The sequence below is a fragment of the Punica granatum genome, chromosome 7, assembly GCF_007655135.1.
Source record: "Punica granatum isolate Tunisia-2019 chromosome 7, ASM765513v2, whole genome shotgun sequence".
Taxonomy (NCBI): domain Eukaryota; kingdom Viridiplantae; phylum Streptophyta; class Magnoliopsida; order Myrtales; family Lythraceae; genus Punica; species Punica granatum.
The window spans coordinates 23,780,283-23,898,888 of record NC_045133.1 but is presented as its reverse complement, the minus strand read 5'-3'; the positions used below and the strand labels follow the sequence as shown (position 1 = coordinate 23,898,888).

At 38.7% G+C, this 118,606-nt stretch overlaps 12 protein-coding genes, 1 long non-coding RNA gene and 2 other non-coding genes across 15 annotated transcripts; 6 read left to right on the top strand and 9 right to left on the bottom strand.

The window, feature by feature from the left end:
* Positions 1-4,102: 4,102 nt before the first annotated feature.
* Positions 4,103-6,541, bottom strand: LOC116215484 (F-box protein At3g12350). Its single transcript, XM_031551208.1, has 2 exons — positions 5,394-6,541; positions 4,103-4,753 (listed from the first exon to the last, which is right to left on the bottom strand). The coding sequence occupies exons 1-2, from the start codon at positions 6,279-6,281 to the stop codon at positions 4,286-4,288; spliced, it is 1,356 nt and encodes a 451-aa protein (XP_031407068.1). The 5' UTR covers positions 6,282-6,541; the 3' UTR covers positions 4,103-4,285.
* A 431-nt stretch (positions 6,542-6,972) lies between these two features.
* Positions 6,973-9,674, bottom strand: LOC116213321 (exocyst complex component EXO70A1-like). Its single transcript, XM_031548209.1, has 3 exons — positions 8,786-9,674; positions 7,927-8,705; positions 6,973-7,742 (listed from the first exon to the last, which is right to left on the bottom strand). Exons 1-3 carry the CDS (start codon positions 9,575-9,577, stop codon positions 7,178-7,180), a joined length of 2,136 nt encoding a protein of 711 aa, XP_031404069.1. The 5' UTR covers positions 9,578-9,674; the 3' UTR covers positions 6,973-7,177.
* Positions 9,675-12,653: 2,979 nt separating this feature from the next.
* Positions 12,654-16,189, bottom strand: LOC116213228 (serpin-ZX-like). The gene is made up of 4 exons (XM_031548091.1): positions 16,124-16,189; positions 15,620-15,665; positions 14,931-15,046; positions 12,654-14,169 (listed from the first exon to the last, which is right to left on the bottom strand). Exons 1-4 carry the CDS (start codon positions 16,130-16,132, stop codon positions 13,534-13,536), a joined length of 807 nt encoding a protein of 268 aa, XP_031403951.1. The 5' UTR covers positions 16,133-16,189; the 3' UTR covers positions 12,654-13,533.
* A 3,869-nt stretch (positions 16,190-20,058) lies between these two features.
* LOC116215443 (serpin-ZX-like) lies at positions 20,059-21,354 on the bottom strand. The gene has a single exon (XM_031551153.1). It carries the CDS (start codon positions 20,698-20,700, stop codon positions 20,206-20,208), a length of 495 nt encoding a protein of 164 aa, XP_031407013.1. The 5' UTR covers positions 20,701-21,354; the 3' UTR covers positions 20,059-20,205.
* Positions 21,355-25,606: 4,252 nt separating this feature from the next.
* LOC116214525 lies at positions 25,607-26,643 on the bottom strand. Its single transcript, XM_031549923.1, has 4 exons — positions 26,408-26,643; positions 26,245-26,359; positions 25,887-26,163; positions 25,607-25,842 (listed from the first exon to the last, which is right to left on the bottom strand). Exons 1-4 carry the CDS (start codon positions 26,641-26,643, stop codon positions 25,607-25,609), a joined length of 864 nt encoding a protein of 287 aa, XP_031405783.1.
* Positions 26,644-27,770: 1,127 nt separating this feature from the next.
* LOC116215193 (serpin-ZX-like) lies at positions 27,771-28,946 on the bottom strand. The gene has a single exon (XM_031550806.1). It carries the CDS (start codon positions 28,802-28,804, stop codon positions 27,947-27,949), a length of 858 nt encoding a protein of 285 aa, XP_031406666.1. The 5' UTR covers positions 28,805-28,946; the 3' UTR covers positions 27,771-27,946.
* A 9,489-nt stretch (positions 28,947-38,435) lies between these two features.
* LOC116215755 lies at positions 38,436-38,542 on the top strand. The gene has a single exon (XR_004158555.1). It is a non-coding gene; the product is annotated as a small nucleolar RNA R71 (small nucleolar RNA).
* A 1,830-nt stretch (positions 38,543-40,372) lies between these two features.
* On the bottom strand, positions 40,373-42,264 carry LOC116215334 (ranBP2-type zinc finger protein At1g67325-like). The gene is made up of 5 exons (XM_031551004.1): positions 42,143-42,264; positions 41,617-41,662; positions 41,126-41,232; positions 40,709-41,000; positions 40,373-40,570 (listed from the first exon to the last, which is right to left on the bottom strand). Exons 1-5 carry the CDS (start codon positions 42,197-42,199, stop codon positions 40,416-40,418), a joined length of 657 nt encoding a protein of 218 aa, XP_031406864.1. The 5' UTR covers positions 42,200-42,264; the 3' UTR covers positions 40,373-40,415.
* Positions 42,265-55,290: 13,026 nt separating this feature from the next.
* On the top strand, positions 55,291-56,617 carry LOC116214750. The gene is made up of 3 exons (XM_031550192.1): positions 55,291-55,720; positions 55,956-56,039; positions 56,183-56,617. The coding sequence occupies exons 1-3, from the start codon at positions 55,373-55,375 to the stop codon at positions 56,279-56,281; spliced, it is 531 nt and encodes a 176-aa protein (XP_031406052.1). The 5' UTR covers positions 55,291-55,372; the 3' UTR covers positions 56,282-56,617.
* A 5,837-nt stretch (positions 56,618-62,454) lies between these two features.
* Positions 62,455-63,382, top strand: LOC116214524 (serpin-ZXA-like). Its single transcript, XM_031549921.1, has 2 exons — positions 62,455-63,273; positions 63,347-63,382. The coding sequence occupies exons 1-2, from the start codon at positions 62,455-62,457 to the stop codon at positions 63,380-63,382; spliced, it is 855 nt and encodes a 284-aa protein (XP_031405781.1).
* Positions 63,383-64,089: 707 nt separating this feature from the next.
* Positions 64,090-64,596, bottom strand: LOC116214523. The gene has a single exon (XM_031549920.1). The coding sequence runs from the start codon at positions 64,594-64,596 to the stop codon at positions 64,090-64,092; it is 507 nt and encodes a 168-aa protein (XP_031405780.1).
* Positions 64,597-69,317: 4,721 nt separating this feature from the next.
* Positions 69,318-72,429, top strand: LOC116214647. The gene is made up of 3 exons (XM_031550045.1): positions 69,318-70,037; positions 70,762-70,949; positions 71,281-72,429. The coding sequence occupies exons 1-3, from the start codon at positions 69,404-69,406 to the stop codon at positions 71,812-71,814; spliced, it is 1,356 nt and encodes a 451-aa protein (XP_031405905.1). The 5' UTR covers positions 69,318-69,403; the 3' UTR covers positions 71,815-72,429.
* Positions 72,430-92,761: 20,332 nt separating this feature from the next.
* On the top strand, positions 92,762-94,265 carry LOC116212769. The gene is made up of 2 exons (XR_004157925.1): positions 92,762-93,237; positions 94,058-94,265. It is a non-coding gene; the product is annotated as an uncharacterized LOC116212769 (long non-coding RNA).
* LOC116215770 lies at positions 93,030-93,124 on the top strand. Its single transcript, XR_004158569.1, has one exon. It is a non-coding gene; the product is annotated as a small nucleolar RNA snoR8a (small nucleolar RNA).
* Positions 94,266-95,858: 1,593 nt separating the features above from the next.
* On the bottom strand, positions 95,859-99,500 carry LOC116215112 (growth-regulating factor 7-like). The gene is made up of 4 exons (XM_031550691.1): positions 98,652-99,500; positions 97,673-97,903; positions 97,146-97,527; positions 95,859-96,753 (listed from the first exon to the last, which is right to left on the bottom strand). The coding sequence occupies exons 1-4, from the start codon at positions 99,049-99,051 to the stop codon at positions 96,045-96,047; spliced, it is 1,722 nt and encodes a 573-aa protein (XP_031406551.1). The 5' UTR covers positions 99,052-99,500; the 3' UTR covers positions 95,859-96,044.
* Positions 99,501-118,606: the final 19,106 nt, after the last annotated feature.

Here is a 118,606-nt window from a genome sequence, read left to right as displayed (position 1 = left end):
GTACCCGAGTAATATAATTGTATAATAAGGAATTTATGAATGAAATAACTTGAGAAACTGCGAGATTTAGGGCTCTAAGATGAGGAATTAGTTGAAGGTGACTTGGATTGCAAGGTGGAGGTCAATTGCGTTTGCTTGGTAAAGAAAACTAGAGGTCAACCCTGAATTATTATATACTCCTGATTTTCCTCTTTAATATTTCCACCGAAATTTTAATTTCAATTTTGCACATACAATGACGTATATTTCAAAATTTTATTTATATTCACAGCTTTCGTCTAGTTTTAAAAATTTTATAATTCTGCATTGCTACAATGTCGAGAAAAATGATAAAAACTTATTGGACAACCGTCAAATTCCCACATTAATAAAAATTTAAAAATGCAATTTTTTTTAATAATTATTGAATCATTTGAAATATATTTTTTGATTGAGAGCAAATGTTGGTTCCTTTTATACAATCTATCTATAAATCTATCTATAATCTATATCTATCTATGTCTATAATCTATAATCAATAATTAAAACAGTTCCCTTTGGGAGCTATGGGGGAGAGTGGGTGGATTTTTTTCCACCCACACCCCATCCTCCTTTTTTTAAAATATTTTCTTTTTATAAAAATTAATTTAATTTTTTAGTTTTTTTCGACTTTTTTTCGGTGTTCTTTAGATTTGGTTGACAAGATATCCGATAATTTTGTTTACCTCTTAGTTTAAATGACCATTATGGTTGAACCAATTATTCCGAGAAACACTTCATTCCTCCTTTAAAAAAAATTCATCTTTTGCTCAGTGTTTGAAATTTTGACTTGGACAATATAGCGGATAACTCAATTAACCCCTCGCCTAAATGAACAATTATCGTGGTTGGACTGACATTTTTCTTTCTCCAACTTTTAGCTAGAAATTTTTTTAAAAAGAAAATATAAAAGAATGTTAGATATACAAATTTGCTTATATATAATATTTTCTTTTCCAAATTTTAGATCGATATTGCAACTTGAAACTCTCAAGTCCTTTTTAACTTAATTAGAATGATTAAGTTTGGAATTTCCTTTGTGTGTACCTTTGTTATCCGAAAGTATGAGGCAATAGAGCTCTACTATTTCATGTTTAAGTTTGGCTAACCCACTAAACGATAAAGCTCTACCAATTGTAAACTTTCTTTATTCACATGATTAAAACTTGAGACCTTACTTAAGGATAAGAGACGTTGAATATTAATTTAGAAATTTATATAAGAAGAAACTTTTTACCTCCTTTTCCTTTTCCTTTCACAATTTCTTTTTTATTTGGGCGGTCGGCGCCAAAGGCCCAAAGGTCACCACCACCACTATTTTTGTAGGGTTATCAATAACCTATTTTAAAAAAATTCTATTGAAGCCCACTTAGGTTATTTTTGGTGAATCACGTGGAAATATTAAGCGTCACGTTGGCAAATCACTATAACTAAAAGCGAAATTGATATCGTAATAAACACGGTACAAAATTAAAAATTGGTATATTTTCATGTGATCGGCACTGTGGAGGAAGGACGATGTTAGACTAATTCTAAATATAATTGTGAATGATCCTATATAATTCAATAACTACCATCAAATATGAACAAGTTGAAAGTAGATCAAAAAACTTTATTCATAGATAATTATTTGTATCATTTATTTTTATCTATATACTACCTAGATTATTACATAAATTGATATAATGTGAATAATAAATAAATAAATAAATAAATACATTTTTAGACCTTGCCGCATTGCGCGGGTTTTAGCCGAGTAATAACTAAGTCCCCAAGTCTGAGCACTAGGCGTCATCCCATTAATTTTTTTTTGTATATATAATTTTTAGAATTACTTTGTAATTGCTATGATGTCTTTATAATAATTTATGTTATTATAAATTAATGAATAATAGTGGTTTAGATTTAGCATTTTTATATTATGTTTATATTTTGTCTACATTAATGTAGGAATCAAAAGAAGTCAGTTTAATTACATGAACTCTCCTAATTTGGAATGCACCTTCATACATGCTTTCTTGAGTACAAACAGGATATTAGTTTATGGTTTTAATTTATGGAATCAGACGATTAGTTTATGGTTTTAATTTCAAGTTTGGCCATATATTTTAGGTAGTGATGTTAAAGTGTGCCCTTTATTTTCAATTCTCTAAATTTTACTTCCGATGTTCATAAAACTATTGCAATCATCCCAAAACCTTACACGGTTAGTTTCTCAAATCAAACATAGTCATCTTAGTGTCTGTGCGACTTCAGGGAGGGGTCCGCATGTTCTTGCCAATCGCTGACTTGATGGCTCGAAAGTAGCTCAATCCCAACTCTTGGAGAGCTAAAACAGAAAATGTTTAAATTTCAGGGGTAAACTGAGACTAAACTAAGGGTATGTTTGGTTCGCAAGAATTCGGGTTTTCTTCCCTATGAATTCCATATGGAATACTGATTCCCTAGTTTGGAAAACCACTTATCCGGAATTGGAATCCGGGTCGGGCTGCTCATCAGGCATGGATGTTGAATATGCATTCATCACATGGACACGTTGAATGGCCATTCTTGATAGAATCCTCATAAAGAATAGAGGCGAAATCTCATAAATGCCCTCCTCCATTATTCGAATTTTCGAAGTGCGCAATCCGTACTGTTCATCGTCTTCCTCATCTCCCAATCTCTCTCCTCCAATTTGATCGATTCTTTCTGTGGCTCTTCCATCTTCTGCAACTGCACTCCCTCACTACCCGAACACCCCTTCGATCAGCAAGGCGAAGACGTAACAATGACATGGCCGAGGTGGGCAGGTTGCGGCGGGTACAAAGACAACGAAATTTCTGAAAATCGAAAATAACCTTCCAAAACCCTAGTTTCCGATTTGAAGTCGCTGGAGATCGCTCTTCGCAGAGGCGGCAGCCAACTCTGTCATCTCCCGATGGGGTCGTCGGCCTCGGGTGACCTTAGCTCAGGGGTCGCGAGCATAGGTTAGGCGAGCCCAAGGCTCGGAAAGCACCGAGCTTGAGAAAAACTTCTCTCTCTCTCTACCCAAATTGAGGGATCCGACCCTTGGTCTAAGGTTCACGTTGCAAGGGCCGATCCATCCGTGGGGCTCGCGAGCCCTCTTGCCTTCGAAACCATGGAACAATTGGGGTTTGACTTTGCGAAGACGATGATCAGTGGCTTATTTTTAAAAAATTAATTTCCTTTATCTCTATTTTTATTTCAATATTAAAATAAGGGTATATACTTCTTTTGATTTTGCAACATATTGTATTACTCGTGCATTTCGGTCAACAAAATATAAAATTTTAATTTTCAATTTTGTTATCCCTTTCAACCAAACAAATAAAATTCTATTCCCTCTCAATTTTAATAGTTGTTCATTCTATTATGTATCAATTTTATTCCGATAAATCAAACATACCGTAAGTTCATATGGAGGATTGTTGACTATATACATATAGAAGCCAAGTCCTGCGAGGGATAATTAAAAAGAATAAGCTTACGCGCTTCAAGCAACCCAACAGTAATCAATTCGCCATGCGCCTGCCTCCTGAATTCACTATTGATCAACCAATCAAACCGCGGAGATGGTCAACCTCAGAAAACCACGAATCCGGTCGGTTAGTCTAAACAAGACCTAGATTCGAGCCGAGTCGGGTCAGCAGCTGAAAGTTGTATTCGAGGCAGTCTGAATTGTTCGACTGTTATTACGTATCTCGTTATTCGTTTGGAAAATTTTTTTAGATAATCCAACCTCAAATGACGTAGTGAAGAAAAATCAATAAGAATTCTTTAATGAATAATAATTATGACAATTATCCCATTAATTAGTATCAAATCCTAGTTTCATGCAATTTGATTGGTATTTCCTCATGCTACGTGACGAAGTAATATCACCGAATAGCTTCTCTTCTTTTAGATTTGATTCCAGAAGGATTACAGGAAGTTGCAGTTTATCTGTTCAGAAACTTCCTTTCAATTCTCTCAGCACACTCCATTAGCAATTCTTTCCTAACTTTCAATGGCAGAACTTTCTTTTTGGTTAGTCAGAAGAAAATGAAAAAAATAAAAAAAATAAAAATCACAGGGAAGATACTTTACGAAACATTGTTCTCATTGAGATATCTTGGAGAACACGCCAGTTAGATTTCACATAAAAACTCCAGCAAGGGATATTTCAGACAATGCTCGGGGCACAGCCTGGACAAGTTTGGATCTACAAGGTTACAACTTACAAACCTAATATGTACAGCAATCAATTGAATTGGCAAATGTAATCTCAATCTTTATCTGGCTCCTCTACATCGAGGAGCTGACCATCTTGAGCAATATGCTTCAGGTCTACAATGAAATTGTCCCTCAGAAACCCGAAACCAAAAGTCCCGTTCTCGTACTGCCATATCCTCCCCTCCACATGCCTGGGATTAACAGGAGCGTTGTCGGCCATATCAGGAATCAATAGATCAAAACTCGAGTTGATATGGAGTATGTGGGAGACTGTTTCAGCCTCATTTTCTGCTAAATAGCAGCCGGGATCTCCAGCTCGAGGGTGCACACGATTATCGTAAAAGAACAACTCCTTGGGAGGAAAGGGGGGCTTTATATAGTTTGAGTTTGATGTCCAGAAGACAAGAGGGCAGCCTGAGAACCGTTCCGCCGAAGAATCTCCAACCCTCCTGCAGGCAATGCCTCCTATATCATCGTATGTCACAAGGTAGAAGTCCAACTTTGAGTCCTGTGCGATTCCCTGAGAAAGAAGATAATTAATGATACGACAGAAAGTTAAGAAGACAAACAAGTTCGTTTTTCTATCCTATATAGTCTCAAATATGATCTCAAAAAGACCCTTTTATTTTTTTTCAAAGTGTGTGGCAGCAGCAGCGCCATTACTGAGTAATGAATTTCACCAAATATACACAGCACGCGATAGATTTAGAAAGCCAGCTAATGAGATGAGTTTTGCAGTCCCCACTGCCTGAATTTCTCATTATGAATAGAATCTCACGAACAGGTCTAGCACCACAATTTTCAAGAAGTGCAGTGCGTTGAACCCTCCACGGAATCGGCAGAAGCGGTTTCTCAAAACCTCCCCGACTTGAATATCTCAAAACCTTGAACAACCAATCTCATCGTCCAACTCAATGAAACCAATTACTATCGCATTTCAACAATCAGCACCTCACTGAAGACATCGTGGATGCACAAACAATTCATCTTTCATTAGGGGAAATGCTCCAAAAACTAATAATGCTTAATTCATTAAATTGCCACGACTGAAGCGAGAAACCAGTGAATCCATATTCGTCGTCCCAATCTCTCTCAAGCAAAAATCGAACTTTAAAGTATTCCTAACCAATATAGAAAGCACGTAACTTAGTGAAGAGTACCTTCCACAGCCCCTGCAATGGCCGAGAAGTTGTGGGCGAGCAATTCACGATCTTAATGAAGTGCTCGGGCTCCCATTTCCTCCTCCCCTGCCTCTCCTTCTCCCTCCTCCTCTGCCTCCTTGAAGACCCGTTTCCTCCCGGGCTCGTCCGGTTGGCGAAGTACTGGTACATCTCCGACATGTACTGATCAGGCAAGCTCCCCGGCAGCCCATTAGTATCTACTCCATTGACCTCCTCTTCATCGTTGGTCAAATTTACCGAGCTCGAACTCCTCCGGAACCCGAACCTACTGCTCCCGAACCCTTGCACATTCTCTTCCACCACCAAATGCGAGGCCCCCATGAAACTAACATTCACGGGAATAAAATCCCCCTCTCGGACTGCTTCCTCAGATGGAAAGCCGCTACTTTTCTCATTTGGGTCGAGGAAGTTCACAGCCTCGCCGCTCGGGGAGAGGGACAACCACAGGAACGGCGACTTGACGACGCCGTAGGTGCCATTCTGGGAGGGGGAGACCCTCGAGCCGGCGAGGAACTTGGGTCCCCACTCGAAGAACACGAGCTGTGGCGGGGAGGCGGCGGTGGAGGACGGCCTGGGGTGGCCGCTGCGGCGCCAGAACCCGATAAGGCTGTCCCACTCATTGAGGGTCCGGTAGAGGAGCCTGAAGGAGATCTTGCCCTCGCCCCATCGGGAGATGAGGGTCTTGGAGCCCCAGCGGCGGTCGCAGAGGGCGTGCCATAGCCGGCTGCCGCCGCTGCAGAGGGAGAGGGAGCGCTTCGAGGTGCAGGCGAAGGCGGCGATCTCCGGGAGCGAGAGGAAGGAGAGGATGCAGAGCTGGACGTCCTCCGGGAACTCCCCGAAGGGAATCGCGTGCGAGCTCGAATCCATGATTGACTGCCCGGAATCAAGAATCGATCTTTCTGGGTCAAATCGAAAGCTCTGAAATTTCTTGATGGGCAAGAGGATATTAGAAGGAAAATCAAATTGGGTTGAAGCTTTCGGGATCAATCCAAGAGGAAGAGGAAGAGGAGGAAGGGAATGATGGAAGATTCTTGGAGAGTTAGGGAATGATTCCTTGAGCCGATGGAGTCAGCAGCTGTGAGTTGTGCGGGAGTCGACAACTCCTCTGTTCCTCCGGAGACCGGTTTTCCACTGGACGGTTTTTTCTTTTTTTTTTACGGAATATTTGAAAATCCAATAATGCCCGATTAATCCAATTGAGATGAGTCGATTTACTGAAGTATAAATTTTTTTCAGTGTGAATTTTCTGTATGCACAATTATCCGAATCGAAAACCTTACTTAATCAAAATAAATATTGTATTGCTTGAAATAATCTATATTGATTTCTTTTTTTCTTTTTCCCAATTTTGTCGTTCTTCCTAATCATTCCTCTCTCGAAAGTGCATACATAAAAATAGAAAATATTACGTATTGACATCAAAAGGGACTTGCTTCCAATTAGGGTGTGACATGCTTCCAATTGAGGAGGGATACGATTTGACAAATTATGCTTCCTACAAGCTACTTTTATTAGCAATTGAGTAGTTTAAAATCCACTGAAGGTATCATCTATTAAAAATGCTAATTTTATTGTAGGAAGTACATATTATTTATCATCTATAAAGAAGAGCCATGCACGGCTTTACAACTTGAGATTCTGGGAAGTTCTTTCCTTTCAAGAACATGAACATGTTGAATTTTGACTCGAGAGACACTTCAACGTGCCAGGTAAAGCCTTCTGCTGAAAAAAATTCCATTTGATCTATCCGGTCAGGAAATCCTTCAAAGTTCACTGGCATTGGATCTAGACCGTCTGTAGTCCTTGACGTCGCGTTCCATGGGACCCACCGGGTTCCCTCCGAGCCTCCTGGAGTCCCTCGAATCACGACGCTTCAACTTACTGCCATCCACCTCGCGGCGATCACCCCCATCAAAGATCTGACCTAGCAGCCCCTCTAATGACTCAGGAGTAACATACGAGGTCCCCTCCAGCACCGAAGCATATGAATCTATGAAGTCGGCATATGCAGGGATCACCAGCTTTAAGGTCGCCTCCTTAATCTGCTCTCTCAGGTCGGCCTCTGGGATGATGTAAGAGCTGCGGTGCATCTGTGAGATCTCCTCGAAGCCCTTCAGAAATGCCTCCATTTTGCCTCGGGCAGCCTCCCGGATTGGCCTCTTCATGTTGAGGTTGTCTTCCCTCTCCAGTAGCCTCATGAGCGGGCCCCAGGCCTGCTTCTGATACATGTATGCCGACTCCTCGGCAACAACCTTGTTCTGCCTCTTCATGTACTGGTCCCCGAGCAGCCTCCCGAGCTCTGTGTTTCGTGTCCTCATGTAGATGTACCTATTAACATGTTTCTTGATAAGTGTACTGATTAACATGTTGCGTAAGTATAATACAATCTCATGAGCTGAACCTTTTCAAAAAATCAACTTCAACTGTTCTAATGATAAGTCAGAGTGAGTGTTACAGTAATAAGTATGTTATGTCTTCATTTTATGTGTGGCGAGTTTTCAGATCGTTGTACCAATATGTGTTCATCGCGAACACGTGGGCCAGTATCTTGTCCCGGTACTGCGACCTCTTCGACTCCACGTTCCTCTGGAGGGCTTCCATGACATTCAAAATTGCATCCTTGAGTAGATTTTCATCGCTTTCCTGTTTTGATAAGATCCCCTGCCTCCATATCTGCTCAGTGCGTAGTACTTGCGCCATAGGGGCATTGTAATTGTGCGATGCCAGATACTTCAGATAGTTAATGGCATATCTCACAAGCTTTGGGACCGAGCCGTTCTGTGGGGCCGCAGAACCTTCAGAGTTGCCCTCGATTTGGAGCCCAAACTCCCAGAAGACCTTGCTCGATGCGTGGACGAGGAGCTTCTCGAGCTCTCTGAACCGGGTGCATATATCGGCCCCGGCTTCACCATCAAAGATGGACGAGAACTCCGGCTTGAGCTTCTCCAGGGAATTGAACATGTCCAGTAGCTTGAACAGCTTCTGGGGCTCCTTCTTGCTCCTCGCTACTCCCTCCCCAAATCGGAAGAAGACCGCCATGATCTTGTCAGCAATCTTCACAAAGCATTCAGGCCAAATTAGTCCTTCCATGATCCCTCCCAGGACTTGGCTGCAGAGCTTCTTCTCTGCCACGAACACGATCTTTAGAGCGAGCTCAAAGTGTTGGATCCACAGGGCTATTGCCGTCTCCAGGTTTTCCCATTCCATCTCATCGATCTCTTCGGGAGAGTACGTCTTCAGGTACTCAGGGTTTAACTTCATCAGGGCCTTTGCTGCCCTCCTGTATCTTACCTGTTATGCAATGAGATCATAAGAAACTAAAGAATTGTGTTTATGTGACAAGGCAAGGAAATTTGTCAATATTATGCTACCTTCACGAAGATATCGATGCAAATATCCAAACAATCATTCCCTGTAAGCGTCTCCGAGATCATACTCAGGACCTCGATCTCCTGCTCGGTACCAAGATCCAAATGGGAAGCAACCTCTCCCCCTGTCTGCTCCTCGCCATTACTAATTTCCCCTATGTTCTGATGCTTCAGCTGCATCAGCATACTCTCGAACTCGTCCTGCAGGTTAAGGAGAGCCTCATCCAGCAGCCCCTCAAATCTCATTGCGTCAACTTCTGTCTCATACAGTGCCTTGAGGGTGACCATTGTCTCCCGAAGCCGATGGGTCCGGAACTGGTCTGTGGCCTTGGTCCTGCTCAGGAACTCCACCACCTCCTGCAACTTCTGAACAGCTGGCCCGCCATCTCTGGCAATCGAGTCTATGGCCTCGTTGAGCTTTTCGACGGAGCCCACATACCTGAGAAGCTGCCTGAGCCGCTTCCTAGGGGAGCTGTCGGAGGAGAGCTTCGAGGAGAGGTCGAGGAGCCGGTCCTGGAGGGACTCGAACACTCGAAAGCTGTCAAGGAGGGCCAGGGCTGGGGTGATGGCGCGGTTTATACGGGTGTCCAGGGCTTTGTTGGCTATTGCTTGGGACTGCAGTGGGGCAACCCGCCTAGAGGCGGTCGAGAGAGCCTCATCGATCTGGCCAAACCGCAGGTCCATCTTCTCAAGGCTCCTGTCGGCTTTCTTCGAAGCCAGGAGGAGGGCTTTCAGGTCGGTCCGTGCTAGCTCGAGGTTTCCTACTGCAGAATCGTCCACCAATCTGGAAGCCATTGAAGGACCTTTCGGTCGATAATGGTTTTAGACGGGAAAGGGGCCTGCTTGAATTGTTCTGCAATAGCAGCAAAGTTGATTGTAATGATGAAGACAATTCGATCACATATGAAACTGTCACATGAATGACAAGCTCGAAGCAAGGGAAGGACTTGATCAATCGATAGAAACAAAGTGCCAAAGTTTGGATTTTCATGGAGGAAGCAGACAGATGGAGGAGTTAGGAGCATCTTTTGGAATTTATGGGATTTATTTATATCATATCATACAGGAAATCGAACTGACAACCCTGCTGATTTATTTTTGACATTTCGTGTTCTTTTATGGCTACGTGAACTCAAATTCTGTCGACAGAAGCACCCGATATCGCTAACATCGCCTAGTTCTCACGCGTATTGATTGTATAATATTCGATAAAGTAGGACTTATCACGATTTGTGCTCGACCTTGAAGAAGAAAGGAAAGAAAGGGAATGGCTGTCTAATTTTCTTGTTGGGCCAGAACGGCTATCTGAACAAGCTTCGGCGCCTTGGGCTGATTTTTGCCTCATGGTAAGCAAGATTGCCTAGTGCTGTAAGGGCAAAAGGTTGGTACACGAGGGTCAGAACTCGCAATGGGCGGTAATCCTCCACATATTGAAATTAAGAGGTCCACTCGATTAGATTCTAGTCATGACAGAGGAGGAAAACAAAGGGAAGTGATCCGGAAACGATCAGATTCTCTAGATTCTATGGAAATCATTTCTGCAGAAACCTATGCTTTTCTTAGGGAAAAAGACAAAAATCCCTATTGTGGTTTGGGATTGGGACAAATCGCACATTGTTCTTTTATTTGGGACAATTAGCCCCTTGTGGTTTGCTCCGTCAGACATAGGGAAGGAGTCACGGCGTTAAATTTTTTTTCATTTTCAGTCCTCAATCTTTCACATTTTAATCATTTTGATTATAAATGGGAAGCCTTCCCAAGTTGGAAAAAGGCCACCGTGATCTTGTCAGCAATCTTCACAGAGCATTCGGGCCAAAATTAGGACGTCCAGTTCCATGATCCCTCCCATCACTCGGTTGCAGAGCTTCTTTTCAGCCACAAACACCATCTTTGTACCGAGCTCAAAGTGTTGGATCCACATGGCTAACACTGCCTCCAAGCTTTCTCATTTCATCTCAACGGTCTCTTCGGGAGTGTATGCCTTCAGGTATTCCGGGTTTAACCTCCTCGGGGCTTTTGCTGTCCTTCTGTCCTATATCGATGCAAATATCCAAGCCATATTTATCCATAAGCATCTCCAAGATCAACTTGAAACCTCAATCTCCTGCTCAGTACCAAGATTCAAACTGGAAGCAACCTCATGCCATGTCCGGTCCTTTGTCGTTATAAATTGCCCATATGTTCTGATGCTTCAGCTACATAAATAAGCATACCATCGAACTCATTGTGCACGTTAAGGAGAGCCTTTTCAAGCAGCCCCTGGAAGCTCATTGCGTCAACCTCTGCCTCACAAAGTGCCTTGTGGTGACAAGTGTCTCCCGGAGCCGATGGGTCCAGAACTAGTCTGTGGCCTTGGTCCGGCTCAGGAACACTACCTCAGCAATTTCTGTGCAGGGGGGCCGTCCTCCCTGGCAATTGGTCATGGCTTCACTGAGCTCTTCAATGGAGCTCACCAGATAAGCCGCCTGAGCCGCTTAGCAGGGGAGCTCTCGGGGGAGAGCTTTGCGGAGAGATTGAGGAGCTGGTCTTGGAGGGACTCGAAGACCTGGAAGCTGTCAAGGAGGGCCAGGGCCTTGTTGGCCATGGCCTGGGACTGCAGCCGGCCAACCCTCCTAGAGGCAGTTGACAGAGCCTCATTAATCATGTCGAACTGCCTGTCCATCTTTTCAAGGCTCCCGTCGACCTTCTTTGAGTCCAGAAGGAGGGCTTTCAGGTCGGGCTGTGCCAACTCGAGCTTTCGGCTCCAGGATCGTCTACTAATCTGGAAGCCATTGAAGGGCCTTTCGCCAAATAGTGGTTCCAAATGGGAGAGGGATCTGCTTAAAATTGGATTCTTCTTCGAGCAGAAGAGTTGATTGCAATGAAGAAGACAATTTGATAATATGTGAGCCTGTCACATAAAAGATGATCAATCGATAGAAACAAAATTTTCATGGAGGAGTAAGAAGCATCTTTTAATATTTTGGGATTTTTTTTTTATGTCAAGCAGGAGTCTAATTAGTAACACGACACCTGCTGATGATAAAATGAATCAGTTTTTGTGGCAATGCAAACTCAATATTTATGCATTGAAACACCTGACATCACTAATTACGCTTGCTATAGTATCAATTGCTCAGTTCCTGTTCACATAAATCTTATAACGATTTGCTCCGATCTTAAAAGGAGAAAGAAAAAACAGAGGGAATGATGGCCAGCTGATTTAGTCCACGGAAAGATGAAGAGAACAGCAAGAACAAGAATTATTGAAAAGCTTTCAGCTTTGCTCATCATCAGGATCCAGAAGAGCTATCTATCTTCAGCGGAACTGCAGCTAAAAGCAAAATCGAAAATGATTGATCAACCGGCCACGTGAGTACCAAGATCCTGAAGAAATGGTCGATAAAAGCAGGATTACACCTAAAAGCACGGTTCACCTCGACACTAAAAGATCTGATGGGATGCCCTGCGACTAATCAAACAAAACTAGGGAGGGAGACAAAGCTACATGCTCGATCAATGATTTCATCGTCCAGCAATGCTTCCATGGCCTCTTTCTTTCATATCTCCGTTTTATCTATCCCGACAATCGTTGCACAGGAAGGAAATAATCTTTTTATAAGTTGAGTCTTTTCGGAGCAACATTATCAAATCAGAATAATGTTATTGTTCTGCTCCGATCGCAGGACATAAATGATGAGTTTGTTCTTCTAATTTTTCAGCAGCTTGTAAATGAAGAGAATAACATATAAAATGATTAAATTTTAGCTACAAGTAAGCATGAGGAAACATTAACTTTTACTTTTACCCAATTAATCCGTATAATCATTTAACATCAAAAGAATATAGGCAGAAGTTTTTTCTCAGACCCATTATATTTCTTTTAGAGCATTCCAGAAAGAAATCAAGATCATACATGACTGTTCAAAAGGAGAACTATATCGAGTTGCAAAAAATAAATTCCAAGTACATAAATCAACAAAAATGATAAAAGAATACTACCGAGACATCGTTAGGCAACGCAAAAATATTGATCAATTCAAAGAAAATTATCAGGAGTCTGGACTTATTTGAACTTGATGGTACTGTAGGGCATAAGCTTGTAAAAACTAGAACTACACAAAAACCATCTACACTTATTTGAACTTGATGGGACATCACCTGTCCTGGGGATTGATAACCTGACCTACAAAGAGAACAACTCTGGTCACCTCTTCTCGGATGATGAACATGAACGGGTGGTCGGCGACAAAGTCCACATATTTTGGTGGAGAAGAACGCCTCTTACATGTACAGAGATGCATAACAGTAACAGCAGCTGCTTCTGTGCCCTCTTCGTTAACCTCGACAAAGGCCTTCTGGATTATTTTTGAAAGAGGGATGGATTCATCCTCTGCCACCTCTGACAAGCATCCCAGTGGCACACCCAGATTATCTAGGCGATTGGCAAGGTCTATAAACTTGGACAAGATCTTGAATTTGGGGATCCGGAATTGACCCACTGGCACCTTTTTGTAAGGAAGGTGACAGTTTAAGAATTCGGCATCAAAGCAGGCTCTTTCCATGAGACCGCGCAGCCCGTCCCGCTCATTTGGAAGGAAGAAGCACATGGAGAAGCTGCGATCTAGATCACCACCTGGCTTGTAGCGAAGCTGAAGGACTTTGAACCCCTCGTACATGCCAATAAACTGGTCTTTGTTGCTGGTCATGAAGGGGACCCAAACAGGGGCCTGGCCAGCTGGGGGATAGAAGTCATAGTTTCTTGTTCTGGATTAATCAAACTTCTCGACCCAAGCTCCCTTGAAGTACAGGGCATTCGCTAACACGAGCATGGTTAATGTGGTGATGTCACGGGGGCTGACAACTCTATCGATGAGTCCATTTGTCTCCTTCTTTACCCATTTGTTCACCTGATTTACCACTTCACTAGGCTTATTCTTGAAATCGACGAGTTTAGCAGCAGCCTTGTATTCTTCTTCCACCATGCGCTTGAATGCAGGTTTCAGAGTCATCGTCCTCTCTATCCAAGCCCCGTATGCCACAGAGAGCTTCGGCCCTCCCACTGGGCTGCTGTCCTCAAACACACGCTCGACCACCTCCGAGGCGAACCTACTTAGTGTCTCGGTGGACCTACCTCCAAGAAACTGCAGCAGGTTTTCCCTTTCGGATTCCCGCATCCCTGCTGCCACCATTCCAAGAACCAACTGAATCGAGAGAGGTGAGAATACCGCTGATTGGCGGGTCCCTGAGAAGGCTTCCCACGACAGCCTCATCGCGATTTCGACTTGGTTCCTGGCCATCCCCTGCATCTCTGCGTCGATCGCCACCCGCGGCATTGCCCTCTTGGAGGCCATCCCCAGCATTTCCCTGTGGATCGCTGCATGCGGCCTTGCCCAGTTTGTGCCGGACTGAGTAGAAAAATATGATTTGTCCATTCCATTAAATTTTGGGACGTACGGAGATGTGGATTGAAAGCAGATGGGTCCTATTATATAATTTTTGATGATCATTAGCATTGTGCCTATCCTATTTCTTGATTTTGGGAAGTTTTAATTAGGAAATTGATATGAAATTATATATTGGAGAGTATTCATGCAACTAAAAAGAAAAAAACTTTACTTATTTTCAGAAAATTGGTTTCAGAAAATTTGTTAACTTTACTCCAGTTATTTTTAATTCAACAACACAATCATTACAAATCAATTAAAACCAAAACTCAACTCTAAAATCAAACACAACCTAAGTAACTGCCAGCTCTAATCCCAGGAGGATGTGGTACTGGCTCCATTAGATACGGTGGAGAACTATAATAAGGATTCATAGAGCCTCTAAGGTTAAGGTACATATATCATACTGAGGAGGGATTGAAGAGGCATGAGGTGGCACATCCATGTACATAGAAGAAGGTACTCGAGAATCCATATATAATGATGGAGATGGGAATCCTCGCAGAGAACTCGCATTGCCGATAAACATAGAAGTAGGTAGCCCAGGAGCGATATATGGTGATGCACCTCGGGAAGGTTGTGCAGGATTCACAGCAGATTTGTAACCCGAAGAAAAATGATGGCAGATTCTTATAATCAATATAATCTTTGATAAAATGATAGAGAAGTTAAGACAAAAATACCAGGAAATCTAAAGCTAAGCAGAACTCTAAAATACCTACCCGACTACGGTCAGCTGGCCTCGATTTTGTGCAATTTCGCCTGTTACAGGTTTTTCTGTATGGGAAATTGACATTGCCACAGCTGGGGCAAGTCCAATCATCTTTCCCTTGGCCACCTGCAAAATGGCCATTTAAATAGATGAGGAAGATTCACAACCGACAACCCTCGGAAAATTTTGTATGAATAAGAACTACACGCTGTCATCACAGGACATAAAACAAAAGACTATTAATTCCCGAAGCGGTATCGACCGCAAAACTCGGGATGATGAAGATAATCAATAACATCAAACTCTAAAAATTGCAGGCAATGCTATAGAGGATAGTGATTGATTTTCAATGCGGAGCAAGCTTTGATTGGGTAAAGAGATGAGGAGAGTGATCACGTCTCTGCAAGTTCGTCTCCGACAATATGAGTTGCTAAAAAGTGAATGTTGCCAGACGCTCACGACATGGATGGGGCTCTATTCATTGTTTTGAAGTCTATCAAACAAGATTAACAGCAATTGCTGTTTCAAGCGAAGACAGGATAGTATATCAATACCGGGAGACAAAGGAAGGATTATGTCGAACCAGCATATCAGATCGTAAAGCTTTTGAACAGGTTCATATCTCAAGATCTTTCAGGCATAGGGAGCAGGAGGAATTGAGAGACATCATAGACTTACAAAGAGATCCGAATCACATACCATTGGTTCTGGCTCGTTTGACAGCTGAAGAGTTTCTGTTACCAACCTACACATAATGAAACAACTCGAGATATCAACTGAAACGATCATCCCCAAATCATATCAACAAAACCATATCAAGAACTCGAGTTATCTTCCTTTATCACTAAATCCAGCGAAAAAAGAAGTCATCTTAGCATAATATTTTTCCCACTCTTCATCTTGATAACAGCCCCGCGATCGATAGAATCCTGGCCGGTCCTGGGCATCTCAATCCCCAGGCACCTCTAATAGAACTGAAGCAACGGAATGCAATTAACTAAACAACCCTCTGACGAAATTTTTAACATACATTCCATGGAATTCTGCCAAATCAGTGAAAGTTATTTGGTGAGACTGAGGATAAATTCAGGAAACGATGACTTAGAACTAGCTAATTTCAGATAAGTCTAACAATGAAATCTCCACGGAACCGAAGCAAACAGAACTTGGAACAAACACAGGACTACTTAAACCGGAGATTACCTGAGACATTTTTCTGGCGTCGGTGGTAGGACGAAGACGGCAGTAAAGCAGGAGCGTACTTCTCGTCGACCACTTGCAAGAGCATTAAATAGCTAAATGAACCGAGTAGAGCATATTTCTTGTCGGGCAAGAAAGCAAAATTAAGTGCTTTATCTACATAAGGAAGTACTTTATTCACACAAAATGATCATTTATATATTTATTTATTGAACCAATGTGAATTGGTTCAAACGGTTCGGCACTAATGAACGGAGAAAATTCACGTGTGGAGAAAATTCATTTATACCATTGGTTCCTTTAAGATCTCGAGTTCGAGTCTTGTGAATGAACAAAATTTACGTTAAGAAAGTTTTATCTTTTACTGGGCCGACTTGACTCGGCTGAATTAGTCGAGACATAATTGGACTTCGAGATATCAAAGTTCACACCGAAAAATTATATGTTATTAATAATATTAATATAATCAGATTAATAAAATTATTTTAATCAAAATTAAGGTAATAAGTTTAAATTATAACATAAATTCAAAATTGTGCAGCAAAACTGAAACGTATATGTAAAATGTTACAAGGGTTAATCTTAATTTGCTGCAAGAAGTTTGGACCAATCTCAGCTTAGCCCCCGTAATTTGGGTCTTCTCTAATTAGCAACCTCAACAGAATCTTCCGTTTGGTTTCGCAGTTAAAATCACAAAAAATTTAACTTTAACTCAACACAATACACAATAAAAATACGCATTTCTCGAGTAAAAAATTTTAACTTTAACTTTAACTCAACACACTACACAATCATTTTGTCATTTTCCACAATCAAAATTAAAGTTATTTTAATTTTGAAACCAAACACACCATTAGATTTTCAAAATTAGAACATATTAATACGTATGCAATTACGGACAGGCAGATCCTTAATCCGAATTATTAGATAATGGAGCATGGTAATTGAATTTCGCCTTTTGTCCTCCAGCATACTTAAGGATCCAATCTCGTAAACCATTTTGAAGGAGCTCTGTAATTTGGTCGATTTAAAGAAGATGGAGCGAAGTTGAAAAAAACAGAGAGTCGACATATTGATATTGGTAATAATGTATGGAGGAAAGAGGATGTGGAATAACATACGTGGAAATTGTATATTTTAATATACAGTTAAAATGAAACTTTCTTGCGGATGAAGTCTCAAGGAATGTGAATGGTTATTTAATATTTTATAGGGATTATTTATATATATAATTAATTAGAAATAAAGCTTCCTTGTGAGTGATACCAAGCAACAAGAGTCAAGGCCTTCACAAATGGTACATCTTCTTAATTCTAGGATGGTACAGTGTCGTCGAACATTTTTTTTTTCGTTTTGCTATTATGTATCACATATAGATTAGGAAATTATACAGGCTAACTCCCAATAATAAATCCCAAAATATACTCAATATGTGATTTCCGATTTATGCCCGAGGTTTTTCTTTTTTCTTTTTTCTTTTTTCAATTTGCGTTATTTACAGTCGTTAATTTCAAGGTTGCTCTTCAAAGAATTTAAAAGTCAGACATGACATAGAATCATATAAAACTAATATGAATGGTTAATTAACACTAATCGATTTTTTTTCTTTTTTATCACATGTGAAACCCTTTCATTTTTTTTTCTTTGAGTGTGAATCTTGATATCCAAAAGTTCAATTGAGCCTCCGACTAATCCAATTGAACCGGATCGGCTTATTAAGGGGTAAAGCTCTTAACCCCACCCAATGAATCAATGATATGCATAGGATAGGTAGATGACCCTCTCTAAATTGGCAGGTTCATGCTATCCACCGACTTCATTTTATAGGTGTCCATCGCAACACGAGTCTAGCTTGCCAAATATACTACATTGCGCATCCCTCTCACATTTTTTTTTATATATTTTTAATTTCGGGGTAATAACAATTATAGGAGCATTGCTCATTCCAGAAATGGAGAATTGTTCTCCTCCGAATAATCGTGTTTATATTTGTTGCTTAGTGCTCAATCAGCAGCTTATTAGTAAACGCAAATTATAGTGAAGTCCTAAAAAAACAAAGAGAGATTCATTTCTATATTTTTCTTAATTAATCTTTGATCTAATGTACATCAATAATTTGATATGAACCATATATACAAGATTTGTCAAGGTGTGCATCGGGCTCTTGACAGTATGGGATCTCACCTTCAAGTGCGGTAAAAAGAGTACCAATTAATGTCCATTTTAATCGAGTCATAAGATCTGAAATTGCTCATAAGAATAACCGAGTTAGTCTATTTAAGACGACATATATATTTGTGAAAGAGACGTTCACATTCTCGAGAAGGACCTCTCTATATCCACTTCGCTATCGTACGTGCAACTGATTTAAATGTGAAGTCGACCCGAACATGGGTGACAGCGGGGGCTATTGGTGCGTCCGAGAGGGAAGAAGGGCAAGCGGCCAACAGGACAAATAGTCTGAATATATGTACATAAATATCTCTCTCTCTCTCTCTCTCTCTATATATATATATATATATATATATATAGATATATAATGGTTAATGGGAATATTTCACGTAATGTTTTCATAGTGCTCTCGATTCTCAATCGGGCGGGTGCTGGGGCTTCATTGATGACAACCATCCTCTCATAACCGACATCTATTCTCTTTCCATAATTTAATATGTTAACGATTTTGTATTTTAAAATTTTAAAATTATTAAAAAAGTTGACCATATTATCTTTGAGAATAGTCTAACATTGGTTGGTGACCACTGAGGGCTTGCCAACTGCCACCATCCCTATCGGCGAGAGGGCGAGACCCACAACTTCTTTGTCTTTATCTGTTTATTATTCACAGTTTCTCTATTATTATTATTATTATTATTATTAAAAATTGATATAATTATAAAAGTTCCCAATTTTTCAAGTAATATTCTCACGGTATTAGTCAACGTAGTTAAACTAGAGGAGTGTCATTTTTTCTAAGAATGATGTTAAAGTGTAATTTGAGGCTGATAGAAGTGTAATTTACTTTGTAAATATGTTGATGTTTCTTCAATTTACGAGTATTGAGTTTTTCAGATCATACTACCAATATGTGTTCATCGCGAACACGTGGGCTATTATATTGTCCCAGTACTGGAACCACTTCAAGTCCACGCTCCTCTGGGAGAGGGAGCTGCTTGAATTGTTCTGTGAGCAAAATAGTTGATTGTAATGTAGACAATTTGATAATATGCGAAACTGTCGCATAAACAACGGGCACGATGCAATGGCAGGACTTGATCAATCGACAGAAACAAAATTTCCTGGAGGAAGCAGACAGATAGAGGAGTTAGGAACAATCTTTAACATTTTGGGATTTATTTATGTCAAGGAGTGTAATTAGTAACACCTGCTGATGATAAAATGATCTGGTTTTTGTGGTGATGTAAACTCCAGATCTATCCGAACAAGAACCTGATATCACTAGTGCGTGCTATAGTATCGACTGCTCACTTTTTGATCAAATAAACCTGATCATGATTTGCTCCGATCTTAAAAGAAGAAAGGAAAATAAGGAATAACTTGCTATCTGATTTAGTCCAGTGAAAGATGAATAGAACAGCAAGAAGAAGAATTGCTCAAAAGCTTTCAGTTTGGCTCATCATCAGGTTCTTGACGAGCTATCTGTCTTCATTCGGAACTGAAGCTAAATGCAAAAGATCCTCTAAAAATGGTCGATAAAAGCAGGACTATATGTATCGAGTCGCAAAAGATATATTTCATGCACATAAATCAGCTAGAATTATCAAAAATAGTACCGACACACCTTGTCTGGCAATGCATAACTATTGACCAACTAAAATGAAAATGATTAGAAGCAACAAATTCCAAAGAAATGGTTGAAGCTGGCTAAGTTTTATTGCGAGAGTCTGGAGTTTTAGGGAGCAAGTGCCTCTATACCGGGACATACTGTAATGCATAAGGTAAAATCCTAAAACCTTAAACTAGCAAAATCTAGAACTATATAAAGGCCATCTGCAATTATTTGAACATCATCTGTCCTGGGGATTGAGCACCTGACCTACAAAGAGAACAGCTCCCGTGGTCTCCTGTCAGATCACAAGCATGAATGGGTGGTCCGCGACAAAGTCCACATATTTAGGCGGACTAAAATCCATCGCACAACCAGCTCGGCCAACCATAGCGGTAACAGCAGCAGCTTCTGTGCCCTCTTTGTTAATCTCGACAAAGGCCTTCTGGATTATTCTTGAAACAGAGATGAGTTCATTCTCCGCCACCTCTAACAAGCATCGCTTTGGCACACCCAGATTATGTAGGTGATCAGTTAAATCATCAAACTTTGACAAGATCTTGAATTTGGGGATCCGGAATTGGCCCACAGGCACCTTGTTATAAGGAACATGGTATTTTAAGAATTCAGGGTCAGAGCAGGCCTTTTCCATTAGACCGCGCAGCCCGTCCCATTCATCTGGAAGAAAGAAGCACGTGGAGAGACTGCGGTCTAGATCACCACCCTGCTCGTAGTCAAGCCAAAGGACTTTGAACCCCTCATACGTGCCGATAAACTGGTCCTTGTCGCTGGTCATGAAGGGAACCCGAACAGCGGCCTGGCCACTTGGTGGATAGAAGTAATTGTCTCTTGCTCTGGACACATCGAACTTCTCGACCCAAGCTCTCTTGAAGTACAAGGCATTCGCTAACACGAGCACGGTTAACTTGGAGATGTCAGCGGGGGTGACAATGCTGTCATTGAGTCTATTGGTCTCCTTCTTTGCCCATTCGTTCACCTGATTCACCACTTCACCGAGGTTATTCCTGAAGTCGACAAATTTAGCAGCATTCTTGTACTCTTCCTCCACTGCGTGCTTGAATTATGGTTTCAGAGTCAACGACCTCTCTATACAAGCCCCGTAGGCCACAGAGAGCTTAGGCCCTCCCACGGAGCTGCTGTCCTCGAACACGTGCTCAACCACCACCGAGGCGAACCTGCCGAGCGTCTCGGGGACCTCTCTATCCAAGCCCCATAGGCCACAGAGAGCTTAGGCCCTCCCACGGGGCTCTTGTCCTTGAACACGTGCTCGACCACCTCCGAGGCAAACCTGCCGAGCGTCTCGGTGACCTCTCTATCCAAGCCCCATAGGCCACAGAGAGCTTAGGCCCTCCCACGGGGCTCTTGCCCTCGAACACGCGCTCGACCTCCTCCTCCGAGAACCTGCCGAGCGTCTCAGTAGACCTGCCCCCAAGAACATACTGTCACCCCAGGACATAAAACAAAAGACCATCAACTCGCGATCCACCATAAGATTTTGGGATGACTTAGATAATCAATAACACCAATCAAACGGTAAAAATTGTGGGCAATGCAACGGACAACAGTGGTGATTCGAATGCCGGGGCAAGCTTTGACAGATGAGAAGGAGGTGAGAAACATCACGAAGATGCACCCGCAACAGGTTCTGGTTGTGGAAGGAGATGAGCAGAGTGGTCATGTCTCTCCGAAGTACGCCGTAGTCAATGAGTTGCTAAAAAGTGCTAGTTGCCAGGCGCTAACAACATGGATGGGGCTCTATTCATTTGTTTTTGAACTTTAACGAACAAGATGAACAGCAATATTGCTGCTTTCAAACTGAGCCAGGATAGTACGAAACCAACACCAGGAGACAACAGAGGATTATGTCGTACCAGCACAACACATGGGATCATTGAGTGTAACGGGATATTGAAAAGGTTCATATCTCAAAGATCTTTCAGCCATAGGGAACTGGAGGAATTAAAAAGACAATAGACATTGTAGACACACAGAGATCCGAAGTACATACCATTGGTTCTGGCTCGTTTGGAAGCTGAAGAGTTTCTGTTATTAACCTACAGATCATGAAAACATCCAATTTCCGTCATGACTAATCAATGCAAACAATCAATCCGTAAACCATATCAACAACTCGAGATGCCTTCCTTTATCACTAAATTCAGTTAAAAAAAGAAAGTCATCTTAGCGCAATATTTCACTCACACTCCATCTTAAGAACAATCCCGGGATCGATAGAATCCTCGCTGGTAAAGGAAGTAATAGAGTACAATTGACTAAACAATCTCCAGGCACCTCTAGTTAATAGAACTGAAATAACTGAATACAATTGAATAAACAATCCTCTGATGAAATCCTTAACATAGTTTTTACGGAGTTTTGATATATATCGATGAAAGTTTTTCATTGAAACTGAGGATAAATTGGGGAAACGATAACCTAGAACTAGCCAATTTTAGATCGATATAACAATCAAATCTCCAAGGGAAGCAATCAAGCAAACAGAACTTGGAATGAACACATAACGCCTGAAAACGGAGATTACTTGAGACATTTTTTTTTCAGTGGTGGTGGTAGAACGAAGACGGCAGTGGGACCGCGAAGTTGAGGCGTGAGTGAAGGGAAGGGTTGGCCGATGAGGAGGAGCTCTTATCATCTGACGACTTGCCCTTGCAGAGGGTAGACTCAACAAAATAAAACCGAAGAGCTCAATTAATTTCTTGCCGGGCAAGAAAGCCCAAAATATACACAATATATATATATATACACACACACTATATAACGACACGATTCTTCTACCATTTTTAGTGAAATTACTTATGTTCGTCCCCCAACTGACAAAGTTACTTTCTCTTTTGGCCCCCTAAAGAGTTCTTTTGAGTGTGATGTAGAAGGTTTCATAATCACTTTTTCATATAATTATAAGCAGATTTTGTGTTTGGTGAGAGTTTTTTCAACCATAGTTTGGGTCAAAATTGTGATTGCAAAAGTGATTTTCTCTAGCATGTTAATAGGTGCTCATGAAATTTACTTATGCTCATTCTGTTTCAATTATTAATAATTGTCTTTTTAACTTTGAACAGTTTTTAATTATTATCTCCCAAATGCTTTTCTAAAATCAACACTTATTTTTCAGTAGTAATACTTATGTACTTTCATTGCAGCAACAACTCTCTCGAACCAACTCGCGCACCCAAACCCTCCCCCCTCCCCGGGACCAAAATTGTGCGTCTGTCCCAGGCAGACAACACAAACAAATAATGATAGAAATATTCATGTTTAAAAAGGATAATTAGAGTATACGAAATAATTTCATGTAAATTTCACTTCTTGCATGCGCTACCGTGCGTAATTTAGAGAAAAAATAATTATCATAATTAATTAATTATAAAATAAAAAATGAGAGTGGCTTATGTCGATGTTATATACCACGTTCTATGCATGCATATTTCAAAAAATGAAAGGAAAAAAACCCAAGTTTACTCCAACGTAAGAATGAAATTAAAATTAATATTTAAAATATAGGATAAGTATGATCAGTTTTTATGAGCACATGTTTCCAATCGCTAAAATTAATCAAATTATGGTTTTAAAATAACTGGCCAAATATTGATTATGCTTAAAGATTAAAAAAAACACTTATGCAATTGCCTATCCATATAAATATTATTAGTATTAAAATAAGTATATATATATATATTATGATATTTAGTCATGCGGCTTTTACCAAATTTTTTATAATTTCTAAAATTGAATGATTATTTTCTTATTAGATATTGATTTAATAGAAGATTTTTGAGAAGATTTTATCATCTACATAATATTTGATACTTATGAACATTTTATTTAAGATAGAATTAATATATAATCACATCTATATTAATATTTTAATAAATGAGTATTTATTTACCGAAAAAAATAAAGGTGTATTCATACATATATATATATATATATATGATCTAACTATACATTTTTACTTACTTTATTAGTGAGTCAATTATCAATAGTAGCATATTTGATAAAATATATTCTTATTGATTGTAAATTATGATTTATAACCGTTAGATTTAAACATATGATATATAATAAAATTGTTAAAAGAAAACTATCACGTTCTACCCAGTGCAACCCACGAGTTTCACGACTAATTTAAATGAAAACGCAAGCTGGCCTTAAATGAAACATGTATAAGATTATATGCCTAAATTTCCAACAACTTTTAACTTTTTTTAAATATATATATATATAGTTCGTTATTTACAGGACATGTTTTGAAATATTCAACTTTTCATGATTATACATATCATATATTTCGAGTTTGTTGAATTTTCTAATTGTGTAACCTTTTTTTCAAGTTTCAAATAAATATATTCAGTAGAACCATGCCTAGTTTGCTAGTGATGGGGTCGATTCGTCTTTTGAAAGAACAAAAAACAGAAGCGTTATCTATCATATGGAACGTTACCTCTTATACAGTAAAATGATGCCGTTCGTATTCATCTAATAATTTCGACATTTTAAAATAGCTGTACTACATAAAAACTCGTATTTGAAAATCGAAGATCACTTTGAAATGAAGAATTTAAATGAGCAGAAGACAGCATTGCAGAGATATCACGCAGCCATCTGCAAAAAGTATACCAGCATTGGATCTGGAGAGCTAGTGGTCCTTGACGTCGCATTCCATGGGACCCAACGGGTTCTCTCCGGGCCTCCTGAGTCCCTCAAATCACCATGTTTCAAGTTACTTCCTCGCCTTCATGAAGATCTCTCCCCTGTCGAAAATCTGGTCCAGCAGTCCCTCTCTAATGGCTCGGGATCAGTAACGTACGAAGTCCCCTCCAACACTGAAGCGAACCACTCTACGAACTCAGCATGGACAGGGACCACGAGCTTCATGGTCGCCTCCTCAATCTACTCTCTGAGGTCAGCTTCCGGGATGAAGTAAGAGCTCTGGCTCTGCTGTGACATCTCCTCAAGGCCCTTCTGGAATGCCACCATTTCGCCTCTGGCGTCCTTGCAGCTCACCTCCTCATGTTGATGCTGTCTTCCCTTTCCAATAGCCTCATGAGTGGGCCACTAGCCTACTTCTGATACCTGTAGGCTGACTCCTCGGGAACAACCTTGTCCTGCCTCTTCATGTACTAATTAATCCCCGAGCTGCCTCCCGGGCTCTGTGTTTCGCGTTCTCATGATGTACCTGTTAATGCAAGTGCACTACCATGCTGCAGGAGTGATATATATTAAGGTGTATTCATTTTATGAGTTCCGAGTTTTCAGATCATTGTACTAAATACAAATATGCGTTCTTTACAAACGTGTGGACTAGTATATTGTTCCAGTACTGCAACCTCTTTGACTCCTTGTTCCTATGGAGGGCCTCCATGATGTTCAAAATAGCGTCTGAGTAGATTATCATCGCTCTCCTGTTTCCATAAGATCCCTAAATTGAATGAATTCAACACGATGTTACTGCATGGACAGCCTCCATATCTGCTTGGTCCTCAGCACCTGTGTCATAGAGGCACTGTAATTGTCCAGTGCAAGGGACTTCAGTTAATTCATGGCAAACCTCACGAGCTTTAGGACAGAACCGTCCTCTGAGGCTGCAACCGGTCACCCTCAATTTGGAGCCCAAACTCCCTGAAGACCTTGCTCGATGCATGGACGAGGAGCTTCTCGAGCTATCCCAGGCCCCCAGCTTCACCATCAAAGATGGACAAGAACTCCAGCTTAAGATTCTCCAGGGAATCAAACATGTCCAGTAGCTTGAACAGCTTCTTTGGTCCCTTCTTGCGCCTCCTGACTCCCTTCACGAACTGGGAGAGGACTGCCATGAACTTGTCAACATTCTTCACAGAGCATGCGGGCCAAATCAGGACTTCCATGATCCCTCCCAGGACTTGGCTGCAGAGTTTCTCTTTGCCCACAAACAAGATCTTTAGAGCGAGCATAGTCTCCAACCGATCTCTTTGGGAGTGTAGGCCTTCAGGTATTCCGAGTTTAACCTCCTCAGGGCTTTTGCTGTCTTATTGTATCTGAACTTGACGAATATATCCATGCAAATACCCAAACCATCATTGCCCATAAGCATCTCCGAGATCTTACACAGAACCTCAATCTCCTGCTCAGTAACAAGATCTGAACTAGAAACAACCTCGCCCCCAGTCTGGTCCTCGCCGTTATAAATTTCCCATATGTTCTGATGCGTCAGCTGCCTCAGCATACTCTCGAACTCATTCTGCGGGTTAAGGAGAGCCTCATCGAACCATCCCCAACCTCATTGCATCAACCTTTGTCTCATAAAATGCCTTAAGGTGACCAGGGTCTCCCGGAGCCGATGGGTCCGGAACTGGTCTGTGGCCATGGTCCTGCTCAGGAACTCGACTACCTCTGCAACTTCTGTGCAGCAGGCCCACCCTCCCTGGCGATTTAGTCTGTCGCTTCATTGAGCTTTTTGATGGAGCTACATAACTGATACACACCGCCTGAGCCGCTTCCTAGGGGAGCTTTCGGAGGAGATCCTTGAGGAGAGATCGAGGAGCTGGTCTTGGAGGGACTCGAAGATCTGGGAGCTGTCAAGGAGGGCCAGGGCCGGTGTGATACCCTTGTTTATACGGGTGTCCAGGGCCATCTTAGCCATGGCCTGGGACTGCAGCAGGGCAAACCGTCTATAGAGAACCGACAGAGCCTCGTCAATCATGTCGAAGTGCCGGTCCATCTTTTCAAGGCTCCTGTCAACCTTCTTTGAGGCCAGAAGGAGGGTTTTCAGGTGGGGCCGTGCCAACTTGAGCTTTCTGTCTCAGGATCGCCCCCTGACCAGGAAGCTATTGAAGGGCCCTTCGCTCGATAGCGGTTTTAAATGGGAAGGGGGTCTTTTTTAAAATTGAATTATTCTGCGAGAAGAGTTGATTGTAATGAAGAAGACAATTTGATAATATGCAATGAAGCACCTGATATATCTAATTATGCGTGCTATAGTATCAATTGCTCGCTTTCTGATCAGATAAATCTTATCCCGATTTGCTCCGATCGTAAAAGGAGAGAAAAACAGAGGGAATAATGACCAGCTGATTTAGTCCAGGCAAAGATGAAGAGAACAGCAAGAACAAGAATTATTGAAAAGCTTTCGGCTTTGCTCATCATCAGGATCCCAGAAAGCTATCTGTCTTCAGCGGAACTGAAGCTAAAAGTGAAATCGGAAATGATTGATCGACCGGCCAGGTGAGTACTAAAATCCTGAAGAAATGGTCAATAAAACTTAGGATTACACCTAAAACCACGGTTTCCACATTTTGACACTGAAAGATGTGATGGGATGCCCTGTGGCTAATCAAACTTTGCTGATGACCAAGGGAGAGAGACAAGGCTACATGCTCGCACAATGATATGATCTCCCTCCTTATCTATCCCCATAATTGTTGCACAGGCAGAAATTATAATCTTCTTATATGTTGAGGGGTTCCGCGGCAACGTTATCAAATAAGATATAATGTTTATCGTTCTGCTCAGATCGTAGGACATAAATGATGGGTTCGTTCTTTTAATTTTTCAGCAGCTTGTAAATGAAGAGAAAACATATAAATGATACGTAGAATCTTTTAGCCTATTAATACTTAGAATCTTATAACATCAAAAGAAGATAAGCAGAAGTTTTTTCTCAAATCCATTATATTTCGCTTAGACGTTGCATTATAGAAAGAAATCAGGATCATACACGACTGTTCAAAAGGAGAACTATATCGAGTTGCAAAGTAAATTCCAAGTACATAAATCAACAAAAATGATAATAAAAAAAAAATAGTACCAAGAAATCTTGTCAGGCAATGCGAGAATATTGATGAACTCCAAAGAAAATTATCATAAACAGGACGAAGAAATGATTGAAGCTAGCTAAGTTTTATTGCAAGAGTCTGGACTTATTTGAACTTGATGGGATATACCATAGGGCATAAGCTAGATTCAACAGTAAACTTGCAAAAACTAGCAAAAACCGTCTACACTTATTTAAACTTGATGGGACATCACCTGTCCTGGGGATTAAGCACCTGACCTACAAAGAGAACGACTCCAGTCACCTTCTCTCGGATGACGAACATGAATGGGTGGTCGGCCACAAAGTTCACATATTTCGGCAGACTAGAAGATCTCGGACAAGCACCGTAACGATGCATAACAGTAACAGCAGCAGCTTCTGTGCCCTCTTCGTTAACCTCGACAAAGGCCTTGTGGATTATCTTTGAAAGAGAAATGGGTTCATCTTCCACCACCTCTGACAAGCATCCCAGTGGCACACCCAGATGATCTAGGCGCTCATCCAAATCATCAAACTTTGACAAGATCTTGAATTTGGGGATCCGGAATTGACCCACTGGCACCTTTTTGTATGGAACGTGACAGTTTAAGAATTCGGGCTTAGAGCAGGCTCTTTCCATGAGACCACACAGTCCATCCCGCTCATCTGGTAGGAAGAAGCACATGGAGAAGCTGCGGTTTAGATCGCCACCCTGCTCATAGTCAAGCCGAAGGACTTTGAACCCCTCGTACGTGCTGATAAACTGGTCCTCGTTGCTGGTCATGAAGGGAACCTGAACAGGGGCCTGTCCACTTGGGGGATAAAAGTCATTGTATCTTGTTCTGGAGACATCGAACTTCTTGACCCATGCTCCCTTGAAGTACAAGGCATTCGCTAACACGAGTAAGGTTAACTCTGTGAAGTCACCAGGGCTGACAACACTATCGATGAGTCCATTGGTCTCCTTTTTTACCCATTCATTCACCTGATTTACCACTTCACCGGGCTTATTCTTGAAATCAACGAGTTTAGCTGCAGCCTTGTATTCTTCATCCACCATGCGCTTGAATGCGGGTTTCAGAGTCATCGACCTCTCTATCCAAGCCCCGTATGCCACAGAGAGCTTCGGCCCTCCCACGGGGCCACTATCCTCAAACACACGCTCAACCACCTCCAAGGCGAACCTGCTTAGTGTCTCGGTGGACCTACCTCCAAGAAACTGCTAGTTCCACGGGGCTAACGGAAGCGTAAAAAGGAACAGAAATTCAAAATTTCTTACCCGTGAAACTAATTCCAAGACCTACTAGAAGAGTAAGAGTAAATAAAAGCGTACCTGGAATATTTAAAGTTGTCGACCGATCGTCCCACGCGTGACGCCTCTACTGGTATCCACACCGACTTTGTCGACGAGTTTTCGAGATCGGCGGTGCTAGCGACCAACACTCGAAAGAAACACCCCGATGCGACACCCGAAATTTATTAGACTAGTAGGATTAATTCAAATTGAACAATTCAACTTGAATTTCCTTACACTTATACACGTACACCCATATACATGTATATATATCTCATATATCTAAACATGCATGCTGCCCCTTTTATAAGCAATATGGGGAAGACAAATTCAAAGCCCCACCGATGTGGGATTAAGGAGAATCAAGGCTCCAAGTGACATGTGTAAGTCTAGGTGACATCATTTAATTAGTCCATGTGTATAGCTAAGTGTTATCATACAATTGGCCCATGTTTCTTTCTATAATTGGCTCCAAGTGGTTCCATAAAAATAACCACTTAGCACACCATTAAATCTAATAAATCGGGTCTAATTAATCGGCAAATTTAATCTCATTAAATATCCGATTAATCGGTCGCACCATAAATCATCTAATCTTTATTAGACAATTTTGTTGTTTCAAAATATCTCGTCAAGTTAGTCGTAGTGTGTGACCCTGTAGGTTCCCAATTACGTTGATAGTAATATCGAAATCTCTATTTTAATATTACAAACAGTGAGCGGCATCTAGCAATGCATCACTGTTACTCAAGTAATCGGAAAGTCAATTTCTCGACGAACCTCGTGACCTATATTACCGTGTAATATAATCCATTGTCCTCTATATCTCTATTGAGCCCAAGGCATGGTCGATGACATCCTTGTATGGCTTAATATCTCTCTTTCTTGATTTACCGGGTAAGTCTATCAGAGCAAATGAGCTCGATATCATTATATCGACTCATTTGGGTATGCATACACTTTTAGACTTAACCACCAAGTGGCCGTGAGATATCGCTCCCGTTTCGTAGGAGGGACAAATCCTATCTTGGTCACTCACATTCTTTTCCATGCTTTGTGGCATACCCAATAACTATCTTTATAACCAACCAGTTACGGTGGCGTTTGACAGTATCAAAATATACGACATTACACGTAGGAATCCATGGTGACCTCAAGTCAAAGGACCATTACACTATAGTCACTTTGAGATATGCTAATGACAGTCACGTAACAACCCATGTAGCAATCTCATGACGGGTCAGTCCAATACACATTACTCTTAATGTATACATGTGGTGTGATTTGATATCTCCATATCCATGACCTATGAGATTTGGTCATCAATCAACACTCACACTAGTCTAACCGTATTACCGTTGTCCTAATTAACGATAATACTTTGACTATGGACATTTAGGAATAATGTTCAGTAATTATAGGATCTCACAATCAAGTCACACTTGATGCCTATTGAACCTACTATTCCAAGGACATTATTGTGTAAAATCATATTTAGCGCAATCTACACAATAACAGATATGCCTCGTTTTATAATGAAATAGATATCATATTACAAAACTGATTATAGATTGCCTCTAGGGCATACACCAATTCCCAACAGAAACTGCAGCAGGTTTTCCCTTTCAGACTCCTGCATCCCTGCCGCCGCCATTCCAAGAACCAACTGGACCGAGAGTGGTGAGAATGCCGCTGATTGGAGGGTCCCTGAGAAGGCCTCCTGCGAAAGCTTCATTGCGATGTCAACTTGGTGCCTGGCCATCCCTTGCATCTCCGTGTCGATCGCCAGCCGCGGCCTTGCTGATCCCTTTGCAAATATATATAAAAATAAGCTCAAATTCTACCAGCAAGTGTACTGGGTCAGATCAAGTAATATAGTGATGAATAGAGTGTCGATCCCACAAGGATTAATTAAGTACTAAACCTATATTAGATTCTATTATTATCTAAGCAATCAAATTAAGAGAATTAACTAATTAACTACTAATCAACCTAAATCGTCACAAAGAGCAGAAAGAGAATTGTACGAAAATATATCAATTGAAAGTGGGAAAAACAGAATCCACCCTAGTTTCACTAATCAGATTGCCATCATGTTATATAGACTGATAGCTATGTGATTATTCAAGTGAGTTTATCAAGCCTTTAAAATTAAAGTCTTAAACCTCTAATTAATCAATCAGCTCCCGCATCTCTAATTAATAGTGGACTCTAAATTATAATCATACACCTTCCAGTGCTATGATTGTCTAATGCCCTAAATTAATTATCCCTAATGTCTTAGCGAATAACTAACTAGAAACATTGCATTAATCCCTGGATAATCTCTAATTAAACTAATTAACGCAGCTATCGCATTTAACTAATTAGTCTAATCAAGAATTCCTAACAAACACTATATCAACTCCCGTATCAATAGTGTTTCTAACAATTATAACCAATTAAGAATTAAAATTGAAATTATAGGAATTGCAATCATGAATCATCAACACATCTATTAATCCTATAACATGGCGACAATCATCATATTAGCTACCTAGGGTTTCATCATATTCCCACAAAAGAAGCTTAGAATATCATGGAATTGAAAACACAATTATAATTCCAAGGAGTCATTGCAATAGAATTCATATTCAACAGTAAACTCAAGATATTGAATCCTAAAACAAAAACCCAACAATTCCTTTAAGGAATTATCTCTTCCACAATTCTTCGCTTCAAATCAATTGATCCAGGTGACGGCTCCAGACAAGACCCTCTCCAAAAACTCTCTAGGTTAAGAGAATGGTGAAAGATGGCTCCCCCCTAGGGTTTCCTAATCTTGTTATGAGGAGTATTTATATCCACAACAAAAAAAAGATTTCCGAAAGATATATGCTGGCTCCAAATTGCGCAAAACTCCTCAATATTGCTCGTAATTCCATCTAAGTCCTCAAAGACCTACAATATCAAATTACACATAATTAAGCACCGACTTCTTATAATTTCTATAAAATTAATAATAATTTAACATGAATTGCACAATAAAATATGAGTATAATATGCCCTTATCAACTTCCCCACACTTGAACTTTTGCTTGTCCTCAAGCAAAATAAATAAGACCAAGGAAAGAAATCTATCAGAGAGAGTACAAATTTTCATATTCACTGATTTAAGCATTTGATATCTCATAATTTATTACTCGTTATTTTGTGGTGCCCACTGCTCAAACCAAACTGGAAACATGTGATCAGAGTACTACAGTTGAAATTAACCAGCTAATCTAGAGAAAGCAAATTTTAATCCAAGCGTTTAGCCTAAGATTTCTATTTCAAAAGTAAATACTCAGTCCTATAAGGAAAAATACACATTTAAACTTCATAGCTGTTAGCAGGCATATAATCCCTCTAATTTTCCCTCTAAGCAAGTCAACAAGGTAGTGAAAGCATATGGTATCTGCTTCGTCCCTAGGTTTTCTTCCTTTTTATTACAAGTCTTAATTTATTTTTTTGTTTTTGCATTCAATTTTTCCTTTCTGTTTAAGAAGCAATTTTTTTTTTTTCAAGTCCAATTTTAGTTTGAACTTGTGCCTTTCCGCTCTTCTCGTTATAGTGAGTTCATTGAGTCGGCACATCCCGGGCTCATCACCCAAGTGACCGGGTTTTAAAGGGACCCCTACGAACTCTTCCTCACTCTAACATTCAAGTTAGGATACTCATAACTCAATTCTTGAGTCATTGGAGTAAAGGCTATGCTTGCTTTTTTTTTTTGAATGCTCACTAACACTTTTCAGACTTCTTTTATAGGAATCACTAAGTACAAAGCTTCTTCTACCTCTTTCACTAAATGTTAAAGTGCTATTAGAATAATTAAAAAGAGGATATACTAACTAACTTTGCTTAGAAGTAGACCTGTTTATTTTTCACTTAAGGACTTGACCGACTCTTAAACTTCAAACTCTAGGGCTAAAAACTAGGTAAATTTGATTTCTAAAGATTTGACTAATTAATTTTAACTAAGTACAAAAATCACAACAGTGGTGAGTAGGGCGCCTAAGTGAGTCAATTTTTTTCAAACAATTCCTGAACAAATGCTATCAACAGTATTCTTCGTACAATCTCTAGATTTCAATAATTAAAAAAATTAAAAAAAAAAAAAAAGAATTTGGCCTAACAATTGCCAGATAACTTAAGGACAATTATAATTCAAGGTGACAGGGAAGTATAACTATTTATCAACAAAGACAGGCATCAGATGTCATGAGTAACAAATTAAATCACAGAATTCAGACATCAACACTATACTCAATTTTATACTCCATCTGTTTAGTATCTCCCTTCCCCACACTTAGATTAAACAGTGTCCTCACTGTTCCTAATGTAGCTCTAGTAAAACGAAAATAAAAATAAAGAACATAAGAGAAAAAGAGATACTAGTACTTCCCCGGTTTCGAAAAATTAAGTTGAAGCAATTGGAGTTCCAACTGGTATAGCAATAGAGAGAGTCAGCAGTTGTTATCCACCCTGGCTTCAAAAACAAAAAGAAAACAACAAAAAGAACAAAAATAGCAGATAATCCATCTTAACTAAAACAATCAAATAGCAAATATCCCAAGTCTACCCAATGAGTGGGTGCTTGATAAAGTACAAACCAACAGCAAATCAAAATAAAACAAATGAAGCAAAAGAATTGAGAGCCAACAGGGACTTTAGCTCTCAGACATGGGCTGCCTCCCATGAAGCACTTAGTTTATAGTCGCTAGTTCGACTTTTCCAATTCTTCAACCGAATTTGCTAGATCCACCGTAGTGGCATCACCATCAATATTTTCCCCTTCAAAGTAATGCTTGAGAAGATGACCGTTTACTTTAAAAGTGCGGTCATCTTCTGACTTCAGCTCAACTGCACCATAGGGAAAAACATTAGAAATAACAAATGGTCCAGACCATCGAGATTTTAACTTACCTGGGAACAACTTCAAGCGAGAGTTGTATAATAGGACTTTCTGACCAGGCAAAAACTCTCGCTTTAGGATGTTCCTATCATGCCATCGCTTGGCTCGCTCCTTGTATATCCTAGCATTTTCATATGCTTCCTCTCTCATCTCAGCCATCTGATTCAATTGAGCAATCTCTTTTCACCTGCAGCTTGTAAATCAAAGTTAAGGTATTTTATGGCCCAATATGCTTTGTGCTCAAGCTCTACTGGTAGGTGACATGATTTACCATAAACAATCTTGTATGGGGACATTCCTATGGGGGTTTTGAAAGCTGTCCTGTAAGCCCACAATGCATCATCAAGTTTTAAAGACCAATCTTTCCTAGATGCATTGACTGTTTTCTCTAAGATACGCTTTATTTCCCTATTGGACACCTCAACCTGTCCACAAGTCTGTGGATGATAAGGGGTGGCAATTTTATGAGTAACTCCATATTTTGATAATAATTTTTCAAATTGCCGATTGCAAAAATGTGATCCCCCATCACTTATAATGGCTCTAGGTACCCCAAATCTTGAAAAGATGTTCTTTTTCAAAAATCTGATTACAACTCTGGCATCATTACTTTGTAGAGCAACTGCTTCTACCCATTTTGAAACATAATCAACAGCCACAAGAATATATTTATTTGAAAAAGAAGAGGGAAAATGACCCATAAAGTCTATTCCCCACACATCAAAAAGCTCAATTACAAGAATGCTATTTTGTGGTACTTCATGTCTCCTAGAAATATTGCCAGTTCTTTGGCATGGAGCACAAGACATAATGTAATTCCTGCAATCATGAAATACTCTAGGCCAATAAAATCCACAAGATAAGATCTTAGTTGCAGTTCTTTCCACACCAAAGTGGCCTCCTGCTTCCTTAGAATGACAGTGTTGTATTATGCTAAGTTGTTCAGTTTCAGGCACACAGCGTCTAATTACTTGGTCAGCACAATATTTAAACAGATATGGTTCATCCCAAAAATAGTATTTCACATCATGCAAAAATTTCTTTTTCTGTTGAGATGACAAACCATATGGTGTGATGTTGCTAACCATGTAATTGACTATATCAGCATACCAAGGTAATCCTTGGATTTCTGCTACATGCAATTGTTCATCAGGGAACTTTTCATTAATGGGTGAATCTAAACAATCATATTCCAAACGGGACAAGTGATCAGCCACTACATTTTCAGTTCCCTTTGTGTCTCTAATTTCCAGGTCAAATTCTTGTAGCAGTAGAATCCAACGAATTAGCCTAGGTTTAGCATCAGCTTTGGCAAACAAATATTTCAGGGCAGCATGGTCTGTGTATACTATGATCTTAGAACCTATCAGATAAGGCCGAAACTTGTCACATGCAAATATGACTGCTAAAAGCTCCTTTTCAGTTGTGGCATAGTTCTTTTGGGCCTCATTTAAAGTTCTACTAGCATAGTATATTGCATGAAATACCTTACCTCTCCTTTGCCCAAGTACTGCTCCTACAGCATAGTCGCTGGCATCACACATCAGCTCAAACGGAAGCTCCCAATTAGGTGCAACGATCACTGGTGCAGAAGTGAGTTTCTCCTTCAATAAATTGAATGCCTGCAAACAATTGTCATTAAAAACAAAAGCAGAATCTTTTTCAAGTAAATTACAAAGAGGTCTAGAGATTTTAGAAAAGTCCTTGATAAATCTCCTGTAGAAGCCAGCATGTCCTAAGAAGCTCCTTACTCCTTTTGTTGAAGTGGGTGGTGGCAACTTCTCTATTATCTCCACTTTTGCTCGATCAACTTCAATCCCTTTCTTTGACACCTTGTGACCTAAGACTATACCCTCTCTTATCATAAAATGACATTTCTCCCAGTTCAGAAGCAGATTAGTCTCCTTACATCTTTTAAGCACACAGCCTAAATTTGTCAGACAAGATTCAAATGACTTCCCAAAAACAGAGAAATCATCCATAAATATTTCAATAAAATTCTCTAACATGTCAGAAAATATAGACATCATGCACCTCTGGAAAGTGGCAGGTGCATTACAGAGACCGAAAGGCATTCTCCTAAAGGCAAAAGTGCCATAAGGACAAGTAAATGTGGTTTTCTCCTGGTCCTCGGGTGCTATATGAATCTGATTGTAACCAGAATAACCATCTAGAAAACAATAATAATCATGCCCTGCAAGTTTTTCTAGCATCTGATCAATGAAGGGGAGGGGGAAATGGTCTTTACGGGTAGCATCATTTAGTTTCCTGTAATCTATACAAACTCTCCACCCAGTCACAGTACGAGTCGGGATTAATTTATTGACCTCATTTTTAACCACAGTCATACCACCCTTTTTGGGCACTACTTGAACAGGACTAACCCATTTACTATCTGAGATAGGATAGATAATACCTGCATCCAACAGTTTAAGCACTTCTTTCTTCACTACCTCTTTGAGAGTTGGGTTAAGTCGCCTCTGTGGTTGCACTATGGGTTTGCACTCAGCTTCCAACATTATCCTGTGAGTGCAAATCAAAGGGCTGATCCCTTTGATATCTGCAATAGTCCATCCTATTGCCTCCTTGTGCTCTCTCAGCACGCTTAGGAGCTGTTGCTCCTGATCACCTGTCAAGGAAGAAGAGATAATTATTGGCAAAGTATCATCTATTCCAAGATAGGCATATTTTAAATGGCTAGGCAATGGTTTAAGTTCTAGCACCGGGGACTGTGTCAAAGATGATACTGGTTTTGTCGCACTAGTGCCCAGCTCCTCATAGTAGCGAGCCTTGATTTCTGATACCTTCTCCACAGATTCTTCCTCATGCTCATCATCATCACTCCAATCGTCCAGATCCCTAAGGACTGATTCCATTGTATCCACACCTGCTTTCTCCTCCACAGACTCAGAGATAAGCTCATCAATAATATCAATGGTGTAACATGATTTGCCATCATCAAATTTCTTTATGGCGTCATAAACATTAAAAGTTATTTGTTCATTCATAACTCTTAAAGTGAGCTTACCTTGTTCCACATCTATTAATGCTTTACCTGTCGCAAGGAACGGTCTGCCAAGGATCATGGGCACCTCTCTGTCCTCCTCCATCTCCAAGACTATGAAGTCGACTGGAAATATGAATTTGTCTACCTTCACCAGGACATTCTCAACAATACCCTTTGGATATTTGATACTCCTGTCAGCAAGTTGCAAGGTAATATGAGTTTTCTTGCATTCTCCAAGTCCAAGTTTCCTGAAAATAGACAGAGGCATTAAATTTATACTTGCACCTGAATCAATAAGAACGTTCTCAAAATGAAAATTCCCTATAGTACAAGGAACAGTGAAACTCCCCTGATCTCTTTGTTTGCGTGGTAAGTTAGGCAAGTCCTTTTGGAGAATCATAGAACACTCTCCTGTAAGCATCACAGGCTCACTCCCATCAAACTTCCTCTTTTTAGTGAGCAGATCCTTCATGAATCTAGCATATGAAGGCATCTGCTGGAGTGCTTCTGCAAATGGAATGTTGATTTGCAGCTTTTTAAAAACATCTAGGAATTTAGCAAATTGGGCGTCCAACTGTTGTTGCTTCAATCTTCCTGGAAAAGGGACAGGAGGAACATACGGTTTCACCCCTAGTGACTTCTGCCTTGGTTCCTCCACCTTTTGCTTACCTTTGTCTTTCTCCGGACTCTCCTCCTGAGTTTGAGCTTTTCTATTGACTATTTCCAATTCCTTGCCACTCCTCAGCATTATAGCATTGACACCCTTGGGGTTCTCTTCAGTGTTGCTGGGTAAAGACCCTGATGGTCTATTACTCAATTGCTGAGAAATCTGACTAATCTGACCCTCTAGGTTTCGAATAGTGGCTTGTTGATTCTGTAGCATGGTGTCAGTCTTTTGCATATAGCTCAACATGAGCTCTTCCATTCTCGACTGACTTTGCTGAGGTGGAGCATTCTGAGCAGGGCCTTGCTTTTGGAATCCAGGTGGCGGTTTAAGTGCATTATTCTCATTCCTCCATGAGAAATTAGGATGATTACGCCACCCGGGATTGTAAGTGTTCGAATAAGGCCCTTGATTACTCCGTTGGAAGTTGTTGACAAAGTTCACTTGCTCTCCATTGGGTGAAGCCGAGGGATTTCCAGACATGCATTCAAGAGTCGAATGTGGTCCTGAACACAACTCACAAAAAGCAACCTGATTAGTATTAAAAGAATGTGCTGAGGTGAGTTTACTTACCTGGGTAGTGAGAGCTGAAATCTGGGTTGTCAAATTAGCAATAGTGTCCATGTCATTGACTGATGCCACTCTTGATTTACTTCTTTCATTCTGCCAATTATGTGCACTGGAGGCCATCTCTTCTATCAAAGCACTTGCTTCATCATAATTCTTACCCATCAGTGCGCCTCCTGCTGCAGCATCTACTAGAGACCTCAATGTATCATCCAGGCTAAGATAGAAGACCTCAATTAGGAGATTATCTGGCAATCCGTGATGTGGGCACTTTCTGATTGCCTCCTTGAATCTCTCCCATGCCTCATAAAGTGATTCACCATTGAACTTGGTGAAGTTAGTGATTTCGTTCCTCAATCTTGCAGTCCTAGCTGGTGGGAAAAATCTCCTGAGAAACTTAGATGAAAGGTCGGCCCAGGTGGTGATGGACTCTTGTGGCAGTGAATTGAACCAGGCTCTCGCTTTATCCCTAAGCGAGAAAGGAAAAAGCTGTAATCTAATAACATCATCAGTGACATTATTCATCTTTACCGTGTTACAGTATTGGAGGAATCCTGCAATATGCTCATCAGGACTCTCGTTGGGATATCCTCCAAACTGATTTGATTGAACCATCTGGATGAGTGCTGGCTTCAGTTCAAAGTTATTAGCTGGAATAGTGGGCCTTCTGATCGCAGAACCCATAATAGTAGGTACTGCATAGTCTCGAAGTGCTCTGGCAGCACCCTGTATTTGGCGGTTGATGTCATCATCTGCCATCTCAACTACCTGCAATTCTTCCCTTCTTCTGTTCTCTCTTCTCAACCGATGCAAGGTGCGCTCTATCTCAGGATCTAATGGTAGAAGTTCAGCACTTCTACTCCTGCGCATAGAATACCTGCAAAGAGAACAAGAAATAAACACACAGTAAAGTGCGCCTAAATTAACAATAGAACTAAAGGTGGTCTAATATTAAGTTAATCCCCGGCAACGGCGCCAAAAACTTGATCCCTTTGCAAATATATATAAAAATAAGCTCAAATTCTACCAGCAAGTGTACTGGGTCAGATCAAGTAATATAGTGATGAATAGAGTGTCGATCCCACAAGGATTAATTAAGTACTAAACCTATATTAGATTCTATTATTATCTAAGCAATCAAATTAAGAGAATTAACTAATTAACTACTAATCAACCTAAATCGTCACAAAGAGCAGAAAGAGAATTGTACGAAAATATATCAATTGAAAGTGGGAAAAACAGAATCCACCCTAGTTTCACTAATCAGATTGCCATCATGTTATATAGACTGATAGCTATGTGATTATTCAAGTGAGTTTATCAAGCCTTTAAAATTAAAGTCTTAAACCTCTAATTAATCAATCAGCTCCCGCATCTCTAATTAATAGTGGACTCTAAATTATAATCATACACCTTCCAGTGCTATGATTGTCTAATGCCCTAAATTAATTATCCCTAATGTCTTAGCGAATAACTAACTAGAAACATTGCATTAATCCCTGGATAATCTCTAATTAAACTAATTAACGCAGCTATCGCATTTAACTAATTAGTCTAATCAAGAATTCCTAACAAACACTATATCAACTCCCGTATCAATAGTGTTTCTAACAATTATAACCAATTAAGAATTAAAATTGAAATTATAGGAATTGCAATCATGAATCATCAACACATCTATTAATCCTATAACATGGCGACAATCATCATATTAGCTACCTAGGGTTTCATCATATTCCCACAAAAGAAGCTTAGAATATCATGGAATTGAAAACACAATTATAATTCCAAGGAGTCATTGCAATAGAATTCATATTCAACAGTAAACTCAAGATATTGAATCCTAAAACAAAAACCCAACAATTCCTTTAAGGAATTATCTCTTCCACAATTCTTCGCTTCAAATCAATTGATCCAGGTGACGGCTCCAGACAAGACCCTCTCCAAAAACTCTCTAGGTTAAGAGAATGGTGAAAGATGGCTCCCCCCTAGGGTTTCCTAATCTTGTTATGAGGAGTATTTATATCCACAACAAAAAAAAGATTTCCGAAAGATATATGCTGGCTCCAAATTGCGCAAAACTCCTCAATATTGCTCGTAATTCCATCTAAGTCCTCAAAGACCTACAATATCAAATTACACATAATTAAGCACCGACTTCTTATAATTTCTATAAAATTAATAATAATTTAACATGAATTGCACAATAAAATATGAGTATAATATGCCCTTATCACTTGCCCTGGTGGTGGCCATCCCCCGCATCAACCCCGTGGATCACTGCACGCAGCCTTGCCCAGTTTGTACCAGACTGAGTTGAAAAATACGATTTGTCCATTCCATAAAATTTTGGGACATCCGGAGATGTGGATTGAAAGCCGATGGGTCCTGTTATAATTTTCAATGATCATTAGCATTGTGCCTATCCTATTTCTTGATTTTGGGAAGTTTTCATTGGGAAATTGATATGAAAATATATATTAGAGAGTATTCAGGCAATAAAAAGAAAATGTAGAGAGTAAATACCAGCTCTAACCCCAAGTGGACATGGTACTGGCCCGGTTATAGACGGCGGTGGACTATAATAAGGATACATAGAGCCTCTAAGGAAAGGTACATCATGCTGAGGAGGAATTGGAGAGGAATAAGGTGGCACATTCATATACATAGAAGAAGGCACTCGAGAATCCATATATGATGATGGAGATGGGAATCCGCGTGGAGGACTTGCATTGCTGATGAACATAGAAGTAGGAAATATAGGAGCGATATATGGTGATGCACCTCGGGGAGGTTGCGCAGGCTTCACGGTAGATTTCTAACAGGAAGATAAATGATTGCAGATTGTTATAATCAATATAATTTTGATAAAATGATAGCGAAGTTAAGACAAAAATACCAGTAAATCTCGAGCTGATTGAAGCAGCACTCTAAAATACCTACCGAATTATGATCAGCTGGCCTCGGTTGTGTGCAATTTCGCCTGTTACAGGTTGTTCCGGATGAGAAATTGACATTGCCACAGCTGGGGCAAGTCCAATCATCTTTCCCTGCGAAGAGGTGAGGATAGTGATTGATTTTCAATGCGGAGCAAGCTTTGATTAGGTAAAGAGACGAGGAGAGTGGTCACGTCTCTGCGAAGTTCGTCTCGGACAATATGAGTTGCTAAAAAGTGCATGTTGCCAGACTCTCACGACATGGATGGGACTCTATTCATTGTTTTGAAGTCTAACAAACAAGATTAACAGCAATTGCTGTTCCAAACGAAGACAGGATAGTATATCAATACCAGGAGACAAAGGAAGGATTATGTCGAACCAGCACATCAGATCGTAAAGCATTTGAACACGTTCATAATTCAAGATCTTTCGGGCATAGGGATCAGGAGGAATTGAGAGACATCGTAGACATACAAAGAGATCCGAATCACATACCAGAGGTTCTGGCTCGTTTGGCAGCTGAAGAGTTTCTGTTACCAACCTACACTTCATGAAAGCGCCCAAATTCCATCATGAAACAACTCGAGATATCAATTCAAACCATCATCCCCAAACCATGTCAACAAAACCATATCAAGAACTCGAGTTATCTTCCTTTATCACTAAATCCAGCAAAAGAAGAAGTCATCTTAACGTAATATTTTGCCCGCTTTTCATCTTGAAAACAACCCCGCGATCGATAGAATCCTGGCTGGTCCTGGGCATCTCAATCCCCAGACACCTCTAATAGAACCGGAGCAACGGAATACAATTAACTAAACAATCCTCTGATTAAATTTTTAACATACTTTCCATGGAATTCTGCTAAGTCAGTGAGAGTTATTAGGTGAGACTGAGGATAAATTCGGGAAACGATAGCTTAGAACTAGCTAATTTAAGATAAATCTAACAATGAAATCTCCATGGAACGGAAGCAAACAGAACTTGGAACAAACACAGGACTACTAACACCGGGGATTACCTGAGAGATTTTTCCAACGTCGGTGGTAGGACGAAGACGGCGGTAAAGCAAGAGCATATTTCTTGTCGAGCACTTACAAGAGCGCAAAATAACTAAACAAACCTAGTAGAGCATATTTCTTGTAGTGCAAGAAAGAAATTCCCAGAATAAAGGGAATAATACACAAATTAGGAAATTATATACAGACTAATTCCCAATGATAAATCCCAAAATACACTCAATATATATATATATACGAATATTCCTGATTTATGCCCGAGGTATCTTTTCCCCTTTTTTTTCAATTTGCGTTATTTACAGTCGTCAATTTCGAGGTTGCTCCTCAAAGAATTTAAAAGTCGGACATGACAGAGAAGTATATAAAACTAATCTGAACTAGGGAAGTTCCTGCATTTTGCCGCGGGATAAGATCTTATTAGATCAATAATTTTGTAATTGTAACTCATGGTTTGTGCGGACTTTTTGCGATTTTTATTTTTCATCCGACCCTCTTACATATTACATGTACATACGTGTGTGTGCGCATATATATATATATATATATATATATATACTCCTCATCAACTCTTCTCTCGGTCTCATTAGCTGAGAAGTACTAGAAATGTGTGATAAGGCTCGAGGATTGATGAAAATTAGCCAACCAAGCATTAATATAAGGGATGTGAGTGGACGTTCGATCAAGAGCTGAGGAGCTGAGGGTTCTCAAATAGAGCTTCCACGATTTGCTCTTCCGCTTTTATATATTATATATTATATATAGATATACAGATAGATATATAGATGGTTAATTAACACTAATCAATTTTTTCTTTTTTATCACATGTGAAACTCTTCCATATTTTTCTCCCCTTTATAATCCCACCCTGCGAATCAATATATGCATAGGATAGGTAGATGACCCGGTCTAAATTGGCAGGTTCATGCTAAATCCACCGACTTCATTTTATAGGTGGCCATTGCAACCCGAGTCTAGCTTGCTAAATATACTACATTACGCATCTCTCACATTTTTTATTTCAGGGTAATAATAATTAAGGGAGAATTGCTTATTCTAGAAATGGAGAATTTAAGGTTACCTCCTCCAAATTAAGTGTGCTTATATATGTTGCTTACTGCTTAATCAGTAGCTTATTTGGTAAAAGCAAATTATATATATATATATATTTAGGTAGATTAGGGGGCAAAGCCCGAATACAAAAAACTCAAATAGAAACTAAACGGAGTAACGCAGCCCCTGCAATATCACCTAACAGCAGTGAGAGTACCCCGTTAGGAGCTAAATGAAGAACATGCGTACCCAAGGGAAGATCAATCACCCTTTTCGACAACCAATCCGCGCAAGTATTCTGTTCCTGATACGTGTGTTGGATGCGAACCTCCCAATCCCTCTGCAATAAATATCGAATGCTCTTCTGCAGCGAAAGAAACACGGCGGACACGGGTCCTGTCTCGATATCAATGTCAAAACCACCATAGAGTCTATTTCAAGGATAAGTCGTCGGCACCCTACATTCCAAGCTAATTCCAAACCCGTTAAAACTCCCCAGAGCTCTGCCACCATTACTGTTGAGACTCCCAGGCTCTGCATGAAACCAATGATCCATCCTACACTAGAGTTCCTCAGAATGCCACCCGCTCTAGCGACTCCTTGCGAACCCCGAACAGCCCCATCCGTGTTTAACTTCATAAAATCTTCTAGTGGCTTCACCCAGTGTATGAAAATCCACGTCCTCTTGCTGCCATCCACCGCCTAAGAAGACAAAAGCCAGCCCTCCCGGAAGCTCCTAGCTGCTGCCAATATTGCATGCCCTTCATCGCTCGGTCGATCGAAATCCGTGCAGAATATTCCTTATTTCTCCATGTCCACAACAACCAGCACCCCGTAACAAAGATGGTCGACCAGTCCTCGCGAGGAGGCCGAACGAGATTAAGCATTAATCAATCCTGCAGTGAGACCGAGAAGAAATTCGGCCGAAGAGACGGCGAAATGAGCCTCTCCCACATTTACTAGGCGGAAGAAAAATCCCGTAAGATGTAAAAGATGGACTCCACATTCATGTCGCATCTGGGACAATCAGCCGACACCTCAAGACGTCGTCGAACTCGAGCCTCGTTGGTGAGCAAGCTCTCGCGTGCTACCAGCCACAGAAAAGCCCGAAGTCTCCGAGGTCCCTCCCAACTCCATATAACTCTCCACACTCTACTCGGAGGTGATATAAAAGAATCAGCGGTAAGTAATTGATAAGTCGTCTTGACGGAGTAATCTCCCGATGAGTCAAGCCTCCAATAAGGAACATCCTCCTCCTTGCAATCCCTACATGGCGGCAGTATACTTGCAATGTGAAGGATAGTACTATGGGCTAAGATCGGGCTTATACGATGCCAATCTGAACCTCTCGACTCCAAGACAAAGTCACGGAAAGAAGCTTGTAGCTGAGAAGGGTTCGAACTCGTCGCCACTTTATCAATTAGAGGACCGAAACCTGGGACCCAAGTATCAAGCAAAAACCTGATGCGTTGGCCACCCCATAACTGCCATGCCATTCCATGCCGCACCGAATTCCAAGCTGTACATATGCCTCACCATAGCCACGAGTTAGTAGGCTTAGCTACTAATGAATTATCCGAGTTAACCCGATTTGGGTACTTATGCGAAAGGACACAAGCCCACAAGTCAATTGGTCAGGTCGCAAATTTCCACCCAATTTTCCCGAGTAACGCTTGATTAAATTCCCTCATCCTTCGCAACCCCAAACCACCACGATCCTTCGGCAACGTCACCTACTCCCAGCTCACCAAATGTATTCGTCGCTATTGCTTCGTATGTCCCCACAGGAAATTACAACACAACATTTCAATCTCTAGCCATATACTTCGCGGAAGATTTACTACCTGCATCATGTACATAGGAATAGCCTGCAATACCGATTGGAGCAATGTAGTTCGGCCCGCCATTGATAAAGCTGAAGCCGACCAGCCACTGAGACGACTCCGAACACAGTCCACCACACCCTGGAAGAGACTTTTGGACCTGACCGTGTACTATAGGAATCCCCATATATTTTCCAAAGTTATCCGTCTGAATGAATGTGCTCAACGAGCATAAGTGATCGCGCACCGATATCGGAACTTCTTTAAAAAAGTAAATCACTGATTTAGCTGCGTTAACTTTCTGGCCTGAAGCCTGACAAAATGTGTCAAAGACTCCTAGACTTCTCTCATCTGGCCCTCCGATGCCTCAGCGAATAAGAAAAGGTCGTCCGCAAACATAATATGCGAGATAGCCAATCCCTGAGCTCCGACTCGGATGGGTCTCCACCAACCAGACGAAATGGAGTCGTAGATCAAATGAGCAAGGCGCTCAATGCAGAGAACAAACAAATAAAGAGATAATGGGCAGCCTTGTCTGATACCTCTCTTTGGGATGAATTCCTCCGTTGTCGCCCCATTCCATAGGACCTGCATCGTGGTCGTGGTGACACAGTCCATAATCACCCTGCGTAATGTCTGAGGAATAGCCACGCTGACCAACGTATCTGCCAAGAATTGCTAGCTAATTCGATCGTAAGCCTTTTTCAAGTCAATCTTGAGTGCCATGAACCCCTTCCGACGCTTCATCCGCTTCATCGAATGGATCAGTTCCTGGGCAATAATAATATTGTCTTAAATATGTCTTCCCGGGACAAAACTCGACTGGTTCGGTGACACAATTAAAGGCATAAACTGCTGGAGACGATTGGCGACTATCTTTGTAAGGAGCTTATATGATACGTTACACAAGCTAATCGAGCGAAAATGACTCAACGTCTTCGGGTATGATAGCTTCGGGATGATAGCAACAAGCGTCGAATTCATCAGGGCAACCGATTGACCAGCTTCGAACACTCCTCTTGTATAAGCCAACAGTGACGGAAACACCACCTCCTAATTCTTTTGAAAGAATACGGCTTGGAAGTCGTCTGGCCCCGAAGCCTTGAACGGACGCATAACAAATAGAACTCTTCGAAGTTCAGCCCCCTCTACTGCTGCCATTAGGAAAGTCTCAACTTCCTGAGGCAGTACAGAGAAGTTGGCCGTGGTATAGAGACTTCCACCCGACGGGCTGTCCCCATATAAGTTACGGAAATGAGCAACGACCATATCGCGGAGAACTTCTGCATCGATAACCCATTCACCATCCGGAGCTCTAAGAGATTCAATCTTCATTCTCCGACGCTTGATAATAGTGCGAGTGTGGAAATACTTTGTGTTTCTGTCACCAAATCGCACCCACTCAAATCGAGATTTTTGAAACCACAATAGCTCCTCTTGCACTAAACCTGCTCCAGCTCCCCGGAGACCTCTCGTTCTAGCCTTTCTAGGTGCGGATTAGGGCTACGCTGAATCGCCCGTTGGATCCCGGCTAGCCGAGCTAAGGCCCGAGACTTCCAGAACAGGATGTTGCTGAAAGTTTCCTCGTTCCACACTTGAACCCGAACCCTGAATGAAACAAGGTTCCCTACCAAATCCACATCATCGGACCACGACGAACACATCAACTCGGGGAAATCACGATGAGTTTGCCAAGTAGCAAGGTAACGGAATGGCCGTTTATGCGGGTTACCTAGCCGACCTCCCTGAAGATCGACTAGAGTCGAGTGATGATCCAACTTAATCATTGGGAGGACCCTAACCACTGCTTCCAGAAATATTGTTCGCCACTCAGGATTACAAAGGGCTCTATCAAGTCTTCTGAATATTCGCTCTCTCCCTTAATACAAACCTGCTCTCCATGTAAAGGGCGGGCCATTGCTTCCCAGGTCGATAAGGTTACAGGCATCAAGCGTGTGCCGAAAACCCAAAGCCTCGCTTGGATTGAATGGAGCTCCCCCGGCCTTCTCCTCTTCCGATAGTTTAACATTAAAATCACCTGCGAGTAGCCATGGTGGTGAAGGAGAGATATTTTTCTTAATTAATCTTGACTTAACGTACATTAATAATTTGATATGAACCATATATACAAGATTTTTCAAGGTGTGCATCGGGCTCTTGACAGTATGGATCTCACTTTCAAGTGCGGTAAAAAGAGTACCAATTAATGTCCATTTTTTGTCAAGTCATAAGGTCCGAAACTGCTCATAAGAATAACAGAGTAAGTGTATTTAAGACGACATATATATGTGAAGGAGACGTTCACGTTCTCGAGCAGGACCTCTCTGTATCCTCTTCACTATCGGACGTGCAACTGATTTGAATGTGAAGTCGACCCAAACACGGGTGACAGTGGGAGCTATAGGTACGTCCGAGAGGGAAGAAGGCAAGCAGCCAACAGGACAAATAGTCTGAATATATGTACATAAATAAATAATATATATATATATATATATATAAAGCTTAATGGGAATATTTCACGTAATTTTTTTATAGTGTTCTCGATTCTCAATCAGGGTGGTGCTGGGGCTTTGTTCATGACAATCATCCTCTCATAACCGGCATCTATTCACTTTCTATGATTTAATACGTTAATGATTTTGTATTTTGAAATTTTAAAATTATTAAAAAGTTGACCATATTATCTTCGAGAATAGTCTAACATTGGTTGGTGACCACTGAGGGCTTGCCAACTGCCACCATCCCCTCGGCGAGACAGCGAGACACCCAAGGCGTGAGCTGCTGCTACTCCTCTTTGTTGACACTACCATGAGCCAGCCAGACCATGAAGCTCTGTTGCTCAAGAAGTGGCCATTGACATGCGTCGGAGCCCCTCTAGGACCAAGGCTCCCTATCCTTTTGCTGGGAATACTCCGGCAACGTAATGTAGTGCCGGTTTGAAATTTCGAAATGGTGGTTGTCGTCCCGCAGGAGTTCCTCAAAACTCCCGCACTGGTGGGTGAACGAAAAGCAAAAGGAAAAAGAATAGTAGAGTTCTAAACGGAAATCCTGAATTTGCGGTATAATTTGGTTTCATGGCTAAACAGGATAGATACGGTTCTAAATTCACGGAACTAGTCCTATACGGGGTAGGATTTAGATATCTTAGAAAATATTGGGTATTCGGACCCACACTCCCCTAAAAATAAATACTTAGTTCCTTTCCGGTCAATTTTCCTGAGGCATGTGACACTTTTAAGGGGTAAAAAGTCATTTAATCTGATTGTGAAAATCATTATTAATATAATAAAAAGAGAGAGAGAGAGAGAACCAACATGAGATCGGAGAAGGGGAGGAGGCCCGCCAGCCAACCCACACCCGACTGAGTTCACTGGGGACCTCAGTGAAGGGTGGGGCAACCCACCCCTCAGATTGAGATCTCAAGCGAGAGATCTGGGGTAATTGAAAAATCGGGGGTGACTGAACCAAAGAACACTGAACTGACCGCAAATTCGCATGGAAGACCAACATCTCACCTTAAATCTGAGAATGCGTTTGGCACCTGAATGTGGGATTCTGAGGTGGGAAAGTGGGGATTACCACGATCCAACCAAACGTGGGATTCTGGTGGACTCTGGGAAAATAATTCATATTCCTAAAAATGTAGATAAATTTTCACATACCAAACACACTTAGCACATTATTCAGAGAAAATAAAGGAAAAAACACCCATAGAGATAAGAGTCTTTTCCCACTTCATGCAAGCTGAATTCAAATCAAGAATCCGCCATAGCTGAACACTGAAAAGTTCTGCAGCTACCCGTGAGTTCTTCAATGGGGGTGATCATCACCCTAGTAGATAGCTGACTTGTTGTTTATAAATTATATACTCGTGCGCGCACGGATGAATTAACCTAGTAGTATAGATAAGGGCTAAAAAAGGGAGGGGGAGGAATATAATAACTTTGGTAATAAAATTCATTAAACTCGTGTATCTAAATAAACTAATTGCATCACCCTCTCTAGGGTTTCGTCCGCGCAAATACTACGACCAGGAACTCGATTCATCCATGCGTGCACGGAGTACAGAATTTATAAAAACAACTTTTACATTTTATTTGTTTTTGTTAATGTTACATTGTCAAAAAATTACAACAACTATAATATTCATAAAATACGTATATCAATTTTAGGATATAATTATATTTTGAAATTTTCGAGTAATCAATGAGAATATAAATACGTGTTATTTTTATTTATATTTTTAAAAGGATCTTATACTACTTATAAAAATATAAATGTTTTCTAATTTTACTAGGATTGTTTAAAACTTTCAAGTTTCTGAACTTCACAATCTTCTATATGCTTTCACATAATTTATCACATATGTTTTCAAAATCAAATGCGGAATACGTGTCTATATTCTCATTAATTACACTAAAACTTTTTCAAGACATAATTGTATCCTTAAATTCTTATTCGTATCTTATGAATATTAGTGATGTAATTTTCGACAATGTAATATTAATAAAAACAAATAAAATCTAAAATAATTTGTTTATAAGTTCTTGACTCGTGCACGCACGGATGAATTAACCTAGTAATATATACAAGGGGAAAAAAAGAGCGAGAGAGAGAATCAAAAGTGAGAAATCCAACCACGGATTCTATATCAGGATGAGTGTTTTCTCTTTCCCCAATTATTGCGAGAGGACATGAGAATGTTTTCATCCATGTGACCACACGTGTGGCACCCCCAACAGGCAACCAAACCAGCTAATGCTTAATTATTCCTATTTGTAGTAGTTTCTTCTTTCTTCGTATTCTTTCTTCATGATCAAAATCCCATTTGTATGTACACATGTGGAAGGGATTAATAAGTGATCTAAGTTCAATTGATTCCTTGTTTCCTAACGTTGGATGATTCAGCAAAAAAAAAAAACGTTGGAATTCTCAAACTATCAAATAAAAACACAAGTCTAGCTTGCTAAAAACACTACCACTACATACACCCCTCACATTAGAACGCCAAAAGCAATAAATAAATAAATAGGGTAAATAAATGAACATAAATCCTGTATTTTACTTAATCTTGATCTAATATTAATATTTTACATAATAAGTGGACCTGAACTATATATACATTATACGCCTAAAAGGAGTGAAACGGGCTCTTGAAAATTCCGGTCTGCCCCTTAAAATGATGTAAAAGACCAACTACAATGGCATTTTCTATCGAGTCACAATTAAGGTCCGGAACTTATCGCAAAGAATGACTGAGCGAGTGTATTTAAGATGATACATGTGAACAAGACGCCCACGTTCTTGAGCAGTACCGCTCTTTATCCCCTTCACCATCGTTCGTGCAGCAGAATTTAATGCGACGTCGACACAAACATGGGTGACGGTAGGAAGCTCCATGTACACAGCGCACACACGCACACGCATATTAATGAAGGATGTGGATTGAGCTTCTTGATTTTGAAAATGAAGGAAAGGGAAAAGAAGGGCAGAGAACATTTCAAGTCTTATGTGTACTGTTGGGGACTCTTTAGGGATTTTCTTTGTTTGTCTGTGTTTCTAATGGGCGATGAGTGAGAAAGACAGTGCAAGATGTGCTGGAGGAGGGTGAAGGGATACTTTGGAGCTGTCTGGTGATGATGAAATTGTAAAAATTTAAGTGGGAAACTACTGAACTGTTTTGTTGCATTTTTTAATCTCATTTAACCTATGTACAGTAGCTAGCTAGGCAGGGGGACCATTCAATTCAAAGTGTAATTCGCTTCAATCATTAATTCATCTTCATGCGAAGCCCACACTCGGGTGATTTTTCGATTCATTTACCCTTTTCAGAGAACAACATGGAATTAATTTATTCAGTGATGCCACACACATATATATATATATCATTTCGATGTACCATCTAATAATTTTTCATGTAGTACATAGCTCGCTAGCACAATCAATGTGGAACAATCAGGATGTGATATTTTCTACTGCACAACAGTACGGGTTTTAAACACGCAGGTTTCTTCTTTGAAGAACAAAATAATTGCATTAACTTATTCAAGAGCATGATGACTGATCATGGGAAGAGAAATTAGCTTTTCCTTTAATTGGAAACTCACGTGTGGTAGAATACTAACTTAGCACTGAATTGTGTTTTTGTGGTAAGTAACATTTCCTTGCTCGACGGCTTACATATGTCATATTATTGCGATTAGCCTCATCTTAATCATTACATATCATCATACTTCTTTCTTGCGTGCTAGCTGGCTAGTAGCATCCCTATCTCAGATTCGCAATGAAGATTTGTTTCTTTTTTCCCTCTGTTATCCACATAGTCGATGGATCCAAACGTTGAAAAGAATATGATTGTACTAAGCTCACAGACCTCCTTTATAGCGAAAAAAAGAAGAATATAATTCGAGTATTCTTGAACCGTGTGTTGACATTTCTATTAGAAAACGATAATGAGACATACATATACAAGTACAGTTCTCTTGCTAAACAAATAAAAAGAGTATTTTTTTTTAAGAATAAGCGAGGGTGATGGATGTAATACAAACCAAGAAATAGGATGATAAATAAAGGAATACAAGTGAGAAAGAGAGTAAGCATAGTGACGCATGTCTTCGTTGTCATCTAAGAGATTGCAGGCTCGATTTTCGTTGTGAAACTACATGTATACCTTTATTAATTATTAGAATTTATACTTCATAATATTAAGCCTCATTTGTAATTGAAAGAAAAATACTAATAATAAATACAAGTAGTCAGAGTTGAAAATTCTTAAAAAGAAAAAATAAGATCAGTGCGTTATTACCTTATATCATCTTTCTAACTTCTCCAATAAAGACAATTGACCGAGAAGTGGAGGGGTTAAGCTCACTGTAGCTAAGTCTATAAAGGGAAGGAGAAGACTCATATATAGGTCTACTGATTGAGATAGTTAAAGGAGAAGTGACCTCTTCATTCCTTTGATTCGACCGACGGGAGACTTTCGTTGCCATAAGACAGGAAAACGAAAATGTCGGAGAACTTCTGTTTGATCATATGCCCTGCACTTCAATTCTGTTACTACACTTTTTTTGATGAGTCTGTTACTACACTGTTACATTTACATATAAGATGTCTTTTCTAAGCCCAGAGCCAAGATAAAGGCAAATTGGAGAACCGCGTGATGCCTTAATTCGTTTGGTTTTGACGCCATCTCTCTATCCGGTTATCCAGTTCCGTAGGTTGGTCGAGATTGATGGCCAATATCCTGGGCACATTCTACATATATCTCATATCATATGTACCGCAATTAGCTAAATATATGCGATTCACAACTGCCCTGGTTAGAGAATGTGTTGACCAGAAATTGCGGTGTCCACAATTGAGCTAATCCCGAAGATCGTCCAAGTTGGGCCCTAATAACAATTTAAGGGGGGTTTGAATATGAGCTGATTGAATCCGTTCAATCTACAGAGAAAGAGCTGTTTGATGAATAATCTGAATGAGCTCGAGAATACGGTGAATTTTCGGTCGAGAGTCGATAGGTCAATGCCGGTGTTGAGGCAAAACAGGTGGCCTAATACACAAGAAAGATGTTGAAAAATTAAGGGCTGATTCGATCCTCAAATGTTCAAATTCTTGGATAGAGATTGGGCAATGTTTATTAATAGGTAAATTAACACTTCAGTGGAACCAAAAAATTAGCACTTCAAATGGGAAAAGAATCATATATAATTTGCGATCACTAAAGATAAATGAGGAGATATATATATATATTAACGTAAATTGAACTAGACCGACTCTTCATCATCTCCTATTATAAAAAATAAAAATAAAAATCTCATGTTAGATCCATGAAGTTTAGTACTCTTTTATCAAAAAAAAAATTTAGTACTTAACTATTACCCAAAAAAATCGTCATTATTTCTAAGACTAGTACTCGTGCCTGGTGTGGATCAGGCTCAAAACCCATTAATGTAATCCAACCAAGAAATTTGATTTCAACCCGAAAAAGCAAAAGAACCAAAAGAAACCTTTTATAATTTCTAGTGAGATGTCACAAGCATAACACCTCACTCGATCAATCTAAGTTGATATAATGATAGCAACATATGGTGAACCCAAAAGAATTAGAAAAAAAGTAGAACTAGAAGTCAATGGAATTTGATTTTTGAAAGTAACCTTATTTATTTGTTTTCTCCCATATCTTGGGCTTTTAAACATGTGATCCCAAGGAAAACTTCTAGCGTGATTAATAACTTAGATTATGTGCTAAAATTAAACTCTTAGTGCTTAATGAGTTTCGACTGTTTGATAAACACATAAAAAAATGAATTTAACTTAATAAATTTAAGTAAAAAAAGTACTTAATCGTTAAACAGGTAGGGATTTAATCATTGTAGTAGTTTTTGACTTATTCAGGGGCCTTTATTTGTTTATTGTGCTAGTGTCATTAAAGTTTTTCATTCTTACAAACCAGTCTGGATCCTCAGCCACCCCAGATAAAGAGAGAAAGGGAAGAGAGGCGACTGAGCCCAACCATTGATTCCGGGCCGTGGTGGCTCTATCGCCGGCCACCACCCTCCTATGAGTTCACTAATGGGCTCCACGCTCGCCGGCGATCTCGTCTATAGTAGTGGTGGCCAGGATAGAGGTCTCCAGTTGCCGAAATCGAACCTCTCTCTCTCTCTCCAATCGAAGTGGGAGAGAGGAGGAGCGATTTCAAGTAGCGGAGGCCCCAATCGTGACCACTGCACAAGGTGAGGTCGCCAAGGCAAAAGTTAAAAAGAAAAAAGTTTGGTGGTATTACTGGGATCTCAAATAATATGAAAATTTCAATATTTATCCCACCAAAAAATTTGACTTAAGTAAATAAGCACTTATTTCAGTTAGTAAATAAAAATTCAACATTTAATTTTCAGCACTTACAATTAAACTGAAACAAACACGTGTTTCGTTTTTCCATTAGATATTAGTACTACGCAACTGAGAATTGCTCTACTTGACTAAATTTGACTATGATCCTATTAAGGAAGGAAGCTAGTAAGTCACATAGGTCACGTTGGGATTCGGTCTTTACAAGTGAGACTATTCGTTTCTTTATTTTACTCTTTTTTTTAATTCTTGTATAAATTCATGTACAGGAAAGGGAAAAAAGGGGGAAATACTTATATTTTATGGTAATATATTAGTAGCCAAAGGAGAAGTAATTAATCTTTTGAAGCAGTCTCTCTCGAGCAATCACTTTGTTTTTGAATTGCCCGGTGCTGTTCTGGGCAATGTCCATCCACAGGCAAACCGAATCAACAGAATAACTATCAGTAGGCGTATTGATCCATTGTGCATTTTGCAAGTCCACAGATCTTAATCCTCTGAACCATAAGCATCGTCATCATGAAGAATTATGCTATATGTCATGCTTTTCTATGGAGAGATAGGTGAACTCTCCATGGACCGGTTTAGCACAAACATTTACAACTAATATTACGATACAATTGTCTGGGACATCGGGTAACTTTATCCTTGCGATTTTGGGACCGATTCTTATCACGGATTTACTCTTTTCGGTTTTCGCCCCACTTGTATTTCTAACCCGGCTGTACTTCCTAGGCTTGAATCCATAGTAAAACTGTTTAGTCATTAATGCTGCTTTTGGTTTCAAAGTAAGATTTTAAAATTAAATTTTGAAAAAGAGTGGTATAAATGAGGCACAACATTTGACTTTATATGAGTTATTTTGTTTTGTTGTGGAAAAAAGTGGTATAAATGAGGTCCACTCTTTGACTTTGCATGAGTTATTTTATTTTATTATTGGTAAAATTAAGTTAAAATTATAATTTTAAAATATTATTTGCAAACCAAACCAGCCATAACACATTCACAGTTTTTATTTGTTGACTGTTTTTTCTTTATTATCTCTTTATTAGCAGTTCCCGGACATGCCATCAAAATCATGGGCTTATACCATGTGACTTGGTTTAAGCAGTTCGGCATTTGTTCTCCTTAAGTAAAGTTTCGAGTTCGAATCTTGTAAATGAATAAAATTCACGCCGGAAGAGTTTTATTTTTTAGTAAAGATTCTACTGAATTAGACGAGGTCCCATTGAAAAAATTATGGGCCTATGTTCCAACACCGTTGCATTCACTGTTCTGCTGGACTTTTCTTGTAGCTGTCTCTCTCTCTCTCCCTCAGAGACAGAGATGCATGGTACGAGCCAACTGGCACTATTGATTCATCACACACACACACACACGTGTATGTGCATATGTATGGATAATATTTAAGAAGGAAGGAACCTCCCCACGAGGCTGGAGCTTTTCAGCAGTCCTATCGTCACAAAGAACTCTGAACACCCTTTTGTAATTTATTCGTTCGGAAAGATGAGCAATGTCATCACTTCGCAATGCAGCAGCGGAGTCGAGTCAGGGTGGACTCTGTACTTGGATGACGATGAGGAGCACGAGTCCTCTTTCTCCATGGAGAGGGCCAGGAGGAGGAGTTACGGATCGGGATGGATTCGGAAGGAAGAGGAGGATGATGATGAGAACTTGTCCATGGTGTCTGACGCATCCTCGAGGCCACCTTACTGCGGGGCTGAGGATTGGAGCTGCCATGAGAGCGGTGGCGGTTTTGTCGCCGGTTTGGAACAGAGCGGTAAGAGGAAGAATAAGAGGCAGCAGGGCAGAGGGTGGCATTCGCATTATGAGGACACTGCCTGCTCCCATCAGGTCGGCTCTCATAATGTTCAGCAAGATCGATCTGTCGTGTCAGTTCTGAGTCGATATTTGTCGAATGCCTAAGTAACTATTCCATCTTTAGACGGGTCCCTTTTAAGTCAAATTTCTAGTTAAACGCATTCTCATCGTGTCGAAAACCGAGGCTGCTCCCACTAAGCGTCCGAAATTCTATTCCACCCTATTCCATGGTTTTGGCTGCTTCATTAATTGATCATATCTTCTGCAGAAGAACTTCAGTCTCCCCAGCAGCCATGCTCCAAGGAAACATGCTCTAGACTTCCAACCTGGATACTCCATCGCAAACCTCGAGGTACATTTCAACGTTAAGTCTAGTTCTTTTCCCCATGAAACTCGTTCTACTATAAAAACTCAAATTACGTGCTATTCAAAATTTAGAAATACGATTTGACTTTCCGAGTCATAGCTGATTTAAGTCATTCGCTACATTTGCAGGATAAACTCGAATACGGGAAGCAGTACCACTACCTCCACTCGTCTGGAGCTGAAAAGCCAGCTCCAAAGATATCTGACAACTCTAGGAAGCTCGGGTGATTGTCAATGAACTTTTTATAATTTTCCTCAAGAAAATGTGGAAAATGTGGGGTACTGTTCTCTAATATGAGGGTAGAAATGTATGGGGGGAGGGTGAATTGATTGGGTGCTGGTGCAGTTACTGTGGGGGAAGGGGGAGGGAGGTAATGGTTTGCTGAAATGTAAAAGGAAGGGCACTGGATCTAAGAAGATCTTGTCCCTTCTTTCTTAATTGTTATCCTCTTCTCATTTTTATTTTGCCATCACTTTCCATTTTTTATTTATCTTTTCTTTTTCTCTTGTCAACTGCGAGGGAAACAACCTAAGATTAAAAAAATGGAAAATTAACAAACGACATATCCCCAGGTTTTTTATTCATCTTTCTGCTCTCTCCATCTCTCTGCATGTTTTTTCCCTTATTCTTCTCCATTAGAAAAAGCAAGCAAAAGGTCAAAATATTATTGGAATATATGAGGATAAATTTCACCGATACACTTTATCATTTATCATATAAGTATATCGATATTTCTTTTTTTTTTCAAAGTAGGACAATCACGGTAGTTAGATCTTTTTCAACTGCTTAACTAGTGTCATGTGTACATCAATATTGTTGTCGTCGTAGACTCGTATTGTTATTATTATTATTATTATCAAAATTTTACAAAATAAATAATAATAATTCTTGTAGTAGAGGAAATTTTACAATATTCTTGTAATATATTTTAGTGAATAATTTGGTGATGACGAAACTAATAGTACTAAATTATATGTAACAGATACGTCAGGTGGCATGCAATATAATGTTGATTGCCCATGTAAAAATGCCATATCAGGTTTCCTTTCTGAAGGACACATTATCCTTCGATATTGAAATTTTTTATTATACAATTTTTTTCCTACATACGAAAACATCAAAGAAAATTATATTATTCCTTGCTACGTCCTAATGGATTAGACCAATAAAAAATTGAATCACCGGTATTGGAATCAATACAGTTATGACAAAATTCATATTGCAAGAGCTTCTATCATTGAACGATCAAATTAGGTGAACTTCCAAATTATTGAAGTTCATGAACCCGCTCTCGCTTAGAAATTAAAGAGGTTCTTAATTCCGTTCTCGTCAATGAAACTACTTGTATCCCTCTATATGATATTTCACTTCACTTTTATCAGGTTCACATGCATCCTTTTGTAACTGCAAAAAGTTCATGAACTAAATGTGACTTATGAGCGATCATTGTCAATGTAATATATTCTAATCTCATGTCTTTGATGATGATTAGTCTATGACTGATCTTTACATCCAAAAGCCCATCTCCATTTTCTTAATATTTTTTTCAAAAAATAAGCATATTAGGCAAAAGGAAAATAAAATGTGGTCCAGTAGAGGACAGGGCGTGTGTTTTCCCACCCTATGTAATCGTACCAATTTGCACTCAGCCTCCAAACCCCACAAAGACCCAACAGAAGAAGACGATAAATAAGAGGGCCAACAATATGAACACCAAACCAAAAATCCATTGATTGATCAATTTCTTTTTAGGAAATTTAATTTCCCCAAGGGGAAAAAAAAGATGCAGAAAAAAAAAAGAAAAAGAGAAAAGTTGCGTTGTTTTCTATTTCTGCTTCTGCTGCCAGCCTAGCTGGCTCAACCAACCTTCAATGTGAATGTTTTGTAATCTGAATCATGGAAGGAACATTCATTGCAGATAAAATTGGGGTAAGATGGTAAGATTGTTACAAGTTATTGGATCGGTTATATATTTGCCAGGCATAGCAAATTCTCGAATGACAAACCCCGGGTAGCGGGATGAGAGTACCATTCTCACTACGTACGCAAAAATTGATATTGAATGCTTTAATGAGTCGGCCTAGTTGAGCTAGGTAGAAAGCTGGTTTAGGTTCATTGATATCATTTGGCTCCTCCCATGCACAATGATGCCATGGAGAACTGCTTAAGGGAAAGTGCTCATTATTGCTTGCGAAGTTTTGGGGAAAAGTACGAACATATGAATGCAGAAGATTGTAATCACAAGCGACCAGGCCTTACAATTATTACCCGACGACACTTGGTCTAGTGAAAACTGGATAGTACCGAATGGCCACATCACTTCCAATTGGACAAGGGATTGTCCATAATCTATATGGCAAAATTTGGAAAATACCTGTAAGAAAAGAAAAAGGGAAGAAAGCACCAAAATGTAAGTTTCGTTTTCCACCATAAGAAGCCAAAAGCAAATGTCCCACTTCAATATCATTCAGATAATGTAACCCACGTAGGGCAAATGTCCCTACGTGCCATAAATAAAATAACATTAATATAGCTCCAATAATAGCATTCCATTTGGTTTTGTTTGGATTCACACATTCTTATATTTATTTATATATAAAAAAAGAAATTACAAAAAAAAAACATATTGTAATTAATTTGATTTAGTGTATCGAATTGATTTCCCGCCGGATCTACCACAGTCAGCACGCATATCTTGGATGGCCTTTGGACTTTGGAGTTTAGGAAAACGACGACATACCTTCTTTGATCCATATGCCCACGTGTTGTCCTTTAGGGCATGATATGACGAATTATGATTGCAAAAGATATTGCTGACAATGTACAATTTTTTTTTTTCAGATGACTTTTGTTTGTGAATCCAGACGACGAATAAAATAGTAGAGAATATTTCACACGCGATATGCATTTTTTGGGTGAACATACATGACATATATTATATGCTATCATTTGTGACACAGCTATATATTTATCAACGATAATTGTTGATAACAAGAAAGTAGTCGATTTCCCTAATATTTGTTATATGCAAAGGCCAATCGTCATGTGTGCATAGCTATCGTTGCCAAATTTCCTCAAAATGCGTGATATTGTGGTATATATGTAATATGTTGCGGATACCATGATGTAATTTGTATAGCTTACTTATTGTGAATGCATCACAAGGCAACCCAATTATTTTACATCATCTCATATAATTATACGTAGCGTTACAATTTAAATTATTACAATATACAATCAAGTTCGCTAAGCATCTCAGAGGAAAATGTTAAATATCATATCACGTTGTAATAAAAATAGATTGGACCGTCACCAGCTATTTTATAAATAAAAATGCTAGTCAGTTTCACCCGAAAAAGGAAAAAAAAAATTACCAGTCCAGTGAGTGCTCACAATATGGCATGATGATGAAATAACAAATTTCTACCTGAGAGGGATCAATTGGACGATCTATACTCACTTATTCTAATCTTTTCTTTTCTTTTTTTTCTTTTTCCAAAAAGATACAAAATATTCTCTTAGAATAATTTTTTGAAATAACATATTTATCAATGAAATTTTGAAAAAATGTGTATATACACACACACTTGCCCGATCCAGGTTGGCCAAGCCCAAACCCGAACAAAATGGGCTCAACTTATCATGAATCCATGGACAGCATCGAAAATTATCAGTTAATATTTTTAATTCGGAATGAGAAGGAATGGAACGAAATAGGACAGTCTTTTTTATGGAATAGGATTCATGGACAGCATCAATAGATTATCACGTAATATTTGCTACGTCGAAATGAGACAGAATGAAACGAAATAGGATAGAGTCTTTTTTATGAAATAAAATACAATAATATTAAAAAAAAGGTTTTTTTGTTTAAACTTCAAAATATGACGGAGCATAACTAATACATGGGACTTAACAAAATGTCATTTTATATATATATATATTTATAAATACTAGTGAATTTACAAGTGCGTTGCACGTAAAACTTTTTTTGATAAGGTTAAAATACATAATACTCAAACTACAAAATATATTCTAGTAAAAGAATACAAGAATTGATGGGCCACAAAATGTTCATGAGTTCAAAATCAAGAAATCTCTTTTAAAAAAAGAAATATATAAATTATAAATAAATTAATATTATCTCCTTTTGAATGGATTTGTGATCATTTATAGTCAAAAACTTGTTCTTACTTTAAGTTATAAAAAATTAAAATAAAAAATAATTTATAATATATATGAGGATTGGTGACCCAAAAAAAGCAAAAATTGCCTTCTTATTATTTATATTGCAAAATTTTCTAATTGCATGAAAAATTACAAATTATGAGTTTCGTATCACATTTAGCATGACATAACTTTCCTGTCAATTTTAACGGATTTTTCTAATATGACATTAACATTGCAGACATGGCACTGGAAATCTACCGAGTGGACTCCATGGTATTTAAATATTAAGTTCAAAATAAAAATTATTAAAAGTAACTAATAATATTCAAAAAAAAATATATTTCATGTAATTTAATAAAATAAATAAATAATTTTAATTTTAATGAAAACATACATGTATATATTGATAATAGTATTTACATATGTGTAACATAAAAAGTATATACGAAATTAGCATACTAATGATAAATCACTATATCTAAATATATGTATCTGTTTTTGTACAATTTTACGAAATTATTCCTATTATTTTTTACTTTGTGAAGAAAAGTAATATTGAAGGCAAGAATAAAACTATAAAACTCCTCAAATTATAAACTCATTTCTCTTATCTCGCTCCTCCATCAATTCACACGTAGTCACATTCCACTCTACTTGTACTTATTTCTCTTCGACCTCCACTATATCTCTATCTCAACCTAAGTTATTCTTCTTTTCTTTCACTAAAAAGTTATTTTTTTTCAATTTTATCACAATTTTTTTATTTTTTAATAATAACACAACTATGTAAAATTACAAATGGTATATAATGATTAAAATACAAAGGCAACATTTTAAACCATGTTTTTTCACACTACACATAGTGCTAATGCAGAATGTAGTGTATGAATAATAAAAATGTGATAAGTACAATTAAAATAATAGAAATTTTTAAAAAAATGAAATTAATGCAGTTAAAAATAATTTATTCCGAGGAAATATGTCCATTTGTGAATGATACACATGTAAGTTAATATATGAAAAATTGATTCATTATATCCATTGATGAATTTCTCATATGTCATCATGAGTAATGACCTCGTGTTGATCCTTTTCTAGGAAAAGTTAACTTAGGCCACCACTTACGAAACGTATGAAATGTTAACGGATCCATTCAGAGCAAAGTTATGGAGAAAGGTTGTTGGGAAAACAAGAAGGGATGCACCTGTGGGCTCACCAACCTCCCTACTCGCCGGAATTGCCACGAAGCAAGCCACTCTGGGACGGCACCGAGTGCACACCTTGCAACTCAAGAACAATCCACAATGATGAAATTACTAGTCAAACTTACCAAGAAGGTTGAGAGGGTGATAGTACAGATGAAAAACTTCCGTAAAGGGAGCAAGAAAACTCAAATCAAGAAAAATGATATTTCTCGATCCAAGAATGGGAGACGTCAGTATGAGGAGTCTGACGAGGATGAGGATGAGGATGAGATTCACGAGGAATCTGACGAGGAATTCTTGACCGATGATTAGTTTATGATATGTCTTTGGATTTATGTTTTCTCGACTATATATATTGCTCATCTTTTGAACTTATGCATGTTGAATTACTGTTGAAACTATGTATGTTATGATTTTGAATATTTTGGATGAATATTATATAAAAAATGTGTGAACACGTTGAAATGTTAAATGGGATATCGATAATTTAAGCAGAAACTCTGTCGAATTTTTTTTTTCATCCCCTTACGACATATTCAATTACATGTCCTACTACTTTTGTTGTGATAATAAAAAATTATTGATGTGAATATTGGGTTTAGCATGTTATATAATGTGTTACAGTAAAAAGGTAAATAATTAAATATATAAAATTCGGTGTTTTAGTAAATAAACAAAAGTAGTGTAAATAGGATAGATACAATACAACTAAATGGGAGAAGATGACATGCCGAAACCGCGCTAGCCGGAGGGGTAGCTAGGACGGAAGGGCAGGTTGCTTGTTCGAATCCCTACCGGTGCAAGGAAAATGGCGAAATTTCTGACGGAAGTTCGTCGAAAGTCGCGACAGAAATTTTCTGACGACATTTCCGTCACCTTACCCCGTAGGAAGGGCCGTCAGATTTTCGAAGAATTCCAATTCAATGAAATATCCGATGGAATTATGTTGGAAATTTCCGGCAGCTCTTTGTCGGAAATCCGAGGGCCTTTCCAATGGATGTGGGCATCCAACACCCTGTTTTTCGATGGGCTGTTTTCCGTTGGAAAAGCAATTCTCCGACGGTTTTCCGATGGATTGGCCCTTCAGAATTGACATGAATGCTAGCAGTGAGGTAAATAACTGGGCTAAGATGGAGACTAATGGACTCATCGACAACATTGTCACTTCCGGCAACATCACCACGCTAACGTTGCTCGTGTTAGCGAATGCCTTGTACTTCAAGGGGGCTTGGGTCGAGAGGTTCAATGTGTCCAGAACGAGAAACTATGACTTCTATCCCCCAACTGGCCAGCCCGCTGTTCCAGTCCCCTTCATGACCAGCAAAAGGGACCAATGCATCGGCACCTACAAGGGATCCAAAGTCCTTCGGCTTCGCTACAAGCAAGCCAGTGATGTAAACCACTGCTTCTCAATGTGCATCTTCCTTCCAAATGAGCGGGACGGGCTGCGTGATCAAATGGAAAGAGCCTGTTCCGAGCAGGGGTTCTTGAATGACCCTGCTCCTTACATGGAGGTGGAGGTAGGCGAATTCAGAATCCCCAAATTCAAGATCATGTCAAAGTTTGGGAATGTTTGTGGGTTTCTTGCTAAGCTTGATGTGCATCTGGGATGCCTCCCGGTGGTGGCGGTGGATCAAGTGATCCCTCATTCAAATATAGTCCAAAATGCTTTCGTCAAGGTTAATGAAGAAGGCCCTGAAGCAGCTGCTGTTACTGCTGTGGTCACCAAATTTGGTTGCGGGATATCTAGTTGGCCTAAATTATATGTAGACTTTGTCGCCGACCGCCCATTCATGTTCGTGATCCGAGAGGAGATGACTGGAGTTGTTCTCTTTGTAGGTCAGGTACTCAGTCCCCTGGACGCATCATGGCCACTCGGAAGTGCTTATTTTGTTCTAGTTTTTCTGTTTACTGCAGAAGTCTGGGCTGTCTAGCTTAGGGTATGTCCCGTGATAGAGCCACTTGTTCATGCAAAATTTCCCGAAAGATATGGGATTTATCTTTTGCCATTCAATATATATCCTCTTGGACCTCTTCCTTTTGGACAGTTTGTTGTGCACTATCAATTTCCTCTTGCAATCTGAAGTCCAATCGAAATAAAAATGACCTGACAAGAAATTTCTGCACTGATCACATTAACTTCTCTTCATTTAATATTAAATCGGAGAAAGTTGATGTTCCTGAATGCTTAGATGCAGCTACACTTAATCCAAGAGATTCAAGTCTATGACCAGAACAGAACAAAGGTTTCGAACCTAAAGGCCCAACATCTACAATGGATTTACTTTTCAGATAATGTTCAATATAGTCTCACTAAATGGTTTGATTTAGGCAGAGAGACAACTTGTAGAGCAGATGCAGTCATTCCCGAATCATTGAAAATCCATAAGTCGATGAATCCGTAATAACTTAAGGCTGCCGTTTGTTAATCCCATGTTCAGTCCAGAACATGTATAAAGTTTCCAGTCTGAAATATTAGAAGTGAACGAGGAGCCACCCCATTTTGATAGGAGAAAGCCGGAACATTACATTTGGATTCATTCCATAGAAATTATCGTACAAGAATAGGAGAAACTAAACATAGTTAATGTGATCAATCAAACTACTCCGAATCTTTCAAATTTACAATTAAAAAAGAAAAAAACCAAATCAGGGGAAGTTCATTGGTGTGCTTGCTTCTTGGTTTCTATCCCCCATCCCACCCTCCTTGCCACGGCACAACTTCGGCTTCTCGGATACAGCAGCATCACATCTGCCCCATTCCGACTGAAGTCACAAGGCGCGTCCTCCTCAATCCTTCCCATCCCCACGCTAGAGCTCTTAGGCAGCACCCTGGGTCCAAGTTGGCTCGGTTTCCTGATCACCGCTCCAGAGTTCTGCCTCTGCAGGATCGCTTCCACATCTATCCGGCCACCAAAGCTTCTGGCGGAAGCTGCCCTGATGAGCTCCCTCAGGTCGTCCTCGTCATTGGACCTAGACGAGGCGGTGCTGAAGCTCCTTGGAAGGGCGGGGTAGGGCCCGCCCGGGCATCCCATGTTGCCGTACCCAACCCTGTCTGCGTAGTCGGATAGGGTCTGAACATAGAGGTCCCGAGCCTTACAGAGGACCCTTATTGGTGCAGAGATGATTCTCATGAACCGGCTTCGGTTTTGGGCTGCGGTTTTCATTTCGAATTTGGTATTTTGCTTCTAATCGGAGATGTCAGAATAGAGGTTGAAGCAAGAAGAGAAACGGACCAAGAGGTACGGAAAGATCAAAGTGACCCGATGAGAACACTGAGACCATCTTGTTTGCTTAAGTACTTTCCAAATTGCTCCATCGGTTATCTTATCTGTTGTACTTTTTTTTATTTTTCCGAATTTGACTCTATGGTAGTCCCTTTGCTGACTCATCATCCGTCGGACCAATCACCAGACAGGGGGTGGGTCCAATAGGAAAACCACTGGAGGAATTGTCTGCTGTCTGTATTAGGAGTCGGCTCAAATCAACTGGCAATTAGAAAGGTAAACCATAAGGCGATTGAGTGCATTTGACTCAGAGTTCCATCATTTATACATTAAACAACGGATAAACTCATATAGTCTGCTCTGTATTATTAAGTTTGACCGGACTTTCATTCAGCTAGCAATGACCAGCTTTTAAGGCATTATACAACAATTATTCTGAATTTTTCATTTAGTGTGATGTAATAATTTGCATGTTTATATCACGAGAAACGGTTCAGTTGGTAAATTGAATTATCTATAAGCAGATTATATTTGTAATGCCAGGACTTAAAACTTACTGGAGGCTTCTCATGGCCCCGGTCTAAGTTGATGTAATTGAATAAAAATTAGTTGAGAATGCCTAGTGATTAAAACAATAACTAATGTTTATTGTTTTGACTGTATAAATTTTCATAATTTTTCCTACGTCTATCTAAATGATGCGGCTGTAGATGAGTTTGATGTGTGACGGACATTGTTTTGTTTCAAGCAGAAAGTCATGAATACATTTGCATAATAATCTGCAAAATAAGCTTATTTTCTACGTTATATATGACTACAATATTATTTGCATGATAGTTACATCAATTTTATCATCACTAGATGGTTCATTTGCTGAGTCATCTCTCGGCCAACTTACCCCACTTGGAAAGCGAACTGAAATATATCATACGTACATATATACACACATATATGTATATATGTGGGCGCAGACGTACCTACCGAATTCATGAATGTCCACAATTGAGTTATTACGTCAGGGATATGGTATATGGTTACCGGAAAGGGTCCATATTCGCACGAGTAGACTCTCGGGCCCATTAGCGCGTTAATCTCACCAATTTGCTCGCCCCATAATGGTCTCCCACATTAATTAAGATGAGATAAAGAAATATCGTTATATTACAGCACGACATTAGGATATTCGAATTTGCTTGAATTGCCGAATAGGACCGGTTTAGATTAAGGAACCATCTATTTCTTTTTCTTGGCCATGTTACTGAGGAGTGAGGACCTTCCAATTCTTTAGTAAGCTATCTTATACCGAAAGTGGCTTGTGCAGATTGGTAGGAGATGGGGTCCTAAGAACTTTAGTAAGCTATCTTATACCGAAAGTGAAGGTAGATGCTCGGGTCAGATTTTTTCGAATAAATATTCCGCTGCATAGACTCATTTCACTGATAATCTCGGTCCCAACGATATAACATTGCGTTGTGGCACATTCCTGAAAGGTTGAGAACCGTTAATGTTTTGAGTTAGCTGCCACGCTAGCAAAATCGAATTGAATGAAATAGAAGCCAATTCTTTGATGCGAACCTAACCGAAGGAGAAAAAAAAAAAAGCTCTGGTTGCTCAGATTCGTTCCTTTTCCTCTCCTATCCCTTCCTCTCTCTCTCTCCCCTAAAAACTCCCAAACACGGTGTGAAAGTAATTAGCGAGAAAAATGAGAGAAAAAAAGTGAAAAGAAAAATAGAATTTTAAAAGTTTTAAAAACACTATTATAAAGAAAGTTATGTAGAGGAGGGAATGCAAAATACATGAGTTCCTTCAAATTTCTCCAATTTGGAGGGTTAGGACATTCTTAACAATGGAGGGAGACTGTTCCCCTCCAAATCCCTCCTTCTCCTTCCCCTGTCCTTCAAATAAATCTCCCAAGCAAGGAAACACTCTCCCTCCAAATTCTCTCCCTTCCTCTCCCTCCAAAACATAATGTTAGAGAGGGATTTCTTCTTCTTTTTTTTCCGATTATCAGAGAGGCATATGACCTAATATAAGAAAATAGAAAATCTGATAAGGTGGCAGGTGTAGTCTCACAATGAAAATTGATATATCCTCTAAAAACTAGGTTAGGACATGTGCCGCTGCACTATATTCCATTTGTCTTCTAAGGACTATTTTTTGGAGTTCTTAAGGAGGGAGAGGAAAGGAGAGGAGAGGGAGGAGGGGAGAGGGAAGGAGAGGAGAGGAAATGGAGGAAAATGAACTTCCTTGTTTGCGAGTAATTAACAAGGGGATGAGTGGAGATGAGTGAATATATTATACAAGTTTAAAAAATTTGCAAAGAGAGTAGAAAATACATAAGTTCATCAAATTCCTCCAATTTGAAGGGTTGGAATATTCTTAACAATGGAAGGAAATGGAGGGAGAGTGTTTCCCTCCAAATCCCTCATTCTTCCTTCCATTTCCCTCAAATAAATCTCCCAAATCCTCTCCCTCCAAATCTAACTCCCAAACACACCTTAGAGTGGGAGTTGTTTGTCATCCATGAATCAATTGAACCAATCGATTAAATATGGGGGACCGACGGCGAGGTTGAATCAGCTGAATTTCCAATGAAGAGGCGGCCTAGCTGCAGGCATAATATGTCACTAACTGAATGACTTTCATTGTGCCTTAGTAGGACTATGATTCTGTCAAAACTTAGCTCGTGGAATTCACCACAAAGGCCGAAAAAGTGGAAGGTCGATTGCCCAAATAGCGAATCCCACCCTTCCATATATCAGTGAGACATAAGGTAATGGTCCTGACTAAATCTGTGGGTTCTTCATGAATTTTGATTAATGGGGCCATATCGTAATTATGCACATGTTTCTAATATAAGGTCCACAGAAATAAATCTAAGCCTAACATCTGGTTAGACTAGATTGTCGATTCATGAATGCCCCGGCAGTCCAAGCTGATGTTGAAAAGGTACCAAGTAGCTAGCTCGGTCACATCGTAAGAAGTAGCTTTGAAGATCACAAACTCGAGGCCTGCTCAAAGAAATAGCATTGGTTCGAGTATTCTTTGTACATATACCCTCTTCCGGAAAATCCTTCGAGTCTCATTTTATTAGCACTTCATGTTGCGGTTCGTTGCGTGAGGATCGATTCCGATAAACCGAGATACTCAGTTTGTGAAGGATTAAAAGGAACGCTTTATCTACGCCCAACATCATGCCTCATTATACAAGATGCGCTCGGGGGCCCGGGGAGTGACAACAACCTCAATGACTCCGACAAAGAAAGAACTCATTAGCACATGACATATCGACGTGGGGTCATGAGAAAGTAATACAAAAATTTGAATTAATCAAGTCGATTCGACTTCCATAATCATGGTGCATTAAAAAAAAAGTAATATACAGATATGAGCATTGTAATTACAAAAAGTAACAGTCCATGATGAAAATATTTGCATGTTTCTCTATATATTCCAATTAATTGTTACCATCGGTGATATAATGGCATGGCTCGGCTAAGTCTCAATCAAGGTCTCTCTCATCCTTAAGTTTGGCACTAGATTATCGATATCTCTCAAGGATGGTAGCCAGATTAAGTTTTTTTTCTTTTTTCATTTGATGATTACATAGAGAGGTTCATGAATTCAATATGGGATTAAAAAAGGGGGGTCATGAAAAATTTTAATGATAAATATTAAAACGAAATGTGTATTCGAGATCAAGGATGCACACAGTTTAATCTCATTTCAATGTTAGGCTTGGTTTGGGTGCATTGTCGCTGATGGAAAAGTACTGAAACAAAATTGCTGAAAAGTAAATGTTGATTTCATAATAAATTAAAGTATTTGGAAGAAACTAATTTAAAATGTTGAAAGTAAAAAAGGAAATTATTAATACTTGAAACAGAATAAACAGAACCGGATTTCATAAGAATTTATTAACCTGCTTAAGAAAATCACGTTTGCAACAACAATATCGACCCAAATTGTTGTTTCAAAAACTCTCACCAAACATCAAATTTACTTAAAATTATAAGAAAAAGTGATTATAAAATTTTTCACCGCATTCCCAAGCAAATTCTAAATCTAGAATTTTCTATGGCTCCAGCATTGTTTTGATAAGTTTTTCTAAACTACTATTCAAAAAGATAAAATTTTCTACAATTTTTTCCCCATAAAATCTTCCATAATTTTGAAAAAGGGGATTCAGTACATGGTAATTGGTATACATCGACATCTAATAATTTAGAGGATTCAAGTTCGATTCTCATATCCGTTTTCCTTTATTAAGTTTTCTATTCTGATATACTAGGCTCTGCTTCAATAAAAAAAAATTTCATAATTTTAAATTACAAAAAAAAAAAGTAAAGTGTGAATTAAAGACATGAATAGTTTGTCTGACTTGCATGGTCCAACGAGCCCACAAGAGAGGGCCCATGCACGCACTCTTCCAGATCAGATCCAACGGCCTCCGTTTAATTATTCCTAATCCTCATTCAATATGGAGGCCCACCAATCCAAAGCCGTCCATGCTTTGTCTTTCGGCCCAGCTGGTCCGACGTGTCACCCTCTCATAGGCAACGGCAAAAGCCGGTCGATCCTACGCGGGTCTCTGTAGCACTGGATCCCGCCCCCCTTTGGAACACCAACTTGAACAGCAGTGCGAACTTTCGCCAATCAATCACCGTCTCCCAATCAAATTCAAAATCAGAAAATAACGAAATTTTTTTATTAACCCAAAAAAAAGAAAGGGGGGAGGAGGACGACTATGGCGTGGTTGGCGCGTTCGCTCGCCGACTCCCTCCGGCTCGACGAGGACGGCGCCGATGCCGGAGACGGCGACGATGGCGGTGACGAGGAAGGAGAAGATTGGAGAGGAGAAGAGAGAAGGGAAAACGACCCCGCACCTCCCAGCCCCACCGACTGTCATGGCAGTCTCGATCGAGATCGAAGTGGCAACCATATCGAGGGCGAATCAGCTGAGGAGTGGCAATCGCGCGGCGTTAAGGAAGACCTAAACGAGCTGACGCAGACGCTTACACGCCAGCTGTGGGGAGTGGCCAATTTCCTCGCCCCACCTCCCTCTCAGCCCACCACGCCCTCCCACTCCGATCCGGGAATCAGCGAGTGGGATCGGTTCGGGACACCCGGCCGCCGCTCCAATTCCAGCTCCGAAGGGAGGGAGCCGATGGAAGAGGCAGCCAAGGAGGTGAGGTCCAGGGAAATGGATGTGGGGTTGGAACCGATCGAATCGGAAGGCGAGTACGGAGAAGAGGAGGAGGAGTTTGAGGAAGTGGAGCTGATTGGGGTTACCGATGAGGTTTTGGCCTTCGCCAGGAATATAGCGATGCATCCGGAGACTTGGCTTGATTTCCCTCTCGATGCCGAAGACGATTTGGATGGTAAGGATGCTTATTCAATGTCATTTCCCGTGCTGCGCATTCAATTAATTGGAGATTCCCGACATTTCATGACATTATTGAACCAATGCTATTACCTGTGCATTGGAAATCTAAGCAGCAGCTCTACTTAGGCAGTTGTAGTCTGTTTAAATTTCGGTTGTAAGAAGTTGTGACTCTGGGAATGCTTAATATAATTCTTGCGCAGGTTTGAGATGATTGCTCGTACTTCCTTAAGGTTGAGTTAGGGATTGCCTTAATCATATTTCTTTTAAGCTGTATTATGTTGCTGTGAGTTTTCAAAATGAGCATTGTGTAAAATTTCGTTCCACTTTCAGCGAGCAGTGTCATTTCCAGGAAGCGCAGCTACTTCCATGCCCCTTCTGATACTTCTTTTGTTGTCCTCGGAAATGGTCCATTTATGTATTTCATCATTTTGTTACTATGTCTCCTTAAAATAATTAAGTAAAAGCATCCCAATGCCCAAGGATATTTGTAAATTAATCCTTTGGATGATCGATGGCGAAATGATGGCTGCTTTATGATAGTGCGCGCATGTTTTTGACTGCATAGATGGCAATGGGAATTTAGGAGAAAAGCATAAGTCCAAGCATTCAATAAGAAGTGCTAACTTAATTCTGTATTCATTCACTTGCTTTGTGCAGCCAATCGGTTATAACTTCCCATTCTGATTAATGGTTTCTCTGTTTTGCTCATTTGTGCTTAGACTTTAAAATGTCGGATGCCCAGCAACAACACGCCCGGGCTATTGAGAACCTTGCACTGAGATTACGGGCCCTGAGAATTGAACTTTGCCCATGCCATATGAGCGAGAGTTACTTTTGGAAAGTCTACTTTGTGCTTCTGCATTCAAGACTCGAAAAACATAACGCGGATATCTTGTCAACGCCTCAGGTGAAGTACCTCCTTTTTTCTTAAAGTTCTGTGTTGAAGCATGTTTGACCTCCTCTCGGTTGATGAAGGCAGTCGATTTCCTTGGTTTTTTTAGTTCGTTATTCTTGTGAAATCTCTTAGCATCTCGGGTATGAGCTTGTTTCACATCAGCAACTGTTTTAAAATCAAAACCTAGAAACTCTTTTTACTCTGATAGAAGTGGAATTGATGATGATTATCTAAGTCATAACTTGATCTTGAAGGCACTCCTAGATTTTTCAATGCAAGTTTATTGGATTATGATAAGGCAGTGGTTTGACAACCTAGTTGTTGCGAAACCAATCGCTTACAGGTTATGGAAGCCAGAGCAATGTGGATGAAGGAACTGAAAGAGCAGACAAAGCCAGAATTTGACTGGCCAGAAATAAGCACATACCATTTCAATGAATATGAACGTGATGATATGCAGCAGGATGAAGCCTACCCCGGTTCACCCAATTACTTTACTGCTCGAAGCGTTCCGTTTAGGTCCTCTGCGTTTGAACCCGAAAGATCTTCCACATTGATGCATACTGAGATTGAGGAGCACCCCACTGCAAGTTTGGAGACACAGACTGTTGACAAATCTGTGACTGGAGAAAATACTGTTGTTGACACAAAGAATAAGGATTCACCTAGAATGCCAGTTCAAAGTTTTGATGATGATGATGACGACGACGACTGGCCAGAGGAAGAATATTCAGATCTAGTTGGGTTCAGTGGAGCCGTTGCATCCATGGGAATCGAAGAGGATATTTCCTTCAGTGATCTGGAGGATGACATAGATGTCTCTATGCCCATTAGATCCAAGTCAGTTTCAGATGGCCAAGAAAAGAGGAATTCATGAACGAAATGGTGGACAGTGAAGCAACCACTTCTGGTAGTTTCTATGGAATGAAGCCGTACTTTGAGTCAAGCATCGTAGAGGCCTTCCCTCAGGTTTTGCCTTGATTCTGACTTATTGCACTCTCATGTTCCCCTAGTTTTGGGGACTTAAAAGGCAAAAACTCCAACCGTGACCTTTTCATCACAGAGTAATGGAAGGTCTCAATTTTCAGTGACCAACCTAGCTTTCAAACATGGGCAAGTTAGCAGTGTGAAAGAAGGGATCATCCATATCTTATGATCCCCAATGCTTCGGAGTTTCTCTGAAATGGGAATCTGTACAGGAGCTTGTATTTGATGATTATCGTCCTTGCCAGAGCAAAATACCATTTGGCTTTTGTTACAAAGGTGATACTCTTTACTTCCCGAGTTCTTCCAGAAGAAGAGGAAAACTCAGGTTTTGGGTACTTGAGAAGTAGACCGTGAATTATATGTTTGGATAAATGTATCGGGAACACTACATACGGGACATTGTCGTACCTATATTGATTCATTTGTTTTGTATGAATCGCTGCTTTCTCTTTGGTGGACTTTGGAAGTAACAGAAATCAAAGAAGCTCATTTGATTAATTCTTAATTATGTATGTTGTCTGCAGAAGCCACAGACACTTTCTTCAGCATCGCGGAAATTTTGTATCTCGTGATCATGTCCAGACCTGTTGGACACCCTCCTCAAATGTTGTTTTGATCGTGTAGAAGCAATCGTATCTACATATCGACACGACGAAACCTTTTGCCGAATAAAATAACTCCATATATCAGTAGAAAAGTGATGATTAAATCCGTAATCTATGGATAGATCATCATCCTATGATGTGTTGTTTGGCCATAATTAGATGGGCACTTCTTCAGTGTTGTTCCTGTGCCCTCTCTTACCGTTGGATCGCCTCCTTCTCTCTTCTTATTTTTCTCTCTCTAGGACGATCCAGCGACAGGCAAAGGGCATGGATACGATACTGGCGTACCATAGAATTTCCTCAATTAGAGATGGTGTATGCAGGATGGAGGTGTCTTATGGGAGGCTTACACAATTTACTTTAAAGAAAATGAAAAATACTACGGTAATTGACTGAAAGGAAAAATCATATTAATTGACTATATTTTTGTTGTTAAATTTAAATTGGAAAATTTTGTCCATACAACAATATTGCAATATTAATAATTAAATTCTATGACGGGCAGACCCAAATTGACAAAGTGTGATGAGGGGGAATGGGGTATCATCCCATTGTGCAACAATGATTACACGTTAGACACGCTTCCAACTTTGGGTATCATTATTCCTAATTCCCTATATTTCACGTTAAACTATGCCATGGTCTCCATTAATTTTTTGTTCAATGACTTCTTCCGATAATACACTTATGTTTATTTTACAACACTCGTGTGTATTTTGTAATAATACTCTTATCTTTAATAACGAAATTGATAATCTACTTACAAAACAAAAACAAAATTTTGCTTATGCGCGTAGGCTTGGAATTTTTCTTCTTATTAATATTTGCTCCAAATAATGCTTACATGGTGGAATCTAAGTACAAATTACGCAATAATTATTTTCAAAGAACATGGAAACATTTTGAGCTATTAGACATAATTCCTTATGATCATGGGATATTATCCTCTACCCCACCACCCTTTGAAAAGAATCTCACAATAAATTTTTCCATTTTTCTTTTTCAATTACAAAGGACGAGGTTCGTTGCCTAAAATAAAGAAATAAAAATCTTAACGGTTAGTTCTATCACGAGAATTGATCTTGGAATCTTTAAGTTGTTAGGTGAACGTATGCTATCGCGCTTCGTGGTATAGGAAAGTATAAGTAGAATCACACCGGAATAAACGAACTGACTTATTGTTCAATATGCGGGTGTATTGCATCAAAGCAATAGAAAATGGAAAAAAGAAATATATCGTTTTTTTCTCATCATATATGAATTCAGGATGTCGATTAAGATTTTCTTAAAACTTAGGTTAGGCATAGCAATAAATACCTCAGTGATCTAGACTCTACGATGTCTACATGCAACTATTAGTTTGCAGTGATGCCAACAAAGGCGGCTTTTGCTTTCCATGTCGCAGAAAATTGTCAAGGATCATTACAAGTGGTTGTCCACTTGTTGAATATTTTCCGAAAAAATAAAAACTCCTATTTAGCAAGATATAGCACTTTATGTATCAAATCTTGTAATGTCCTGTTGAAAACTAAGGTACCTTGTTATTTACATAATACTCGTAACTAAGTCTTTGTAAAGTCTCCTATAATTGCACACGTTTTTACAAGCGTCCTACCGGAGGTTAAATCCTACGTTCAGTAGGATTTTAGAAGTACTCCAAATAATACACTGATACGAGCAGATTGAGTGTCGGACTTCCCTCATATGAATATTATATATAAGACAAATAAATGAGTTGTTAGATTGTAGTATGGTATATGCGTCGATGGTCGATAAGATAGATCAATAAGTAGTTAGAGCATAGGCATGTGTGTATGTAAATTACGTACATATATGTCTATATGAGGAAGGTCTATAACTTCTAAGGGATAATGTTTAAAACACATAAATTAGATGGAGATCTCTTACCAATAGCACTAAAGCCATAAGCAAAGATGACACCTCTCCCTTGACATCTCAACCTCCCCTCTCTCTCTCTCTCTCTCTCTCTCTCTCTCTCACAATCAATCAAATGGCTGCTACCACAACCTCAGGTAGCTGCACCGGTCTCTTCACCTTAAGATCGAACCCGCCGGCAGGCAGCAACGGCACTAGCCCTAAGGTCCGTAGTGGCAGCTCACCGGGCTGCAGCAGGCTTGACGGGGTCGCTGCATGGCTCATGAATGGTGTCTCGAGTGCTTTTTTTGCATCCCTCGAGCGGTGTTCCTGCATTCGCATCGCCACCAAGGATGACTTTGGGGATGAAGGGAACGATCTGCCGCTGATCTACAATGACGGGAATCTCCCGCGAGATAGCAGTGCTGGCAGCGTGACCAGCATGGCCCGACGGAGGAAAGGTAATATGAAGAGTACCGGAGCATTTGTAGTTGAGGACTGATCATCAAAAGGAAAATACGCTATGGTCATTAATCAACTATAATTAAGCTCAAGAAGTAATTAATATATATATATATATATGGTTAAAATTCTCTGTCTATTTAAGCAAATGATGTTCAACTCTTGAATCTGTTGTCAAAGTTGTCAATGTTTGGCTGGTGTTTTATGGGATTGGGGAGTGGATGATGAATGGTAAACGAAGAGCTGTGTTTACTTGGGGGAATTTTGTGTTTTTGGGTACATTTCGCAATAAGAGATTTTCAATTACAGCTTCCTTAAAATCCATAATAATACGAGCATATGTCATGTTCTTAATTGCAAAAATAGATGTATGACATCTTGCAGCTCGATCTACATTCATCGACAGTTAACTTCTAATCAATGTCAGTTAGAAAAATTGAATGTTCGATCTATCATTTTATTGCGTGTTCTGATTGATAAGAAAAGCAGAATGAAGTAGAACCATTCGGGGATAAAATACTAGCTGGAAATAGTTTGTTAAGAAAATGACAAAGGATCGTTCTTCACCATCAAGTACTAGCAAATCATACAATTATTATTCTGAAGACGTAATCGAAGGTATAAGGTTTTATTCGGGTTGAGGACACTGCGAGGTATGTAGTTGTGTATGCTACTTGTCTGGTCATGGATAACAGAAGGCTGGAAAATTAATGATTTACCGCAGAATTTGATGATGTTCATGAGAAGTTTCTAATCGGGTATTTCTTTTGAATTGAAAACTAGGACTTAACATGGAATTGATATTGAAATGAATTCCTCTGATCTGCTCTTTAATTTACTTTCATATAAAACCCACGTGATGAGTATAAAACAAATTACCTAATCGAGGTAACTTATATAGATTTCATAGACTTTTACTTAAATTTTTAATAAATTATTCGTATTTTGAAAAACTTGCACTTAGAATTTTAATATTTTTTCTAATGTGTCACAAAATTATTTTTTATTGTATCGTAGAGTTTTCTCAATTTTAAATATCTCCAAACAGCATTATTTTGAGATGACAATGCTATTTCACTGTACATGTTTCGTAAATGCCAATGATCAAAAAAGACACGTTTTTCCCCTAAGGGAACCACTAAAGTCACTTTAATTATTATACGAAAATCATCTTTGTTTCCTTAATGATAGCGAATCATGTTGTCATTTCTGTTAGCAAAATGATTGTGGTCAGTGTGACCAACACTAATTTTCTCTTTCTTTTGGCTTTAAATTTCATTTTTTTTCCTCACGGTCCCCCATGCGCCAAAAGAAGAGAGAATCCCAAGATTTGCTCCCATGGGTGGCCAATTTTTCAAGTTAACAATCCGTATTTGAGAAAAAAAATCTATCAATATGGATATTTTGAAACAGTTCACTATTTTGTATCACTTAAATAAGATTTTTTATTCAAGTCTTGCAAATGGATAAAAACCATATTAGTGAGCTAATCCAGCTAAAACTGAATTAGTCGGGGACTATCGTGCTTCCAAGTATTGTGCTGCCAAATATCATGATACGCCCCAAGAAAAGAAAAGAAAAAATCTAATGCAGCAATATATGTGCTAGGTCTCGTATACAATGAAGAGATTTTAAATGCAATATCCGTCAATGAGATTTTTTGCCCCGTTTGGATTCGAAGATTTCCGATTTTAACTTTAATTTTAATTTTAACTCAACACACTACATAACAAAAATACACATTTCTCAATTCAAAAATTTTAACTTTAACTCAACACACTACACAACAAAAACACACGTTTCCCAAGTCAAATTTATAATCACATCTCATTTGTCATTTTTCACAATCAAAATCAAAATCAAAGTAACTTTAACTCTGAATCCAAACGGCTCATCTTCATTATTTAGATTCTTGTCTTTTAATAGACTCACAAATTTTGTGGGTAACTCACCAGAAGTGTGCATGGGTAGGGTAGGTTCAGAACTGATTGAAACCGAGGAAATTTTAAATGGTCATTCCCAACAATAATGTGAATGTGGTGGTAAAATCACCGAAAAATCTCTAACCGGTAGGTTCCATGTAGCTTTGCTCAGAATAGTAGAGGTTCCATGTAGCTTTCAATAAAAAATGAGTAAGTTTTGGATATTAGAACAAGGAATTGATAAAAATAGGTTTTTTTCTTATTTTAATTCTGATTCCAATTGACAAATACCCGAAATTGAAACCAGAATCGAAAACGAATATATAATAATATTTAAATGTATACTATGTTTTATTTTTTATGCATGTATTTACTTATTGTTTTAAGCAAAATCATGTAAAATTTAATTTATAAATATTTTCACCTCCAATTTGTTCAATTTCGTTAAAAAAAAATAACTTTCATACCGGTAGATAAAAGAAGAAGGAACACAACAATTATGCAAAGAAAAAGAGAAAAGCGAGGATATAACTTCTGTTTGAACGATTTAATCCAGCCGGTTCGTATGGTGAAGACTTTATTTAGTCTTTGAATGTTTAGGCTTGATGGTGTTAAGATTTTGAAATCGTATAGAATAATTTTGTTATGATCTCCTTTCCAGAAGGCCGGCAAAAGAGGCATACATCCTATCACGGTGAGCTTGCACTTAAGTACCAAGTGAGTTGAATCAAGAACTAATGCATAATCCGATTAACAAGTAGCGCTAGAATCAACGACATTGCAAAAATTAGATCTTTCAGATATTTGCTAGTGATGTTTACCGGTTCAAGAGTCATCGGATACACGATCAGGATTATAACCATAAGTCTAGATAGATATGTTTCGAAGTTCTATGGGAGAATTTGTTTGGTACTTCGATCGTTCCAAAATAAATTAAAGAAACTTTCAATTTCTTACCACCTGACATTGTATCAGTTATCATAAAATCCGGTTGATGCGCCTTGATCAGCTTATTAAGATTTCCTTCTCGTTAATCAGTGGCAGTTAATCATAAAGCTATTATTATCGCCGAAGCAAATCTCCGCATTCCCAGTTTTGCATTCAATAACTTGCGTAAGCCGAATCAACAATAGCATAACCAGAAGTTCAATCGAAACCGAAACTAAAGTTGGAAAAGGTAAATAAATGACTTCAAAGGTTCAGACACAGAGTCCTAGATCGATCAAGCTTTTGAAAGTGCTTCAAATCTCATATACGTCTTTCCTCTTCTGCGAAAAAGCACCTGAAGTTCGTCTTCGGCCTTGCTCATCCGATCCCTAAGGTCCTTAATCTGCCTTTCTGCTGCTGTAGTCGAATGTTTCCCACTTTCACCTGCATTGTAACCGGCAGTATCCATCACCTCAGTCGGAATTTTCCGGCCCTTTTGAGCCTCTTCGTTGCCTCTATACTTCGAATGTGCTTCCATAGCAGCAGCTTCCCTTTTTAAATGGACAAAAGTATAAGCGTTGGATGAGCAAGCATCGTCCGCGTCGTCCCAGTATTCCCCGGAAGTTCTACTGAATTCTCCCGTATCCAATTCACAGTGGCCGTCAAAATTATCGGAACACGATGATGTGGGGCAGTAAATCGTCGAGTGTCTGCGACGGTTTCTTAGTAGAAGCTGCCTGATCGGCATGTGGTCCTCGCCAGAGGAGTAGCTCGAACTGGAATCTTGCATCATGTTGCGTTTCCGCATGAAATTTAGGGGGTTAAGGTGATGCAGGGGGATTTGATCAATACGGAGATCAGAGGGTAATAGACGATATATATAAACGTGAATAAATAAGAGTATTAAAACTGGCAAGGAAAACAGAAAACAGGAAACTGAAATTGAAGAAAAAAACGGCTATCTCATAAATTTCTTCTACTGTGATAGGAAAATAGATATAGTTAGCTGTCAAAAGATATTATAAATATTTTCAAAAGATTCAATTTTTTTTTTTTTCGGTGTGAACCATGATATTCGAAAACTCAATTGGGTCTTGACTAATTCAGTTGAGTCGGGTCGACCTACTAAGAGGTAAAGTTCTCCTAGCGTTAATTTTTTGCAATCACAAGGACTCGAACCCGAGAACTTATTTAAGCGGAACAAGCGTCGGACCACTTGAATCAACTCATGTTGGTAAATTATTCACTTTTGAAAAAAAAATTTAAAAAGAAAAGAAAAATTGAAATTATTTTGGGCAATTAGATAATGCAGCATAGATTAGGAAACTATCAGGTTTTAATTTAGTTATCTCAGTCCGTTCAACTTATGGTCGGTCTATCGATAATTTGATGTTACTTGTTAGATTATCTAGTCTCAATTTTTTTCTGGATCATGCTCAAGCTCGAGTAGGCTTGATAATGATATGAAGACCAGTATTTTTAGACCCAACCCGGCATGGCCTATTGTACCTTTTGACCCGCAATGACCCATTGTCTTGTCCGAACCGGGTTTAACAAATTATAAACCAGTTAGATAGAAAACCCAGCTAAGTCGATAAACCCGATCGACCCATCTGCTCAAATGATCCATCCGTTGCGGTGGCATCGGTACTCCAAGAAAAGCCTTTTGTTTTGCCAAAACTTTGTATCATGCCTGCTATGCATACAAATTAGGATATATATCCTTTTTCAAAATAATTGATTTTTACAAATTGTGGCAAAAAATAATTGATTTTTACAAATTGATTTCTCGTAAAATAATTTTTTGCATCATAACCTTGAATATTATTCAAATGCAGAGTTTAAACATTGTTTAATGATGTATCTGTATATGCAATCTTTATATACAATATATAAAAATCAAAATGACTCTCGAGATCGTGCCACGGAGGACAAAGAAGGCCCTCACATAATTACATCCAGAGACTCTTTTTATCCCAGCCAATTGATGAATGACATTTGACTTAATATGGTGATGACACGTTCGAATTCATTAAATGTTAAATATATTAAACTACATATAGACTATAAAAGGAGTAGTAAGGTCTAACCAATTTAGTCGAGATGACCTTTCAAAAATTTTTTTATTGCCCACTTTTATAAAACTTCAATCGTATAGAAATTCTGAAGAAAATTTCATAAATAAATACGTTACAAGTATCCAACCAGCTCTCTTGAGATAAGAAGAGTTGATCAACGAGGAAGAGAAAAGCTTGAGAAAATTAAAAAGTAACGAAGGATTTCAACTAATAATTTTCTGCCGTAGCCTACACATACTGCAGATCGGTCGACTAATTTGTTATAATTTCTATACGAACAGTCACGTGATTGACATTTTCAAATTCAAATGTAAATTGCGGTAGATGACTTTATTAAGAATTCTAAATTATAATTCAATAATCCTAGAATTTATTATAATTTATTGAAGATAAGAAATAACCAAATCTGTTATTAAACCAATTGACGCATGACTCTGTTAAGAGTCCAGTGGACCTGGTTTGAAAACATTGCTTGAGACTGTTAGAAGAAGCCCAACCCACAGGTATCTAGAAAGAGCATAGATTACATAAGGGGGGCATATATTTTCACGGGCTTCGGTCATACAGGAATAAGTTTTCTTAATCTTTAAGGGTATTCTGTAATTTACTTAAAATTTTGATTAGGCTCCGGAGCTATTCGAATCGAGTACTGGCAAGCCAGGCTTGACTCGCTCAGTTGGGAAGCTTAGGCATGTCAAGAATTTCAATGAAACATTTTGTAGCACCAATATACTACATTTTCTGCCTCGTCGTGAGTTTATTAGGATTTACGTGGAAGATGAAGGAGAAGATCATCGACCATATAAGATGCATGATTGCTATAGAGCCATGAAATTATATCACACGAACCATAGAAAATCACATGTACCACTGAAAAATACAAACTATCAGATAGGTCGGCAATGATTTTCTCGAGAACCTTGTATTTACACACTTCTGTTGTCGTCACAACCATCAAGTCGTAAATGATGAATCAAAACACATCACTGAAAGTAGCACCATCCTAATTATTATGATCGCCGACTCAATGCCTATCGCTCCATGACTACGAATCGGAGTGAGAGATCCTTACAAAATTACCGTCCCTCACGCTGCAAGATCGCTTACACGAGAGGCAAGACACGTGCTTCCTCAAACCTGACCGGGCACCGTGGTGTTTCGATGACTTATTAGCTTCCTTGGAGCTCTTCGTGCACTCCCGGTAAGCTGCGAGGAAAGGGTCATCGTCCTTCTGCACGCCCTTCTTCGACGAGCTCCTCTGAGGAGGCGCCGCCGGCAGCGGAGGCTGAAATGCACAAGGAGGAAGCGGGATGTTCTGCATCTCATGGAAGGGAAGCTTCCTCGTGAACCGTGACCGCGGGCAGGGAGGTGGCGGCAGCTTATTGGCGGCAGGGGAGTACGGCTTTTGATTGGCCCCGGACTTCGAGATCCCGGGCATGTCCTCCCATGAGAAGGGCACGTTTCCTTTACCCATTTCTTGAACCAAAAGACGAATGAAACTCGAGTTCTTAAGTAGATAAAGGATAGTATTTGCTGAGGGGAATTTATATTGTAGATTTTCCTCCTTGTAGTTAACGGAACAAGTTCCTTATAGTCAAGCAAATAAAAACAGGGATGGCTATGGCTAAGGGAGGTGGCGTTAGGGTTTTAAGACAAAGAAGTTAAAAGAAAAGGACAAATCAAGGCAGGTAACGAGACCAAGTCCTAATTTGTGAGTCTTTGTCGCCAGAAAAGTGTGGTGGTGAAATTTGCATGAGGAGCTGGAGAAGGAGTTAAGGAGCAAATTGACAAGCTTGGAATTTGACTATTTCATGATCAGAGATTCTCTAAGCCGTGTGCGATGGCATTGAATAATGAATAGTCCATAAAGGAAACTACGGGGTTGCAACATAGAGACAAAATGGGATTGAATAGCCTACATATAAGACTGATTTGGCATTTCTAAAACTTATAGAAGCAAAATTGATCGAATGCCAAACTTATAGAACTAAAAATATCTTCTTTCACCAATGTGGATTGATTCAATCGGTTCGGTGTTTTGTTGTACTTAAGTAAGGTCTCGAGTTCGAGTCCTTATGAATGCAGAAAATTCACTCTTAGAGAGCTTTATCCCTTGGTGGGTCAACCCGGCTCGACTAGATTAGTCGGAGCCCAATTAGACTTTCTGGATACTATGGTTTACACCGAAAAAATGTCTTTCTTCCAATTAAAATCTAAGTTGTACATGCTGTAGTTGGTCTTGCCTGGCCAAAACACCGCGTACGTTTCGTCTGACGATGGATGAGTTTTCTCCCCTCTTCCTGCTGAGGTCCTAACTGTTAATTGGTAGTATCTTTTGATGATCAAATGGGTAATACGTAAACGAAAATAAGATCAATAACTACTACCAAAATAGTTGCGTTTAGCGAGGGGATGGTAAATCACCTTAACCAATGACCTCTCCCCATGCCCTCTTCTCGTCCATGCCAATTACCTTAACCGTTGGATATATACATATATATTCATTTGGTTACAAGGGAAACTCTTGAACTTAGTACAAATTGTACAATGAAATATAATCTAATAATGGAACAAATATATAATCTGATTACGAGTATCGAAACTTAAAATCTCTTTATTATCAGGTGAACACGTATGCGATAGCTCTAATAAAGGTTTTGAATGGACTAAACACTTTCTGTCAAAGTCGATTTTTTATTGGAAATTCAGAGGGGAAAAAAACAAGAAGCCGATTTAATTAATATGGACGTACAGATTGTATTGAACAAGTCCTTCTTGGGGAAGGCTTGGCGCATTATTCAACACGGTTTTCTTTTTCATTAATCAAATCAAATAATATATATGATGAAGCTGTGCTGTCCTGTTGCTGAAAGTCGGAATGAGAAGTGTTGGACTCTAATTAATTACTAGGCCCCGTTTGATTTGTAAGTTTAATTTTAGAATTATAATTATAATTTTAACTCAACACACTACACAATAAAAATACACGTTTTCCAAGTCAAATTTATAATCTCATCTCATTTGTCATTTTCCACAATCAAAATCAAAATCAAAATCAAACTTACTTTAACTCTAAAATCAAACGCATCATAAAATTAACCAAATGTTATTTAAAATAGATTTCGTGCAGTGAAACAAGCTTTCAGTTAAAATCAAAAACTTCCTGATTAAATTATTGTCAATAGATCTTTCTATGGCTTCCTTTTTTCTTTTTCTTTTTTCCATTTGATCAATTTCCCTTTACGAAGTTAAGGGACTGATCCAACAGATATTTAGCATGGGGTCAATTGACCCACTATTTGAAAAAATTTGACGATGGAATACCTATATTTGTAAATTTATTTTTTTATTTTAGTTCGTCAGTGCTAAAAAACTTCATAGAATTATTCCACCGAAAAACAGGATATCCACCAAAAAAGAACTTCATAGTATGGTTCAAAATGTAAATTGATCTCACATTAGACTCTATCTCATATGGGAAGAAAGTAAAAAATTGGGTCAACTAAAAAAAAGAAGTCCACAAGTTTGTGAAAATCTCTATAAAAGATAATGAAAACAAGTCCCTTTGGGACCTATGGGGGAGAGTGGAAAAGCAGGGACCTATGGGGGAGAGTGGGTTGGTTTTTCCCACTCGCAATCCATTCTTTTTTAAAATATTTTTAATATTTACTAAATTTAATTATATAAATTTTCTTCTTTTTTTTAGTGTGTACCATTTTGTATTTCAAAATTTACTAAGTTCAATTAATCTAAATTCGAACGAGATTCACCTACTAATGAAAATAGGTCCCTTTGAGAACTATAGGAGAGAGTGGGTAGGTTTTTTTCACCCGCAGCCCACTTCTTTTTTAATATTTTTAATTTTTAATTTTGTTAAATTTAATTGTATAAATATCTATTTTTTTCAGTATATACCACTTTATATTGTGAAATTTACTAGGTCCGATTAATTTAGATTTGAACGAGGTCGACCTACGAAGGGGATAAACCTATCCCTATCATGAATTTTCTCAATTCAGAAAACTTACATCCGATTATTTACCTAAGAATAACAGGCGCCGACTCACTTAAAACTAACAACTATTGATGGAAAGTTTATTTCAATTCATCATCAATTTTTCGATTCAACAAATAGCCACCAATTTAAATAATCTCTTTTATTTGTACCACTTAATATCCGAAAGTCCACTTGGCCTGATCAATCTTTCAAACAAGGTCGACCCACTAAGAAATAATCTCATGATTGTAAGTTTTCTCCAATTATAGGACTCACAAGCGAGGTTATAAGTGTCATGCGTGGTAATATAAAAAATTAATAAAGAAGAATATATCATAGTAATATTTTTTTACAAAAAATAACGATTTTTTAACGTCATAAATAAAATGATAATACTATATAATACATCACTAGAATAAGTAAAAATTAAATTATACATTTATGGAAAGAAAAGTGGCGGAATAAGGGGTAACTTCAAGTTTTTTTTTTTTTTGTGTTCTAGGCTAATGTGGGTTTTAAGAGAGGGACTTTCATATTTCTTTAGAAATAAATTAAATTGATTACATGTTTTTAAATATAATGAAGCTTTTTTGGTAATTCATTTAATACTTTTGTTATAGTAATAGATGTTCGTAATTAATTTTGAGTACCATATGCTTTGCAATGCGCACCCCGGTTATACAATAAGTCATGATATGTCATTATGGTTTCCTTCTTATTAAAAATATCATATGAATTCTTTTCATATATTTCAATAGGGTAACAAATATTGAATGAGAAGATGGCCTAATAAAATAGAATATAGCTTTATAACTATTAAAGAAAATTTTAAACAAAGCATAAAGAGATATTATAAATATACTTTTTGAATTACAAGTAATATTTTTTATTTTATCCGTACAAAAAGACCAATAAGCATTTCAAATCTATTGTTTTAAGATATTATAATCCTATATAAATAAGCGGATATAAGAAATAATAATTTCTTAAAGTTACATTTATCTAATAAATTATTTGAGAAAACTTTTGTACTCGCGCCGAAGCATGGTCACCCTCCCTAGTTCTAAGATATTTCAATGTATTCAGATTTCAATGATTAATGCCCTGTTTGGATTCAAAGTTAATTGATTTTAACTTCAACTTTAACTTTAACTCAACACACTACACAATAAAAATACACATTTCCCAATTCAAAAATTTTAACTTTAACTTTAACTCAACACACTACACAACAAAAACACACGTTTCTCAAGTCAAATTTATAATCACATCTCATTTGTCCTTTTCCACAATCAAAATTAAAATCAAAATCAAAGTAACTTTAACTCTGAATCCAAACGGCCCCTAAAATTTATTTAAATTCTTATTTCCAATAAATTCTCAACAACAAATTATGGAAATAGGCCCCAAAGTTACCAACTTTTTTTTTCTTTGAACTTACAAAAAATTTCTTTCCGATGGAATCCATTGGAAATTTTTAATAAAGAATTAAAAATAAAGCAAAATATAAATTGTAAAATAGTATAGTAAATAATAGAAATTACAAGTTTTGATAAACCAAGAAGTTTAAGCGGAATTGCAGTGAGAGGTCATAGGTTTAAAACCACCCTCCCTTCAATATAAATGCGCAGAATTTTTCTTTATATTAAAATTTTAATTTTATTCACCCAGAATAAGTAAAAATTTAATTTTGGCTCGACAAAAACTTCAGAAATTTCTTAGGGATTTTTTGACAAAATTTTTTCAGAGAATTAGGAGTTTCGACGAAACATTCACTTTTTCTAATAGAGAAAACGAAATTTCTTATTGTAATTATACTATCAAATTAAAATTGACTGTATGATATCTTATTAGACAAAATAAAACGTAGTTTGGTTCTAGATCCACCGCTGGCTTGGTCGAGCTGCTTTAATTCGTCAGAGTTTGTATATATGCCGATATTGTTCTTAAATAACTAAAACAATCCCTACCCATACAAAAAAAACTAAAACTAAAACAATACTCTCTCTTTTTTCGATTACAAGGAAGGCCGATGAGCCTAGTACAATGAAATGAAAATCCTAAATATCTAACAAAGGAATACGGATAGATCCACATTAGTATCGAATCTGGAATTTCTTAATTATTAGACAAAGTCGTGCTTTACTACGTTACACTCTCTTTCATAACTAAAACAATCTTAACTTATGTTGATGATGGTCGTATTTGAACAACGAACAGTGTAGACCACCTGCAACACGCTCTATATCCATTTCGAGAACATATATACCCTATGATCAAGTACACTTGCACAGATTCTCGCAACAGTTCAACGATCCTAAGTTTAAGCTAACCTCATCCATTACTGGTGCAGTTCGGTCGGAACATTGATCTACGGCGACCTAAATCATCGACGGAAATTGCTTCCTAAGGTACCCTCAACAATAGATTAACTCGGGATCTCAAGGATGAGAGTAGATTCTCTTGTCATTTGATTCTATTTCTGGAGGAAATATACTCGCATTAAATTTTGCAAAAATAGGAGCTGACTGTGTCATCATCATTTGGAAGATGCAAATCATGCTGGTATTTTTAAATGGGTCTATACGTGTTTATAATTTATAAAGGTTAAACCCCTTAAAACACTATTATTTATGAGGGTTACGCGGGTTTGACCCGTTTAAACAAAAAATATGTTTAGCAAAATCCAAACTCGTTTAATTACGTATCGTATTCATGTCGTGTCAAAAATTATCAGCATGTCTGTATCCCTCTAGAAAAACTGCAGATTCTATGGTCGATGAAGCAAACCCAGCAGCTTTTTTGTTTCTTTGCAATTTTCGGGCCAAGCATCCGGTTTAGCTATTTAATTAATTAGTTAAGGTTGTTAAACATTAATCAATTATTAAAGTAGCCGGCAGAGCTTACCTTATATTCATGAGATTACGTGATCATTTGGGTTGTTATGCAGAAAGAGTGGCACATATTCTCACATGAAATTAAATAGTTGTATAATTCGATTCTCATCTAAGAATTATCGTCTCTCTACTTCTCTCATTCTATCTCCATTGTATTGGGCTTACATTCTCCCTTTATTAATTTAATTTAATTTTACCAATATGAGTTGATTCAAGTGATTCAGCGCTCGTTTCCTTTAAACAAGGTATCGAATTTGAGTATTGTGAATGGAGAAAATATACACTTAAAAATTAATAAAACAAATGTGCGCACCCGAATTTCATCTCGTCGGGGCGCGCGTGCGCGCGCCTATGCAACGCGGCTTGGGAGTATCCACCTTCCCGGGGACGCGCGACGGACGCACGTGAGAAGGAGTCGCCACTTGCCATTTTACGACTCGAAAGTCGAGGGCCGGCAAGTTACCCGGGTCTAGGGGTACGGGGTACACCTAATATTAAGGCATATGGTCTGCGAAACCTGAGGTTCCGAATTCGGGGGTTCTGTTACATGCGAGCCTATATCTCGCATGCCCTATCGGTACTCTAGCTTGTCTAGGCTTGCCATTTTAATTTAATTACCGCTTAATTAGGTTCCGCTCATCTTACGCGTTTTGACACCGTAAATTCGAAGGAACACTCCGACCGTCCACTCTCCGACCGGGATTCTTACATGAATAAATGTACAACATAAATCCTTACATTGTCCTCTCAAATAAATAAAATACAAATTACAGCAACTGAATCCCGGTCGAATCGCGTTCGGTTATTATTCCACTCGTGCTCACCGTGTGGTTTGAAAAGACCGGAATTGAAATTAAGATGCGCTCAGTGTTAGGGGGGTAGACCCCGTGATCTACGGTGGGGCGTTGGATCCCCTATGGGTCGCATCCTAAAGGATCGGGCTCGATCCGCATAACAAACAAGTGCAAGAATGTTAACAAGCGGACATAAATAAACAATGGGATCTTGTTATTGCCGAATTTACGTGAATTAACCAATTATTAACCGGGGTATCTTGGCATACAAATCCTACCCTAAAACAAACAAAGTAGGTACAAGGTGTGAATCGATCAAGGAACGCCTCGGGAAGGTATTTCGCATTTGGCATTATTTTATGAGGACCTGACGTACGTGACGTCTGTTGTCAAGCCTTGTGTTTGTGGGTTATTTTTAGGGTTGTTCTATGTTGTGACACTACGGTTGTTACAGGTTATTACCAAACACTGATTCCGCCTGTACATCATAAAACCTAGTGCCTATCCCACTATTGCCCATTTTGTCTTAGCCGAGTATACAATTAATTCGGTATTTGTATTTTGAGCTAATCCACCCGAACTAACTACCCGAGACTATGCTAGAATAACAAAAACTCATCGGTCGGATAGGGCGGGCTATGCAGATGAACCTGCGCCTAGATAGGTAGCCCATCCCTACCCTGATACCGCATTTTTCTCTTATTCTAACCCTAGGGGGGTGTCGCTAGGTTGCAAATAGACGATTTTGCCCTCGAGATAAAAATTGTTTTCGGGAAAGAGAGATTACGCGGTGCGGGCCACCTCGGCCTGTGACCGGCGCTAACCGATCCCCTGGACCTTCCAGGGTTGTCAAGAACCCTAAAAGAGCCAAAAGATCGGTTAATCTATCCGGAAGTGATCTAAGAAGAACTTCCACGTCCAGACCTGAGTTTCCTGAAATCAGGTGAGGCCTCGAGTCAAGACGCGCAAGTCCTTCCTAGACATCCATGTCACATCGAACTACGTGTCTCGAGTTTTATAAAATTTGCAAGTTTTGAGAAGGGCACCAACGCATGTTTGCAACCTATCAACGCGTGTTACAGGTTTATTACCAATTCGTACAAAATTATTAGGGCCAAGTGAATTAATTAATCGTGTGAACGTCCAATTACCCCGTTAGTGAAATTATTGATTAAATTAATTAATGTTTTGCCAAATGCTCTAAATATTCGGGTTTCGGACCGTCGAGCCGATCATTGATGGACCGTCCGATGCGAATCCTAATTCCCGATCGCCTTAGGATTTAAAAATTAATTTTAAGTCGAGTTTGCATGATTAACCCGATTCATGAGAGGTTTCGATTTAAACGATAAAGCATTTTAAGCACAGATCAAGAGCATATCACCACATCAAGCACGGCGAACATACAAATTTATATAACCGGTGCCGCCATGATCATGATAAACACATACAAACATACACGCAAACACGATATCAACGAAATCGATAAAACGGCACCGATTCATGGAAAGCGGAAAATCATGCAAAGCACACACGTTATCATGCCGTATACATATATTACAAGAATAAAATATTTAAACATGGCGCACGCGCTGTCGGTCGGTGATCCAATTAGGAAAGGGCCGGATGTCTTTGGAAAATGTTCAGGACTGATTTGAAAATTCCGAAAAGTTAAGGGACTGATTTGCAAATTCCGAAAAGCTCAGGGACTTATGTGAAAATTCGAAACGTTCAGGGACTAATGTGAAAATTACGAAAAATTCAGGGACTGATTCGAAGATATTAAAATGACCGGGACTTGAACCGAAATAATTCAAAATTCAGGGCTGATCTGAAAAAGGCGAAAATGACCCCGGGACTAAATTGAAACAACTTGAAAAGTTCCTTGGGGTGCTTGAAAAATTCGAAAAATTCCAGGACTGAATGGGAAATGGTACAAATGACTGGGACTTGGCTGAAAGGAATTTTAAAATTTGGGACAGATCTAGAAAAATAAAAATGCGTCCTCTGGACTGAAATGAGACAAAATGAAAAGTTCGTAAAATCGAGTTCGCAACAAATCCGATCACTCGCACAGCCCAATAATATTCATTTCGCATCATATTCATCCAAGCAAACATAGATATTCAGAAAATGAGCCCTAAACATGCCACTAAGTAAAGGATTTACCTAGTTCGGGAAGTTGAGGGGTGATTCTGTAAATCAGAAAAGGAAAAGAAAAAAAGTAAAAAAATTTAAAATGTTGGACGAGTTGGGCCGGGCTGACTGGGCCGAGCTTCAGTGGGAGTGGACCGGGCCGAGTGGGCGGACGCGAGCTGGACTGGACTGACGCGAGCTGGGCTGGGCCGACGCGAGCTGGGCTGGGCCGACGCGAGCTGGGCTGGGCCGTCCGCAGCTGGAGTGGATCGGCGCTGCTGGACCCGGTCTGTGCTGCGGGGCTGGGCGATCTGTTCAACCCGAAAAAAATGTAACGACCCGATTAGCTACACACTGAACACAGAGGAAGAAGAGGGGTAGTTCGGGTGGTTGAGCGTCGGGAGAGCGAGCTGAGGTATGGCGCGAGAGGCGAGGGCGAAGTCGATGAGGGATCCGAAGGTCGCCCGTGAGCTGGGGGTGAGGCGCGGGTCGAGCTGAGGGTTTCGGTCCGAACGAGCTGAGGGCGAGAATCCGTGAGCTCGAGAGAGTTTTTTTTTATTTTTCAGCTGCCGGTTTCCTCCCCTTTTTTTCGACCGTGAGCTTCGGTTTTCTTGTCCCGAAAAACTGAGAGAGCGAGAGAGAGAGAGAGAGAGAGATCGCGTGTCAAAAATCGTTGGCGTGTTCGAGAAGTCGCGTGCGCAGAAGAGTTGGCGTGTGCAGAGGAGTCGGCAGGCTCGGGTTCCATCGGCTCGGTTCCGTCCTGGTAGGGAAGGAGAAGAAGAGGAAAAAGAAAAAAAAATGGAGAAAAGAGGAAGAAGAAGAACAGGAAAGGAAATGATGGGAGGGGAGCAGCGGTCAGAAGTCACTGACTTCTGACCGTTGCTTTTTTTTTTTTTTTTTTTTCGAATTTCAAAATCGACGCGCGTACAAAATTTAAAATCTCGTCTTCTTGATCGGACGTCGGAACAATAATTCGAGACCGCCATTACGCTCCGAAAAATTTGATGATCGATATTATGCAATAAAATTATTTTCAATCTCGAATTTTGTCCCGAATTTCGAAAATTGACGTCGATGTACGCGAAATTCGAAAATATCCCAAATGGTATTATTATTCTGAAAAATCACAAATTTGGTGCTAGATTAGGAAAATGTGTTATCTCCGAAAAGTCGTGGCTACTAGGGTAATTAATCGGAAATACTTCCTTCACGGGCGGCAAAAAACGACAATTTTGCCCCTCTGAAGCCGGTGGACCAAAATTGGGTGCTGACAACAAATAAAAATACAATTCGCTTTATTTCGACTATAAAAAAGTTGCCTTTTGATATTAGTAATAATCCATTTCGTTGTCTAGTAGCGACAACTGTCTGCTCAACAGCAGTCGAACAAGTGGGGAATGTTGGGGTGAACCAGAAATGTATAGAGGCGGATCACTCCAGGTTGTTCAATCATTTGATAAGCAGAGTCATTCTTTCATAAATGATCACTATGAGTCAAACTCAATAGAATTTGATCAATCCTTTTTTCTGTCCTTAAGGTGGAAAACTGAACCAATAATTATCTTTCTTTGTCATCAATCGAATCACTGTTCGCAACCCAGGATTCTATTTTTTATCATATCATCAATATCTAATGAAATGGATGTAGCAGTGGCTTACTAGAAACCTAGAGTCTTTACTTGATTCAAAATGTGGGATGTATATGTCATTTCAAAGTGATCTATGAATCCGCTAATACGTCTTTTAATGGCAGTTTCATGCGAATTTATCCTTTAATCAATGGATCGACCTGACTCGAACTGTATTAATCATGTCCTATTGAACTTCTGGATATTATGATATACATAGAAAATTTTAATTCAAATTTGTGTGTTGTTGTACGTGACATAAATGGATTTACGAAACGGATGGGAGATGTTGGACTGATCACCTGATAAATTTTTATTAGGATTTTAACTCAACACACACTATGAACGAATTCTCATACTAGGTGCAAGCTAGGGATGGTCAATCGGGAGGACTTTTTATGAGCAAACTTTTTTTTTCGGTATAAAGGAGGTTCATGGGCATAGTATCATGAGATAGAATCTTAATAATTAATAAATAAACATTAATAGTCCCACCAAATATGAAATCTGAAATATTTTGTTTACTAGACGAAAGTGTGCACCTCTACGTTATGCTTTCTTTGATAATGAATTTTTTTTTTTATTTCCCCATTGGTGCAACTTGGAGAAGCTCTATATAGTCTAGAAAGATGTATATAAATAGAGTGTGATAACACGAGATTGGCCATAGGCCTAATTATGGAATAAATGATCTTATTATCGCCATGGCCAACCCAAGTTCCTATATAGACACTACTCATCTATTTATAGGCCAACTAGCAAACTAAAATCAGGATAAAAAAATCTAAACAAATAATAACTCTTTTTTCTAATATAGAGGTCGCCAAATCTAATAAATAAGTTTTATAAAGTAAATTTTTTCTAATTTCTCACTACTACATTCATCAAAATTTACCAATTAATCACCAGCATTTATTTCATTTTCAAGTTAACACACATATTCACCATAAGTACTTTAGATTTTATCCTATAACCTTAGACATAAGTTAGAAAAATCCTCTCTAACATTTGAAGTAATCGCATAGGTTAAATTATAATACTTGTCGTGTACATGTGTATCGGCTCGAAGTACATGGACATATATATGTTTATAAGTTAAATGGATGTAGTTCCTATTTAGAAATTATATTGTTTATTAGATCTCAGAGCATTCCATAAGCTAGACAAAATCCACGCAAATTGATAATTTAATTTTATGGTATATTTACTTTCGAAACTATCAAAATATGGGCAATGTTTCACCGAAGAACGATCAAACTATCTTCATAATTAACAAAATAATACCTCCGATCCACTTCATTCAAAATCTCTTAACCAATCTTCGACTCTGCGCTGTTTTGCCCGCCAGTGGGCCGTGCGGTGTGGTACTTGTTTGGTCAAAGAAAGCCTGAGAGCTCAATCATAGGCCCAATCCAATTGCCAGTCCAGCCCGGCCCACTAAAACCGAACTTCTGTTGCCGCCGAACGGGTCAAACCTCAGAGAATTTGAAGCTAGCTAGGGTTTTGACCTGCGAACATCACGAACGCCTCCCGCTCTTCTTCTTCTTATATATATATATATACGCAGCAGGAGCCTCTCATGGCAGCAAGCGGTGCCATGCCGCTTCTGAATCAACCATAACGACAGCTCTTGAGCTCCGTCTTCTTATGGGATTTCGGTCCTTTCAATCAAGCTCTGCTTTGCAGTTGGGTCATTGATTGATTGATTTTTCGTTCCGTTTCGCAATTTTGATTTGAGTTCTTCCGAAAAGTTTGAGCTTTGATATGATTATTGAGTGGGGAGTTGAGGTGCGATGATTATAAAGATAATTCCTCGTTCTGACTCGCTATTGCCAATGGCATGACAGACTCATTTTACACCCATAGAATATGAGCACCTCAACCTCTCCTTCCAGATTGTTTCATTTTAATAGTTCTGTATTATTTGCGAATTTCGTTTGATTGAAGACGATGAGTTTCTTGGAGTACCCAAGTGGAAAGCTTTCTTGTTGGGTCAGCCCTCTTAAGCCAAATCTCTCACCTTTTTGAGCTGATGAATGTTGAATGCTGGATCTTGACTGCTGCTGGAATGATCATTGTGTGGGTTCGTTATGAGATGACATTCATGGATTAAGTGATGAAGAGAGATTCTTGTTGGGTCATGACTCTTGAGCCAAATCTCACCTTTTGGAGCTGAATGTTGAATGTTGGATCTTGAGTGTTGCTGGAATGGCCATTGTATGAAGTGGTCTTGAGATGACAATCATAAATATAGTGTTCTCTTGGAATGTGATGATAAGATTAAAAATTTTCTAATTCAGTTGATTCTTATGCGTCCTTCTTAAGCCATTTTAGTAAATAAGAAGAACGCTGATATTGAAGTTTCTGTCATGACTGATAAAGTGTGATCCTAGACTTGATTCAATTGAATTGCCCTGTTCATAATGGCATTATACTGATGGCTCTGTTTGATACAAAGTAAGCATTCTAGACGAAAGTGGAATGTTCCCGTTTTGTTATGTTGAGGAGTCGAACTCTGTTCTTCACATGGCAGTTTCTGGTAACTGCTTCTGTGGTGGTTCGACTCCATACATTGATCCAGGTGGTGTTTAAAGCCCAAATGTCACGGATTGCAATCTTTATGTTTGGGTTACGCACGCCTCCACATTGATAAATCATATTTTCCTCGGACAGAATTTGTTAATTGTGCCCAGAAGTTATGCTGGTGAACTGTTTGGTAGATTTAATGGTTTTTTTTGTACACTTCACTGCTCGTTCATTCTGTCACTCTTTTTAGGTTTATTTGTGCAATTACTAAATTGTTGCTGTGCAGAGTCGTACTAAGGACGGATATTTCCGGCCTAGTAATAAGCTGATCCTGGGAATGACTGCCATTGCAAACCTAAGAGAAGACAATGGGATTTGAAGAGAATAACTGATATTCCTATGGGCAAATTGTCCATTTTCAGAACAGCTTTCCAGGAAACGATTTCCCGTTGTGATTATTGATTAATCCAAATGGTTATTGAGTTTTATGGAGACCCTCTGCTTTGCATTCCTAGGAGCACTAATGGACGAGGAGGATATCTATATCAACCCCAAGGTTCAATATATATGACAACATCTATATACTATCTATGCCGAGTTACCGAAACTACTCTATCCTTATCAACCTAAAGATGGGACACTATAATACTGTGTTCATCCTAGAGGCAGCAGTTCCTCCGAATCGGGCTCGGGTTTGAAAATAGTCAAAGGAAATTTCTCAAAGCATTGCCCATGCCCAATGAACTTATATTGGATCACTAATGACGTAGCACCTAGAATTGGCCCTGTGTATTAGTGACGAGAAACTGGGCCTCGTTGGTCGAGGCAAGAATCATTTTCTCTGCATTTCTCAACGTGATGAGTGATGAGGGTGACGGTGAAAGAGCATATCACTGCACATGCATACCGTTGAATTCCACTGTTTCTCTTTAAAGGTGAAGATTTTGTTCTCAGGCAACAATCATTTTTCGGAGTACTCATTGGTACTGTTCATCAAGCCAATTCGGTTCATTATAATAGCTTCATCAAACGATGGACCGTGGATTTAAATCCATAAATGCTCGAAAGCTAAAGCCGAACAGTGTCCTCCCGAAATTTGAACTGCAAATTCCTGCCCTTCTCCTGGATCATAATGGCAATTATCCCCACTCACCAAACTCAGACGAAGAGCATGATCCCAGCCCTGGCCATGATTCCTTGCAGAAGAGCAACTTTAAATTGAAAAAATAATAATACTGTCAGAAGTTTCTACTCTGCTTCATTTTTACCCTTCTTTTGCTTATGTAACAGAAACGAAACTGTCACAAAAAGGAGCCCAATAATTGACTCACGAGGCATCATTCTCCTCCACAGCCCATCTCATCCTATTCACTCAGATTTCCCTTTCAGACAACCCAGAGAAATAACGATGAGAGAAAGTCCCAAAATAACAACTCATAAATTACCAAAATCATCAGGGTATTCAGGTTTCATCCGACTACCTGCAGTAAACGTCTTGCAAACCTACTGAACATGTTAGTCCGGTATTGGCACGATAAGGGAGTGTTTCATTAAGAGAGGATTGATTTGGTTTTAGGGGTAGCTTTTTCTGACTTATTAATCAATTGAACACACTTGACGTCTGAGCATGAGCATGAGTGGTAGGTTACGTGGGGTCTGCTCTTAACAGGCTAATAGTTCCATTGATGAGGAGGAGGCATGAGCTAAGTTCGACTGGTTTAAGAGTTACATACAGCTCAATCCCGAGGGCCCATCGGTCGAATCGAATTCATTGACTGAATTAAACACGACTGTCTTCATCAGCCGGTCCCGCATTATGTAGTCTGACATTTCTACTGTTGCATGAACCTTGTGACTGTTCTTATTATCAGCCCCCCAACAACCAACAAATATTGCCCACCAAGAAGACTACAATCCCCAATGGATTTCCAGTTCCCATCGCTCAAGGAAACGAAATCTTCTATGTCAAGAGAAACAAATCTCTTCCGTTGGGAGAAACGTGGAAGGAACGGGGTACTAGATGTCTTTCGAAAGTTGGAAGCTCTCCTCTGGGTGCATGAAGATGATAAAACAATTGCAAGGCCGGATCGGAGTGAATGTTACTGATGATGCTTAGTTAACCTTAAGGTCATGGATTAGCCCACACTTCGCATATAAAATGAACAAATTTACGATGTCTCATGAAATAAACTAGATTCAAATAAAACATAACCATGTCAGCCAAGACGATTCCTAAAAGAAACAATGAAAAATCCCCTCAGTGTCCAATCAAGTCAAACTTCACTGCACATTGCAGACCCTTCGAGCGGCTTTGATCGGTTCTCTTCAACTCGGGGACTGCTACCGGCACTGCTGTTGGAAACTGAACCGAAAGCAGTCTTTTGAAGAACTCCAGTGGGTGATGATCCGAGTGGTGAGCTTGAACTGCTCTCCCAGCCCTCAGTCATGAGGTTGAGAACCGATGAGTTTTTACAATCCGTTGAACTGTTGCTGTTATTAGCATTGTGGAGGACTTCACCAAGCGGGCCCCCCATCGATGTCTCCCAGGATATGGGTATCCAGTTCACCGTCTGCTTGTGAACCTGTTCACCATAGCCGGTTCCGCCTCCAACCCCCAAGTTCATCTGAACCTGGTCCAGATCATGGGCCGACCTCAGTGGCGACAAGGTGACCCTATTATCGTTGGAAGCCATCGGGATCGAGATTGATAGGTGGGTCGCATCTGATGATTGGACACTCATCACGGGCCAGTCATTGATGAAATGGCGGATCGAATGGTCCGATTCGGTTTCCCTGTCTGTTAGGTCTTTCAGAGTGCCCAAATTTTGGCAGCTGTTCAAGAGGGATGATGTCCTTTCTGAAGAAGAGTCAATCAGAAACGGAGTCGCTTTAGACTTAACATTTGTGCTGGGCGATATCATGGAGAAGCCCGACGATGGGTTTTGAATCTTCTCGCTCACATTCTCTTTGTTCATAAAGAACCTGTTCCCGCGATAGAAAACTAACTGCCCATTAGTTTCAGCCAAGGAAAAAATGGAAACGGAAAACAACGAATAGAAGAACAGCATATTATTCCACGGTAAGTTCGATTTGTTCACTATACAACCATAGAACTTGGAATTCTTAAAAGGCTTTGGACCTATTCATAGAGTTCTCAAGATGACGTACATCCTCTAGCAATCGAACCAGAAACATACATTAGCTAAATCCTAATCCAGGCGACCTAAAAGATGTAATTCTCAATGCAAAATTGTCTGTCTCATGTTCTATGCCCAGAACTGCTACTACATTCGGGGCACGGATACAATCAAGCATTAATATCGATGAAGAAAAATGCATTAACATACTTCGATGTTCATCATGTTCTAAAGTACCTGTTTAGAGAGGAGTCTGCAGAAAGACTTAGAACTCCTGACTGAAAGTTGGTGTAGCTATTATGTGAAGCACCACTGCCTGGCACCACTGAGCCGACCGGCAAACCCTGTTTATTAGCACTGGCAGCGGAGGGTGTTGCAGTGGTGGCACAAACAGTGGCGGTGGTGGCAGCGGGTCCACCAGAAACAGGATGCCCTGAATGTAGGCCTTCCACAGGCTTTCTTGAACGATGGCGGCCCCGGTTCATGTGGCGCTCGCAGTATTTCTGATCAGCAACTGCATCCCTCGAGCACCGCCATTTCTTCCCATCCGTCCTCCTGCACCTTCCGGGCTCCGGATCCGTGCTGTTCGAGAACCCGAGCTGGAAACCTCCCCATCCCACTGCAGCACAATTGTGCCATACGCACTTTTTAGTACTCAAAGAAAAGTGAGCAAAGCTTTGGTTCCCACCCAAAACGCCCATAGAAAATTCTCCCAAAAAAAAATTGAAAGAAACATTTTTGCAGGATGAAGGTGAGGAACATACGCGAATTGGGTCGCAGAAGTCCGGAGGCGTAGCAGGAGAACCCGGCGGACTCGAAAGCTTTCCGGATGGGGATGAGCAGATTGGAAGGGACAGGCACATTAGCATTGATGTACTTGTAGATCATGGCCTGATGCTCCAGCTCCATCCACTGGGATGGAGTGAATGGGCCTCTCCCCCCTCCCAGCGCCATGCCATGCATATTCCCACCATTCAGTCCCCCAGAAGCCAGCCCTGCGATCAGATAAATAATCAGTTCCTTCCTCCTCCACAACAACGGAACAAAGCAAGAAAAGCTCAAACTTTCAAGACCTTTTTTTTTTTTTTACAGTGAACCGACAACAGAGGATCTTTGTCTCTCTCTCTCTCTCTCTCTCCCCTCTCTGGTGCTGTTACTTAACGTTCTATGGGGGTTGGTTGCATTTATGGAGTTACAGCAGTGATGGAAGCTATGCTCGGGCGAGTAGCGGAAGAAAAAGGGAATTTTGAGGTGATGGGTTGATGTTGTTTAAAGGAAATGGGCCAAATCTTGTCTAACAAATCTTAATTTCACCTCCCTATTCCTTTTTTTTTTATCTTCTTTTGTGCCCAACCAGTTCCCGGCTTTCATGGGGCTCCCCCTGGAGCCTATCCACAAAAATCACGACCCCCCATTTTCACAGAGGACGAATTTTGAAGCTGTGGGGAGGAAACATTTTGCAACTTCTTTCCCTCACTTGACAAGACAGAGGGAGGAAAGGGAAGGAGAAGACGACCATCGTGGATTTTTACGAAAAGTCTCCTCACCCAATAAAAAAAGAAAGAGACCAAAGACATTATCAACCATTAGCAACAGGAAAAACATGTTTTTTGCTTCCCACTAAAAGAACATCTCCTCTTTTCTCCATTTCACGAAACCAAGACCCCCCGTTGACAGCATCTGCATCGACCATTATTTTTCAAGAAAAGCTCTCACTTTCATCTGGCCAACAGGCATTGGTACCTGCGTAGTTGCTGTACACGGAAGGCGTGTAGCTGAAACAGGGCAATGCAGGGGGCTGCGACTCTGATTTGGAGAGAGGAGAAACGGAGGAGGCGGAGGACGAGAAGCAGAGCATGTGCTGACTCTGCTGAGCATCTGAGAAGAGACTGTTACTGCTGCCCTTCAGCGCCGCCTTGGGAGCAGAGACAGAGAAGTAGTCATCACCAAATTTGGCCACTTTCGCGGAGCCACCCCTGTTGCTGCTCCCGCTGCTGCTGCTGTTGATGACCCTCCACTCGTCAGCATCCTCGGAGGGAGGCCTCTCGAGCTGCCTGAAGAACGCGGATCCGTACAGCTTCTGCTTGTCCTCAGGATCTGAACCACCCACAAGCCCGTCCAAGCCCACCGCCCCAAACTCCATGCGGGAATGTAAGGCTAAGAAGAAGAAGGAAGAAGCAGAAGAGGAGACACACCCAGAGACTCAAAAAATGGACTTTTTTTAGAGATGGAGGAGCATTTGTGGGTCAGTTGCAGAGGAGACAGCATCAAGCAGGAGTGAGAGGGGGAGCTGTGGGAGGGAGCAAGAAATATTTCACCTTTTAAGGGGGGGAAGGGAGGGGATGGAAGAGATAGATTATTATTATTATTATTATTATTATTATTATTGTTCTGTTGGAGCTGTGGGTGAGGGTGTGGGGTTTGGGAACTGAAGAAGAACAAAGAATATGTCTTTGCCTTTGGGTTTTGTTTTGGAGAAGAAGATCAGGAGAAGAAGATCAGGAGAAGAAGTTGGTGTTCTTAGCAAAAGTGAAATAATTGGGGAGAGAGAGAGAGAGAGAGAGAGAGAGAGAGGGAGGGAGGAAGAGGTTTTGGGCTGAGGAAGGAAGTACCATATATATACACCAAGAAATGCCAACAAGAACATCCCATTTTCATTAATTCAGGGGAGAAAAAAATCACTGAAAGAAGGCTTCTTTTTTATTTTCTGCCCAAAAAAGAGAAAAGGAAAAGAAAAAAAGAAAGAAAATTTGCTCAATGAGTTCATAGTGTGGAAGCATTGCTGGATCAAGACAATCCACTCCCTTGTGCTCAATTGCAAGCATAAAATGGTCAGACAGGGGGCAGTATAATCAGCTAACTAATTTCCCAATAAGGTCAAGTTGTTTGGCTGGGTATTCTTTGGTATGATCATAAGGTATGAGATTAATCCTATTCGGACGTAAATTATTTCTAACAATGATTGTATTTTGTGAAATTTAAACCTTTGTTTTTTTGTATTAAATGAGACGGATTTAGATGTAAATAGAGAGCGAGGTTATTATAAAACCTGATCTCACCATGTGGTATGATAAAACACTACTAAGATGCTAGATTATGAGGAAATAAGAGTTAACTTGAAGGTTTAAAAATGACTATTAATTACGTACATAATATGATATTTTTGATAATTTTTTAATGTGAGCTGTTAATTTTCAATTTGTTTTATTCAGAGGTAATTTTTTTCTTTTGAGGAGGTAACTTGTTCTAACCCAATCGATTGAGAAATTTTCATATGGCATCAGTCTTATGGTGCTTCTACTTAGTCCGAAACCTCTCGATTACAAGTAATGTATTTCTTAATCAAAAATAATTATTAACTGTACCATGTCTCATAATTAAGAGAAAAATATAAATAAGATATGAGGGGAGAACGGGCGAGTACTGCTATAACGAATACTCGTGCATGAAATTAAAAGAATTTGATTCAATTTTTAAAAGTGAAATTTGTCCTATCTTTTTAGATTTTTAGTTTTTTCTTGTTATTAGGCAATCCATCTTCCTAGTAATAGAGAAAAAGAAAAAGAAAAAAAAAGTGAAAGAGGAATTCAGTATTGAATTGGAGAGAGGAGAAGGGTGGGAGGGGGAAGATTTAGAAGGGCGGTTTCCTTTCTTGCAAAGTCCGCTAGCGGCTTTCTTTTCTTTTCTTTTCTGCTCTTAATTTTTATTTCATATTTTAATTGGGTCCATCTTGTTGGGAAAAATCCATGGGCTTACTTGAGACTCGGGCCCATCCGCAACCCAAAAGCTTAAGCCAATGGGTTGCTAGACCATTATCTCTTATAAACCTATGGATTTCCTCTCAATTTTTCCATGTGGGATTACTTCCATCACCCGCCCTCATCATTCTCCATATAGGAGAGAAACCGGCCCAACAATTCCCCCCATTCTCGACTATATGGAGGACTTCGAGCCGGCCTTTTTACTTCCGGACTCGGATACCAATTGTTAGGTCACGGCCCAACAATTCCCCCCCATTCTGGACTATATGGAGGACTTCGAGCCGGGCTTTTTACTTCCGAACTCGGATACCAATTGTTAGGCCATTCACTAGCCACGAGTTCCACACTCGGGCCTTGGCGCGGTGTGGGTTTCCACGCATAGCGTGTGCACTTCTCCAGGATCGTTAGCTTGGGCTCTGATACCACTGTTGGGAAAAATCCATGGGCTTACTTGAGACTCGGGCCCATCCGCAACCCAAAAGCTTAAGCCAATGGATTGCTAGACCATTATCTCTTATAAACCTATGGATTTCCTCTCAATTTTTCCATGTGGGATTACTTCCATCACCCGCCCTCATCATTCTCCATATAGGAGAAAAACCGGCCCAACACATCTCTCGTCTTTAAATAATTCATGCAATTAGGCAAAGAGAAATTTATTAAGTAACTGTTTTTTGGACAATATATAAGAATATGAAAAAGAAAATCATTAAAAAAATTGCCAAATAAAGGAGAGAGTGGTGGGCTGCATGAACTTAGTTTATTGATCCATTGACACGTGACATACGCCACCATATTCTTCCTCCTCATGTGGCCTACGCTAGACTCTCTCTCCCCTCTTCCTCCTCTTAGGAATCTCTCCTCCCTCAACATTTCGTACACTTTTTTAAGGCAGGAATAAGATAAATCGCAACTATCATATGTTTACATAAGACTATGTCTAATAAATGCAATCATCCATCAATACAAGCAAATGGTGAGGGAAATAATCCATCCCAATATTGGATCTATGAATATTTCATTGTCCTTGATAGTATTAACTTCATTTCACAACGCATTATTCGATTCTATTTATATATACAAAGAAAGTATGATACCACGATACATATAGTCATTGATATAAAAATGTACTTCAAAAGATCGAGTTTAATAGTTTTACGTTGCAGTTTGTAGGTACCTCGCGGGGGCTCTTACATTGTTAGAGATGAGAGGGCAAAAGTTCTCCCACAAGCTAGCTAGCCCAAGGGAGTATTAGGGTACTTAAAAGAAAGAGGAGTAGGCATTTGACCAGAATTGCATCCCTATATATTCCCTTCACCAGCAATCCAAATTATTGATGTGCTTTTGTAAATGTTACATCTCTTGTCTTGGGGTTTGGTTGATTGTTATACTACATGGAAAGTTAAGAGATATTCATTAAAAAAAAATTTAAGATTGTTGAGGGGGAGGAGAAGATCAAAGAAATTTTCGCCTAACAACCAAGAAGTTTCAAGTGATTCGATATTTATTGTGAAATTGTTTGTACCCCTTTATTATTATTAGGATTTCAAATTCGTTGTATTAGGCCCATAAACCTCACATGTAACTGAAAAGAAAAAGATTGTGGAAAAAATATTTATGAGATCATTTTACCTTAGTTATTGATCGATACATGAGATTATTGTATTTATTAAATATAATGAATTATTCAAAAAAATGAATTATTGGGAATTTGAGTAATTTATGATTTTGAATTACATGTTAAATATATAATTTATGATTTATCTTTACAAAGACAATATGTGCTCCATAAAGTCTTTACCAACCGCGATTGCAAAATTTTAACTTAATAAAGTGATTACAACGATTTACTTTACAATTAAATATCGTAATATCTTGTGATAGTTCGACAATGTTCCAAAAAAGTACGATAGCTTTGTAAGCCAAACACCCCCTTGGAGTTTTCATGCGTTTCCCCTTTAAACGTAGCGCGTAAACTAAAATGTTAGGCTTTGTTTGGGAATAACTCCACTCCATTCCAACTATAAATAATTATATTTATTTGATGTTGTAATGATTGTATTGTTGAATTATGAAAAAAGCATGAAAAAGTAATAAATAGTTGAGAGAATTTAGTATTAAAAATTAAATTGAATGATTGAAAAAATTGAAGAAAAATAGAAAGGTAATAATTGTGTCGTTAAATTGAAGATAAGTGGAGTAAAGTTCCAAAACCAAACATGCTCTTAAATTTATGAGCTTACCTTAATAAAATTTTCACATTTTACTTATTTTCTCTATGTGCTTCTTCAGCCCATCGGGGAGACTAATATATACCAACACCTACAGTTGTACTTTATCGACTGCAGAACATCTTTAATTTGTAGTCTGTGGTGAAATTTGCAGCCCAAGGAGTTGATCAACAATCATAAGAGGTATGCTCGGAATTGATGATCCATTAGTTGATTAACAATCACATGTACGAGAGGTTGGCTCCGGATTGATGATCCATAACTGCTTCTTTTGGATGATGGTTAGGGCGAGCTACAGGGGGAGCGTTGTCATCGAAGTATAATAGTAAGTTTTCCATAACCCATCATACCCTTAATATGAACAAGCTAGGATGTAAGAAGAATTTATTGATTGTCCTATTCTTGTTTGAATTAACCTGACAAGATATATCGGGTGAGCGTACGAGAGGGTTCCACGAGAATGTGACTGATGAAGCAAAACCCTCAACCTCAGGCAAGCCTTGAGGATTTTGATTTCTCAAGCGACATACAATTATGTGATAAGATTAGCTAAAAGTTGCATTAATCAGCTCCATAGTTTCAACAAATCCCAATTTAAAGGTAGGGCGCTATGAGTCCTGGCTCGCACTCTAGAGTCGATCTTTGTCGCTCGATCACCGGAGATTCTAACCCGATCCACACATTTATAGACAAACACATTGATCCTTTTTTTTTTTCCTAATATATATAAACTGTATGCGTATGGATATAGTCTTACGGGCCAAGGGGGGCTCCGCCGGGCGGAAGAAGTTTCGATTTTCCAGAGCTCTAAAGTAACTACTGATCTCTTCACTGACTTCAAATCCTATTACTGTGTCTTCACTTCCAATGACGTTCCTCGTCATGGAGGAAAACGATATTTCTTGGTTGCTCGAGATGGTCTTCTTGTCCTATTTTGTCTTTCAACACTTCTTTTTTCTTTTTCACTTCCAATATAAATAAAAGACAATAGTTAGGTGATCTATAGAATTATGCGGACACAAGCGAGGTAACGAGACTCCTATAACATCTCTGAAAGCGGCAATTCAAGATTGGAATGATAGCATGTGAGCTTTCACCCAAAAAAAGATAGCAAGTGAGCCTACGCAATCCTCATACGACCTCAAGTGTCTAATTCATAAGCCAGTCGGTGTAGTTATCTTTTCCCTAATAAGTGCGCTGAAAAGTCATAGTTTAATTATTTCAATTAAATTGATTTTTGAATATTTTCACCACCCCGACCAAAAAAGAAAATCAGAATACTTAGCCTGAGAAGCAGGGGCGAAGCCAGGATTTCTGTCGAGGGGGGCAAAAATATTATAATAAATATAATTTTGGGGTAAAATTTTAAAAATTCAAAGTTCAGGGGGGCAAGGGGAGCAAAAATGTTACAATAAACTTATTTTTGAGGTAAAATTTTAAAAAATTTAAAGTTCAGGGGGGCAATTGCCCCCTGCTAATATGCTGGCTCCACCCTGCTGAGAAGCATAATTTGAATCCTGCATACACCCAGAACCTCTGGCATCAATGAAATAGCAGTGTCGCCCCCACCTCGCCTCCCTGACTATTTGATACTCCCCTTCTTAGATGGCATCTTCTACTCTGCAGACAACCGTCATCGCCCCTGCGATAGAATCCCCCGATTAGACTCCTGGCTCAATCGATCGTACCAACCGCTTGCACAACTGACTTTTTGTGGCCGCGTTTTTTTGTTGTTGGTTTGAACAGGTTTCGGCTCCCCCGGCTACATTTGTTGGTATGAACTGATCAAGAAAGCTTGGTATTTTGATTTGATAGTCTAGCTGGTTTTGATTAGTTACGTTGCTGCTAGTTTGAACCAATCAAAGGTACCTTGCTGATTTGATTTTAATTTTAAGGGATTTGGTTGTTTAAGAATTGGTTATTTGATTTGATCAAGATGTATGATCAGTGGAGGGTTTTTGCGTTAGATATCGTTCCAAAACTCCTCTTAGCTCTGCTTCCCTTTGAAGCAGTCTCTATGTGGATCGTGTTATACATTACTGATTTTCACTGGGATCCATAAAGAGTTTAATCGCAAAAAATTGATAACAAACTATAATAACTAGAATGATTTCTACAAATGTATCTATGACTATTAATTATATTTTTCTTTGTAGTGGTCTACATAGATATGCTATTTTTTTTTTATCTTTCACAGATGTACCTGTTTTTGTCATTAATGGACATTCGACTCTTGACAAAAAAAAAGTTATATATCTCACAATAAATATATACATTACATGTTACTTTTTTTTTTTGCTTGAACAAATGTATACATACATGATTTATATATATATGTATGTATGTGTATATACGTATATATAGATGAGCAAGGAGAGGCGACGAGAGAGATAGGGTGGCATAAGACGACAAGATGCATAAAATCAAAGAGGGGTTAGCGCGTGAAAGGAAAGCATTTGCACCCTGGAGAAGACAAGTCGAGGTAAATAAATGTAAAAATATGCAATAAATTAAAAAGTGGCAAATATAAAGGCAGAACAGAAGACATTACAGACAAACTACATTTGAATTAAAAAGAAAATTGAAAAGAGCAAAATAAAGCGAATGGATATCTCACCATCATCTCGGATTCCCTCCCAAAAATTAAACTTATCATTCTACATAATCACGGTTATATTTTTGAAAAATAAACTTTTTTTGAGTAAGTGAATGATTTTTATCTGCAATATAATGGTTTATATTCATTAAATATTATGTGGTTGGAACAAATTTACATGGATCTGTTCAATCCGTAAAGCACCTCAGAATTTCAATAAAAGGAAAAAAGGAGTTCACGGATTCTACTTACCACTACTATAACTATATAAATTAAAAAATATTAATTGATTGGCAATGGACGATAATTTATTACATAGTAAAGTTATGTAATTTATTGTGTATATTTTACTGTAATAATATGCGACACTGTAAAGTAATCGGGAGCTAGCTATAGTAGGAGATGATAATAGAGAATGAACTAATAACATTTATCCTTATAGGGAGACAGGTCAGGTTGGGTACCATTTGACGTTGATGTGTCAACGCTGCTCTTGTACTCCCTCGACCCCACCTCACTTCTTGCTCTCACCCTTTTCCTCTGTGCATTTATTCTTTTTCTTCTCCCTCTTTACATCAAAGGATTTGTAGGATCTCTTTATTTGCATTTCCCACCTTTGGATGCTCAATGTAAAACCCATGTGATTGTCCCTATTCATAGGACACGGTCCAAAGGGGAGATATATATATATATATATATATATATAGAGTACGTCCTCTCGCAAAATGTGGTGTTGGAAGTGTACACGTAGCCCTCTCGAGTGCAAGAGTCAACTTTTGCCCTCCAAATTCACGTGGTATAGATATTTTGTTTTGAAATCGTTTTACTTCTAGTTAAGCTGAATATTTTTTAATAATGAAAAGCCACTTACACATGTGGATATATATATATATATATGTATATGTATTATGGTGATCGCATCAGCTTGTACGTGCCTCGATTAATCCCTCATCAAACTAATTAAAGATGGGATATCCACGCTCGGCCTGGAAGATTTATGGGAATAATCCTACACATGTTTGACCCTGAGGGGATTTTCACCTTAGTGGGAGACCTGGTTCGCTTTAGGTTATCAAACGGAATAACTCTTCTCTAGAACTAGTGATGCTCCGAAAAATATTTATCCAATAACAAGAGTTATTAGACTTTTCTACGATACTTAAACTAAAATGACATGCATTTCGAGCCTAAATAATATATAAGCTTAGATTGCGATTATGAACCCATGACGTAACAATTTGAACTATTTCACTGGTTATCTTTTACTCCTTGATTGTTTTGTGTTCCGAGTGGAAAGTATATGCCTTAATTAATATTTGATCCTTACTAAATAAGAGAGACTTATTTGTTTTTTTGAATAGAAATGGGTTCAAAGTTCGTATAAACTTAGTAAAAGTTTAAGAGACATTAATTTACTTATAAAAAAAAATTCACCGACAGTCTATTACTATCAAATAAATAATGGCCAAGAGTAAATATTATCAAGTAAATAATGGCAAAGATAGACTTCATTTTAAATATTTCATGTCGTTTATCCCTATGGAAAAGATCACCGAACGCGACTCACACAGAAATGAAGGACAGGAAGTGGGGGCCACCACCACACCACGGCGGGAGAAGGGGCGAAGAGTGGCCCCACCGCCGTGGGTGTGCGGTGGTCTGACGGTACTGTGTGTGGCGGCACCCCATCGGAAGACCACGACACAAGCGTTCAAAATTGTTTGAATAAGGGGGGGACTAATGTATGGTCGCCTCCTCTTTGCCGACAGCGCTGGCCGTGGGGCCCGCAGCGGCCAACAGTCCTTCTCCTTTACTTCTTTCTATTCTTCGATTGGGTGCATGTCCCCCCCACCCCAAATATGATGCAACTTGCGTCACCTTTGAGTACAGCTCGATGGTGTGCCCCCACTCCCATCCTTCTCCTTCTCCTTCTCCTTCTCCGTCCATCTTCTGATGATTGATGGGTGAAAAACGGACGATCTAGCGGTTGACCTCCACTCCACCCCTAGTTTGCAATGATCTAGGTACGTTTTTTTCGATTCCATAATCTAGTATAAGGGTAGAAAGAAAGTGAAACAAAAAGATATATAAATTACCTATATATGTAAAAAAGATATATAAAATTCTACCAGTGATAATTGAACCTAAGAACACTTCCTCTGATGAAGCTACACTTTGGACCCGGCCATCTTCCCCCTCCCCAACCAAGCCCTGCCTTGCAGCTCTGTGTACTAAGAAACAGAGCCTATCTGTAACTTCTTCCTCCTGTTACTATGATTCTTTGTTATTATTTTTGTTTTTTTAATTTAAGTAAACATCATTTTTTGGATGCAGTTAAGTCTCATTAAACCGTGGTTAGATGGAAGGACTAGATTGATGAGAAATTCAGTCTTTAAGGACGAAATTGATGGCTCCGAAACTTCGAGGATGAAGTTGATGGCTGGTTCAAATATTGGGGACCGAAATGATAGTTTACTCTATTTTTCCAAACTCTATAACACCAAATTGATTGTCAAACAAGTATGAAGAAGTCGAATATTGATAGTCGTAAGAGGAAGCATATTTCATAAAATATATGTTCATCCATCATTCCAGCATACTAAAATCCACAGCTAGGTAAAATTATGGACACAATTGAATTTGGGAAAATTTTAAGAGAACCCCGGGTCACCATGACCCTGCCCTCCCAGCCATTGGATGGTGAGCGGGACGCGGACCTCACACGTCATATACGGCTGAGATGCGGGTGTTACGGTGACCCAGGGTCACTGTAGAAGCACCGTTGAATTTGATAAGGGATGTGCACCTGTACTAGAAAGAGAGAGATGGAAGGAAGGATCGAAATTCTATGACTTGGTCCGCTGCATCAGGATATTCTGTAGTACATGTACACCACTGTTTTTTTGGCCTTTTACATTATTTTCCAAAAGGAAAGAACAAAAAAATTGTTTGTTCATATTGTCATTTAAATTCGGCTGATGTCAGGAAAATTAAAACATCTTTGCCAGTATGAAGTTATGAACCTTCCTAGCCTTGGACAGTAGATTAGTATTAATTGCAATTAAGTAGACCAAGCCCAATGTATGTCTATGCCTTTAATAAGAGCTTATCGTGCTCATTTATTTCTCTTTCCCCTTTTTTTTCAATTATAATAGAGGCTTATAAACTTAATATAAGTAAATAAAAAATTTAATTAATAAAAATATACGATACGAATAGAAAATCAAACCTACAATTTTTTTATTATCAAATGAAGGCCCGTGTCATTACATCAGGTACACCCCCTTTATTGTCTCTCTTTCCTCATCTTTTATTAGGCTCCAGGTAGTATCTCAATGGACTTTAGTCCAGTTAGGAAATTAGTGATGTGTCCAGTTAGGAAACCGAAAACGGCAAGTCATTATTCTTATATGTGTCCATTAGGTGGCTTTGTGCAATGCTTTGAATCGCATCGTTTGCAGGTCCAAAGACTGTAGGATGACGAGACAAAATAGGGTGGAGTTTACGTCGAATTTGCATGCATGATCATATGGGATTAACCTGAGAGAACTCGACTTGAGAGTTTTCCCGTAATTAATGAGTACTGCAATAAGGTCCATTATTTGGGAGTTCTTTTTCACTTTCTTTTAAGATTTTTTATTTTTGAGATTATCCAATCATGAGATTATTTAAGGGGAAAAATTACCTGTTGCATGGGAAAATAAATTACCTGGCATCAACGAAAAAGAGAACTTATGTATATAAATTAGTCATGATGCGTTATGCATTGCATGGGTTTTATTTTTATAGTCATTTTCTACGTAAATTGTAATAATGCTTTATAATCGCACTGGATCTTATTTACACTTGATTTATTATATTATAATTTATTGATTAATGAATTTGTTATTAATTGAATTTCTTCATAATTTTTCTCTATATATTATCTATATTGATGCAGGGAAACGAAAAGACGATCAATTAGAGGTTTTCAAAATTTCCCATATGCTAATGTGGCAGATTTTTCTTAAAATAAAATTTAAAACAAAACTGGATAAAATGTCTATTCATAGAGCCACCAGCCAACCGCTAGCAGCTGCATACACTGCATGCGCCATTGAGATTTGAGATATTTACTTTCGATATGATTTTAGAGTAGGGGCCGACTTAAATTGCATTTGGCTATATGCATGATGGGGCTCTATATATTTTAAATTGAAAAATATAATTTATTCAAAAGACAAGGTTCAGGATACATAATAGCACTCCACCCCCATTTGGGAGCTACACGATTCTTGTTTGTGTAGGTGTTTTGTATGCTTTATACATTCCATCGTTATCATTATTTTCTGTCCATGAATCTCTTTTATATTTAAAAGATATAATTTTTCTCTTATATTGGAAGAACTTTAACATATCAATCTAGTCAATACCGTCTAGTCTCAACTATTGTTACTAACCAGCTAGGCCGCTGGAGGTGCCTCAAACATTAATTGAGGTCGGACTATCACCTCGACCGTAACGAAGATGGCCAACCATTATTGTATGTCACGTCGTCTCTAGTAATATGAATATGTGTCTATCCTAATCTTGGCTAATCTCCCATCATAAGATTGAACCGAACCTACCAAGAAGACGTAGATTCCAACTTCTCTTATTCTTGCATAGTACCGGTTTTTGCCCTTTCGGATATGTGAATAGTTATTACCTTGCGATATCGATAATCCAATGCAATATTGCTGTAGTTCTACATGAAGTTCATTATATATGTGGGACTTATTGGGAAGGCAACAACTATAGCTGAGGGGGGTTTTTGAATTGGGCGCCTCTGTACATAGTCCATGTAGGGACGAAGACTAAATTAACTGCTTGCAGTAAAAGTAATTAAGATAAGGAAGAAAATCGATTGTCCAGAGACAGAAGCATAATGTACCGTCTATCTATCTATATTTATTAGTCAAGGCCTCAACTGGGGGCTACCAGAACCGCCCCTATATTATGTATTTGACTATTGGGGCAAAATTTAATTATTGATTTTCTCAAATTTTCTATTTTCTTTTTCCCTTTTTAATGGAAAGCCTTAACCTAGTGAGGAATATTGTAAGATCTGAAAATTTATCGATTAATATGGATCAATTTTTATACATACAATGAATATTTAGCAAAATTATAAATTCCACCTAACGAAATCCCAAAAAATGCCATGAATTCACTGTCATTTTAACTTGTAAAATACTGAGAGAATATATCTTGGAGGTGAGCTTCACTCTTAGTGAATAATCATAACTTGAAATTAGCCGAATCATAGTACGAATTTAGTAATATCATAAAAATATTGTCGAAACCTTCAAAACTCGGATCGTAATGTGCTTCTTCCCAGCTCCACCTCCACACAGGCGATTCCACACTGACAGCCTTTGCTTTGAGTAGCCGTTTCACCGATTTGCATCAATCTCATCCTACATCTCAAAACTCCATTAACTCATTCACAAATATCATAATCGATCGTAGAAAAATATATGTATGATCCGAAATATTGACATGGCCATGACAATAACGATAATAAAAGTACTAGAGTAAGAATAGGTTACTCACCGTAACAAATTTCACGAACATAAAAATATCGAAAACCAATCCTTATCCTTCTCAATTCTTTCCTCTCAAAATTCTTGTCGCAGCTCCCTCAAGCTCTCCCTCGCGTTCTGTGCCATGGACGAAATGAATGAACCGGGCGAAAGAACGAACACAAACTAATTTAAAGAAAGAGTCAGGCGGTGGAGTGAAATGAAAAGGCATGAGTTGTGGTGAAATTACTGAGTTTAAGGCAAAACGACTAAACTTCAAGGTTGTTTGACACATGTAAAGTGATTTTGGATCTCATCGCCATGAAATCGACGGAAAATATAAAGTAAGCCATCCAATTGAAATTTATGATAAAATTAACACGTGAGCATCAACTTACGTTTATATAAAATACAAACGTATATAAGCAAGTAAAAATATTTCGGGATGTTACAAATATACATATGTAATAATAATATAGTCTTAGAGAGGTGGAGAGGGACAACATGTGGTCGTGATGCTCACGTGAGTAGTCCTTCTCTCCAGCTAGCTCATAATATTTCTTATTTTAATGATGATGCATTATTGACCGAGAAATTCTAGGATGTCATAATGTTTCTTATTAAATCGTTGCATATTCCTACTTAATAGTTACTGGTTATTAATATAGCGTTTGGTAACGGGGTGAATTTAAGCTTCACTTCACTCTAAATATTTTTATATATATTTAAGCAGGGTTATAATAATTAAAATAAGTAAGAAGATAAAAATGTAATGATTGTATTTTTAAATTATTGAAAATGTAATAAATAGTTAAGAGAATTTAGTATTACAAAATTGAATTGAATGGTAGTTAAGAAAAATCATGTGAAAAAATTTATTTTTATATTGAAAAAAGATTTAAAAAAATTATGATTGTGAGGTTGAATTAAAGAAAACTAACGTCGTGCTATGTTATGAAAAAATTTTGAAATTTGGTACCATATGGTGAAATTATTTCGTTTTGTGCTACGCTATGAAAAAAATTTAAAATATCTTGCAATTTGATAAAATTATTACAATACGTGTTATGTGGTGAAAATTTTCAAAATATCGTACTGTATGGTGAAATTAATCCATAAAATTACGTACATTTTCAAAATTCTATAAGTTTTAGGTTTGATCATTGCCGATGAGATAATCCAGAGGGGAAGGGCATCCATTTTTTCTGCAAGCTGGTTAATCTAGATAGAGAGTATATGTTATGATGTCTAATTAACAATTACATTGTCACGTTATTATTTTCATTTTTTTTTACTAATGAATATTTTTCTGCAGCAAAAGAGGTCTGACGTCCGATGGAGGATATGATTACTCTCTGTCTCTCTCTGAGTTTGAGGAAAGGAACTGCGATTTTCCAAGAAATGGAACGCCAAAAAAGCCTTGGGAATCGTAGAAGACAGTAGTATTATAACCACGACAACAAATTTAAATTAAAAACTTTTTTTCTTAAACCAAAAATCCATTTTAGTAATGAGGGGGAGTTGGTTAGGGCTCTAGTGAACAGAGAAATAGATTAGTGGGTTGCAGATGTCTCCTACTGGGGACAGGTTCATTTGGTCCCAATGCATTTTTATCCCAACAATTATTTTCGATCTACACCCTCTTATTTGAAAGATCGGTGGACTTGAGTAATTCAATTCAACTCTAATTTGGCTACCAAGGGATAAATCTCCTAATGAGGGATTTTCTCCAACAATTTGAATCTTAATAATAATAATAATAATAATAATAATCTGGTCCATTTTTATTTGATATAAATAGTCATATATATATATATATATACACGCACACATACATATGGAGCCTCGTAGGGAGGAAAACAATTATTTCGGTAACTCCAGAGGAAAAATTGAGTTATCCCAAAGGCATGTCTTGTCATATATTGTATTTACTCTGGTCAACAATGAGATGAAAGGGATAATATTTACAATAATATATATATATATATATATATTTATATATTGTTATGTGTGTGTGTGTGTGTGTGGACTTTCAAGGAAAGAAGAGGAGAACAAGCCAAGGGCGCCATCCATCCATCGCCATGCCTGTCTTTTGTCTCTGTCGTCCTCAATGCATCAAGTTGTGTGCCGCCTAGCTCAGCTCCCCACCCTGAGCTCAAGATTGATATTTTTTTGTTTTTGCAGGAATCTCTAGAAATGAAATTACACCCTCCCGATGCTCTGGGGGCTGTCTGTCTTCCATCATCAATTCTCCCTCATGTCGCCACCTAGCTTATGTATATTCAGATTTGTTTAGTTTCTAGGTAAAAAATTTTACTTCATTCAATTCCAAATTTCCAATTCTATCTTTTCTCAAATTTATTATTATTAATTTATTTTTTATTTAATAATAATTCATCATTCATACTTTCAATTAATTTTTATAATTAATTTTTATTAATAAATTCTCTATCGACTTTTACATCTATATATACATACATATATATATATTTATTTATTCATTTATATATTTGTCAATACTTAATTATTATATAAAATCAAATTGAGTTGGATCATGATCCAACTTGAAAACCAAAATGCAAGCCTAGCATTCACATCTGTTTTCAATGCTGAGAATTTAAAAAGAAAAATCTAACAAGAAACTAAATCGATCTTATAATTAAAACCTTTTGTGCCCCTTTCTTTCGTTTTTCTTTATAATCAAGTATCCAACCAACTTGCTTGCTTTCAATTGGTTCGACGTCTATTTTCTTAAACAAGATCTTAGATTTGAATTTTGTGAATGGAGAAGATTCGTGACTATGAAGTTTTACTCTTTAGTGGGTTTGACTCGACTCGAATTCGGAATAGTCAAAGCCCATTAAAATTTCGGATATCGAAAAGAACTATTATCCATGACTATAACAGAAATGAAGAGCAGTGAAATCCCTCGTCTTAAACCGAATATGTTTTGCCACACTCTTTAGAAAATTTCCTTGTTTTTATATATTTGGTTGTACATAAGTTATCCTTAAGATTGCTCAAGGGAAAAAAAAATGGTTCTCCTTAACATATGCATAAGGTGGGTGTCTTGTTCTTTTGGCAAATTATCAAGTGTGATGTAGAGACAAAATGTACCAACTCAACATCAAAACGTCAGGAATTCAATTGTCATACGTGGAATTCATGCATCCATTTATTTCACTTTATTTTATATTTTATACTAAATCATAAGCCACTCTTACGATAAAAAGAAAAAAAGGAAGGGCAATATAAGGGAAGCAAATGGACAATAAACCTTTCGAATTTATTATTATTTGTATAATTTTTTCTAAGTATTTGTCGTAAATTTTGAGAAAACTTAGCCTGTTTTCGCACCCTCATTTCGCTCTTCATCCTCAGCCCCTCATCCCAATTCCAGATCGACTCTTGTTGTCATGCCAATTAATCATTCTAGATCTCTAGTGAATGCTTAAGTGAAAAGGCGTATGTTATGGAAGCCTTTAATTTCCAGAAAGCTTTTCTTTCAGGCAGCAGTAGCGATGACCTTACTGTTCCCGCTATATAATGTCCGAGCTCTCGTACTCATTACAAATACATCAAACGAACTGAACAATCAGTGCAAGCATTGACTCCATCAGTATAACACTATCAAAGGCCTAGTATGATTTACAGAAATCGGTGTCCTCTAAGCCTAAGCGAAGAAGCTCACAACTAGTAATTTTTTTTGACATTGCACTATAGGAAATTTGAATTTAAGATCTTGGGTTCACTAAATCACATTAAAATAAGCTTATTAATTACTAGACCACTACCATCAAGAGAAGATATAGCGCATTGGCGCACCTCTCGTTTGGTGATTAAAAATTCTACGTTCGATACTCAGTGGGATTATCCGTACCTCTTTATTAAATATTTAGGAATTTTTTTTAATATACTAAGCTCACGAGTCTCTCTTATAATAATAAAAAATTACTAGACCACTACCGTTGGTCGTAATTTTCAGGAAGCTTAGTGTTGTACGTAGTAGGACCACTCACTTATTAAGAAATTAAATATCTAGTACACTTGCACCAAACGGATTATCACAAATGGCAATTCCGTATGATTCAGAAATAGTCAATTTGGCCACCATGCATGAGCTCTGTCCTGCTTATGAACATAAAACTGGTGGTCATAAAATCCGACGGCCAAAGGTATATTAATTCGTTTTATTGCAAATTAAACTAATTACCATTTGCATCAAATAACACAGTCGTCGCCGCAAATATTATATTTTACTCCGAGGCACGTGGAGGTCAATATTCCCCTCTAGTAGGCTTACATCTAATAATAATAATAATTACAATTAATTAATATCAAACGTCTAAATATTATATATATATAATATTATGACTACGGAGCCAATACTTAATTTATATTATTAGCTACCCTAACAATATATAATCTTATCTCGTCATCTAAAGCATTAGGTGGTGTTTGGTTTCATAGTAGGATTTTAGAATTGTGATTTTGATTTTGATTTTGAGTGGTATAAATGGGGCCCACCCTTTGACTTTGTAAGAGTTATGTTGTTTTGTTATGGGAAAAAGTAATATAAATGGGACCCACTCTTTGACTTTGTATGAGTTATTTTGTTTTGTAATGGGTAGAATTAAGTTAGAATTGTGATTCTAAAATACAATTCTGAAACCAAACGTAGCCTTAATATCTCAGACTCTAAGCTGGCAAAGATTTCTCAATTTTGACCGGAAAAGATAGCAAGATTGATAGTGCAATACAATGAGCTTCGTCTTTGTAGCGTATTGTCTAGTGTCCAATATGGCAACATTTATCTCCACCAAGCACTATATATATATATATATATATATATGATGGCATTGTCTTTTTCATTTCTCAAATGGTTGTCTTTTTTTTTTCTGTAGAAAAGAAACTATATCAATACAAATCCATCAGGAGAGGCATCGCATGGGCCGGGAACAAGTATTCCTTAGAAACGTCCAATAAAAAGGATCGAACAAGTTTTTATAGGACGCACGCCAAGTGTAACCTAAAATTTTGTTAAGTCTTATTTTCGAAATTATTTGCCACTCTGTCTACTTTCCGATAGACGTACTGCCTAATGTATGAGATATCATTTAGTAATTTAGGCAACAGAATATTTAAATAAAATCTCATTGAGCAATGGAGTTAGTTTCTATAGATCTAATTTATATATTATTACTATGAATCTTTAATATTTATTTCTAGATTTTGTTCTAATATTCACTGCCTATAAATATGTAATTTTCTATATAATTCGTCGAGTCAATGCAAAATAATAACTAGGCCACCACATATATGGGAATGACAATGGTTTCGCCCATCCAAAAGAAAATTGACTTATCCTACCGAAAAAAATAAAATTGAATTATTGTTTTGCCGATATATATATATATATATATATAAACAATTTACACCTTAGGATTAATAAAGAGGACAATAATGTAAACCCCCAATAATATTCTTGCGTCTATGGGAGGGAAACTTTCACCAGAAGCACGTGAACTGATGAGAATGTCTTTGCCCACTTGCTCAAGTAGCCCACAATACCGTACGTTCAAGTGGTTCTAAGAACAAACTTCATCAGCCATCAAAACCCCATCCAATGGAGAACCAATATATCAAGATACTTACAAGATGACCTTAGTACAGCTGACACTAACTTTCCTAAGGACCGACCCTTTTTTTTTTTTAAGGAAAAAAGAACAAAATTAAATTAAATCAAGGTTGGGGCATGAAAAAACAAACAAATTGTTTTTTGGACCAGAGCCCAATAGCCTTGTCTACGTAAGTTATACATTGTTTTTGTCCAAACTAATTAATGTGCGATATTAAACGTTTGTTGAGATTTCGATGGAGATATATAGTTTTAATTGAGTTGGAATTTGGGTTGGCACTCATGACATCCATTGGCAAATTGGCCCGAGACCCTAAGAACACATAAATTAAATTAGTAATTAAAGTTCTTGATAAAAGAAGCTTTTATCGAGAAGTAAGCTCTGGGTATTATGTGATGTTTTTGGCAACGAGAAGATGACAAAGATTAGCATTTCGAGATTGGTAAACCCAATAAAAGAATCAAATATTGTATAGAACTATATCTGATAATATAAAATGTATACGTATAATGTATATATTAGATGTAATACTCACCTAGAGATGCTTCTCCTAATACCATCATCCTTACCCAAGAACCCTCCAACTTGGAGGTCCCCAAGCTAACTATCCGTTATTTTATTGGGTGCTTTTGAGGCCAGCAAAAGTCATCTTTGCCACTGCCACCATGAAGGATACTTCGTTATAAGGTAAAGGCACTATGTACGCAGAGATTCTGAATAATACACTCATAATTGATTTAACAAAGATGTGAATGTTTATCATAATTTCGTGCTTGCTTAATTATATGAGATTGTCCAGCCACATTAATCTTAAAGCATGATTAATCGTCCTATTTTAGAGTTCGAATAACTTCCTTACTTTGTAGGAAGAAAAATAGCCACTAATTTTCTTTGTCACGGTGACAAACGGTAACCATATAAAATCTCCATAATAATGTAGTACTTTTGCAAAAATGCTAAGCAATCCATTCAAAAAAGGGTTAAAAATGCAAGTTTTTATGTAGATTGTATGATAAGGAAAAAAAATCATTTTGTTACTTAGAATATGCTGTAGATATAAGAATGATAAACTTTAGGATATGCACGTGAAATTCACAAAATGTTCAGTGGTAAAAGAATGAAAATTAAAAGTAGATAAGGAGCTCTAATTTCTTGTGGATGAAGGATGATAATCTTGCCAAATTGGAGAAATTATTTTATAGAAGGGTCAAATAGGAAATTTGAGGTGCCCTCCATATCAATGGACATCCACTAGGTTATTACCCACATGACATAGATGTGACTATATATATTCCCATTTATTTGTTTATTCACCTTCCCCCCGTCTAACATGACTCATTCAAAGTTTATCCTCACATGCAAATGAATTAAATAAAACGAAAGGGGATTAATTATATAAATGATTAATATGGATTCTCGTGTTCACATATTCTTGAGAATTTAAAAAATGAAAAATTGGACGGGCTCATTTCTCGAATATTCGCACGCAAAAGACTTGATGACTAATTTTTTATATAATAAGGAAAAACATCTAAAGATATATTTGTGTGTATATATTAATAAATATTTTTTGTTATATAAGTCTTGAGCATGCAGCCCGGCATGTGAGGAAATCTTGGGATTAACAAGTTTGCTGTTGCAATGTCTTGTTATATTTCTTCTAGTCCGGACGACTGGTCATGTTCTAATCGTAACGACCAGAAAAATGTAGAATGCCATTATGTCATTTAATGTGAAAGGGTGAATTGTCGAGGTATGATGTACTGGCAATCATGAGATAGCAGTCAAAATATGGTAACTTGGTTTAGTTGTTCGATATGGCGCGACTTCATTTTCGCTCCCTATGTCTCGTAAGCGTGCAAGCGGTTCTAATGGGTAGAATTAACAATTCTATATAATTTTTTTTTTTTCAATTATAAGATATGATT

Bases quoted from the DNA above. Each gene is read 5' to 3' on its own strand.
- LOC116214647 (XM_031550045.1), top strand. From the start codon at position 69,404: ATGGCGTGGTTGGCGCGTTCGCTCGCCGACTCCCTCCGGCTCGACGAG. The intron at 70,038-70,761 runs GTAAGGATGCTT...ATTTGTGCTTAG, and splicing joins TGCCGAAGACGATTTGGATG to ACTTTAAAATGTCGGATGCC. The intron at 70,950-71,280 runs GTGAAGTACCTC...AATCGCTTACAG, and splicing joins ATATCTTGTCAACGCCTCAG to GTTATGGAAGCCAGAGCAAT.
- LOC116214523 (XM_031549920.1), bottom strand. From the start codon at position 64,596: ATGAAAACCGCAGCCCAAAACCGAAGCCGGTTCATGAGAATCATCTCT.
- LOC116213321 (XM_031548209.1), bottom strand. From the start codon at position 9,577: ATGGCTTCCAGATTGGTGGACGATTCTGCAGTAGGAAACCTCGAGCTA. The intron at 8,706-8,785 runs GTAGCATAATAT...ATTGCATAACAG, and splicing joins GCATCGATATCTTCGTGAAG to GTAAGATACAGGAGGGCAGC. The intron at 7,743-7,926 runs GTACAACGATCT...ACATGTTAATAG, and splicing joins TTCGCGATGAACACATATTG to GTACATCTACATGAGGACAC.
- LOC116214525 (XM_031549923.1), bottom strand. From the start codon at position 26,643: ATGGACCGGCACTTCGACATGATTGACGAGGCTCTGTCGGTTCTCTAT. The intron at 26,360-26,407 runs GTGTGTATCAGT...ATGAAGCGACAG, and splicing joins CCTAGGAAGCGGCTCAGGCG to ACTAAATCGCCAGGGAGGGT. The intron at 26,164-26,244 runs GTCACCTTAAGG...CTTAACCCGCAG, and splicing joins ATCGGCTCCGGGAGACCCTG to AATGAGTTCGAGAGTATGCT.
- LOC116214750 (XM_031550192.1), top strand. From the start codon at position 55,373: ATGAGCAATGTCATCACTTCGCAATGCAGCAGCGGAGTCGAGTCAGGG. The intron at 55,721-55,955 runs GTCGGCTCTCAT...TATCTTCTGCAG, and splicing joins ACACTGCCTGCTCCCATCAG to AAGAACTTCAGTCTCCCCAG. The intron at 56,040-56,182 runs GTACATTTCAAC...CTACATTTGCAG, and splicing joins ACTCCATCGCAAACCTCGAG to GATAAACTCGAATACGGGAA.
- LOC116215193 (XM_031550806.1), bottom strand. From the start codon at position 28,804: ATGACTCTGAAACCCGCATTCAAGCGCATGGTGGATGAAGAATACAAG.
- LOC116214524 (XM_031549921.1), top strand. From the start codon at position 62,455: ATGGGCTGTTTTCCGTTGGAAAAGCAATTCTCCGACGGTTTTCCGATG. The intron at 63,274-63,346 runs GTACTCAGTCCC...TGTTTACTGCAG, and splicing joins TTGTTCTCTTTGTAGGTCAG to AAGTCTGGGCTGTCTAGCTT.
- LOC116215112 (XM_031550691.1), bottom strand. From the start codon at position 99,051: ATGGAGTTTGGGGCGGTGGGCTTGGACGGGCTTGTGGGTGGTTCAGAT. The intron at 97,528-97,672 runs GTATGTTCCTCA...ATTGTGCTGCAG, and splicing joins ACTTCTGCGACCCAATTCGC to TGGGATGGGGAGGTTTCCAG. The intron at 96,754-97,145 runs GTACTTTAGAAC...TCGCGGGAACAG, and splicing joins GCAGACTCCTCTCTAAACAG to GTTCTTTATGAACAAAGAGA.
- LOC116213228 (XM_031548091.1), bottom strand. The intron at 15,047-15,619 runs GTATGTGATTCG...GCCATTTTGCAG, and splicing joins CAAACGAGCCAGAACCAATG to GTGGCCAAGGGAAAGATGAT. The intron at 14,170-14,930 runs GTAGGTATTTTA...TTTTCTACTCAG, and splicing joins GGCCAGCTGACCGTAGTCGG to TCCGGCACAAACTGGGCAAG.
- LOC116215484 (XM_031551208.1), bottom strand. From the start codon at position 6,281: ATGGATTCGAGCTCGCACGCGATTCCCTTCGGGGAGTTCCCGGAGGAC. The intron at 4,754-5,393 runs GTACTCTTCACT...CTTCTTTCTCAG, and splicing joins CATTGCAGGGGCTGTGGAAG to GGAATCGCACAGGACTCAAA.
- LOC116215443 (XM_031551153.1), bottom strand. From the start codon at position 20,700: ATGACCAGCGACAAGGACCAGTTTATCGGCACGTATGAGGGGTTCAAA.
- LOC116215334 (XM_031551004.1), bottom strand. From the start codon at position 42,199: ATGCTCTTGCTTTACCGCCGTCTTCGTCCTACCACCGACGTTGGAAAA. The intron at 41,233-41,616 runs GTATGTGATTCG...ACCTCTTCGCAG, and splicing joins CAAACGAGCCAGAACCTCTG to GGAAAGATGATTGGACTTGC. The intron at 40,571-40,708 runs GTATTTACTCTC...AAATTATAACAG, and splicing joins TCCACTTGGGGTTAGAGCTG to GACCCATCGGCTTTCAATCC.